Here is a 144,179-nt window from a genome sequence, read left to right as displayed (position 1 = left end):
TGAGAAAAAATTCAGGGTTTCGTTTGACTGAGTTCTTTTTTCAAGTAAGTCCAATGTTGAGGTCAGGAATGTCAATGAAAAAATGTTCTGCGGCAATGCTTTTGTTCGCACTAGGTGCAAAATGAAATTGGGTAGCTGAGGTCTATATGAGAAAAAAATCCATGGTGTTGTTCGGCTTCCTTTTTTTTTTTTAAAGTAGGACACCCTACCCCACCCTTTCAGAAAAGTTAATAAAAAAATGTTCTGCGGCAATATTTTTGACCGCAGTAGGTGCAAATGGAGTTGGGTAGCTGAGGTCTACATGAGAACAAATCCAGGGAGTTGTTAGGCTTAGGTTTTTTAAGTAAGTCCGAAGTTTCGGTCGAAAATTTTACCGCACACTTACAGAAAAGTTAATAAAAAATATACAACGGCAATTCTTGTGTCCGCACTAGGTGCAAAGGGAAGCTTGGTAGCTGATGTTTTCTTGATAAAAAATCCAGGGTGTTGTTCGGATCAGTTTTTTTTTTAAATAGGTCCAAAGTTGAGGACGGACACCCTACACAACCCTTACTAAAAAGTTAATAAAAAATGTGTTACGGAAACTTTTGCATGCACTAGGTGCATACGGAAGCTGGGTAGCTGAGGTCTTCTTGGGAAAAAATCCAGGGTGTTGTTCGGCTTAATATTTTTTTTAAGTAGGTCCAAAGTTGGGGTCGGACACCCTACCCCACCCTTGCATAAAAGGTAATAAAAAAAATTCTACGGCAATACTTTTGTCCGTACTAGATGCAAAGGGAAGCCGGGTAACCTAGGTCTACTTGATAAACAAATCCAGGTTCATTTTGGAACATCAATGAGAAAAGCTTTTTAAAAAATGGAGAAATAACGTTCAATATAATACATTTCATATTTGAATCAAATGTAACCTTTGGCAAGCATTGGCAAGGACAGAACTGTTCTTCAAATTTCAAAACAAATAAATCAAGAATTTCTACAATTAACCATTTAAGAAATCATAATGCAAATCAATAAACTTACTGCAAAGGTTTAAATCCAACATGCTAGGACTTCATTTAATAGATTTTGTTTTACTTCAATAACGACCAGTATTACCTGTGTAACATGATACATTTAAATGACATAATGACAGTATGAAGACAAACCCCCTTTGTACTTTTTAGTTTTGCACTGTTTGACAAGATGTCGTTGTCGAGGAAAGAAAACATTTTTCTACTTTGTCATCCTGTTAATCAGCATTCAACATTACAAAACGGACATGATCGTTATCCATGTACAGACTATAAATGTTATCAAGAAACCTTATTAATGGATTATATTTTTTTTTCTCAATTTGAAAGAAAAACAAAAAAAAATGTAATATACACGTTTTTTGGAAAGGATATACACGAAACAGCGGTAACTATTAATTAATTCGTATTCTTCCATTAACATTCAATGACTTGTTATTGGTAACATAATATGATAGTAATTATACTTCAATATCATTAGGTTATAGCCCTTATATAGAAATATTTTAATCGCATGTATTGTTTACAGGGAATTTCCGTTATCAACGCACAGAAAAACGTTCAGTATGTTTATATACTTTTGAAAAGACAGACACTTAACACAATTTTCTTCAGTACTCAACGCATCACTCCGACAATATAGTGAATCGATTGTAATATCGACATTAAAAACACTTGTAATTTTATTTGACAATAGATTTCTAGGTGATGGAAAATTAATACAATAAATTAAATAGTGGTCGACATTTTCATTGATTAAAACACAGGAACAATTAATATTTTGTATCAAATTTGATTTGATAAAGTCAGAATGCAGAATGCTTCATCTGTTGTAAAAACACAAATGGTCTTCCGAGATTTTTTTGTTTCTATAATATAGTTTATGCAACTTTCGTTTAAACAAAACAATTAATCAATAGGTCTAACACTTCTGTCCAAAGAATTCCACAATGTAATGGATGATGAAAAGAGTACACCTCAGCTACCCAGCTTCCTGTTGCACCTAGTGCAGACACAAGTATTGCCGTAGAACATTTTTTATTAACTTTTCTGTATGGTAGCGGTGTTGGGTTTCTGACCCTAAATTTGAACGTACGTTAAAAACAAACCGTGCCGAAGAACACCTTAAGTTTTTTCTCCAGTACACCTCAGCTACCCAGCTTCCCTTTGCACTTAGTGCAGACACATGTATTGCCGTAGAACATTTTTTATTAACTTTTCTGTAAGGTAGACTGTAAGGTAATAAAACTGTCCGACTCAATCTTTGAACCTACTTAAAAAACAATAAACTAAGCCGTAGAACACACTGTGTTTTTTTCTGAAGTAGACCACAGCTACACAGCTTTCCTTTAAGCCTATTGCGGACAATTATTTGACGTCAATAGTTTTTTTATTAATTTTTCTGTAAGGTGTTGGGGTAGGGTGTCCGACACCAATTTTGCATTTTCTTTCAAAAAAATAAAATAAGCCGAAGAACACCCTGTGTTTTTTTCTCAAGTAAACCGCAGCTACCCGACCATCCTTTGCACCTAGTGCGGACAGATGTATTGTCGTACAACATTTTTTATTTACTTTTCTGTAAAGCAGCGGGGTAAGGTGTCTGACCCTAAATTTGTACCTACGTTAAAAACAAACTGTGCCGAAGAACACCTTGAGTTTCTTCTCCAGTACACCTCAGCTACCCAGCTTCCCTTTGCACCTAGTGCAGACACAAGTATTGCCGTAGAACATTTTTTATTAATTTTCTGTAAGGTAAACTGTAAGGTTATAAGACTGTCCGACTCAATCTTTGAACCTACACACAAAAACAATAAACTAAGCCGTGGAACACACCGTGTGTTTTCTCAAGTAGACCACAGCTACACAGCTTCCCTTTGTGCCTATAGCGGACAATTATTTGACGTCAATAGTTTTTTTATTAATATTTCTGTAAGGTGATGGGGCAGGGTGTCCGACACCAACTTTGTACTTTCTTTCAAAAAAATAAACTAAGCCGAAGAACACTCTGGTTTTTTTTTTAAAAGTAAACCACAGCTAACCGACCTTCCCTTTGCACCTAGTGCGGACAAAATCATTGCCGCACAACATTTATTATTAACTTCTCTGTAAGGTAATGAGGTTGGGTGTCTGATCCTAAATTTGGACCTACGTTACAAAACAACTGTGCGGAAGAACACTTTGGGTTTCTTCTCCAGTACACCTCAGCTACCCAGCTTCCCTTTGCACTTAGTGCAGACACATGTATTGCCGTAGAACACTTTTTATTAACTTTTCTGTAAGGTAGACTGTAAGGTAATAAAACTGTCCGACTCAATCTTTGAACCTACTTAAAAAACAATAAACTAAGCCGTAGAACACACTGTGTTTTTCTGAAGTAGACCACAGCTACACAGCTTCCCTTTGTGCCTGTTGCAGACAATTATTTGACGTAAATATTTCTTTTATTAATTTTTCTGTAAGGTGTTGGGGTAGGGTGTCCGACACCAATTTTGCATTTTCTTTCAAAAAAATAAAATAAGCCGAAGAACACCCTGTGTTTTTTCTCAAGTAAACCGCAGCTACCCGATCATCCTTTGCACCTAGTTCGCACAGATGTATTGTCGTACAACATTTTTTATTAACTTTTCTGTAAAGCAGCGGGGTAAGGTGTCTGACCCTAAATTTGTACCTACGTTAAAAACAAACTGTGCCGAAGAACACCCTGAGTTTCTTCTCCAGTACACCTCAGCTACCCAGCTTCCCTTTGCACCTAGTGCAGACACAAGTATTGCCGTAGAAATTTTTTTATTAATTTTCTGTAAGGTAAACTGTAAGGTTATAAGACTGTCCGACTCAATCTTTGAACCTACACAAAAAAACAATAAACTAAGCCGTAGAACACACCGTGTGTTTTCTCAAGTAGACCACAGCTACACAGCTTCCCTTTGTGCCTATTGCGGACAATTATTTGACGTCAATAGTTTTTTTATTAATTTTTATGTAAGGTGTTGGGGTAGGGTGTCCGACACCAATTTTGCATTTTCTTTCAAAAATATAAAATAAGCCGAAGAACACCCTGTGTTTTTCTCAAGTAAACCGCAGCTACCCGACCATCATTTGCACCTAGTGCGGACAGATGTATTGTCGTACAACATTTTTTATTAACTTTTCTGTAAAGCAGCGGGGTAAGGTGTCTGACCCTAAATTTGTACCTACGTTAAAAACAAACTGTGCCGAAGAACACCTTGTGTTTCTTCTCCAGTACACCTCAGCTACCCAGCTTCCCTTTGCACCTAGTACAGACACAAGTATTGCCGTAGAACATTTTTTATTAATTTTCTGTAAGGTAAACTGTAAGGTTATAAGACTGTCCGACTCAATCTTTGAACCTACACAAAAAAACAATAAACTAAGCCATAGAACACACCGTGTATTTTCTCAAGTAGACCACAGCTACACAGCTTCCCTTTGTGCCTATTGCGGACAATTATTTGACGTCAATAGTTTTTTTATTAATATTTCTGTAAGGTGATGGGGCAGGGTGTCCGACACCAACTTTGTACTTTCTTTCAAAAAAATAAACTAAGCCGAAGAACACTCTGTTGGTTTTTTTTTAAAAGTAAACCACAGCTAACCGACCTTCCCTTTGCACCTAGTGCGGACAAAATCATTGCCGCACAACATTTATTATTAACTTCTCTGTAAGGTAGTGAGGTTGGGTGTCTGATCCTAAATTTGGACCTACGTTACAAAACAACTGTGCGGAAGAACACTTTGGTGTTCTTCTCCAGTATACCTCAGCTACCCAGCTTCCCTTTGCACCTAGTGCAGACACAAGATTTGCCGTCGAATCTTTTTTTATTAATTTTTCTGTATGGTATATTGTAAGGTAAGAAGACTGTCCGACTCAATCTTTGAAACTACTTAAAAAACATTAAACTAAGCCGTAGATCCCACTGTGTTTTTTCTGAAGTAGACCACAGTTACCCAGCTCCCCTTTGCGCCTATTGTGGACAATGATTTGACATAAAAGATTTTTCATTAATTTTTTTTCTTTAAAGTAGTGGGGTAGGGTGTCCGGCCCCAACTTTGCACTTTCTTTTAAAAAAAATAAACTAAGCCAAAGAACACATTGTGTTTTTTCTCAAGTAAACCACAGCAACCTGGCCTTTCTTTGCACCTAGTGCGGACAGAAGTATTGCGGTACAATATTTGTTATTAACTTTTCTGTAAGGTAGCGGAGTTGGGTTAGTATCTTCTCCGGTATACCCAGCTATTCAGCTTCCCTTTGCACCTAGTGGAGACATAAGTATTGCCGTAAAACATTGAAACTTTTCTGTAAGGTCGACTGTAAGGTAATACGATTGTCCGACTCAATCTTTGAACCTACTTAAAAAACAATAAACTAAGCCGTAAAACAAACTTTGTTTATTCTAAAGTAGACCACAGCTACACAGCTTCCATTTGTGCCTATTGTGGACAATTTTGTGACGTCAATATTTTTTTTATTAATTTTTCTGTAAGGTAGTGGGGTAGGGTGTCCGAAATCAATTTTGCACTTTCTTTCAAAAAAATAAACTAAGCCGAAGAACACCCTGTGTTTTTCTCAAGTAAACCACAGCTACCCGACCTTCCTTTGCACCTTGTGCGGACAAAAGTATTGCCGTACAATATTTTTCATTAACTTTTCTATAAGGTAGTGGGGTTGGGTGTCTGTTCCTAAATTTGGACCTACGTTCCAAAAAAACTGTGCGGCAGAACATCTTGGGTTTCTTCTCCAGTATACCCCAGCTACCCAGCTTCCTTTTGCACCTGGTGCAGACAAAAGTTTTGCCGTCGCACATTTTTTATTAACTTTTTCTGCATGGAAGACTTTAAGGTGAGAAGACTGTCCGACTCAATCCTTGAACCTACATGAAAAACAATAAATTAAGCCGAAGAACAAGCTATGTTTTTTCTCCAGTAGACCACATTTACCCAGCTCCCCTTTGCACCTATTGTGGACAATGATTTGACATAGAACATTTTGTATTATTACTTTTTTTTCTGTAAAGTAGTGGGGTAGGGTGTCCTGCCCCAACGTTGCACTTTCTTTTAAAAAGAATAAACTAAGCCGAAGAACACCCTGTGTTTTTTTCTCAAGTAAACCATAGCAACCCGGCCTTTCTTTGCACCTAGTTCAGACAGAAGCATTGCCGTACAATATTTTGTATTAACTTTTCTGTAAGGTAGCGGGGTTGGGTGCCTGACCCTAAATTTTGACCTCTGTTAAAAAAAACTGTGCGGAAGAACACCTTGGGTGTCTTCTCCAGTACACTTCAGCTACCCAGCTTTCCTTTGCATCTAGTGCAGACACAATTTTTGCCGTAGAACATTTTTTATTAACTTTTCTGTAAGTGTAAGGTAATATTACTGTCCGACTCAATCTTTGAACCTACTTAAAAAAACAATAAACTAAGCCGTAGAACACACTGTATTTTTTCTGAAGTAGACCACAGCTACACAGCTTCTCTTTGTGCCTATTGCGGACAATTATTTGACGTCAATATGTTTTTTAATAATTTTTCTGTAAGGTGATGGGGTAGGGTGTCCGACACAAATTTTGCACTTTCTTTAAAAAAAAACTTAACCGAAGAACACCCTGTGTTTTTCTCAAGTAAACCACAGCTACCCGATCTTTCTTTACACCTAGTGCTGACAGAAGTATTGCCGTTCAAGATTGTTTATTAACTTTTCTGTAAGGTAGCGGGGTTAGGTGTCTGCTCATAAATTTGGACCTACGTTCCAAAAACACTGTGCGGAAGAACACCTTGGGTTTCTTCGCGAGTGTACCCCAGCTACCCAGCTTCCCTTTGCACCTAGTGCAGACAAATTTTTGCCGTAGAACATTTTTTATTAACTTTTCTGCATGGAAGACTTTAAGGTGAGAAGACTGTCCGACTCAATCCTTGAACCTACATGAAAAACAATAAACTAAGCCAAAGAACACACTGTGTTTTTTTCTCAAGTAGACCACAGCTACCAAGCTTCCCTTTGCGCCTATTGTGGACAATGATTTGACAAAGAACATTTTTTATTTTTTTTTCTGTAAAGTAATGGGGTACTGTGTCCGGCCCCAACTTTGCACTTTCTTTCAAAAATATAAACGAAGCCGAAGAACACCCTGTGTGTTTTCTCAAGTAATCCATAGCAACCCGACCTTTATTTGCACCTAGTCCAGACAGAAGTATTGCCGTACAATATTTTTTATATTAATTTTTCTGTAAGGTAGCGGGGTTGGGTGTCTGACCCTAAATTTGGACCTACTTTAAAACAAACTGTGCCGAAGAACACCTTGGGTTTCTTCTCCAGTACACCTCAGCTATCCACTTCCCTTTGCACCTAGTGCAGACACAAGTATTGCCGTAGAACATTTTTTATTAACTTTTCTGTAAGTGTAAGATAGATTATAAGGTAATAAGACTGATGGACTCAATCTTTGAACCTGCTTAAAAACAATAAACTAAGCCGCAGAACAAACTGTATTTTTTCTGAAGTAGACCACAGCTACACAGCTTCCCTTTGTGCCTATTGCGGACAATTATTTGACGTCAATATTTGTTTTATTAATTTTTCTGTAAGGTGATGGGGTAGGGTGTCCAACACCAATTATGCACTTTCTTTCAAAAAAATAAACTAAGCCGAAGAACACCCTGTGTTTTTTCTCAAGTAAACCACAGCTACTGGACCTTCCTTTGCACCAAGTGCGGACAAAAGTATTGCCGTACAATATTTTTTGTTAACTCTTCTGTAAGGTAGCGGAGTTGGGTGTCTGTTCCTAAATTTGGACCTACGTTCCAAAAAAACTGTGCGGAAGAACACCTTGGGTTTCTTCTCCAGTATACCCCAGCTACCAAGCTTCCATTTGCCCCTAGGGCAGACAAAAGTTTTGCCGTAGAACATTTTTATATTAATTCTTTTGCATGGAAGACTTTCAGATGAGGAGACTGTGCGACTCAATCCTTGAGCCTACATGAAAATCAATAAACTAAGCCGAAGTACAAGCTGTGTTTTTTCTCAAGTAGACCACAGCTACCCAGCTCCCCTTTGCGCCTATTGTGGACAATGATTTGACACAGGACATTTTTTATTATTTTTTTTCTGTAAAGTAGTGGGGAAGGGTGTCCGGCGCCAACTTTGCACTTTCTTTTAAAAAGAATAAACTAAGCCGAAGAACACCCTGTGTTTTTTCTCAGGTAAACCATAGCAACTCGGCCTTTCTTTGGACCTAGTGCGGACAGAAGGATTGCCGTACAAAATTTTTTATTAACTTTTCTGTAAGGTAACGGGGTTGGGTGTGTGACCCTAAATTTGGACCTACGTTATAAAAACTGCCGAAGAACACCTTTGGTTTCTTCCCCAGTACACATCAGCTACCCCGCTTCCCTTTGCAACTAGTGCAGACACAAGTATTGCCGTAGAACATTTTTTATTAACTTTTCTGTAGTGTAAGGTAGACTGTTAGGTAATAAGACTGTCCCACTCAATCATTGAACCTACTTAAAAAACAATAAACTAAGCCGTGGAACACACTGGTTTTTTTTTCTCAAGTAGACCACAGCTAAACAGCGTCACTTTGTGCCTATTGCGGACCAACAAACCAACCAATCATACATGTGTGTAATATGGAGTCCAAGATCTCATTTGTTTCTTTCTCGCTTGTTTCAAGAAACCTATCCAACGTGTTTAACGAACCGTCGTGGTTAATCAACCAATCAACGTGTTTAACCAACCAATCAATCAATCAGTGCATGTTTCCGTCTCATGTGTTTAATATGGGGTCCAATATCTCATTTGTTTCTTTTTCGCTTGTTTCAAGTAACCCTATCCAACATGTTTAACCAACCAACCAACGTGTTTAATCAACCTATCAACATGTTTAACCAACTAACCAACCAATCCACGGTCTCATTTTGGTTTTCTTCGCCTGTTTCAAGGGACCCTATCCCATTTTTTTAATTAATCAACCAACTAACCAACCAACCAACCAACCAACCAATCAATCAATCAATCAATCAATACGTATGACAGTTTATTTAATACAGTACATTTAAAATAACATGGAAGGAAAAAACTCTCAATTATACAAGAAGGATTGTATTTGAATATTGTTCTTACATCTCTTATGAAAAAAAATCCACATGTACTCTGAAACTACAAGCCCAATCGACCCCAAAATTTGCAGTCAGCAGGGCATACATGTATTTAAAGTTCATAAAGCAACGTGGTGCAGATATCTCTGAAGAATTTTTCTATAGAAAAGAAATGGCAATGCCGTACAAATCGCTTGCTAGGTCCGTAAATTTCAGTGAAATCTTACAATAAAATATAGGTAATTGAAAAATAAATTTGTCGTTTTAGGTCTACAACTCATTAACTAAGCATTTCTTATATAATATCAAGACCATAGCAACAGTTTTTATATCAGCATATTTTCAACATTCTGACTGTTATTTCACTTGCATAAATACCACCAATAAACAATATAGAGCTTGCTTTATAAAACAAAATGCTTACCAGTTATTTAGAACTTTTTTAAAACCTCTAATTTGCCGTCTCAGTTTAAATAGCAAATGATATGTCTGATACAGAAACACGACTTACAAATTACTCAGGTTTTGTTATTATTTGATTTAAATGCATAAGTAGTATCATGATTATTGAGAGAGAGAAAAATAATCTTGAAAGTTTAACACAACAAATAGAGATGCCTCTCCCTTGTGGCTTATAAACCTTCATCTAAACCTTTTATACGAGGAGCAATCAGGTGTAGCTTAATAGTTGATTAGGTTAAGCGCTATGTTTCCAAAAGGTTTGACCCCCTCCATTTTTTTTTAGATAAGACAATATCTTGTGATTTGCTAGTGTGCATTAAAATATAATTATTCATGATTTTCTTAAGACATGTTTGTCTGTTTATTTGCATATTCTTATGACCAGCTTATAATTAACGGTCAAATTATTGGTGTAAAACACACGTAGTGATGTATCAAATTTATGAAGTGTGTTATTTCCCTTGAATTTCAGTTATTCTGTAAGACTGGAATGATAATTACATAACAATGTATTAAGTGTGTCATGTTTACTTACAATTTATTACTATTAAACGTTTCCATAAAACGTTCGTGCTTTTCAAGTCAATAACAAGTGCCTTTCGCCGTCTCTAGGGAGTTTTGATTGTGCCTAAAAGAAGTGTTCAATTTAGATCATGCTAGCAAAGATTTACCTAAATTTAAAGATCAGTATGTTGTTTTCTTTCACTACTTATTGTAAGTGACCACGATTTAAATGTGTCTGTGTTCACCCTAGATGCAAATGAGAGTGTGAGACAAGATATCGTTAGCAACACAATGTCATTTGCTGTTAGAAATAAAATATCCAAACCACTATTTTCCGATCAATAGAACTTTGCATATGTTATTCCTTTTTTCAAAAGTGATGACAAATCATTACCCTCTTACTACATGCTTGATTTAATATATTAACAACTATGTTTTCAAATCTAAACACATTTGTGCCTCAGTATTCGGTATACGGGCCGTTAAGATGTTTAAAATATATTAATGATATGGTTTGATTTGACAATGATCGAGTTGATGGTGACTCTGAAGGCGAATGGCTTTTTACAGATAATACGCCTATAGATCATACTGTACCTAATGAATGTAATATTTTGTTATTTTTAAGGAAGTGGTCAAAAGAAGGCTGGTAAATTTTATCCAAATATAACAGAATTATTAATAAATATGGTATTCAATATTATCAGATTATTACATGGCATTTTTCATATCGCATGTATTAATAGCCCTAGGTACAATATCAGCCCAAGAGCCAAATGGCTCGAGGGCTGATATTGACCGAAGGCTGATAATACATACGATACGAAAAATGACATGTTATGATCTTTTTATCATATGCTTCAACAAGAGAGAAAAATAACAGATCCATATATTGATCCTTTTACGTGGTTCCCGAAAAGAAGTTGAAAGAGTAAAAAGTTCACGGACGTCGGACCCAACACTTGATACATTCAATATCAAATCTTTCTATCATATGCCTCAACAGAGAAAAAAACCCACACATTTATGGACGAGTCGACAAAAAAATAATTCAAAATATCCATAATGAACATTGTTGAGAAAAGTCAACTTTTTTAAAGTAACTTTCTAAATTATGTTTCAGAAAAACTTTAAACATGCATTTATTTAAAACATATATTTTTTTTTAATTTAATTTAATAATGTTTTACAATATACTTTCCAGTATTCAAATAATTGTTGTGTACACTACTTTGTAATGTTTTTCACTGAAAACGTAGCATTGAGGTGTATTTTCCGGAATTTGCCGAGTATCACCGGAATGCCATGTGATGACGTTACGGAAAGGCATGTGATAACAATCGAAGCATGTGATAAACCTTTCATATCAGCCCGCTAAGCACCTTTTCGAAAAATATGGAAAATACTTTAATTTAATGCTATTATCGTACGGTAAAAATCATATGTTATTTAGTCTAAGTATATGCTAATAGATACTATACAACGTAATTGTTCTTTTTATTTTGAGTATGTTACATTTGAAACAGTTCATACGCATAAGTATCTCGGTATCATATTTTGTAATGATTTTAAATGGGGTAATCATGATGATAAACTGAGGAAAAAACAACTTCAAAGTAGCTTAATATTTTACAAAAAAAAAAATTTCACTAGACATTGTAAGAAGGTAGGTTTTGGAGAATAATTACATCCCTTGTATTTGTCCAATTCTGGTGTATTCATCACAAGTTGGGGATAACAATTAGCAAGTAAATTCTGATCGATTGGAGAGTATCCATATCGAGGCTGTTCGAATAGTTACGGGATCAACAAATAACGATAGTGGGAACAGTATCTCTAATGAGGCGTGATTGGAAAAAAAAATAACGGAAGATGGGAGGTTAAAACACTAGCTTTTTTATAAGATTAAATAACCAAGCTCCAGATTATTTGGTTCCGAATTTTGTATCAAATAGTAATTATAATAATTTGAGTAACAATCGGAATACCACAATTCCCGTAAACCATCTTCAACTACTACAGTCTTTTTCATAATCCATTACATTGTGGAATTCTTTGGACAGAAGTGTTAGACATATTGCTTAATTGTTTTGTTTAAACGAAAGTTGAATAAATTATATTATAGAAACAAACAAATCTCCGAGATTTTTTTTTCGAGGAAGAACATTTGCGTTTTTTACAACAGATGAAACGTTCTGCATTCTGACTTAATCAAATCAAATTTGAAACAAAATATTAATTGTTCTTGTGATTTAATCAATGAAAATATCGACCACTTTTTAATTTATTGCATTATTTTTTCATCATCTAGAAATCTATTGTCAAATACCATTACAAGTGATTTTAATGCCGATATTACAATCGATTTACTATTTTGTCGGGGTGATGCGTTGAGTACTGAAGAAAATTATGTTAAGTGTCTGTCTTTTCAAAAGTATATAAAAATACCGAACGTTTATTTGTGCGTTAACAACGGAAATTCCCTGTAAAAAATACATGCGATTAAAATATTTCTATATAAGGGCTATAACCGAATGATATTGAATAAAATTACTATAATATTATGTTACCAATAACAATTCATTGAATGTAAATGGAAGAATGCGAATTAATTAATAGTTACCGCTGTTTCGTGTATATTCTTTCCAAAAAAAACGTGTATATTACATGAAGAATTATGAGTTTAAACAAGCTATATTTCCACAAGATTAGATTGAGCATCGAAAAATTACACACTGGATAGTCGGCGGGCTTATTTTTATTTATATTGTAAATAAAATGCACTTGATAAAAATCCATTGATTAGTTTGAACAGTCTCATGCAAGGTTCATGTCGTTATGTTTTGTTATTTTCTTCGTGTAGAATATGTAATGCGTTCATTTATAAATTGTGTATTTTTCTTATTGCTTCGGAAAAGACGTTACTTAGTTGTAAAAACGGCTGATCACTTTGTCAATTTGAACCACACCTATATGTTTCATAAATGAAATATTATTATAGATTATATTATAAAGAGAATATTCGCTATTTAGTCTTTTTTTTGTTGGTTTTTCCTTCAATTTGAGAAAAAAGAAATATAATCCATTAATAAGGTTTCTTGATAATATTTACAGTCTGTACATGGAAAACGATCATGTCCGTTTTGTAATGTTAAATGCTGACTAACAGGATGACAAAGTAGAAAAGTGTTTTCTTTTCTCGACAACGACATCGTGTCATACAGTGCAAAACTAAAAAGCGCAAAGGGAGTCTGCATACTGTCATTATGTCATTCAAACGTATCATGTTACACAGGTAATACTGGTCGTTATAGAAGTAAAACAATGTAGACCTCAGCTACCCAGCTCTATTTGCACCTAGTGCGGAGAAAAGTATTGCCGTAGAATATATGTTTATTAACTTTTCTGAAAGGGTGAGATAGGGTGTCCCACCCCAACTTTGGACCTACCTTAAAAAAACATTTTTATTAACTTTTTTGAAAGTTTTGGTTACGGTCTCCAACCCAATTTTAGACCTACAAATGTATTAAAAAAAACTGTGTAGAACAACACCCTGGATCTTTTCTCAAGGAGACCTCAGCTACCCAGCTTCCCTTTGCACCTACTGCGGACAATAGTATTGCCGTAGAACATTTTTTTATTAACTTTTCTGTAGGGGTGGAGATGGGTGTCCGACCCCAACTTTGAGCCTACTTTGAATAACACTTTTTTATGAACTTTTCTGAAAAGGTACGGTAGGGTGTGCGACCCCAACTTTGGACCTACTTTACATAAAAATAAGCCAAACAAAACCCTTGATTTTTCTCAAGTTTCCCACAGCTGTCCAGCTTCCCTTTCCTCCTTCTGGTGACCCCCTGGATTTTTTTGTAAGTTAGACCTCAGTTACCCAGCATCCCTTTGCACCTATTGCGGACAAAAGTATAACGGTAGAACATTTTTTATTAACTTTTCTGTAAGGGTTGGGTAAGGTGTCCGACCCTAACTTTGGACCTACTTAAAAAACAAAAAAATGAGCTGAAGAACACCCTGGATTTTTTGTCAAGTAGAGATCAGCTATCCAGCTTTCCTTTGCACCTAGTACGGACAAAAATAATGCCGTAGAACATTTTTGTAAAAACTTTTCTGTAAGGTGGGATAGAATGTCCAACCCCAACTTTGGACCTTCTTTAAACAAACTAAAGCCGCACAATACCCTGGATGTTTTTCTCAAGTAGACCTCAGCTACCCAGCTTCCCTATGCATCTTCTGCGGACAACAGTATTACTGTAGAACATTTTTTTATTAACTTTTCGGTAGGGTCGGAGTTGGATGTCCGACCCCAACTTTTAGCCTACTTTGAATAACACTCAGCCGAACAACACCCTGGATTTTTTTCAAATAGACATCAGCTACCCAGCTTACCTTTGCACCTAGTGCGGACAAAAGAATTGCCGCAGAACATTTTTTATTAACTTTTCTTTAAGGGTTGGGTAAGGTGTCCGACTCCAACTTTGGATCTACTTTAATAACAAAAAAAAAATAAGCCGAAGAACACCCTGGATACGATCTCCAACCCCAATTTTAGACCTACAAATGTATTAAAAAAACTGTGTAGAACAACACCCTGGATCTTTTCTCAAGGAGATTTCTTGTGCACCTAGTGCAGACAAAAGTGTTGGCGGAGAACATTTTTTTTATTAAATTTTCTCTAAGGTTGGGATGGGGTGTCCGACCGCAACTGTGGACCTACTTAAAAACAAAAACTAAGCTGAAAAGCACCATGAATTTTTCTTCAAGTAAACCTCAGCTACCCAGCTTCCCCTTGCACCTAGTGTAGATACTAGTTTTTCCGTACAACAATATTAATAAATTTTTAGTAAGGGTTGGGTAGGGTGTCCGACCCCAACTCTAGACCTAGTTAAAAAAAAATAAGCCAAACAACACCCTGGAATTTTTATCAAGTAGACATCAGCAACCCGGACCAACATTTTTTATTAAATTTTCTGTAATTCTGCGGTAGGGTTTCCGACCCCAACTTTGGACCTACTATAAACAAAGAAAAAACTAAGCAAAAAAGAAACTGGATCTTTTCTCAAGTAGACCTCATCTACCTAGATTCGCTTCGCACTTAGTGCAGACAAAAGTATTGACGTATAACATTTTTTTATTTACTTTTCTGTAAGTAGAGTTTCCGACCCCGACTTTGGACATACTTTAAATAAAACTAAGCCGAACAACTCCATGGATTTTGTATTCAAGTAGAAATCAGCTACCCAGCTTGCCTTTGCAACTAGTGCGGACAAAAGTATTGCCGTAGAACATTTTTTATTAACTTTTCTGTAAGGGTGGGGTGGGGTATTCGACCCCAACTTTGAACCTACTTTAAAAGAAAAACTTATCCAAAGAACACCCTGGATTTTTTCTCAAGTAGATCCCAGCTACCAAGCTTCCCTTTGCAACTAGTGCTAACAAAAGTATTGCAGTAGACCATTTTCATTCATTAACTTTTCTGTAAGGCTGGGGTAGGGTGTCCGACCCCAGCGATGGACCCACTTAAAAACAAAAAATTCCCTGGATTTTTTATCAAGTAGATCTCAGCTACCCAGCTTGTCCTTGCACCTAGTGCAGACACTGGTTTTTCCGTTCAATATTATTAATAAACTTTTAAGGAAGGGTGGGGTAGGGTGTCCGACCCCAACTCTCGACCTAGTTAAAAAACATTAAGCCGAACAACACCCTTGATTTTTTATCAAGTAGACACCAGCAACCTGGCTTCCCTTTGCACCTAGTGCGAAAGAAAGTTTTCTTGTAGAACATTTTTTATTAACTTTAATGTAAGTCTGCGGTAGGCTTTCCGACCCCAACTTTGGACCAACTATAAAAGAAGAAAAAAAACTAAGCCAAACAAAACCCTGGATCTACTCTAAAGTAGACTTCTCGTACCCAGCTTCTTTTTGCACTTAGTGCGGACAAAAGTATTGCCCTCTAACATTTTTCTATATACTTTTCTGTAAATAGGGTGTCCGACCCCGACTTTGGACCGTCTTTGAATAAAACTAAGCCGAACAACACCATGGATTTTTTTATCAAGTAGACATAAGCTTCCAAGCTCCATGTCCACCTAGTGCGGACAAAAGTTTTGTCGGACATCATATTTTTATTAATTTTCTTAAAGAGTGGGGTAGAGTGTACGACCCCATCTTTGGACCTACCTTAAAGAATAAACTAAGCCGAAAAACGCACTGGATTTTTACTCAAGTAGATCTTAGCTACCAAGCTTCCCTTTGCACCTAGTGCAGACAAAAGTATTGCAGTAGAACATTTTCGTCTATTAACTTTTCTGTAAGGTTGGGGTAGGGTGTTCGAACCCAGCGGTGGACCTAGTTAAAAACAAAACTAAGCAGAAGAACACCCTGGATTTTTTCTCAAGTAGACCTCAGCTAAGAAGCTTCCCTTTGCACCTAGTGCAAACAAAAGTATTGCAGTAGAACATTTTCGTCTATTAACTTTTCTGTAAGGTTGGGGTAGGGTGTTCGAACCCAGCGGTGGACCTAGTTAAAAACAAAACTAAGCAGAAGAACACCCTGGATTTTTTCTCAAGTAGACCTCAGCTAAGAAGCTTTTCTTTGCACCTAGTGCGGACAAATGTATTGCCGTAGAACTTTTTGTTATGTTAACTTTTCTGTAAGTTTTAAGTGGGGAGTACGACCGCAACTAAAGACCTACTTAAAAACAAAACTTATCTGAAAAAACACCCTGGATGTTTTATTAAGTATATCTAAACTACCCAGTTTCCCTTTACACCTAGTGCAGACACAAGTTTTTCCGTACAACATTATTAATAAACTTTTAGTAAGGGTTGGGTAGGGTGTCCGACCCCTGCTGTGGAACTACTTAAAAACAAAACTAGGCCAAAAAACACCCTGGATTTTTTATCAAGTAAACATCAGCAACCCGGCTTCCCGTTGAACCTAGTGCGGACACAAGTTTTGCCGTAAAACATTTTTTATTTACTTTTATGTAAGCGTGGGGTGGGGTGTCCGACCCCAACTTTTGAACTACTTTAAAAGAATAAAACTAAGCCGAACAACACCCTATATTTTTTCTCATGTTGATCTCATCTACCCAGCTCCATTTCCAACTAGTGCGGACAATCGTTTTGTCGTACAACATATTTTTATTAACTTTTCTTAAAGGGTGTCCGACCCCATCTTTGGACCTACTTAAAATCAAAACTAAGCTGAAAAACACCCTGGATGTTTTATCAAGTAGACCTCAGCTACCCAGGTTCCCTTTGCACCTAGTGCAGACACGCGTTTTTCCGTACAACATTATAAATAAACCTTTTAGTAAGGGTCGGGTAGGTTGTCCGACCCCATCTTTGGACCTACTTAAAAAGAACAAAGCCAAACAATACCCTGGATTTTTTGTCAGGTAAACATCAGCAACCCAGCTTCCCTTTGTACCTAGTGCGGACAAAAGAATATATTGCTGTAGAACCTTTTATATGAACTTTTCTGAAAGGGCGGGATAGGGTCTACAATCCTAATTTCATACCTACTTAAAAAAAAATAAGCCAAAGAACACTCTGGATTTTTTCTCAAGTAGATCTCAGCAACACAGCTTCCATTGGCACTAAGTGCGGACAAACGTATTGCCGTAAAACGTTATTTTATTAACTTTTCTGAAAGGATGGGGTAGGGTGGTCGACCCCAACTTTGGACCTACTTTCAATAAAACTAAACCAAACAACACTCTGGATTTTTAAACAAGTAAACCTCAGCTACCCTGCTTCCCTTTGGACCTAGTGCGTACACCAGTATTGTCGTAGAACATTTTCTTTTGACTGTTCACTAAGGGTGGGGTAGGATGTCTGACCCCAACTTTGGCTCTACTTTAACAAAAAACTGAGTCGAAAAACACCCTGGATTTTTTCTCAGGTAGACATAAGCTACACATCTTCCCTTAGCAACTAGTGCGGACAAGGATATTGCCGTAGAACATTTTGTATTGACTTTTCTGTAAGGGTAGTGAAAGGGTGTATAACCTCAAACTTGGACATAGTTAAAAAAAAGCAAAGCCAAACAACACCCTGAATTTTTTATCAATTAGACATTAGCTTCCCTTTGCGCATATTGCGGACAAAAGTAAGCCGTGCGATCAATAGAGAGTACTAAATAATAATGCCAATACCACATTTCAACGTTAACTTGAGGCCTAATCTGAACATTCCATGCAATATATTGATAAACTAGATTTAACAAAGGACGCTTCACATTTTGTTTCAGTAAAGGAAAGTATGTGATTCTTACAGTACAAAAACAAGTCTGCTAGTAAAGGGGCGCAATTATAGCCCATAAGGATACCTACAGCCTGTCGATAAACTTTGTTGCCGAAACGTATATAATTATTATCAAGGAGAAAATTAACAGCCTCAATCATCTCACCACACTTCCAGTAAATATATCCAGCATATTTACCTTTCTTTTTTTTTCTATATATTTGCATTCAGATTCACCAAACGACCATTTTTTTTTAAATAGGAAAATTTGTGTTTGAAAAGGTAGAGTGAAAGTGTAGAAGAAAGAGTCGTAAAACCAAAACTGTACACCGTATTAAATTAAAAGGACCAGCACGTTATTTATCTAAAACATCAGAAGAATTTTTTACACTCCAAAAAATTATCATTGCAATTTGTTCATATATTTTATTACAACATATTATGACAAGCTCCTTGATAGTAGTTTAGGAACTTGTTAAAAACAGTGAAAGATTTGTTGTAGATTTTCTAGAGGCCGAGATGAAATGATATGTAAATGCTTTTGTGTAGTTAATGTATTAGGTAACCAATACATAGTAGGGACTTTCAAATGATCAGAAGAAACCTTAAGTTTTGATGTGGTTACGGTATGTTTGTTTTCTCTATGACTCTCTGTGGAGCGCAGGGACCTGAATGTAGATGAATTTTAAATTGTATTCTCAAAGAAGGTCCATGTAGTATTTACAGCATACCACCACGACATTGTTGACTGCTTTATCGGCCGGTACAAACACAAACCGCTTGGGGAGTTCTTGAAGTTTATTTTTTATTCTGAAAATAGGCGTATTGTGTACTCTATTATTTACTCCTTAATTATTTTCAAAATGTGATATTCCATTGTCTACAACATTCAAACATTTATTTAAGGAGGTTCGCTACTCAGTTTCAAAATAACAAGCTTTTTATAAAACCAATATGTATTTAAGGAATTATTAAAGGAACCAAAAGAGCAAAACACATATATAGGTCAACGTGCTTGTTTTCGAGATAGAAGCCATTGCAATTTTGGCGGGAAAATGTTCTCTCTTGATTTTTCATAGCATTATTATTATCATGTTTAAGTGCTAAAAAAATATTTAAAAAATAACAAGGATTTAATAAGACTTTTACAAATGGTTTATATTTATATATTTAAAAGATTTATTAAACGAAAAATGGGGGTCAATGGGCAAATTATTTGTGACATTCAATTAGATAAAACCAGAGGATTCCGAAAATCTGACAAATATTCCAAAACATGACAAGCGAACATCCTTAAACAAGAATCAAGAGATTTGGTATCAGATTTTTCCAGTTCACACCATTTTCTACAAAACGATAAAAGAGCATCTTTCGTGACTTGACGACACTCTTTGCTATATTTAGATGGAGGACGATAGTTTGGTCCTTTTTTCAAAAAGTTTGTTTACTCCTGATAATATTGCTAGAGGGAACATATCTAAACTTCGACGATGTTTAGTTTCAAGTTAAGGTAGTATTTTTTTCTATATTCACGTCGGATGTTACCGATGTATAATTAAAAATTGGATTTTTTTTGTAAATGTATGAAATAAAAGGTGGTACTATGTTTTTAACATAGGGAGGTATAACGTTTTGAACGTCAGAGTCATCAAATATAGAAGAGCAATTGATAAAATCAGTACCTCTGCTGATATATTTAATTTTCAGAAAATTACGTTTATTATCTTCAGGTTTGTCGATACGCGGGAACAGCGTATGGTGGTAACAAGCTGTAATTATACGAAAATATTCATACAGCGGGATGAAGAAGGAGACCGTGTGACACTCCTTAAAAATACCGTGTGATTAGTAATGGGTAAATGACCCAGTCTACATACTAATTAATGCCAACCAATGTTTTAAATATAGATTTAGACAATGGGGATAGGCTGTTTAATCCAAGACAGTTCGATAATTTTATGGGAATTTTCAAATTGTTTATGCGATGATTTAAACAGAACATCAATAGTCTGTGTGTAAAAAGTAAAATCATAAAAATACCGAACTTCGAGAAAAGTGCAAAATGAAAAACCCTTATCAGATGACAAAATCAAAAGCACAAACATATCAAACGAATGAATTACAACTGTCATATTCATGACTCGGTACAGGCATTTTCTCATCTAGACCTGTAAATGATTATAAGGCTGATGATGCATTAAAAGAAAGACATATAGAATTAAAAAGTCAATTGTTCATGAACAATTGAAAGGTCTTTCCATTTTTTCTTTTATTGACAGCCTTCTTAGTTCAAAAATATATGGTTGCTAAGGACTTTTATGTTCATAACAAATGGCTGTTATGGACAACAATCATTCCTAAGGATAAACATATTACTCCCAGTATAAAAAAAATGTCATATGTACTATTCATAGTTTTTCAAGTTAAGAAATAAGTGGTTGCTTAGGACTTATATGTCGTTGTTAGGGACAAAAGTGTCATTTTCAGTATGAAAAAATTCATATTTATATTATTCATAGCCTTCTTAGTTCAACAATATATGGTTGCTAAGGTGTTTTATGTCGTTGCTAGGGACCTTGACCTCTGACCTTGGCCTGATTATATAGATCTTTTTGAAATTCAAAGTTTTTTTCTATCTCTAACCTCATTTTCAATTATAAGCAAAAAATCATCATTTCGGACCAGAAAAACAGTTTTCGTGCCCGAGGTCCATAATAGTTAGTCCAATAAGTTTGAACTCAACCTAACAAATGTAGATCTGGACAAGACACACATTTTCTCCTTTATATTCTAACGGTAATTGAGTAAATCCGATAAATAAGCTAAGGTCTAAATCTTGGTCATGACCTTGACCTTTGACCTTAGATCAGTGTTCTCTGTCACGTAAATTGATGATCATTGGTGAAGATTCTAGGTGGCTACAGCTTACGGTTTCTGAGATTTAGTGGCCAACCGACATCGGTAAATTTTCGAAGGGGCATAACCCTACCAACGAGTCGTTGAATCTGTTCAATCCATATGTAACGAAGAACCAGAGTTTGTTCCTGAACAAATTCCACACTTTGCTTTTTTTCTACCTATTATGGTTACGGAGTTAGAATGATAACAAGGTTTTCTATGTTAGGGGAGATAACCGCTATAAAGGAAATATAACGGGGTCGTGCCCTCATCACAAGATAGCTTTCGGTCAACCGGTACTAGATACCTTATATCATTTTAACATGTCCCGTACTTTTTTTCGGAAATGTCGTTAAAGTTTGGCAGAAAGAATGATAATAATAATCAGAAGAAATACAGCAAGGCCTTTCCTTCTAGAAAAAAAGAAAGACCTAAATGACAGAAACAAAACGTATTTGCGAAGTATAATCTGTGACACAGGTAATTCAGGTCTTTATCAAAGTCAAAAATACATTTTCGGAGAAGGTAAATATTGTCATACTGGATTTTAACATTAGCGTTTAGGTAAGTCTTGTTTATCATCATTATACACGTTTAATTAATCTGAAAAACATCAGATCATTTACAATCTAGAATTTCTTTGATAAAAACTTTGATACATTTGAATTATATGTGTTAGTTTACCTTTTTGTATCTGTATAAATGTTGTTTGGTCGTGTATAAATTATTACGTTTTTAAGATTGAATACGTTGTATTAACTTTGCCCCTTTTGAAGTGTTTCTATATACCCGAAATGTATATAATTGGAAGATGGAACATTTTCGTTTTTCTATGTTGATTTGAAAAGACAATAATCAGATCTTTTCTCTTATTTTTGTCAAATATTTAGAATAATTTGACATAAGGTCATGCTTACTATTCATTTTTTGTAAAACAATTATGTCTTTTACATATTATTTAAAAAAAAAGATGACTTTTGTTGGACGTTGCATGGATAACTTTTTCCATTGGTTACAGCTGCAATTAGTGTGTATTAGGTGCAATTTGTTAACTGTAACGTTGCTTACTGGGGAGTAATTTATATGTCAAGACATTACAATTTATTACAACTTATTCTTTTGTTTGGTGCTACACGAGAATACCAGTTATATATTAACAATTACATATATGATTATACATTCACAGACAAGACACACAATAAATTAATTATTTATATCATGCAATAAAAATGAAATATACCATATTTAGTTATTTTGAATCTTCATTGTAAAATGATATGAATTATGGAAATACTTTTTTTTCTAAATGTCTTAGAAACAATTTACAATACGATAGCATTGTTTGTACATACTGAATTTCATTTTGTAAACAGCATTCGAATTCAGAAATTGATACCACATTTATTTATAACCGAAATGGATTTGCGTTATTTTTAAATCATTATTTAGTTAACAAAATACTCAGTTTTATGTAAAGACAACTCGATTTTTTACAAAGTAGTGCATTTGACAATATGAATAAAGATCTCGAATCAGTTAATCATGTTAATCAAGAATTCGTACAAATGATTAAAAAAAATATTTGTAAAACACAATCTAGATGATAATACATGGATACCTTGGTCAAACAGTCGGCTTTGTTACCATGAATTGATTCAAGAGTTTAGTAGTGACCGTGTAAAATTCTAAACGATTCAAAAGATATGTCAGTTCAAACTTATCATCAAGTGTATATGAAGACTGATCATCAAATTAAATTAACTTAAATGAAGTCATCTTCACTGTGTATGAACTTTTTAGCGATTCTTTTACAGTCTAAGGTATTCAGAATAGTAGTCTGGACTGTAACTTCCAATTCCCGATTATTGATCACTTGATTGATTGTTTGTGTTTACACGTGTCCTTCAAACCTATTACCTGCAACTCAGTGGTAGTTTTTATTTTTGGAGGATGCTTGAGTGCTCAAAGATACCATAGTCCTTTTGTAAACAATTGTTTTGAACTAAACATCGTGTAATGTATATTATATAAAATGGAAACAAAAATGTAACTCGTTCTACAATTATCGATTTATAATGAACACACGATTTTTGTAACCAGTAATAATCCATCATAATTACATATACCCCATTGACTTACAAATACAGAAGTAAATATACCTTCGAATAATAATAAAACGAAATATTTTGGAGATACCACCGTTGTCAACTATATTTTAACCGTCAATGACGGTTAAAATATAGTTGACACTCAACCCTTTGAGCCTAAAATACATTTTCTTCTTTCTTTTTTTTTAAATTGCATAATAATACCATTTGAACTGATCAACCTTGCCTCACTACTACTGATATCAATGGTAAATTTGATACTTATTTTTATATAAGACTTTGTTATTACAAGTTTGTCAGTTTAAACCATCTGTTATGAAAACAATGCAATCACCTTATCTGCCCTCTGTTTATTTTCATAAAAGGTTTAAAAATTACTCTTTGAAGACAATTCATTGTCACCAATAACACACGCATAATGATAGGATCATCCTGTCCCAAAGTGAACTATCATTTAACAAATCATATAAATTGTCCGCAACTTGTAATTTAAGATATTTTTACAGTACATTTGCGCTTCGTTACACCCTTTTTATAATTCGAAATGGAGAACCTCCTTCGTGATCTAACAGCCTGATTAACCAAATTGATAAATGTACCAAATAACTTTAAATAAATATTTACATCTTAGTTTTTCAGTTTTAAAAGGGTTGTTTTCGAGACAATTACACAGTAGTAAGACTCATTTGAACTATAATTCTATTTCTTACTTCTATTTCCACTCAAATACTTAACATATTTAAGTCAACATTGTAAACAGTAATTTGAAATACAAGAATATATCTTATTTTTAGTTAAATATATCCATTAGCGAGGCACAATCGAGCTTACTTCATGTCATTTCGTGTTAAACAAATTAACATATTTTTCGGTAATTTGAGCATTTTTTCTTTGATGTTAACTCTCTGATAATGTTAGTATCAGTGGACTGGTTGCGATATAAACAATGTTGTGTCAGTAAGCAATTGACTTGATCAAGTGCACCGCATAAGGATCTACTCTCCCTTTTCAGTTACTAAATGTCGCGAGATATTTTTTCCCCGAAACGCACGTTTTTTTAAGGGAAAATGATACACCTGTCATTATTTGAACGTTTCAGTACAGTGGAATAAGCATAGCCTTTATGACCGTTTGGTGTAAAAAGTTGAACAGAAAATAAATGAAAACTCGAAAAAGCTTTTAAAAAATTTGCGTTATCTGCACTATTATTGATAGTTGTCATTGTAATGCACAAGGACTTATAACTTACATATCGTCCATGCTTTTCCAATCTGAGTTTTCATTCATACATAGCCTGGTGCCAAGTAGTTTATTTTTTTCTGTTTCTTGAGTAGTATTTCTTTTTCTGTTTCTTGAGAAGTATTTCTTTTTTTGTTTCTTGAAAAGTATTTCTTTAATCTGTTCAGTCACTATAAAGTGTTACAATTCCTATTTTGACGCAACACATAGATAGTGATAAAAATAGTACACCAATCAAGTGAGCGAAGCTAGAAAAAATCAGATGAACCAATTTTCGACATTTCTGGGACCATCATGTACAATTCTGATAAAAAGATGTGGTTTCGTTGTCAATCTACATGTCTAGACAAATGCTCTTAGAATAACGAACAAATAAGAAATCAAATTAAAATGCAGATCTAGGATAATTTTTGAAAGAAAATCAAGACAACGTTTGATGTGGAACAGGTAAACAGTCCTCATTAACCACAAATGTAGCCTAAATAAGAGATGTCCCGGTTTGTCCTCCCTTAAATCCGCCTTTGAAATTAAAGATAACCACAGGGCCTTTTAAAGATTAATATTTCTGGTCCAGATTGAGAAATAGATAAACATGACTTTGAAAAAAGCAAGAATTTTTAAGCTGAAAGTAACAAATTGTTTGATGTCATTATGAATTCGAAATGCAACGAACAAGTTCAGAAAATTAACAGTTAGTTGTAATTTTTAGATAATCATACCTATGCTGATTCACATTGTCTCATGCTGATACGTAGTGAAAAATTACGAAATTTGACTTCCCGGTCTGCTCCCATTATGTTCGGCATTGTTAAAGTCATGGCCAAAGCAGAATAAGTAAAACACATGCAATAATCTATTTCAATACTTTGTGCAAGAGAACGTCATGATTGCACTGTGACAAAATTTCAAATGCCGTTTAGCAGTCTGTGATGTCAAGTGTGATTCACCGTAATTCGATTCCATATATGAAACCCCAGAATGACCACTTTTCTAATATATTAAATTAATAATTAATATGCATATTTTGGGCTCACTAGTTCGCGTTCTTTCAGCTGTGTATTATGAAAGGAGTAAAATATATACCAAATCCGAATGAATTAAACTTGACAGAGATATCTAATTGTCATATGAATTCTGGATCCGAATGTTTGACTTTGGTACTTAATCTATTCTCAAAGTTACACACAGAAAGGGTCTCCGTCGAAAAAAAAATAATCAGAAAGGTCGTCGTACATTCGTGGATCTCGGTCTAAAGTTTCTCCATGTTGTGATTTGCGCTCTGTTTTTTTTTTCTATTTTAGCTATGGTGTTGTCATTTTATAAAGTCATATACTAGTTACTAGTTTGCTCAAATTTGCAATTGCCAGTCGTTTTTCATTGTTTGATGTGTTTTAACTGTCGGTTTTTACCAAATGAAATTGTGATTGAAGACAATCATGATGAGGAGTTGTCCTTTAAACATTGAAAGAATATTCTTTATATTTCTGCTGATTGTGTATTTTGCAGCCATCAGTCTGGCATATCAGTTTTCCACATTTTTTCTTCATTCTTTAACATGTTGATTCGACATATGGCGTGTAGTTTTATTATGACAAGTTAAAGATAAAGTTATTTTTTTTCCGGTCTGATGATTGCATGCAGGGCTATGGTCCATTCACTTAGAAAAATCCCGAAAACAATTTGTTTTTCCGCATTTTGTTTTGTCATTCTTGACGATATTAATTGGATAATTGGTATAGAGTTTTATCATGACAAGATACAGTTCAAGTTTTAATTTTGTTAATGTCTGATGATGAGGTCTGTGTTTCTCTGTCCTGAATGTTCTTGTACTTTTTTTTGTACTATAGTCCTGCCAAGTAATGTTTTTATTTAACATTGTCATAAAAATGCGAGGTTTGGCAAGCCACACCAGGTTAGAACCATCATTTGCTTTTAATTTTTTTTGTACCAAATCAAGAAAATGGCAGGTGTTATCTTTTAATTCGTTTCAGTGTGTGTTATATTGTCGTTTTGTTATTGCACTTCAGTGTTTCTGTTGTTTCTTTGTTTTCCTCTAATAGTTGATGTGTTTCTTTCGGTTTTAGTTTTTAACCAGGATTTGTTTCCTCTCAACCGATTTATGACTTTTGAACAGCATTATACTACTGTTTATTCCTATGCTTATGTATGATCTAGACATAAGTATCCAATATGTCCTTATTTTGTAAAGGTATCCTTATTCACTCTAAAGTTACACCAGTTTAGTTGAATCCAACTAAAATCATAAAAAAGAAGTGTGCATCGACCTCAAAACGCTTATGCATTTAAATCGATTTAAATGCGAAAGTTGCATTATCTATGTTCTTTTTAAAAAATATTACAAATAATAAAATATATTCTCCATAAGAAAAAGCCTGTCCCAAGTCAGGAATATGACAGTTGTTATTCATTCGGTTGATGTGTTTGAGCTTTTGATTTTGCCATTTTATTAGGGACTATGTTCAGTATTTTTGTGATTTTGCTTTTATTTATAACAAATTATAAATACTAGTATATGATTCAAAAGTCAATTGGGTACGAAAAAGGAGATGAAATTGTCTAATAAGTTACGAACTAGTAGATGTATTTGGTCTAGTGGGTATGAAATGAAGAGGTACGAAATTATTCAGTTCCGAAATGTGTTCTACCCTGTTATGCTATATACTAGAGGGATTCATGTGGTAGACTTGGTTGAACACGCCTAATCTCTTTTAAAAAACATCCCTATTTTGTAAAATATATACCACAATTATATATATCCAAAACTGATTTCTTTTATTTCTCCTATTTCTTAAATCACTATTTAGTTAACAAAAAATGTAATAACAACTGGATTTCTTATTAAAATCAAAGTTATCAGTTTGACAATATGAATACAGATCTCGTAATTGATATGTCGTACAAAGAAAAAGTACAAACACAAAACTACTAATCTCCGAGGAAAATTCAAAAAGGAAAATCAAAAATCAAAAGGCAAAATCAAAAGTCCAAACACATCAAACGAATGGATAACAACTGTCATATTCCTGACTTGGTACAGGCATTTTCTAATGTAGAAAATGGTGGATTGAACCTGGTTTTATACCTAGCTTAACCTCTCACTTTTATGACAGTCGCACCAAATTCCATTACATTGTCAACGATGAATGAACAAAACAAACAAACTCAAAAATTTAATGTTTTGATTCGTAAATATGTTGTATATCTAAAATTGAGAATGGAAATGGGGAATATATAAAAGAGACAACACCCGACCAAAAAGCAGATCACAGCTGAAGGCCACTAATGGGTCTTCAGCTGACTTCTGTGTATTTTGTCAGTGAAAACAGACGTCATACTTAACTCTCAAACATACAAATGAACTACAAATTTATAAAAAAAAAGATTAAATATGGCCAGATGCTCATGACCGTGGACAGGCGCAAAATGCAGCGGGTTTAAATGTTTTGTGAGATTTCAATTCTCCCCTTTATCTCTAGTCTATGTAGAATAAAGAAACACTCATCCGTACGCGCAGTGTATGGGTTCAAATGCTCAACCACAGGATTGCCAGGGATTAGATTTTGTAGACAACACTGGCGTATTCACTTATAATCCTGGTACCTTTGATAATTATTTACACCACTGGGTCGATGCCACTGCTGGTGCACGTTTCGATGTTCCAGACCATATGAGGGTCATATCACTATTTGGACCGTACGCGTAAGTTCCTGATCGTATGCGTATAATCGTGCAGTCTAGGACGAACTTGCACCATGTATGTATTTTGACCATAAGGGTAAATTTTAGACAAACATTTAATTGGAATTTACAAATGAATATTTTTACAATTAGATAATAAAGTGAAATATATCATCTGACCTACACAATAATCTGGAAAGATCATATCAAGAACTGGTATTATCAGAGTAACAAACCTACTTTATTCATTTTTTGCATTAGATTTCGACACGTTTTTATCATATCTTCTTATTGTATTTTCGACAGATTTTTAAACCAAAATATTGTTTAGATTTTTTGACTCTTTTAAATTATGTCTTCTTATGATAACTTCAATTTCAGTGAGCATAATTACTGACATTCTAAATACAGAAGCGTAACAGATTTAATAATCGTGCCTTTTTTAAACAGTTAACATATTAAGTTTTTTATATCATTTACAATTAAGATTAATTAGACCATATGCGCACAGTCTGACCGTATACGTATTTTGAAAAAAAGTACGCATAGGTCCAAATACTAATATGGTCTGGAACATAAATACTATTATTATTACCAACTTCGCAGGTAATAAATTTATATATAAAAAAATATTTCAGAGGTAAGCACACTACGATTTGATTCTTATTCGGGAACAACGGAAAAGAAGCATGGGGGGATCATATTGAACAACAAAATGTTCTTGTCTGTGGTGGCCTCCAATTTTATAAAGTTGTCTACTTTAAGCCCAATTTGCAACGGTATTGTCCGTGCGTGTTCCATTTTGTTTGAAAACAAGCAGACGATAGATGAAATGTGTTTTTCAGAGGGAGGGGTTTTGAATAGCCAACAAGCACGTTGCTGTATGCAGGTCAAATATGTCAATTTCGAATTGTAACACATTGTTGTCATTGTAAAAGTATTACAAACAAAATGTGCATCGTTTAAGAGTTTGAAAGTGTTTTAAATTGAAATACATTAAATGCATGCCAATTTCATAAAATTCATTTTGTCTGCAGTAGTAAATATACGCATGTGCGAACTAATTTTATAGGATTTAGAGCATGGGTTTGTTTACGAACTAAAGAAGCACGTCATATTAAAATAACTGATAACAAACAAGGGAGAGCGAAATCATTTAACCCTTTGATTATTTACCTAACTCAATTGTAATAAAGATCTTCAAAAAAGTAGGATCAAGAATGTGTCCATAGTACAAAGATGCCCCTCTCGCACTATCATGTCATGATTTGACTTCAACTTGATAAAAAAAAATACCCTGCCCATATCTTTGACCAAAACCTTCAACCTGAAACTCGCACTATTTCATTTTATTTGTTTAGTGGACCTTGAAATTGAGGTCAACAATCTAATTTGGCATTTCAGTTATAAAGCACATATCATATGGAACATATGTAATAATTGTCAAGTTAATTGGAGTTAAACTTCATCAATTACTACATTGACCAAACACTTTAACCTGAAGCCGGACAGACGGACGAACGAACACACCGACAAGAAAACACAAGACCCCTATACTATTGCAGGATGGGCATGAAATGAAAAAAATATCAAAATTGATCTGGATATTGATACTGTATGAATACCAAGTATTTTTCTGTTAACGTCATGCATAATTATCAGTTCAAATTGAGCTTTGAATTTAAAAATGAAAGTCGCATAATAATAAGATATGATTCTACCCACTACACATTGACCGAGAATTATGAGTAAAACGAAACAAGACTTCTGATCAAGTTAAGATTATAGACAACACAATCACACTCACTCACATTTAGAAATAAAAACATGTAAAAGTAGCTCTTTTCTGACAAAACATACGTTATGTATACTATGTGTCTGTATCGCGGACGTTCGGCTGGTAGTTATCGTGTATATGTATTTGTATTTATACTAATTTTAATACATTATAAAGATATTTTGCTACGACTTGTCCTATAAAACATGTTTAATGTTATAAATAACCTGCTTGTAAGAACTCGGTGCATAACTTTTTTTTAGCAAAATATAGGCACCGAGTAGCCATTGTTCCTTTCCTTTTAGGGTGATTTTTATAGTGCTTCTACCAGTTTTAAGTCATGAATTGATGCTCCATATCCTTGTTTCCATTCTGTTATGGCTTTTTATTTGATGGAAGGTTACATTTGTCAATTTCAGAATACTAATTACGTCATAGGAACCTAACAACTAATATGCCTTAGTTGAAAAGTTCTGATTATACCATCTTTTTCTTTTTTCGGTATTAATTTGTTCTTGAGGGGCGATGATACAAGATAAATGAGTTCTCAAATTAAAATTAAACGTGCATATGTTATATAGATATCTGTAGAATAGTGATGAGCATTTCATGTTTCTTTCTCTTTCTTTTGAAATGTCCCAGGACATAGATCAACCTTAAATCTGTATTTTATGTATTCTTCTTTTTTATTATACCTCCATTCATTTTAAACCTTCGTTTTAATTCTTAGTACTGATTGTGTGTCACTGCGAGCAGAGTACCAATGACAGGGCTTCATTTGACAGTATGTGTCTATTTTCGTCTGTAATTTCATCCTCGGCATGTTAAAACTAATACTGGTAGTACATTAATATTTCTCTCCTTTTTTTCAAAGTTTTTAAATTGCTGTTCTTAAAAAAATGGCATTTTTAACCCACTCATAAATATATATTGAAAAGCAAAAATAATCATTGAAGAAAGATGAAATCAGACAAACACAGGTCAGCGATTCGTGCTCTTCAGAGCCTCTTGTCATTGTATAGTCTTATTAGTGCACCACTGGTAGGGCTTTATTTGACAGTTTGTGTCTATTTACGTCTGCTATCTCACCCTCTAAATGTTTAAATAATTTCTGTATTTCAAACACGTCTGGCAGAAAATTTATATTTCTCTCCTTTTTTTATGTTTTTAAATTGCACTCCTTGAAATAATGTTAATCGATAAAATGTAAATTAAAAGTTTAAATACAATGTTATATGAGAACCCGTGCATAATAATTTTTATTTAATGATTTTAACTTGATAATAACAAGCAAAACTATATTAAATGGATATTTTTCAGGTATATTTGTCTTCTTCAAACTTCCTTTAAATTCAGTGTACCTATTTGAAAGGAAGTTCATTTACATAATCTGCAGTATACCTTTCTGGTTATATAAACTACCTTCAGATGATAGTGAGTTGATGAATGTGTCGTTTAATTATCATACCGTCTATAAAATAGAAATGTCTAAAGTCAAGTTCAAAGATTTCACTCAAATTCTCATATTTAATTCATAATATTCTAATACGTATTTCTTAATAACAAAAGTATAAGAAAATAAGTTTTCTTTCTTGTAAAAAACGAAAGAAATAAAAATAACAAATAACACTCTTTCAAACTGATACATTTTAGGCAAAATGTTTTTCATTCAAACCAAAATGTTTAAATATTTAAAAGGTGCACATTAAATATAAAAAATCTTTCAATTCACCAGCCCTTTATAAAATTATAATTACATTAGATGTCAGTTTCATTATAATACGTTATTCTGATTGGCTAACATGTTATTCCGTAAACAATTGCATCAGACAATAACATTTATCATGCATGATGACACGAGGTCCCACAAAAAAGTGCACAGGTGAATTAAATAAAACTGGATAAAAATCGTGTTTTCATGGTTTTAGCTAAAAAAATGTAATTATAAGTATTGAATACTTCTTTTTGAAACTTTATAGGGTTGTAAAAGCGTTGACCGTGCGCACATTTTTAGAATGAAGCGCTTCCGCGCTTCATACAAAATGTACTTCGGTCAACGCTTTTACCACCCAATAAATTTACAAAAAGAAGCATTCAATTTTTAAAAAGCATTCGTGGTAGTCAAAGATTCAATTTTCTTCCCAACATATATATGTTTCAAACCAGTTGAATTCTGATCCGTTTCTTTTTTTTTGACAACATCATCTTGGCTATGTTTTCATACATATAAATCCTATAATCAGATTGTTGAATACTTTTGTAATTCCTGATGTGGACTGATGTGATCAGTGCAAATATGAAATTTCAAAATCTTGAAATTTTCTTGCCTTTTTATATTTTCCTGTATGACATTTGCAACTGATTTCAAGGTCATGGAATCTGATAAAATATGTTTAAATAATTGATATACCGGTTTTATAATTTGGTACGCTAAACCCGGGGTGTGTCCTCATAAGACTCATCAGTGACACTCAAAGCAATCAAGATTGGAAGTTAAATCCAATCAAAGACCACTTTGACAAACAATTTATGCATGGATATAATAAGTTGCTTGATTTATACAGAACAACAATAGTCTGTATGTTAAAACTAAAATCACAAAAATACCGAACTTCGAGAAAAATTCAAATAAAAAAGCCCTTATCAAATGACAAAATCAAAAGCGCAAACACATCAATCGAATGAATAACAACTGTCATAATAAGGACTTAGTACTTGTCTTTTCTCACGTAGAAAAATGGGGGATTACACGTTTATATAACTGATGATGCATTTAAAGAAAGAGATATAGAATGACAGAAACAAAACGTATTTGCGAAGTAATATCTGTGACACAGGTAAATCAGGTTTTACCAAAATTAAAAATAGATTTTCAAATAAATTCAATATTTTGTCATACTGGATACTAACATTAGCGATAAGGTAAGTCATTTTTATCATCAATATAAACATTTAGTTTATCTGGCAAACATTTGATCATTTACAATCTAGAATTTCTTTGATAATCACTTTGACACAGTTGAATTATTTTTGTTAGTTTATCGTTTTGTATTTCAATGAATGTTGTTTGCTCATGTATTATTGTTGTATTTGGCGTCCGTCGTCTGTCGTCGTCCGTCGTCTGTCGTCGTCCGTCGTTTGTCGTCGTCTGTCGTCGTCCGTCGTTTGTCGTCGTCTGTCGTCGTATACTATTTAAAAAATCTTCTCCTCTGAAACTACTCCGCCAAATACATTTAACCGTTAACTACATGTTCCTTAGGGTATCTAGTTTTTAAATTGTCACCGAAGTTGTGATCAATTGACAAACATGAACGCCATGAATAAACATAGAACATAGGAGTCAAATGCAGTTTTGGGCTTATATCTCAGAAACTAAAGCATTTAGAGCAAATCTAACATGGGGTAAACATGTTCGCAATCTATCAGTCATGAAATTTTCAGACAGACCGAAAAACCCATTGTTATGTTGTTGCCACTAATTTGGTTATTCCTATGACACTGTACAGTTTTTGGATATTACCTTTAATATTATTGAAGAAATAGATACACTGTAAACAGCATATGTGTTCAGCAAAGTAAGATCTGCAATAAAGTTTATATGACGTAAAGTGTCATTAGAGCCCTTAAGGAGTTAATGCCCTTTTAAACAAGTTTTTTTATGATTTTAAACTTTAAAAATCTTCTCAAATAAATACAGTATAAATACTTGTAAAAAATTAAGGGGGAACATTTAAAATAGTATCTAAATCCATGAAGGTGTAATGCTAAAATGCGGTTTGTTGTTATAACTGTGTGTATTGTTTCTGTAAAATAACCACGAACATATGATCTGATCTGAATAATATTCAAAGTAGAAGTGAATGCAATTGTATATCTGATATTAGCACGTAGATAAATTAGTGACATATATAGTGTCTGCTTATGTAGGGAAACATTTTTATTGTTGATGTCTTGGGAAAGGAAACGAACCGTATAACTATTACATATTAACTGTGAATTCGTGTTAAAAGAAAATCGTCTATTGAAGAATATCACCAATTTTTCGTAGACTTTTATTTATAGCATCGATCAGTCAAAAATACTGTATAGGTTCTGAATCAGATTTTGTAGCTATAAACCCTAACTTATATTTAATCTGTTCTATCTAATGTAGACTTACTGGTGTTGTCTGATTTTAAGAAAAATAAATAAAAACGGGGTCATATTCAGATTACGTCTGTAAATATAAACAATGTAATTTTCCCATAGGAACTCAGTTTACTGATAAAACTGCCACTTTTACTATGAAGTTTTTTCAATTAAAGCGTTTCTGACGCAATAAATAGTTGACACTTTTATTACAAAATTCTATCCTGAACATAGTGTAAGTGTTTTCTATAATTTCTTTTGCAGGTAGACAGTGGTATTTGACACCATATCTGTTTATTTATAAATTAGTGATTAAAGAAACCGTGATGCACATTAGTCCTTCAATCATTTAATGAATAGATCAAATGTTGAATTAAGTCCTTTTGGTCAGTTTGCAGATTGAAACTAGACTGTTTAAGTATATTCCTTATATTCTGCTGAATGTGTTATTTTGTGATCTTTGTGGAATTGAGATATAAAAGAAGAAAACAACTGAAAATCACAATATATCTGTAAAAAGTGTCATTTCTACAAGCGTGTGTGATAATAAAATAGAATGATTAACAGTAAAAGATTTATACAAAAATCATTACTAAAATTGGAAAGTCAATTTACTTGCTTATTTTTCGAGTAAACTCAACCAAAAACTAAAAACATTGACCACATTTCCCATTTCAATTCTCAAATTTAGTTAAATTAATTTGTATGGAGACATTTGTGTGTATACTATAAGAAAAATAATAATTATATACAGAATACGAAGTATTTAGGAAAATTATTTGACATCTAATTTCAAATAAAAATCCTAATATGTGCCTGTAAAAATCTTGTCTATTGTTATTATCAATTTAACTGTTAACATATTACCTAGTTTTGTTTTAAATACTGTAGATTCAATTTCCTATTTTAGAAGCGTGTTCTACTAGATGTGAACTAGTAAATTAATATCATATTAAATTTTAAGGTAAATAGCAATTTTTTAATTGATCCAATTTGTTTAAAATAGAGATGTTTGTATCAATAAACATCATTCATGTTTTTTTTTCATGTGCTAAAGAAATTTTATGAATAAGTTTATAATCAATGGGCTAATACAATGCGATACATAATAACTTCAAAACATAATAATAATAAAACACCATGTTAATAGGTAACACCCTATCACGAGGAGTACTGTACCAAAAATTGCATCCATGCTTGAATTCATATCCTTGAAAATCGATTACTGATATTTTCTCTTATTTTTTTCCAATATTTAGAACAATTTGACATAAGGTCATGCTTGCTATTAATTTTTGAGAAACATTGATGAATTTAATCTATTCAATGTGCTCATTTTTAAAAGATGAACATTTGTAGACGTCGCATGGATACGTTCGGTATGTTTTTTTCAGTGATTACAGCTGATATTTGTGTATCAGGTGCAATTTGGGTACTATAACGTTAAATACTAGCGAGTGATTTATATGATAGCATTGTTTGAACACGCTTTATTTCATTTTGTATTCAGCATCCCTATTCAGAAAATTGATACCACAATTACGTATTTGCGCTATTTAGTTTAAAAATAAATCTCAGTTTTATGTAATAAAAATTCCATTTCGTATAAAAATCGAAGTTATCAGTTTAACAATATGAATAAAGATCTCGAATCAGTTAATGAAGAACTCGTACAAATGATTCAATTTTTTGATTCGTTAAAAATAGCAGTTTTATCTAAAAAGTAAAATCACAAAAATACTGAACTTAGAGGAAGATCAATTGGGAAAGTCCATAATCACATGGCAAAATCAAATAACAAAACGCATCAAAAACGAATGGACAAGAACTGTCATATTCCTGACTTGGTACAGGCATTTTAGACCATAATACATAAAAATCTTGGTCAAACAGTCGGCTTTGTTACCATGGTTTGTTTCAATAGTTTAGTAGTGACTAAAATTCTTAATGATTCAATAGATATGTCAGTTCAAACTTGTAGTCAAGTATATATTAAGACTGATCATCAAATTCAATAAACCTAAATGAAGTCATCGTCACTCTGAAAGAACTTTCTAGCGATTATTTTACAGTTTAAGGTATTCAGAATAGTCGTATGGACTGTTGTTTCCAATTCCCGATTATTGATTGATTGATTAATTATTTGTGTGTTATTGGTAGTTAAAAATTATCTTCAGAAGTGTTATATAAAGTCATTTACAAACCTTTTATGAAAATAATCAGAGTGCAGATAAGTGATTATGTTGTTTTTATAAATGATGGTATGATTTTTAAAACTTGTTATAACAAAGTCTAAAGTCTAATGTGTTTTTACGCGTCCTTCATACCTCGTACCTATATCGCAGCGCTAGCGTTTTTGGAGGAAGCTTGAATGCCCAAAACTACCACCGTCCTTTGGTAAATTTTGAACAAAACATCATCTAATGTGTATTATATAAAATAGAAACAAAAATGTAACTCGTTTTTATACGACCGCAAAACTTTTAATTTTTCGTCGTATATTGCTATCACGTTGGCGTCGTCGTCGTCCTGCGTCGTCGTCGTCGTCCGAATACATTTAGTTTTCGCACTCTAACTTTAGTAAAAGTGAATAGAAATCAATGAAATTTTAACACAAGGTTTTTGACCACAAAAGGAAGTTGGGATTGATTTTGGGAGTTTTGGTCCCAACATTTTAGGAATTAGGAGCCAAAAAGGGCCCAAATAAGCATTTCCTTGGTTTTCGAACTATAACTTTAGTTTGAGTGAATAGAAATCTATGAAATTTTGACACAAGGTTTATAACCACAAAAGGAAGGTTGGGATAGATTTTGGGAGTTATGGTTCCTACAGTTTAGGAATTAGGGGCCAAAAAAGGGCCTAAATAAGCATTATTCTTGGTTTTCGCACAATAACTTTAGTATAAGTAAATAGAAATCTATGAAATTTAAACACAAGGTGTATGACCATAAAAGGAAGGTTGGGTTTGATTTTGATAGTTTTGGTCCCAACAGTGTAGGAATAAGGGGCCTAAAGGGTCCAAAATTGAACTTTGTTTGCTTTCATCAAAAATTGAATAATTGGGGTTCTTTGATATGCAAAATCTAACTGTGTAAGTAGATTCTTAATTTTTGGTCCCGTTATCAAAGTGGTCTACATTAAAGTCCAAAGGGTCCAAAATTAAACTTAGTTTGATTTTAACAAAAATTGAATTCTTGGGCTTTTTTGTTATGCTGAATCTTAACATGTACTTAGATTTTTGATTATGGGCCCAGTTTTCAAGTTGGTTCAAATCAGGATCCAAAATTATTATATTACGTGTTGTGCAATAGCAAGAAATTTTCAATTGCACAGTATTCAGCAATAGAAAGAAATCTGCAATTGTACAGTATTGTGCAATAGCAAGAAAGATCTAATTGCAATTTCAATTGGAGTTATCTTTCTTTGTCCAGAATAGTAGTTGAATCAACTTAAATCGTTGTTTTATACAATATATATAATTAATATTCCAATTGGAGTTATCTTTCTTTGTCCAGAATAGTAGTTGAATCAACTTAAATCATTGTTTTATACAATATACAATGTATATTCACTTTTTCTACCAACTGATAAATTAAAACAATCTTTACCATTCAGTGATAACAAGCACTTTATTTTACATTTTAATATTTTATGATGTATTTAAATGAGTAGTTATTGTTGCAAACTCCATTAGAAATTTGAATTGAGATCAGTTTTGGAAAAAGGGAACAGGGGATGTGAAAACAAATGGGGGTGGGGGGTTAAATTTTTCTCATTTCAGATTTCATAAATAAAAAGAAAATTTCTTCAAACATTTTTTTGAGAGGATTAATATTCAACAGCATAGTGAATTGCTCAAAGGCAAAAAAAATATTTTAAGTTCATTAGACCACATTCATTCTGTGTCAGAAACCTATGCTGTGTCAACTATTTAATCACAATCCAAATCTAGAGCTGAATCCAGCTTGAATGTTGTGTCCATACTTGCCCCAACCGTTCAGGGTTCAACCTCTGCGGTCGTATAAAGCTGCGCCCTGTGGAGCATCTGGTTTAATTTACAATTTATAATAAACATATAAAAAAGAAGATATTGATTATGATTGCCAATGAGACAACACACGGTTTTTGTAACCTTATAGTAAAAAAAAACATTTTGGAGATACCACCGTTGTCAACTCTATTTTTACCGCTAATTCTTGGAGCCTAAAATCTATTTTTTTTATTATAAATTGCATAAAAATACATTTTGAACTGATCGACCTCAAATCACTATTACTGATATCAATGTTAATTTTGATAGCAATGTCTATATTAGACTTTGTTATAACAAGTTTTAAAAATCATACCATCATTTATAAAAACAACACAATCACTTTTCTGCACTCTGATTATTTTCATAAAAGGTTTGTAAATGACTTTTTATAACACTTCTGAAGATAATTTATAACTACCAATAACACACAAACAATGATAGGATTATGATGTTCAAAGGTGAACTATCATTTAAAAAATCATATAAAGTGTCCGCAACTTGTCATTTAGGATATTTCTACAGTACATTTGCGTTCCGTTACATTTTTATCACTTGAAAAGAATTCCCGCCTTCGTGATCCAATAGCCTAATTCGTCAAGGTGATGAATGTACCGAATAACTTTAAATAAATGTTTGCATCTGACTTTACCGGGATGAAAGGGTTGCTTTCGAGTCAAATATACAGTATTTAAACCAATTTGAACTATTATTCTATTAAACACAAAACGTTTTTCCGTCTTAAATTTCCACTTAATTACCAGATAGTAATTTGAAAGAAAAGATATTTTATTTTTAGCCACTTTTATTGATAGGTATCGTTGCTATGCACAATTACGTATAACTAACATATCATACATGCTATGCTATAATTTGGAGTTTAGTATGACGTCCATTATCACTGATATAGTATAGATATTTTTTTAGGGGCAAGTTAAACGACGCCTCTGGGTGCGGGGGTTTCTCGCTGCATTGAAGACCTATTGGTGACCTTCTGCTGTTGTCTGTTCTATGATCGGGTTGTTGTCTCTTTGACTCATTCCTCATTCTCAATTTTATTCCGATCTAAGTTTTTATTCCTTCATAGCCTGGTGCCAAGACGTGTTTTTGTTTGTTTCTTGAGAAGTGTCTTTTACCTGTTTAGTCACTATAAAGTGTTACAATTCATATTTAGATTCAACACAATTAAAAGTGACCAAACAGGTACTAAAATCGCATGCGAGAAGCTAGAAAAAATGAAATGTACACTTTTTCGACATATTACTTGGACCATCATATACAATTCTTATTAGAATGTACATGTATAGACAGATATTCTTAGAACAAAGAACAAATAAGCAAACAGATAAGAATATATACCAACTCCGAAAAAATTTAACTAGACAGAAATATCTTTTTGCCATATTAATTCTGTATACGAATGTGTGACTTTTGTAATCAATCTGTTCTCAAAGTCACCGACGGAGTGAGATCTCAAACCTTCCCGTTACCTCTAGCATATGTAGAATAAAGAAACACATTTCAATACGAACAGTGTATGGGTTTGAAATCTCAACCACAGGATTGCCAACCACTCAGATACACTCAGGAACAAAACGTCCATCAGTAACGACATCGATCCAGTGGATAAAAACAGACCACAATGATACCAAACTTACAATTTGGTACATAACACCGAAATTAAAAAAAATATATTTTAAAAGAAGTTGTATAGTACGTTTTTCCTATGTGTATTAAGTTGTTTTTTAGGCTAACGCCGACAAATAAAATATCTATTGGATATCTTTTAATTATGTTTATTTAGTATATGCTATAAGTAGCGTAAAACAATATCCATCATATGTTTATAGGTTTATATGAATGTCCCAGACCATATGACTATTTGGACCGTATGCGTACGTTCCTGATCGTATACATATAAACGTGCATTCTAGGACGAACTGGAACCATATATGTATTTGGACCGTATGGGTAAATTCTAGACAAACATGTATTGGAATTTACAAATTAATATTATTACAATTAGATAAATGAAGAGAAATTTATCATCAGCCCTACACAATAATCTGGAAATATCATATCAACAACTGGTATTATAAGGGTAAAAAATCTGCTTTATTCATTCTTTGCATTAGCGTTGGACACGTTTTTATTATATTTTCTCATCGTAGTATCGACGGTTTTAAAAAAAACACCTTATTGTTTAGATTCTTTGACGGTACATAGTGCGCTAGTGACCTAATACGATATATGGGGTCAACAAATTGCATATGGGGTGAAAGCGAAGCTCGAATCCCAATATGGAATTTACTGACCCATATATATCGTATTAGGTCACTAGCACACTATGTAACGAATTTATCTTACCGAGTATCTTAACATGTGATATTTAGATTAGTGGTATATAAAAGTGATCAAGTCTTCAATACTGTTAGTATTATGAACAAACTTCCAAAGGTCTATTAAAAAACAAATGCCAACAAGAACAACTTGTTAGCTTCATATATGTTGTATGGAATTAATTCCACTACTAACCTAATATGAAATATACACTGTCTCCACGTGATTGCTCTTAATTATATTCTTAGAAATGTATAGGAGGTAAGATAAAATTAAATTTCATGTATTACTAACATGCTGAATACAGAAGCGTAACATATCAATTTACGTGACTTTTTTAAACAGTTAAAATATTAAGTTTTTATTTCATTTACATTTAAAATTAGTTAGACCTTATGCGTACAGTCCGACCGTATACATATTTGAAAAAAGTACGCATAGGTCCAAATACTCATATGGTCTGGAACATAAATACTATTAAAATATCTTAATACGTACTGTTTTGACCCGTCAGTGGCATTATTTAATTTGTGTACTTTCTGGGATTGTTGTTTTTATGGTTTACTTTTATCTTTTTATAATTCCATTTTGCAACTCAGAAATAGAATGAAGATTATCGGCCGTTTCGTTTCCTAATCATAATAAATATAATGGTATTTTGTTTTAAGTGTATATATGCTACAGTTCCTAGCTATTTACTAAGTAATCGATTTAAAGTAGCTTCTGTTTGGCTTAGTAAATTCTTACATTCATTTACATACAGCCAGTCATGGTTGCCACAAAGAAAGCACGAACCTTGTAGATGTCTGAAATTTCATATGATTGTATAATTTAACATCTATTACATTTTACATTCAATAGAAAAAATATTTCCCAACTGTCAAGGAGAACACATTTCTCTGGTTGAAATCAATCTCTCGCAAGAGAGACACCATTAAAATTAAAATTAAAACAGAGATTAAAATTATTAATATTTAAATGCATGTTTAATGCAATTATTACCTTGAGTCTTATGTTTTGTTGAGACCAGCTACCAGAGATGAGATTGTTCAATTCAATTACAGACATGGATCATGCAAATGATGAATAAACCACTCAAGTGTTTTGACAACTATGATCAATTGCTTTGAAATTGAAATTCTTACCGCAATTATTAATGTTAAATTATAGATTGAATCTCTTCTACGTCAAATAAATAAACCATCAATTCAAATTCTTAAATCGGCAATCCAACCCATATTATTCTTATTAATTTCAATGTTTCTGCATTAATATACAAAAGTATGATGTAATTTGCATAATTTTGTTGTATGATGTTCTGGTCACCTTAGGCTATAATGAAAATAAGGTTTCAATTCAGAAGTCCGGAAAAGCACTCCCGACGCATGTAATTAATACATGCATAAAAAAACCTTCAAATTGAAAACAGTATGTCTGATCTATTTGTTATTTATGTTTAAATAACAGTAGAGTAAAAGAGTCGTTTAAGGGATCCTTTATTTTGACATGTTTCAATAATAGTCCTAGAACTTCAATAGCATTTCAACCCAATTTTAGCCTATTTAGGACCAGCTCCCTACATGCAACGACACTTATTAAATTAGATTCTTTGTGAGATATAGGATGTCGGGACGAACGATAGGTTATTTTATAGTACCACCAGTTGGAAGGAGATAACTCTACAAAATATTCTACATATATATGGCATGGTAGTCAGAAGAAAAAACACCCCTAAAAACTAAAATAAAGTACTCCTTCACCTCGCCCCACCCGGACACTTTTAAAATTACAATGTTGAATTGATTAACATAAGAAAATACCAATGCAATTAAATGCTGATGCTTGTTTTTAACTTGTAAATCAACGCCTTTTCCTATGTAATATTCATTATCACCCTGTGATGTGTCCATACACCAGAGTAAGGCTCATAATGGAACGGTTATTTTAGCGTATAATTGCGTTTTGGCCCTAAACATTCCAGACACATTAGCCACTGGGTTTTGAGTGACCAACGAGCATTTAACTTCAGGGGGGGGGGGGTTAACTTTTCATAAACAAATATTCTGATTCCCAATTTGACAAAAAAGAATTGTTGGCAAGCAGATTAATGCTGTTTTACCGGATCAACCAAAGACTCTTTATTGTTATTGTTTAAATGTAATACATGCTTTCTTTACGTTCGTTCGTACCTTTTGGCAAAATGTAAAAAAGCTCTATGAAAAAAGTGTATTGATATTTGGTCTCAAGATTGAATTGAATTGAGTGTTTAATTCTAAAATACTGGGATGCATTTCGATTTTGTGTTTACTGCAAATAAATACGTATATAAGATTAAAACAAATGATAACAATCCAATAGGCAGTTACTTACTAACTACATGGCTCTCTGTCAATTGTGTAATATCTGGACAGATTAACAATTGAAACCTTAAAAATTGTGGTTTCTCATATACACAATATCATAAAAGAGGGACGAACGATACCAGAGAGACATAAGTTTCCATTTAAAGTTCAGTATAATTTCAAAAATGGACGATGAAATATCAAATAATTGTACAAAATTTAATGTTGACATTTTAGATTTGTGGCCGTTTCTCCCTACATTTATCAAAATGTGTGACTCTTTACCTTCCAAATCAATGACGTTTTTCCCTCAACCTTTTTTTTCCGTGAACCTTTTTCAACTAGATAAGGTATGTCATAACTGTGAAATAGTTTCGATATTTGAACGAACGAAAATTCGTTTAAGTGCATCATAGAAAAGAGAAATTCATTATCCTGTTCTTTAATTTACGTTTTTAATGAACTCGAGCTTTTTCTAACCAAATATAAATAAAATTATATATATATACTAAATATGGATAGGGGTGAAGTTGAGAGTGATTTTAAAAGGTAATTCAAATAGATTATTCCGAACGTGATATATCTTTTATTCCGTATATAATAAGGGAAAAAAATTTAAAGTTTTCTTACAACATTTCAAAAGATCGTGTCAGAATTCATGATTTTTTGAAATTTGTATTTCTGTCACAAAACCCAAATCTCGCATATTTTTTGCAACTCTTCAAAATTAGAACGAATGCTGAAGATCCAAACCACAATTTACATATTCGCCCTTTCTGTGTCAAAATTATACAATAAATATACAACTTTCTATGTCTTCAATTAGTGAGTATTGTTTAAATTATGTTCTAAATTGTTCATTTTATTAAATCCGTTGAAATGTCACACTCGCCGTTTTCTGACGTTTTGGCGTATTTGTTAAGTGTCTTATGAAAGGTAATAGGCAGTTGCAGTCTTTTCTACGATATGAGATTTTATTCAAACGTGAAAACTATTTTGTTAAGTGTATGAACAAAATTTTTGTCGAAGTTTTAAGATAAAATATTGAAAAAAAAAAAATAAACGCGATCTTTTTGTTTTTGCTTAGTCAAAATGTCACAAAGCGCCGTTTTTTTACATTTTTGTTACAAGTATGATAAGTTATATTATACAGTTTTGGAGGGGGGAATTTGAAATTATAATAGCACAAAAAATACTATATAACATTGAAATCTACTGTTCAGGGATTTGTTTGAACCTATTTTCGATCACATGTCGGAAGAATTAACGACACAGTCAGCGACTATTTTTGTCTAGTCATAATGTCACACCATGCTTTTTTACTTGTTTTGACGTTACGTTCTGTAAAACTTGACATGTAGTGTCTAACGTCGCAAATTACGGAAGCCTTTACGTACCATGCTAATTAACTTTTTCCAATTTGATATAACGAATCATGAATTTGAATTAACAGATTATGAATTTGATATAACAAAATATAAATTTAATATAACAAATTATCAATTTGATATAACAGCTAATCAATTTGGTATAACAAATTATCAATTTGATATAACAGATTATATTTGATATAACAAATTATTAATTAGAAATAACAAATTGTGAATTTCTCTACCAATAGCATGATTTAATTACATGTGTAAAAATGAGATTGATTGAATCATTGCGTAACCCAAATTGGCGCATTTTTTTGTGTATTGACTCATTGTTTATCTGACGTCCAGCGACAAATATGTCATTGAATGCTTAATCAAAACTTTCTTAACAGGTTTAATGTTTCTCAAACTCTCGCCCTCCCCTTTTATCTATTAGTTGAGGCAGTTTGGGGGACTAGTTTGAACGTTGTCTATTCAGTACATGGGACCTGCAGGGCCCGTATGCATAACGCTACTTAAGTTAAGATTTTCCTTAGTAAACACTTAGGTTAAGGAAACTCCGTCCTTTTTATCTAAGTGGTATGCATAAAAAATATTAAACTAAGTATTTCCTAAGTAAAATCTTAGTTGTTTTAAGTCACGCCCACAAAACTTAAGTGGTATGCATAAAACTCCTTATACTTAGGAAACGACTAAGATAACACTCAAGTTTAAGGTACCCATAGAGCTTCCTTAAATTTCCAAACATAGTTTAAAATCAATCGAAAGTATGCGTTTTTGCAGAACATTGATAGGTTACCTACAGTTAAATTGATTAATAACTATATTAGTAATAAAATACTAATTGTTCGTTTATTTATTGCTAAATATTAAACAATCATCGTAAATTTCTTCAAATCACGTATAATCAACAAATAAAGAGATAACAGTGGGTAGTTATATACTATTTCCCATATCTCGTGTGTATACCGAAAAGTACTCAGTTTTTATACTCATGTTATTCATGGTTCTATTTTTCTTTTGTTTACTCTGTACGTGCACGTTTTTTAGATTTTAAAAATACACCGCGCGTGTATCATTCGTAACTGTAAGTTCACTTACAGAGACAAAATCGAAAAGTTTTAAGACCTTCCAAGAGGTGGATTTCTTTCATACAAAGGGGAGAGGTGGACATGGACCTCCATTTTGTTGAAACAATAAGTTGATTGTTTATGGAATCACTGTTACGGAAGTCAAAAGTCCCCACTGCTACACCTCATGGAATTCGAAGTTTATATAAGATCATATAAGATATTTATGATAACTTACTCGTATCAATTTTTTTTATATTCATTATATATTCAATGAGATATATTGCGGTTTCGAAAATATTGCTAAGTATGTTAAGATGTTGAGAATATACTTACTGTCATAATTTGTGTCAGTAAAGAGTGTAGGACTTTTGAAAAATGGCATTGTTTGTATATGGATTCCTGGAAAAAATGTCTTCCCCCCTTTTTTTTGTTGTAAAAGGGAAGTGATAAAAATGTGAATTTCTCATAGATTTTTTTCAAACCATAAGCAAATGTAAACAAGGGGTCTGGAAAGGGAGATGTCAGCGCATAACAAGCTGAACTATAATTAGTGAACATTTAATGAAAAAAAAAATGTTTTGTAAAATGATTTGCTTACAATGTTACCTTTAGTCTTGTGCTACGCCACTAAAACCTTGATCATGTTTTGTTAGAGTTTAAAACATATTGTTGTATCCAAAAAATATAACACCCATTAAAAGATGATTAAAGATTATTCGTTTGGGTTACTGAAATATTTTTCTTTCAATGCTCATCCGTTAAAACATCAACCTTAAAAAGCGTTGTCTTATATGCGCCTATTGTTCATCATTTATACTATGTTTATACGTTCTTTTGAATTGTTTTACATACCAATATCAATTTAACCCCAGCTCTTTAAAATAAAAGCATGCATTGATCAATAAATTTAAATAATCAGAACAAACTTTTACACGGATGAGTACATGTGATGAGCTAGTATCATACGGTAATTAGAGAAAGGTTCCGATTTAAGTATTCCTTAGTTAAGTGAAGACTTAGATAAGTTTATGCATACCGCTTACGAATTTTACTTAACTAAGGAAATTCTTAGTGAAATCTAAGTTTAAGGACTACTTAAGTTAAGATGTTTTATGCATACGGCCCCTGGTGTCTTAGAACGAACGATTATAATAGAAAAAGGATCAATTTATATTGCACATTTTCAAATCAGAAAGAATGGATAGTGTGTTTCTATGGATATAAAATGCTTCCCCTTCCTCAAAATCCTGGCATGCTTCTTTATCAATTTCGATAGGCACATACACGGATAAATGAAACACCCTTAAATTCATCCTTGCATTTTTCTTTATGTTTCAATATATTTATATATATATATGTACAACTTGATATTAAGCCAGTATAAATTAATGCTCGTGGTTTTAGTATTATTCAACTAGGAAAGTTTTCGCTAAAATGGGCTATCGAAAATACAGCTGAACGGATTAATCCTGCGCTAAATCGGGTTCTAATGTCTGCGCTTAAATGTCCCCTAGTAGTTTTTCGCTTAAATTATCTGCGCCCATCTGTTTTCTTGTTCATAGGTGAGATTAAATTTCCTTTTGTTTATGAAATTGGCAAATTTGATTAAATTAACTTTATTGTAGTTAATTTTGAATTTGCTTTCAACTGTTGATTCTTTTAATATTTAAAAAAGGCGATGAAACAAACGATTCAACTAATATTTTTTTTATTCGGAAATTATCAAAAGCGGATTAAAGAATAAGCCATCATTTGCGAGTATGATGGTCTTGTAAAACAATGATAGTCTTTCGGAAGGGGGCGATAAGAGAGAGTAGTATCTCTTGCACGTAAAAGTCACCCTTTTAAATTTCGAAAAGAGCAGGCTAAGGTTACAAAGAAGCACTCGCACCCTCAAAGTGGAAACGGATTAATATAAGTTGTAATAACTTTTTTCCCAATCCACTATAATAAATAAATATGTTTAAACTAAAAGAAAAAGCAGCAGAAAAGACAGGGGTTTAAACTTTTTTTTTTTAAATATCCTGTTTCAATCCAAAAAAGAGAAACTGTTTTTGCTCCAAGGGGATACTAATTTAAATGAATATTATTTTTCTGTTTTAAATTACATGTACTTAAAAATAATATGTGCCACTTTTGCATTTCGGTTCTATACGTAGCAAGTCGAGCAAACTGCTCATATAAATTATGCTGTATGATTGAGCTGCACGAAATGAAAAAAGTACGACGTTATTTATACAATGCATGAAAAATAACGTCAAACTAACGTTACCAAAACTAACACCAACACCGTACGTGACGACTATAAATTTGACAGTTTGTGATCGGTGATATCTATACTATTAAACGAGAAGACCTCATTTGGGGTGTCGCTTCTCTTCTTTCCACAATAAATTAATCAACACGGCTCTGTGACCTATAGGTACAGTGCATAGTCGCATTTGTCATCCATTGATATGATTATTCAGATTGAGTTATTTTGGGAGAAAAACGAGAAAAAAGGCATCTGGATATTGTCCCGTCAGTGGACGAAATTTTAAGTCAGATTAGACTTCCGGTTTGCGTTTTTCTGTATACTTTGAACATACATATACTACCACTATACAAATCCTTGATACTACGAATCTATACTATAAATCGAGAAGACTGCTATCATTTTCAAGTTAACTATCCACGGCGGTCACAGAGTTTATTAAATGGAGAGGGTCTGTATACTACATCAATTGACCACCATGGATCGATTAGTAAACTTGGAATTGAAAGTAAATACACTTTATTTATATAGTAATGAATGTTCATAATATACAGATAAGCGCTAAAATTATTCATGTAAACTTTTGGTACCTTTTCTGAAATTCTCCAGGCATTAAATATTTTACAAAATTCATTCAATACAACAACAAAAAAAGAAGTGGTATGATTGCCATGTTGAGACAACTCTCCACAAGAGACCAAAATGACACAGAAATTAACAACTATAGGTCACCGTACGGCCTTCAACAACGAGCAAAGCCCATACCGCATACTTAGCTTTAAAAGGCCCCGAAATGACGATTTAAAACAATTCAAACGAGAAAACTAGCGGCCATAATTTATGTACAAAAAATAAACGAAAAACAAATATGTAACACATAAACAAACGACAACCACTGAATTACAGGTTCCTTACTTAAATGTTCATAACATACTAAATGTATGTTCATATTGAAATTGATAGAAAACCAAAAATTGGGAATTTTGGAAATGAAGGAGAAGGGGTTAAAAAAACACATTTTACTGTCCCCAATAACCTATGACTTATGATACATTTGCTGAAATTCTCCAGTCATTCAATATTTTACAAAATTCTTCCAACAACACTTTACATACTTTAAACTACGTTCTGAATGCCCGCGATTTCGCGGGTGTGTTCTAGTAATTTATAAAGCTAACGTGAATGATAATTTTGCTTTAATCATTATGTTTGGCTTACTAAACGTTTAGGTAAAGAAAATCTTTATTGTGTAGCGAAATTTAAATTTCCTTTCATTACACTTTTGACGATAATTTGTAGTTAACGAATAATGGTAAGTTTGTATCATTTATTCTGTTTGGCTAAATAGACGTTCTAATAAAGAAAATCTTTAATTTGTAACGATTTTCAAATAACTTTTTATCACACAATTGAAGATAATTCATGGTTTACGATAATAATAGTAATCTGTCGAAAAGTCAACTATCATTTAACAAATCATACAGATGTCCGCAACTAGTAATTTAAGACATTTCTAAAGTACATTTGCGTTCCGTTACACTCTTTTTTGGAATCGAAATTGACGCATGCCTTCGTGAGCTTATACCATGACTCGCATGACTCGCCAAGACGATCAATTTTCAAAACAATTTTGATTAAATGTTTTTATTTCACTTGCACTGGGATGAAAGGGTTATTTTCGAGACAATTACACAGTTGTTAGACTTATTTGAACTATTATTCATTTGAACATGAACTATATAGTTTCTGTGTTTTATTTCCATTTAAAGTTAAGCCATATTGTCGTCAACATTGAAGATAGTAATTTTAAATATTTCATTTTAAGTCAAATATGTCAAATAGCGAGAGATTTGTAATAAAGCAAAATCGTACTCACTTCATGTAAAAAGTAAAATCATAAAAAAACTGAACTTAGAGGAAAATCAATTCGGAAAGTCCATAATCACATGGCAAAATCAAATAACAAAACGCATCAAAAACGAATGGACAAGAACTGTCATATTCCGTACTAACTTCGTACTAAACAAGTAAACCTACATGGCGTTGTCAGTTTATTTTCGACTTATGAGTTTGAATGTCCCTTGGGTATCATTTGCTTCCTTTTCAAGACGTAAAGGTGATTCTTTGACTTCTTCATAGTTTATTGTTTATCATATACTATGGAAAACCAACGGGGTCAACATTCTTAATTCGTAACTTGTCAATTCGTAACTTGTAACTGTGTAATTTCTAAATTCTTTATGCGTAAATTGTCAGCTTGTAACTTGTATATTTGTAATTTCAAAATAGTTAATTCATAAATTGTCAATTTGTAACTTGTTACTGTGTGATTTCAAAATTCTTCATCGTTAAATTATCAATTTTAATATTGATGTTTTGTAACTTGTTACTTGTCGATTCGTGAAATGTCGATGTGTGAAATGTCAAAGTGTTAAATGTTGTCAATGTATTATGCTAACGATAATTATGACGACAGATGGGGCTCGGTTTCTTCTTTGAGTGTAAGTCATCTATAAGTAGGAGCATCTTCATATGGAGTATATACCTGGTAATTTAAATCAATTATGTTTAGCAATTGCCGCTAAAAGAAATAAAAAAAAAATGCATTATTACAGGATCCCAATTTTATTTTGTTTACTAAAGACGACAGGCTGCGTTTCGTTCAAGCGGAAACTATGTAAAAACAGGGGCGGATCCAGCCATTTAAAAAAAAGGGGGGGGGGGTCCTAACCCAGGACAAAGGGTGGGGGGTTCCAACTATATGTCCCCATTAAAATGCATTGATCGTCCAAAAAAAAGGGGGGTTCCAACCCCCGGAACCCCCCTTCTGGATCCGCGCCTGAAAAATACATCCCGAATAGTTCAGTCCCTCTACGTTATAGATCTCTCCTAATATTGCGAGGCTAATGTAACGGCGAAATAAAACGACTGAATGATTCAGGTAAATACAATAAGGAGATGTGTTAATAAACCGTATGATTGCCAATTAGACAATTATCCACCAAAGTTCAAATAAGTCGATGTAAGCAAGTATAGTCAACTTATATGCTACATCATTACTTGAAAACCCATGCAGGTACTAGTAATAAACGATATCTATTACTATCGGACCATTTTATTCTGACAGGAGGCGATAGGGCTGACAGAAATATAATATATATTAATATTCATATGATGAAGACATAATCAATTTCAATCAGTTTAATTGAGGTCTGGAGCTGGCATGTCAGTAACTGCTAGTAGTCTGTTGTTATTTATGTATTATTGTCATTTTATTTATTTTCTTTTGTGTCATATTCTGACATCGGACTCGGACTTCTCTTAAACTGAGTTTTACTGTGCGTATTGTTGTGTGTTTGTTTTTCTACATTCGCTAGAGGTATACGGGGAGGGTTGATGTATCAAAAAACATGTTTAACCCTGTCGCAAGTTTGCGCCTGTCTCAAGTCAGGAGCCTCTGGCCTTTCTTATTCTTTTATGATTTTTAATTTAAGTTTTCTTGTGTATAATTCGGAGTTTAGTATGACGTCCATTATCACTGAATTAGTATACATATTTGTTTTGGGGCCAGCTGAAGGACGCCTCCGGTTGCGGGAGTTTCTCGCTACATTAATGACCAATTGGTGGTCTTCGGTTTTGTCTGCTCTATGGTTGGATTGTTCTCGCTTTGACACATTCTCCATTTCCATTCTCAATTTTATAATATACATGCCAACTGAACTATAATTCTTGTCACGTAGCTTAAGAAATGCCGCTACCTGTTTTTTTTGTTTTATAAAATTTTACAACCAAAAAGACCAAAATGTTCCCCTATCCCTCTCAATTACTGCTTTACGCCCAGTACTCTCGGTGAGAACCTCAACCGCTGCCATCCATTCTTATAGACCGGCAACCGGACCAAATCTAATATTTCGTCGATTGGATCGTTAATTAACCGAGTTGATTCACGATGTTAATCAATAAAGCTAATTTTTTTTAAATGAGCATTTCATATGAAAATAAAAATAATTTCCAAGGTGGTTCCACTTGATTACTAGTACTTATTTTATAAAAAATGAGGTACAAAATGTAGAATATTGTGGTATTTTGCTCTTTGAGATCTCAAAACACTTTGTGTAGTTCTTGACCTGTTTTTTTAACAACATTTCTTGACTGATAATTGTTAACTCCCTTGGCAGCAATAGTTCTTTTTGGACGAACTTTTTTTTTTAAACTGTCTGGTTATATAGCAGAAACCACCCCCTCAACCACATTGTACAGAAATATTAGCTTCTGTCTTAAGCGTCTTGTCTGTATGTCGGGTATTTTCAGTTTGGTGAGACGCAACAATCTTCTCTGGATTTGTAGTCCCCGGTTATAAGTTTTGCAGGTTGTCGCTGTTCAAGCTTGTTGATGTTCGTAGATGTGTAAGGTCCCATACTATTGACCATAACCTACGGAGCCCCGCTAGGCACATGCAAAGAAAAAAAAATATATTGTGCTCACAAAATAATATATTGTGCGCACAAAATAATATATTGTGCGCACAACTTAAATATATTGTGCGCACAACTTAAATATATTGTGCGCACAAAATAATATAATGAGCGCACAAAATAATATATTGTGCGCACAACTTAACTATATTGTGCGCACAACTTAATTATATTGTGCGCACAACTTAAATATAGTGTGCGCACAAATTAAATATATTGTGCGCACAAAATAATATAGTGTGCGTTAAATTCTTTGACCTTACACATGATACAGGTCTTCAATGTCTCCTTTTTAAAGTGACAGAATGGAGAAATGCATAAAGTTTTCTTTTGAAATGGGGCTAGAATACATGGATATATTCATCATTGCATTTGTATCAACTCCTGACAGGAATACTGAAGAAGTAACGTTTATTTCGTCTGACACTTGGTTTACCAACAAATGCGTTGGAAGCCTCCACTTTATATCAGAGTTTATTGGAACGGTTTGAAACAGACTTGGCAAAGAGCGAGGAAACTATCGAACTTATGTACACTTTGATACTATGGCTTTACCTGTTTTCTGGTAACAAATATGAATAAAAGTACTTTTTGCACTTATACTCAATTCATGACTTTGATTTTGTTACCCTGTTCGACGACAGAGATGGTCATTACATTGTGTATATTGAAAAGTCTTTACGTCCGTTCATCCGTCCGTCTCTGTTTATTGTAAATGTTTTGGTTATAGTTTATGATGAAGTTTTAGTGTCACCAACTTAAATGAACTATGTGGTTTCTAAGAAGGTATCATTGTAAAAGTGTAGAGTAAGTCAAACCCACTTAAAACTGAATCCACGTACAAGTTGTTTTGTTGTTGTTGTTGTTGTTGTTATTGTTTTTTTTTTTGTTTTTTGTTTTTTATCAAAGATAAAATTGAGAATGGAAATGGGGAATGTGTCAAAGAGACAACAACCCGACCAAATAAAAAAACAACAGCAGAAGGTCACCAACAGGTCTTCAATGTAGCGAGAAATTCCCGCACCCAGAGGCGTCCGTCAGCTGGCCCCTAAACAAATATATACTAATTCAGTGATAATGAACGCCATACTAATTTCCAAATTGTACACACGAAACTAAAATTAAAATAATACAAGACTAACAAAGGCCAGAGGCTCCTGACTTGGGACAGGCTCAAAAATGCGGCGGGGTTAAACATGTTTGTGAGATCTCAACCCTCCCCCTATACCTCTAACCAATGTAGAAAAGTAAACTCATAACAATACGCACATTAAAATTCAGTTCAATGACTATGTTTGATCATGGTTAAGTAAGGTTCTCACCCAAAATGTACTGTTCGTTATTGAAATGTGACGGTGTGTTCAGTCTACGAAATTCACCATGAAATTGTAATCAAATAAAGATAAAACTGGGTACATATATAAAGCAGAAGATGCAATATGAGTGCCAATTAGACAGCTCTCCATCCAAGTCATAATTTATTAAAAGTTAACAGTTATTGGTTATAATACGGTCTTCATCACGGAGCGTTGGCTCACACCAAACCGCAAATTATACGGCCCAAAATGACTATAACAAAACGATAAACAGATATGAACCACACCAATAAACGACAATCACTGAATAGCAAGCTCCCGACATTGAACAGTATGCTTATTATGATTTAAATTTTTGAGCGTTGAATACAAATGTTTCAGGTCAAGTTATAGTTTCATTCTGTTTAATAGAAGAGAGGATAGGAGGTCACTTATAGTAGACTATTTTTGATCGATTTCATTATAAAATTTTACAGTATGTTGTTCGTATTCATTATGAAACTAAAATGTTACGAAACAATTTAGGAATAGCCAATGAAGTTCCTCAGTGGAATATTTTGAAAAAAAACGAAACAATTATGATTCATTTTTTCCAAATATGGTCCGTTTTGGGGTATCATTTATTCAAAACTTTGTGACCCTCGATGCGATTGCCAAAGAGACAACTATATACATATACAACATAGTTCATACAAATACGGGTTATATTCTTCACATATATTTTTATGATGGCATGATACTCAACCCCTAACGGTAAGGATTTTGCTTGATATTCATATGATTAAAACATAATCTTTCAATCAGTTTAGTTGAGGTGTCCATATTTTTGTTTATCGGCCAGCGGAAGCACGCATTTGGGTGCGGGATTTTTCCTTGTTGTATTGAAGAACCAAATATATCTGAGAAACAACCCTTATATGATTTGCGCGCCTTATAATTATTTTGTACATTAAATACAGTTTTAGATACCATGTATACCTTTATCATTGTATCTAAAAAAATAAATAGACCAATTCCGAGATATGACGATACCGACCAGCCAAATATATATTATACATTACAATCACTCTATAAAACAAATATTGTTAATTTATTCCTGATAGTATCTGAAAAACATACCAAACAAGAATCAAATAACATGGACCAATGAACCATGAATATAAAATCAAGGTCAGATTAATATAATTGCAAGATAGACAATTTCACCATACAAACATTCCATACCCCAAATATATATTTAACTAAATGCTTAAAGTATCCGAGAAATACACCAAAACACAAACATTTTACTTTGCCGGACCACTTTACCCTGAAAATGATGTCAATGTCAGATGACACCTGTGAAGTGGACATTTAGACATTAAAATCGTGCAATACAACCAAATATAGAAAAACTATTGCATTTGGTATCTTAGATTTTGTCTAAACCACGAACACATAACACGAACACGTAAAATGAGGTCATGGTGAAGTGAAAACTGTTTTCCTAATTTTGGGAGCACACCATATTATTTTAGTGCGCACAGTATATTATAATGTGCGTACAATATGTTTAAGTTGTGCGCACAATATATTTAAGTTGTGCGCACAATATATTTAAGTTGTGCGCACAATATATTATTTTGTGCGCTCAATATATTATTTTGTGCGCACAATATGTTTAAGTTGTGCGCACAATATATTATTTTGTGCGCACAATATATTTTTTTTTCTTTGCATGTCCCTAGCGGGGCTCCGTAATAACCCATTATTAACCTGACCAGTGAATTATATGCGGTTTCTTGCATTAAGTGGGCAATATCTCAAATTGCTAATCAGGAATCCTAGTGTTGAGTAGGCCTTCTTGGCTTCGTTGGAAATATGAAAGACCATTTTAGGTCTTCGTTTAGATTTCTGGTTCCTTAAGACTTTATTACAAAATATTTTATATTCAATACAGTTTTGATATCTAGTATATATTAACTAAGTGACTTATTTTAAATAATAAATAAATGCTTTTTCGAGGGGTGCCAATCTGCTCTATCACCCTCTCAGCTATGTGATATTCAATGTCCTATCATTATTGTCTTTTACAGATGAATTGTATTTAAAAGTATTACTATGACATTACGGATATTAGAAAAATCATCAGAAGTGAAACAAGATGTTTTATTTTTTTCTATTTTGACAGTCAAATAATAAAATCTACGGAGCCCCGCTAGGGAAATGCAAAGAAAAAATAATATAGTGTGCGCACACAATAATATATTGTGCGCACAAAATAATATAGTGTGCGCACAATTTAAATATATTGTGCGCTCAACTTAAATATATTGTGCGCACAATTAAATATATTGTGCTCACAACATAATATAGTGTGCGTTAAATTCTTTGACCTTACACATGGTACGGAGCTTCAATGTCTCCTTTTTAAAGTGACAGAATGGAGAAATGCATAAGGTTTTCTTTTGAAATGGGCTAGATTACATGAAAATACTCTAGCAAAAAATCATCAGTGCATTTGTATCGACTCCTGACATGAATACTGAATAAATTACGTTTATTTTGTCTGAAACCTAGTGTACCAACAGATGCGTCGGAAGCCTCCACAGAGTTTATTGGAACGGCTTGAAACAGACTTGGCAATAGAGCGAGGACACTATCGAACCTATGTAGACTTTCGTGTAACAAATATACAACTACTATTTGCACTTATGCATTATACTTTGTTTTTGAAAATCTCAAGATTTTGTTTTGATTGACACTAGACTGACATGTTCCTCAATTCACGACTTTGATTTTGTTATGCTCCGTCGACGAAGGAGATGGCCATTATGTGTAAAAGTCTTTACGTCCGTTCATCAGTCCGTCTCTGTTTATGGTAAATGATTTGGTTATAATTTATGATGAAGTTTTAGTGTCATCATCATTAATGAATAATGTGGTTTCCCTCAACATATCATTGTAAAAGTGTAGAGTAAGTCAAATCCACTGAAAACTGAATACACGTACACAAGTATTTTTTATCATTAAAGATGACTGTTTGTTCATGATTAAGTACGGTTGCAAGCTATATAAGGGTCCCCAAAATTACTAGTGTAAAACCATTCCAACCGGAAAACCAACGGCCTAATCTATATAAAAAAAAAACGAGAAACGAGAAACACTTAAGAAGTTTAGTATGACGTCCATAATCGCTGAACTAGTACATATGTTTGTTTATGGGCCAGCTGAAGCGCGCCTTTGGGTGCGGGATTTTCTTTCTTGCTGTATTAAAGAACCAAATGTATCTGAGAAACAAACCTTATAAACATGCGCGCCTTATAATTATTTTGTACATTCAATACAGTCAAACTATACCTTTATTATCGTATCTAAAAAATAGACCAATTCTGAGATATTTAAAATTGACCAATAAACCATGAAAATAAAGTCAAGGTCAGACAAATAAATATATATACATAACACTCATTCCATAAAACAAATAAAGTTCACTTATTCCTTATAGTATCTGAAAAACAGACCAAACAAGACTCAAATAACACGAACCATGAATATAAAATCAAGGTCAGATTAATATTACTGCAAGATAGACAATAACACCATACAAACATTCCGTACACCAAATATATCTACCTACTGCTTATTGTATCCGAGAAATACACCAAAAACACCAAAAAAAAACTTTGGTGACATTTAGACATTAAAATCGTTTCATACAACCAAATATAGAAGAACTATTGCACACCATATCATATTGTGCGCACAATATGTTTAAGTTGTGCGCACAATATATTTAAATTGTGCGCACACTATATCTAAATTGTGCGCACAATATATTATTTTGTGTGCACAATATATTATTTTGTGCGCACAATATAATTAAGTTGTGCGCACAATATATTATTTTGTGCGCACACTATATTTTTTTTTCTTTGCATGTCCCTAGCGGGGCTCCGTAGCTGTTGGTTGAAAATTAATTTAAAAGAATTAAAATATTTAGTATGTAGTACATGTATTTCTTTATTATTTATTTTTCTTCACGCTATGTAAAATCGTACAAAAATGTGTAATTTTTTCTCCCTTTCTTTTTCATTACATTTGGAAAAAAATCAGATGTATCATGCATTTATTTGCTTTCTTTATCATGTTTATATTTTATCAAAGTTTACTCAACTATTTTTTTCAACCACAGCCTGTTCATTTATTTCAACAATCTAAACTATTGTACATGTTTTGTTATGTTTTTGACTGGAGTGACGAAATATGGTTTAGATAAAATTGACAAAGGAAATGGGGAATGTGTCAAAGCGACAACAACCCGACCAAAGAGCAGACAACAGCCGAAGGCCACCAATGGGTCTTCAATGTAGCGAGAATTCCCGCACCCGTAAGTGTCCTTCAGCTGGCCCCTAAAAAATATGTATACTAGAACAGTGATAATGGACGTCATACTAAACCCCGAATTATACACAAGAAACTAAAATTAAAAATCAAACAAGACTAACAAAGGCCAGAGGCTCCTGACTGGGGACAGGCGCAAAATTGCGGCGGGGTTAAACATGTTTATGAGACCTCAACCCTCTCCCTATACCTGTTGTTATTGTATTGTTAGACTATCGGATCCTTGTTTAAGTATGTTTGTATTTGACAATTGATATTCAAGCTTATCGCTCGTCGATAGGTCAATTCTACTGTCAACTTTATTCAGTATTCTGTAGGAAAATTATGTATTTAAGAAAAAGACACACTTATTTATTTGAACTGTTCTTGCTTATTATGAAATGCGAATGTTTGACGTCGGTATGCTATTCTATATATCTTGATTTGTTTATATTAAAACCAATGTTAACATTTGTGACATTATTATTGATTATGCTTAGTAATGAGGGGGGGGGGGGGCAAGGGGGGGGGGCAATAACAGCAAAACAGCAAATTGATTTGGCTCATAACAGATAACAAGGAATTGAAATGGACAAAAACAGATAACAGTAAATGAAATATTAAAATAATTCGGTCTTTGACAAATCAGTATTTCTTATTACGGATACAATCCTTTGTAATGCATTCCATTTTTTTATGACTATGTTTTTAGTATTAATTTATGTATCTAGAATGTGTTTAAATAACTACTCAATATATTATAATATTTTGTATACGCTCGTTTACGGAACGTATTATGGTATACTGTTGTCCGTCTGTTGTCAACATGTCGGACATTAACTCAAAAACTATTTAACCATTTGCATTAAACTTTGGGAAATTGTTTATATCTATTGACGTGAGCTCCCTTTTTGGTGGTTTTTTTTTTATTATAAATTTTAGATTTTAAGTTTCTGGGTAATGGGTTTTTATTCAATAAAATTGGTAGTTTTTTTCAGTTTTCTGATAATATCTCAAAAATGCTTTCACAAAGCAAGGAATTGTGGTGAATTGTTTATATCTATTAACATGAGGTAACTTTCAATGTTTATAAATTTTAGATTTTACGTTTCCGAGTTAACGGGTTTTATTAATTATAAAGGGGTGATTTTCCAGTTTTCAGACATTAACACAAAAATGTTTTCAGCAGTTCTCATGAAACGTTGGTGTATTGTTTATATATATTGACTGAAGCTCCCTTTGTTGCTAATAAAAAAGTGACCTAAAAGAGCTTGAATATTCTGACTTTTTCTAAATGACCATTTGATGAGGTGTGTGAATTTTTTTTTATAAAACTATGAGGCAAAGTGGTATATAGGGTAGAAAAATCAAAAGCACCAATTATAAGCATGCAATTTATCAAGTACTTCGATCGAATTTTGACACTCTAAAAGCAATTTATTCCACTATTTTCAAAGGCCTTATTTGAAAAATGTTTTACCAAGTACCAAGTGTACTAGTAAGTAGAATACATAGTTTAGTAGGGAAACAATGGCTTGAAACGAAATAAATCTTTGTTTGTAATGAGTTATGTGCAGCTTCAGACCCAAGTTCATGGTTGGAACTTTCAATGTACAATGCATTTGGTTATGCTTTGAAAAGAATCACAGAGCTGAGTCTATGTACCATATTATATAAAAGGTTAAGTGGTTGTTAGGACCTAGTCCTTAATTGAGATCCTTGTCAGATATTCCTGGCCATATGTTTTACTTTTTGTCATGTTAAGAATTGTTTTAATTTAATATGTTTGTACGGAAAACAAGGAACATTATTCTCATACAAAAAATTAAGATAATTCAAAATACACATTCATAAAAAAAATGGAATTTATAACAAAGGATAATCATAAGATATACTTGAATTGTCCTAGACCTCACTTCTGTGATGGGTATATGTTAATGGAATCCTTCTCTGAATACGGATCAAACAAATTAGTATAGTGGTAGACCCGAATGGCCAATGATCTTCAATTTATACCGAATATTGACTGTCAAAAAAAAATGCTAAAATTCCAATTTTCAATAACAGTTAACAGCAAATACATTATCACAATAACAGATAACAAAAAAAACCCTAAAAGCCCAAAAACAGCTAACAAAGAATCAGACAATAACAGCTAACAGCAAATATATTTTCAAAATAACAGATAACAAAGAATTAAATTGCCCCATAACAGCATAACAGTTAAACCCCTTGCCCCCCCCCCCCCTTCCCTCAGTAATGATGTAGAAGTTAATACTGGTCCTTTAGGTGTTTTTTTTCTTAATTTTCACCTTAATATTAGAAGTATGCGTAATAAAGTAGACTATGAAAACATTAGTAATGAAGCTGATGTGATTTGTTTAACCGAAACGCATCTTGACGAAAATGTAAACTAGAGGCTCGTAAGAGCCTGTGTCGCTCACCTTGGTCTATGTGAATATTAAACAATGGACACAGATGGATTCATGACAAAATTGTGTTTTGGTGATGGTGATTTGTTTATAGATCTTACTTTACTAAACATTCTTGCTGCTTACAATTATCTCTAGTTATAATAGTACTTTCTGTCGAAAATGTTATTGAAAATCTTCAAATTTTAAGAAAATTGTTAAAAATTGACTATGAAGAGCAATAACTCCTTAGGGGGTCAATTGACTATTTTGGTCAGACTGACTTATTTTTAGTTCTTACTTTGTTGTACATTATTGCTGTTTACAGTTTATCTCTATCTATAATAATATTCAAGATAATAACGAAAAAACGGCAAAATTTTCTCAAAATTACCAATTCAGGGGCAGCAACCTTACAACCGATTATCCGATTCATCTGAAAATTTCAGGGCAGATAGATCGTGACCTGATCAAAAATTTTACTTCCTGTCAGATTTGGTCTTTGCTTTAGTTTTTGAGTTGTAAGCCAAAAACTGCATTTTACACCCATGTTATATTTTTAGCCATGGCGGCCATCTTGGCTTGTTGGCCAAGTTACCGGAAACATTTTTTTAACTAGATACCCAAATGATGATTATGGCTAAGTTTGGTTAATTTTGGCCCAGTAGTTTCAGAGGAGAAGATTTTTCTAAAAGATTACTAAGATTTACGAAAAATGGTTAAAAATTGACTATAAAGGGCAATAACTCCTAAAGTGGTCAACTGACCATGTTGGTAATGTTGACTTATTTGTAGATCTTACTTTGCTGAACATTATTGCTGTTTACAGTTTATCTCTATCTATAATATTATTCAAGATAATAACCAAAAACAGCAAAATTTCCTTAAAATTACCCTTTCATGGGCAGCAACCCAACAACAGAATGTCCGATTCATCTGAACATTTCAGGGCAGATAGATCTTGACCTAATCAACAATTTTACCCCTTGGCAAATTTGCTCTAAGTACTTTGGTTTTTGAGTTATAAGCCAAAAACTGCATTTTACCCCTATGTTATATTTTTAGCCATGGTGGCCATCTTGGTTGGTTGGCCGGGTCAGCGGACACATTTTTTAAACTAGATACCCCAATAATGATTATGGCCAAGTTTAGTTAAATTTGGCCCAGTAGTTTCAGAGGAGAAGATTTTTCTAAAAGATTACTAAGATTTACAAAAAATGATTAAAAATTGACTATAAAGGGCAATAACTTCTAAAGTGGTCAACTGACCATTTTGGTCATGTTGACTTATTTGTAGATCTTACGTTGCTGAACATTATTGCTGTTTACAGTTTATCTCTATCTATAATAATATTTAAGATAATAACCAAAAACAGCAAAATTTCCTTAAAATAACCCTTTCAGGGGCAGCAACCCAACAACAGAATGTCTGATTCATCTGAAAATTTCAGGGCAGATAGATCTTGACCTAATCAACAATTTTACCCCGTCAGAATTGCTCTAAAGGCTTTGTTTTTTTAGTCATGAGCCAAAAACTGCATTTTACCCCTATATTCTATTTTTAGCCATTGCGGCCATCTTGGTTGGTTGGCCGGGTCACCGGACACATTTGTTAAAATAAATACACCAATGAAGATTATGGCCAAGTTTGGTTAAATTTGGCCCAGTAGTTTCAGAGAAGAAGATTTTTGTAAAAGTTAACGCAGGACGACGACGGACGCCGGACGCCAAGTGATGAGAAAAGCTCACTTGGCCTTTCGGCCAGGTGAGCTAAAAATGAAATTATTCTTATTATTGGTTATAATAGAGATCATTATAGAAATTCACAAGACCGCAAAAGCTCAGGAGGAGGAATTATAATTTAAACAAGTAAACACCCGTGATATCGCGGGTCCGTGACTGAATTAAAGTATATAACTATGCCTAAACCTTATTTCAGTAATTGGTATTGTCATCTGATAAAGTCATATCGATTATAAGATACACAGTTTTCTCTGCTTTCAAATCTTTCTGTTTGAACCCGTCGACCTGGAACTTATCAATTATTGGTAATGTTAATTATTTGGAAAACAAAAGGTCTTGGCTATCCAGGAATGGAGTATTTTTTTAATCCACAGCATTGTCCTATATAAGTTATCTTAGAAAGTCATGCTGATTGCTGAATAAAACTACAATAGGGAACAATTTAACAATGATTGAATTTTATAGTAGTGTCAGCCCTTTGATTATGACCCGTGTATATAACAAAATCCTAAATACACCGTTTGGTGGTGCGCCTGTCAAATGCGGAACGTACAGATAAGGTAATAGCTAACAGGTGAATATACTATTGGTATCGGTATCGAATTCGACCCGGAACTTGTTAATTATTGGCAATATTAATTATGTGGAAAACAATTTTTTTAATTTTTAATCTACACCATTGTCCTATAGTAGTTCTATATAGAGTTGAATTCTTTGATTTGTCGTTTTTACCCGATGACGGCTGACAAATTGGACCTCGTAATTTTAGTATTATAGATTAGTAAATTTATTCAAGCCAAACATAGAGCTGATTTTGATTTTGAAAATGAAGCGTTATGGCTTGAAATTACCTTCCCTGCAAACAAATTACTCCTTTGTGTTGTATATCGACAACCTTCAAACAACAATACTTTTTGGGATAAATTTCATGAATCTATCGAAAATGCAATGAGCTATACTCCAAATGTTGTAATAACGGGTGACGTAAATGTAGATTTTCTTACTGACCATTCACATAAAATATTTGACCATATGAGACTAAATGGCATTAAAAATGTTATAAACGAACCAACAAGAATTTGTGCCACACACCAGTCCTTGTTAGATCCTATTTTGGTATCAGACTCATGTGATGTCTACGATTCCCATGTAATACAAATAGATCGTAGTACTAGGTAAAGTGATCATGGTGGAACTATTATATTCTTGAAAAATCTCACTAGGTCACAAAATACTACTACTTATAAAAGAATGATTTGGGACTATCGAAAGGCCGACTTCGACAAATGTAACGAGCTCATTGATACTTTTGATTTGGAATTAATTGATTCTGAAAATAGTATGGATCAAAATTGTAAAAAAAATACGAATAAATTTCTTGAATATGTTAATGACTGTATTCCATAAAAAGAAGTAACTATACGACCAAATGACCATTCACGACTACTAAATGACTCCATCACGACTCCACCCCGACAACAAAATGAATACTTATTCGATAATTCCGATCAATTCTCGATATTTACACAATCTTTACTCGACTAGCTAGACCAAATCAAGTATTCGCGATCTCAGCCTGATCTCGACCAGACCAAATCGACCTGGGACCTTATTCACAAAGCATCCGTAAAGCTACCGCACCCGTAAACGTTGCGGAATGGCTGCGGAATTTGAATTTTCGTATTCACAAAAGTTGCGGTGATTTCGCATCCGTAAACGTTGCGGAATATGTCCGGAAATACCTGAGAATATTTACGGGACGTCCTGACTATCCGTAAACGTTGCGGAATCGGGCACTTGTGTTTATTTTAAATCATTTTATATTAATTTAAAAAAAAAAATCATTACAATTTTAAACAAGTTTTACTTTACTCCTGTATATTTCTTTGCAATCATTTGTATGGAAGTGGATACTTTGTGAGATTCTCTAGTAAGACCGTAAATGAATATGACGAATAAAAATTGTACAATGAAAAAATAAATAGAATTATACTTTAGTACGTTTGCTGATTGTTTATGGGTCGTAGGGATACTCGGGAATTGGTCAGGTTTGCACATTTTTAGTATAAAAACGTCCGAATTTTTTATTCCCCGCCGCTTCGGAGTGGGCATTTATTGTTACCCTTGTCCGTCCGTACGCACGTACATCCCAACATGACCCTTTATAATGTTATACATGTATATGCTAGCTGGGGCATTATCAGTGTCCCATGGATACATTCTCCGTTTATTTGGTTATATTCAATGGAAGGTCCGTGTAAAATCATACATTTAAAATATCTACATTGAAATAAAGCAATTGGATTTGTGGGCAAGGTGCTTCTTCGCTAGCCAAGGGTTACGATCAAGGGTTCCGATCCAATTCCTAGGAGGGAAGTGGATCGTAACCCGTGGCTAGCGAAGATGGGGCAATGTGGTAAGATCTCAGAGATACAGGTTAATAGCTGTGACGGAGCTTGTAGAGTGACGAACAAGATGGTGCAGACAGCAACGGGCGCCGAGCAATCTAGGTGAGGCAGTGCCTGACACGACGGCCACTGTTTGGGCAGTATGAGAGACTTAGACTAACTCAACAAAGAGGAACCCAATGCTTATAAAAATTCCTCATAGTGGACACTGATATGTCATTGTATTGCTCTTTTTTTGGAAATGACACCACAAAATGAGATTTGTCACTGGATTAGTACTTATTTTAGATAGCAATATACATAACTTTATCATCCCCATTTCAAATAAAATTCTTACAAATAAAGCGTTCTGTTTGTCAAATATATGTGCATTAGTATGTAATCAGTATTTTTTTTTTTATAGATATCCAGTAGTTGAATGGTTAAATATATTCATTTTCTTTTTTCTGTATGACAACAACCTGTATGTATTTGCCAACAAATATTGCAAAAAGAGGGCAAAGATGTCACATATTTCCCCAAAATTTTACCAAAGTTGAATATCAATCCCCTGGAGTGATACCTTTTCTGAAACAGTTTATGTGTGCATGTCTTTCTAACCAAAGTTTGGTAAACGTTGTGTGCCGTTTTTTATAGTTTGTTAAACGTTACAAAAGTAGAAACAAATGCATCGTTTGGTTAGAGGAGATTGAAATTTTGAGTAATTTTAGACAATGTTTTGATTTATGACAAGCAAGAACACGTTTAGATATTGATTTAATGTTAAAGTTACAAAGAAATGCATCGTTTAAACTAACAAACGAAGAACGACAAGCTGTAGACGCATTGTCAGCGAGTTTATAGTTTGTCAAAGTTTATGCAAACTTGCAAAAGTATGTTAGAAACAAATGATCAAAACGAGTGCTCGCTGAACAGTTCGTTACTGTATGAAAGAAATTCGCACCAAATTAAAAAAAATATTTGTCTTTCGTCTCATTTTTGTGTGAAATAACGTCAAAAAGTTCGAATGAAAAAAAAAATGACTGTAAGGTGACCTTTAGTTGTTATTAATAATTTCTGTGTCATTTGGTGTTCTGTGAAGAGCTGTCTCATTGACAATTGTACCACATCTTTTTTTTATGCCACAAACATTTCTGGACAAACGGAAAATACGGACAGACAAAACAGAAAATAGCCCATAAAACAGGTAACATATAATCTTGATGTTCTTATACACCAACTTTGAAAGATAACTTAGTCAGCAGCAGTCTAACAATGACTATTATTGCACAATTACGTTTAATCAATATTTGAAAAATCCACCGGTGCCGAAATTGCAGGATTTTCTTCCCTTCGGAAACATCTGAGATCATACCAGGTTTTGTTGGGTTACGTGTTGCAAAGTTTTTAGTTTTCTATGTTATGTGGACTGCTGTTTGTCTTCTCGTCGGTTACCGGTTTTCGCTATAGCTGTGTCGGTTTGTTTTCGACCTTTGAGTTTGATTGTTCCTTTGGTGTATTTTGCCTCTCTTTTAGAATATTACCTCTCCTTGCAAAAGTAAAGACACGTACTGTACATGGAGAAATTTTTGTACAGTTAAAAATAATGTTGCCAATATATTTTTGCCGAAGCAGAGTTATGAGAGTAAATCGGATCTGTACACACTTTTAGAGAATCGTGTAGCAGTCATGTGTTATCGTATATGGCCAAGTAGAGATCGAAGAGTGGTCAAATGTGGTCGCGAAGGAATCGGGTATTGGTCGAGTTGGTCTTGGATAAAATAAATAAACATGTCGCAGTGATTTGGAAGCGATCATTGGTCGAGTTAATCTGGAAATGATCTGACATTAGTCGAACAAAGGTCGAAATGATCGAGTACTGATTGGTAAAATTTTTGTAAAAGCAAATCACTGGGTTTGTACTTTCACGTATAACACGACGGGTGCCTAACATCGAGCAGAAGCTCTTAAATTTTTGGAGCACCTGAGATCACCCTGAGATGTATTTATATTACCCAGTCATAGCGGTCTATTGAGTCCGGCCAATTGAAACTGTTTGTTATGCCCCCGCAACTGAAAGTGTGGGGGGATATTGTTTCAACCCCATCCGCCCGTCCGTCCCATTATGGGAATATACAGTTTAAATCTTAGGAAGATTTCTCTTACTGTCTGTTTGAACATATATTGATGGTGTGCATGTGGTCAGGGTTTTTAGTTTTATTAATTTTTGCTCTTTTGGGAGGTAATTGAACTCATATTCTTGGGTATAAGCAGTTGAATGTTATAGTTATTTTTAAATTACACTTTGCATCTGCAGGGGCAGCAATTGTGTCTCCCAGACACAATAATATCCCAAGGAAAGTCCTACATATATATACGTTGACTTTGTTATAATACAGTTGCTTTAGAGTGAACTGCGGGGAGTATCACTTTGTCTATTTTACATTTTGTTCTCATGTTGTGCTGTTACACTACTACAACAGTCCGATGTTAGTTAATATTTAGCGCTCACATACTAGTTAAACTCCGCCACGTGCACTTTCTTTATAAACTTGCCCCAAGTCAGGAGCATGAAGTTCAACTGTTGTCGTTGAATCATGTGTGTCATATTTTTTTTGTAGATTGACTATACGATGTGTTGAAGGCTGTATGGTTGCCTATACATGCTTTCGTACATCCACTGCATTTAAACTCTGGTGGCAATAGGCAATCACACCACATCTAACTTTATTTCAACTTCTATGTTGCGTTTTGTATACTGTAACATTGTTTATCTCAGTTTGTACGCATTCCTCGGAGCCCTCTTTTCGGAAGCCCTAGCAAAAGCTCTTGGTCCGCGATAGAAAATTAAATACGAACTCATATAAGATAGCTCGAATTTCAACTCGAAATCTTAATTAATCTAAATGAGACTTAAATTCGAATCTTACTCAGACTCTACCTCAAAAAGTGACTCAGATTCAAAGTTGTAACTAGAACGCTACCTTTAGATGTGACTCAAACTAAAGTTCAACTCGAAACGCAATGCTTACTAGAACTTTAATTTTATAATGATGGCTTGAATTCGAAATCGAAGACTGACTCATAGTTTTCCTTAACAGTAACCCGAACTTCAATTTGAATTCTAATTCGGTTGATAGCTACACTCATAGTCCGTTTCTGTGTGTGTTTGTGTTACATTTTAATGTTGTGTCGTTGTTCTCCTCTTATATTTAATGCGTTTCCCTCAGTTCTAGTTTGTTACCCCGATTTTGTTTTTTGTCCATGGATTTATGAGTTTTGAACAGCGGTATACTACTGTTGCCTTTATTCATAGTATACAACATTATAATCTATCTAAAAATAAAACAGGGTTTTTCCGAATTGGTCACGTGGTTTTACCTCATCAAGTAATGGCATAACCACATCAAATAATGACAGGACCACATCAAATAATGAAACAAACACATCATGTAGTGTAAAATCGTCAAATTGTGAAACATCATTACGTAATGTTAAAACCAAATAAAGAATAGGCAGATCATCATTACGAAATAACAAAACCACATCGTGTAATGAAACAACTACATAACGTTAAGTCATATTCGCATTAAGTAATGTTTAAACCACATTGAATAATGACGCAACCACATTTAATAATGGTGAAACCACATTGAATAATGACAAAACCGTATTGAGCAATGCCAAAACTATATAAAGTCAATACGAAACCATGTCGTGTAAAATCAAAATATCATTAAGTAATGACTATTCCATATTGAGTTATATAAAGCTTCATAGTTTTAATAAATGTCCAAGTAAAAGCCAATAGAGATCACAAAAGTATTTTTATCAAATGATCATGTCACTATTAAAACAGAAAGGAAGGAATTGACTCGTGAGAATGAATCGAGAAGAAAAACAGCAGTGTTTCAAAATAAACTTATGTATCGATCTGATAGTATCCACAGCTGCTGAAAATTATCTTAAAAACAACTACAACTAATAAAAAGAGAATAATTATCTAGTTTTTAATATTGATTAATTATGTTGTACTGTTACACCACTGTCCTAGTATGGATGTGCCTGTCTCAAGTCAGGAGCCTGTAAATTAGTGCTGATCGTTTTTCGTTCATTTGTATGGCCCCGCAACGAAGCTGTTGGTGCCATATAGTTTTAACCTTGTCCAAAATTCCGAAATTCCGTCTTTCCGTAATTCTGTCATTCCGTCATTCAGCAACAAACCATTATACGGAGTTTTTTTCTAAACGCCTTCAGATATTGGGCTGATTTTTGGTATGTGAGTTAACCATGATGAGTTACTGATCAAGTTAAAGTTTATTTCCGCTCCACTAATTTTTGCCGAAATTACGGGCTTTGGACTTTGAGAAATTGTTGAAAATCACAGGTATACGGACTTTTTTTCTATACGCCTTCAGATATTGGGCTGATTTTTGGTACGTGAGTTAACCATGATGAGTTACAGATAAGCTTATGTTTCGTTCTGCTCCACAAATTTTTGCCGAAATTACGGGCTTTGGACTTTGAGAAATTGTTGAAAAATCGCAGTTCTACAGATTTTTTTTCTAAACGCCTTCAGATATTGAGCTGAGACTACCATCATGTTAGTGTCCACATGCGTTTACACTGAAATTGAAGATTTTTCAACTTTTTGGGACGGGGCCATTCGTGCGGCTTTGACACATCTAGTTAAATATTATTTTGGCCGTTAGCATTCTCGGTTTAGTTGTTTTACATTTGCCATTTTGTGGCTACATATAGCTAACTATGCTGTATCGGCTTTGCTCATTATTGAAAGGCGCACAGTGGCTTATAGTTGTTAAAATGTCTGTGTCATTTGGTCTTTTGTGAAGAGTTGCCTCATTGGCTATCATACTAAACCTCTTTTTTGTACATATCACAAATTAAGTATATAAAATCCACAGACAGTCTAAAAAAGCAAGACCTTTTGTAATGTCAAAATTACAGTGTCTGTAGGACCGTACCATTAGTGGTCATAACTGTATAGCAGATTATATGCAGTTTCTAACTTTCTATCAAATGTAATGATACTTTATCTGCAAAAGATACGGACGCCTCCGGGTGCGGGAATTTCTCGCTGCATTGAAGACCTGTTGGTGACCGTCTGCTGCTGTTTTTTATTTGGTCGGGTTGTTGTCTCTTTGACACATTCCCCATTTCCATTCTCAATTTTATGATGATTCGTTTTTTGGAACATACATAAATAAATGTATATATTTGTATTAAAAGAAACAGCAGAAACAAGAATATGTGTCCATTAGATTACACATCAGTATCACATTTCTGTGTTAAGGTAGCTACTAAATCAAGGGTGAAATGCGATTCAGTATGTAGTCTTAAACTTTTATTTCTCATGCAAGATGTCTAGTTCAGACATTGTTACTGTTAAGAAGTATTTATCAAAGTCAAACGACAATCATTTAAGTTTTTGTTCGTGCAATACAATTTGTGATTATTGCCGGATCCAAGATATTTGAAAGAGGGTGTAGTTCTCGATAATTGAATTTATACTGATGAGCGGAGCGATGCGAAAATAATTTGGACGACTATAATATAAATATTTGTATAGATAATGTGAAAAGATGAGATTTTCAAAATTATTTAGCAATCGAAAACGGGGGAGTACTCCCTCACCCCTGTATCCACGAATGCACATTTAGGTATACAGTGACAAAAACTTCGTCCCATACATCAGTATAGGTAAAGACGAAAAAGTACTTTTTGATAAATATATCAATGATATGAATGTCTGCCCAAATCAAATTATCTTCAATTAAAATATAGAAAAATATGTTTTCTTAAAATAGTCGAGTGCACCTTTTACATTCGGGTGTGTTGGAATCTACTTTGAACGCGAAAACTCTAAAAACAAAACAAAAAGACAACTTTTTCGCTTCGGAAATCATTATTTTAATATACTCATGCTAAATTTTGTATGGGTTGTTCTTCAAATCATAATTTGAGAAGAACTAAAATATAGGTCAAGTAAAATGACAAGAAATGATGGGTGTATTTGATTACAAGTTGCTAACTTACTTGTTCCATTATAATATGTGTGTCAATAAAATCCTTCAAAATTTAATGACAAATATTCAAAGATCAAAAAATTTAGTTGTGGTTGATTTTTACAGAAAGTTTATTCAAGCAAAAAATACTTGTTCAAAGAGCAAAACATGCATGCAGTGTATTCTCCCCTCCGTCATGCTTCAATGCAATAGGACGAAATACGTTGAGTTAGGTCGGTTATGTCGAGTAAGGTCATTTTATTGGAAATCTCTAATAGGACAACATAACGTAATATTAGAGTTCTACATAAGACAGTTGTGGCGTTCCATATAATGTAGTTGTTTCATTACCTAATGTGGTTTTGTTATTTCGTAATGATGATTTGTCTATTCTTTATATGGTTTTAACATTACGTAATAAGTTCCAGATAAGACAGCCCAGCACTTCTATGTTGACATGAGTGATCATTGATATGGTCATACTTATAAATTAAAAGTGTAAACAACTTTGAAATATGAAATACTAAGACTTTTACACCTCAGGAATAGAGTACCTTAGCTGTATTTTACAAAACTTTTAGGAGGTTTGGTCATAAGTGCTCTTCAATTTCGTACTTTATTGGACTCTTTTAACATTTTTGTATTCGAGTGTCGCTGATAAGTCTTTTGTAGACGAAAGGCTCGTCTTGTGCAAATACGAGATATCAATCCTGGTATCTATGATGAGTTTATTTACAACCACTTGGTCGATTCCACTGCTGGAAGAGTTTGTATTGCCCTAGGGTATCACGAGCCCAGTATTCACCAATTATGTGTTGACATAAATTATCATAATTATACATTAATAGTTAGCACAACTTTGAATGTTTGAAATACTTAGGCTTTTCTTCATCAGGTAACGATTACTTGTTTTGTATTTTGCAAAATGTTAGGAATTTTTGGTCCTTAGTGCTCTTCAACTTCGTACATGTTTTTTTGTTTTTTTTAAGCAGTATTGAAAGTCTTAGATGAGTCTTTTGTAGACAAAACATCCTGTAAAAATCCTGTACCTAGGAATATGGCAGTTGTTATCTATTATAATTCGTTTATATGTATGTTGGCATTTGTTTTTGTTGCACGTCAGTGTGTCTGTTGTTTTGTTGTTTTCCTCTTAGATAGTTGATGTGTGTCCCTCGGTTTAAGTCTGTTATCCGGATTTGTGTTTTCTCAATCGATTGATGACTTTTGAACAGAGTATACTTATGCTGACTTTATATAATGTAACAGATAGTAAAATAAGGGTATGAACAAACATGTCCGCTAGGTCATACCTAATAAGGATAACATTAACCGTTATCAAAAAAGACATTTAAGTCATAGGGTTTTAGTAAACAACGTTTAAGTAAGATTGCAAAATGCAAAGATCATATCTGCTTGTTCATTTAAATTGCATGCTGACAAAATATATCTCGATGAAATATTATTTAATCATCATATCATCATATTATTCCAGTTGATAATGTGCAAAATATACCTTCGTTTTTTTTTGTGAAAGCATATCGAGGCCCATACTTTTTAATTACGTTCGTTGTACAAATAACCATACAATATTTATAAGTCAATGAGGTAGCATCCATGCACAATAGATAATCAGACATCTGATTCTAGTTCCATAAAAAACGATATTGTGTAAGTTCGTTTTAAGGTCATGATAATGTGGGAAATATAAACCGTGTGTAGCATGGAATGAGTAGTAATATTATTGGGATATGATTCCCTGTATTTGTTCCAGTAATTTTTTTTGCTGTAGACTATTCATTTACACAGGTTGATAGTACGGATAATTTATTTAGGACTAGCTGTTTTTTCTCACTTTTTGAACACAACCTTTTTTGCAAATTACTGTAGGACAAAATTTACATTTTCATCATGTCCTTGCTAAGGATATTTTCACAGTAAGTACTAGTCCAGCCCATGCATTTCCCAAATCACCTTACGTGAGACAGATGAATAGAAATATAGTCATTTAGATTTTTATCCGATTGCCCGTGGTTCCCTTGCCAAAGTAGGGTGTCCGTTTTGCTTTTCGGGATGAGCAGGTACTCAGCCACGACCATCTTCGTTTCGGACAGTCTCTAAAACAGGTTGAACATAGTGTATGCATTGTGGATTTGTTCTTGTCCTTAACATGCATGAAATGATTGCAACTAGATATTTATCAATCCAAATCAATCAATTAATTATTTTACCAATTCCTGTTTTCGCTTATTATGCGCTGTTTTAGCAAACGTAATCAGGATATCTCTAGAACTGTAAAATGTGCGTAAATTTATCAAAAAAAGAGTGCTTCAAATACAATCATCCTGGTGTTTAAAGTTAGAGTAGAACGGAATACAACCTTTGAGTTATGATATTAATTTTGGTCAAATGTCAAACACGACCAAACAAGCGCCGTCAATTTTTATAACTACACTGTCGACATGGTTGGTTGAAAGTTTGTAAATGCATATTATATCTTTTAAGTTACTTAATGTATTTGCATATATTACTAAGAAAATTGAGAGTACATTACAATGACATTTTTTTTCAGGTCTTACAAGTAACGGAACAATTCATATTGCAACATGGAACGACAACATTGGTGCTCAACTTGTCTTATTCCTTTTGAGAATAAGTACAGTTTAAGAGGTCATCGTTATATCCATGCAAAACAACCACGCGTTCCTTGTAGTATATGTCCGTTAACATTTGCGCATTATAGTCAATTAGGAAAACATCTCAGATATATGCATTCAGATTATATCATCAACACGTTTGTTGAAAATGCTGAGAGTATTTATAGAAAAAATATAACAGGCATCACACCTTGGATAGAATCTGATTCTGAATGGGCAGACAGTTCCGAAGAAGAGACTATAACGAGCAGTGAGGAAGAAGATATTTCGGAGGATACAGATTCTGAAAATGTGGAAGAGACCGTTGAAAACATTTCGAATGAAACACAATACATCTTAGCAACACATGTGAATGATGTTTCTGACAATAAAAATCATGTAGGCGAATTCGATTCGAAAGGAGTCAATACTAAACATATGAATAATTTAGTTGGACATACTAGAAATGTAAAGAGTTGTGGTGTTTCATTTCTTGTCGAATTAGAAAGGAGAAAAGCAGATATACATCATTTGAATATCACAAGAAACATTTCTAATTCAAAAGATAATTCTAAACGACACATATTACAGCAGCATATGGAGTCGGAGTTACTCAGTACAGATTACAGAGTGTCTTTTCAACGTCCTCGTGATGAACACACAGACCCTGATTTAAGGTGTGTAGGACACTAAAACATTAAGATACACCTTGATTGTTATTTTTACAACACCACTTCATTGTTTCCCTTAACTATTACGTGAACTTGTACGGTGTATATCATATAAGATAAAATGATCATTGGAGTGCCGCATGAACGGATCTCTACTAAACACGTATATATTATGTTTGTTTTTTATTCTATATCTTTCGTGAAGGATATACGTTAAGCTGTTAACAATAACTCTAAATCATAATATTTTACAAAATCATTTTGACATATCATTTGTCAACATGTGATTGTCAAATAATTTAAGACACAATAATGACTCTCTATGACTTTTAAACTTTAATATATAAAAACTCCTGTTATAGCATATTTGATTTAGGTGATTCAAATATAATATCTAAGTAAATGCACAAAAATGAAGACGAAAATAACAAAAAGGGTTTAATTACAACTGATGAATACATTAGATTTACAGATCGATAGTATAATATTCGCATGGTAAATCAGTATTTAGTTATGTCAGGATGGATCGCATGATACAAAAGTCTGCAATATTGGATCACATGACTACAAGTTTCTGTCTGCATCAATTTAGATTGTCAACATGTCATCTTTTAATACTAAATAGTGGCTCGTAACAAACTTTTATTAGTTTTGATACCTTGGATTACTCGTATATCACAATTATTTGAAGCATCAATTAAAACTGACCATATTTTGAAAATATTCTATTTTTTTTTCAAAAATTGGCTCAAAAACACAAATTCAGAAGTATCGATACTTTAGGAAAGCTTGTATAAGAAAATCACGTGCTTTCATCGACTAACACTGCCCATGCTTCCACTTTATTCTGAAAGTTAACATGGCCCACAAATTAGAGTAATACATCAAAAAGTTGTTTTGTGTCAAGATTGATTGTATAATACAGGTGAGACAGGTTTTGGAACACAATAACTACCAAATAGTGTCTGCATCAATTTCGTGTGCTCTTTTTATTCGAAATATTTACTCCCCTAGTCAGAAGCCTGTAATTCAATAGTTGTTGTTTTTTTATGTGTTACATATTTGTTTTTCGTTCATGTTGTGTACATGAACAAGGCCGTTAGTGAGTTTAGTGTAAACATATTAATTTAAAGTGGATTGGGAAACAAGTTTTGCAACTTATATTAATCCCTTTCCACTTTGCGGGTGCGAATGCTGCCTTGTAGCGACATTAGCCTGCTCTTTTTCGAAATCTACAAGGGTGTCTTTAACGTGCAAGAGATATGGCTCCCACTTAACACGGATCAGCCATTTATCGTCCCCTTCCGACGGACTATCATCGTTTCTTCGAGACCATATTGGCAACTGGTGTCAAGGGAGAGCCGAAAATGCAGTTCCTGACGGGAATCGAACCAGGAACCTTTGTGTTAGTAGTTAGATGCACTAACCACGGCTCTCTAAGTGGCCGGTAGTTTTCTCGGTTGAAATGTTTTACATTGTCATTTCTGGGCCTTTTATAGCTGACTATGCGGTATGGGCTTTGCTCATGTTGAAGGCCGTACGGTGACCTGTAGTTAATACTTTCTATGTTATATGATATATTGTGGAGAGTTGTCTAATTGGTTATCATACCGCATCTTCTTTTTGATATCATAACAATAGTCATAATAGTCTTAAGACCTCGGACTGGATTGTATAACGAAAAATATTTGCACTTTATTTTGAAAATTTACATGAATGTATCATAAATCAGTAATTTTAATTCTTATTATGTCAGGATTGGTCGTTTGATAAAGGTAACTATAATATTGTAACACAATGACTACAAAATGTTGTCTTCATCAATTAAGTGTGCCAAGATGTTCACGTTTTATTAAAAATATTGGCTTGTCAAACAAATTCAGTAGTTTTGATACCTCAGACAAGTGTAAATAACAGAATCATTTAACTGCACCAACCTAAACTGGTCGTATTTGCACTTTAAATTCATATGGACGCATACTCATGATGATAGATTACAATTTATTTTTATGTAAGGATGGATTGTATAGTAAAAATGACAGCAATACTGGTAGAAATAAGTACAAAGTTTTGTCCGCATTAATTTAAAGTGCAAGCAGGATTTCTTTTATTCAAAATGTTGACGCATCACAAAAAAAATCAGCACTTTAAATATATCAGGCTAGCTGACAACATAGTTTGACGGCAACATCGATAAAAGATATGCATATCAAAATAATATGTGGTATTATTGCCAATGATACACAAGAGATCAAATGACACAACATTAACAACTATAGGTCAACATACGGCAGAGCCCATACCGCATAGTCAGCTTTAAAAGGTCCCTAAATAAAAAAATGAAAAACATTTTAAAAAAGAACACAAACAGGCGAATTTATGTACAAAAAAGAACGAAAAAATAAATAAATGCAATACATCAATGACTGATTATTTATGTACTTTACAATGAAAAGTGTGAGAAGGTATCATCTGGGAATAGTGAACTGACTGACTCTGAGTATACAATGACGCTTTATTGTTTTTATTGTTTGCTAAATGTCAAGTGGCAAATATAACAATTCAAACCAGGACGAGTATATCTTATTTTCGAACGTCCGAGATATCGTAACGCGTGACGATTGCACACAGTTTTGTAATTTTAATTTTTACTACAATCAAGTCGATGTGAAGCTTCTCCATAGAAGACACTTTACTGCTCTTGGATTATTCAGCGAGGGCATCATTAACTTGGTAGCTTACGGATGTGTTCTAAAGTAAAATTAAATAACTCAAGCATTCAAACTTGATTATTTAAACTGCTAGAATATTAGTTAAGGATCAAAATAAGCTAAAAATGTTGATAGGTCATGGAGCTCCTTTTCGGGAAAGGCTAACTCGGAGTTTTACCTTATATTTGCATTGTTATTATTTGGATCTCAAATCAAAAGAAAGAAAATCAAGAATCTGCTTGAATTTTGTCAAATGACCTTTTATGAGTTATTAAGTCTTATGTTGAAAGATAAACAGGTGTTATTGGGCAAAATATTTCACCTTGTATCGTATGTAAAAACACCAAGGAGTCCGAACATTTGACACTTATTCGAAAACCTCACCTAAGTACATTCTTAAAGCATAATGAATATAAATAAATTAGTGAATACTACTAATTTTATTCTATATAAACTATGATCGTATTGTTTATTCGAGTACAATAAATAACTTTACTCGTTAGTGACTCTTTTTGCATTTTATACAGCTTTTATCTTTTTCGTTTTTTATTTTCTTAAAGTATACATATAATAATGGATATCAAATTTCAGCATTTAAGATCCAAATATAAACATTCAGCTATAACAAAATGAAGGACCCTTTTTAATTGAAAGGCGGATAAAAAGGGTATCAACCGCATTGGAAAACTATTTTTATGTGTCTGGATATCAACGTCATTGTTTACGTTGGGTCGTTCCACAATTTTTTGTATAGTCTCTTTCTAGATATGATTTTATGCATTACATGCATTTTTCTTCGTTTTTCAATGGATTCTGTTTCCGGCGAAATGTTCAAAAGATGTCCGTATAGTGTCCGGATATATAACGTGTTGTTTATGAACTATCTCGTCAATTTCAGAAGATTCATAGTTAACGATTAGAAATGATTTCTGAAACGTCCGAAAAAGTGAACTCTCCATTACCATGAATGAAATATCTGTCACTGGACATTAACCTACCAGCAAAACAATCAGTCAACGAACATAATATACTATCATTCATTCAGTATAATCTTTCCAGATGACACCTGCATAATTTTTTTATTATCAAGTACAGATAAAGTCAGTATATATTAGTTAGGAAACTACCTACTTCAGCGACGGTTAAAAATCATGAAAGATGAAATGCTGACTCTCTAAATTGATGTGGACAAACATGTGTAGTCATTATGGTCACCGTGTACAAGTATTGCTGGCATTTGTTTGATACAGTCCATCAAGAACTAAAAAAATATACTGACTGATATGCGGCTTTAACGTTGTCATAAGAAAGTGACAATGATAATGAATACGGTCAGTCAGTAAACATTTCATTTTTGATATCAACTCATATAAGTTATACTTTTTATTATAAAGTACAAATATATTTAGTGTTTGTTGATGCGGTCAGATAGTTTTGTTACACGAGCCAGCATATTAAAATTAATTATTTTTTGTGGCGCGTCAATATTTTTAATAAAAAAAAAGGACAGACATAGATGCGGGAAGCATGTTATAGTCATTGCGTTTCAATATTGCTACTATTTGTATTATTATAATATATCATGACATAAAAAAACAAACTACATTCATTTTGCAGCTATATTATTGTCATGATATAGCTCAAGTTTGATCAATTTAGGTGGTACTGTCAAATAGTTTTTTTTTACACATTTTACTAAATTCACAAATTTAACAAAACTACTCAGTTTCTTAACGAGTTAATATCTTGATTAAGAATAAGAAGACATGCTGGCACAATAAATTTATGCAGACAAAGTTTTGAAGTAATTGTGTTCCAAGATTGATGTCATTTGTAATAAATAATCCACCGGCGTTAAATAATTACGGATTTATTATGCAGCTATATACATTGTCATAGCGCTATACTATAATGGTTTAATTTTTGAATTGTTGTTTGGATGGAGAGTTGTCTCATTGGCACTCACACCACTTTTTCCTATATCTATGGTTTATTTGGGTTGATGTGCTCAAATACTCTGGTTAAACAAGCCAGTTTGACGTATAAAAACTACTGATTTGTTGTCAACCGCTGTTCAATAGTCATTTATCAATGCAACTGAAACCAAACCATAAACTGAGGAAAATACATCAACTATAAGTGTAAATACAACGGAACAAAATAAATCCTCCTTACATAAAACACATAACTGCTTTAATATTTTGCAGAATGAATATACTCTATAAAGTGCAAATATGGTCAGTTTTGGTAAATGTTGACAAATGCTTTATTTATGCTATCCAGCCTGAGATTTCAAAACTAGTAATTTTGTGAATAAATAATTTGAGTAAAAAAGAACATGCAAGCACGATATAATGACGTAGCAATTGTGTTTAATATGTTTTTTATATTTAATAAATCGTGAGGTAAAAAATAATGATTTATTATGCGGCAAAATGTTTTTTTTTTATATAGTGCTGTTTTCTATTTTGGTTGATGCGGTCAAATTTTTAGCTCACCTGGCCCAAACGGGCCAAGTGAGCTTTTCTCATCACTAACGTCCGTCGTCCGTCGTCGTCCATCGTAGTCTTTGTCCATCGTCCGTCGTCGTTACCTTTTACAAAAATCTTCTCCTCTGAAACTACTGGGCCAAGTTTAACCAACGTTAGCCACACTCATCACTAGGAAATCTAGTTTAAAGACATGTCCGGTGTCTCGACCAACCAACCAAGATGGCCTCCATGGCTAAAAAAGAACATAGGGGTAACATGTAGATTTTGACTCATATCTCTGAAACCAAAGCATTTAGAGAAAAACAAAGGGTAAAATTGTTTATCAGGTCAAGATCTATCGGCCCTCAAATTTTGAGACAAATCAGATAACACGTTGTTGGGTTGCAGCCCCCGAATTAGTAATTTTAATGAAATTTTGCAGTTTTTGGTTATTATCTTGAATACTATTATAGATAGAGATAAACTTTAAACATCAATAATGTACAGCAAAGTAGGATCTACAAATAAGTCAAACCTGGCCAAAATTGTAAAGTGACTCCTTCAGGAGTTATTGCTCTTTATTGTCATTTTTAACCATTTTTCTAAAATTTTAGTATATGTAATCTTTTTAAAAAATCTTCTTTTCTAAAACTACTGGGCAAAATTTAACTAAACTCTGCCAAAATCATTAATGGGGTATTTAGTTTTAAAAATGTGTCTGATGACCCCGCCCATGAACCACGACGGCCGACATAGCTACAAATAGTACAAAGGGTAAAATGCAGTTTTTGGTTCATATCTATGAAACCAAAGCATTTAGATCTATCTGCCCTGAAATTTTCAGACCAATCGGACATTTTTTTGGGTTGGGTTGCTGCCCCTGAATTGGTAATTTTAAGAAAATTTTGCAGCTTTTGGTTATTATCTTGAATATTATTATATATAGAGATAAACTGCAAACAGTAATAATGTACAGCAAAGTAAGAACTACAAATAAGTCCACATGAAAAAAATGGTTATGTTACTCCTTAAGGAGTAATTACCCTTTATAGTCTATTTTTCGGTTGTTTCCTGTTATGAGTTGTTACTTCAGTTTTATCATGTATATCTTTTATATAGTAATTTTATCAAATTTACCGTTTGCAAAAGTATAAATTATTCTTAATAACAGGGATGTTCTGGTACAGAAAACCCTGGCCGTTTTTGGAACAACTTTTTTGAAATTTTGTTCCTCGATGCTGTTCAACTTTGTACTTGTTTCGGCTTTCAAACTTTTGAATCTGAGCGTCACTAGTAAGTCTTGTGTGGACAAAATACACTTCTGGCGTATTAAATTTTAAACCTGTTGCCTTTTGTTAGCTATTATTCGTGTGCTTCTTTGTCTTTTGTGTTCTCCTTTTTATTTGTATTGTAGTCCTGTAATGTTGTGTTGTCATTTTAATGTTATATTTCACATGGCCATAAAAGAGGGAGGTTCGGCATGCCACAAAACCATGTTCAACCCACCATTTTTTATTCTTTTTAAAAAAAATGTCCTGTACCATGTCAGAAATACGCTCATTGTTATATTATAATTCTTTTCTGTGTGTGTTACATTCAAAAGTTGTTCGTAGTAATCGTTTTATTTTTTAAAGTCAAATGGAAAAAATGATGTTTTTTTTTGGACTAAATGGGTAGCTTTTGTATTTCAACTTATTTACATATAATTTGTCCTAAAAAAAACACTACAATTTTTTTTAAATTTAGAAGAAATTTACTTTAATTTAATAGTTTGCTTCCAGTAAACAATTCGCGAATATGTTTTCCGTATGCTGTGAACTCAGAGTCACCTTTCTGGTACAAACCCAGTGTTAACATTACGTATGAATCTGTCATCGTAAAAAACTATTATCTTATTGTACATGTTATATACGTGCTCAATATCCATGTTTTTTGTTATTTATTGATTTAAAGGTGACAATCGGTAAATTATGGCTTTAAACACGACAATTAACTATTTGCCATTTTTTCAAACCATATCAAACCGAGAGGAAACACATTACGATTATACCATTTGGATGCGTAAAAAATGATAAAAATCGTGCACAGAAGTTTTTGATATATATGTTGTGTAGAAATTGTAATGTTGTTCTCATTATGATTTGTACAGTTCGTTACCAGTGTTTTATGAACTGCCTAAAACAAATGGATGATGCATGTACGAAGTCTTTCTTTTTTGCATTTTTTCTGTTATGTTTTCGTTTCTACAAATTATTACATAAAACATTAAAAGAACACAATTTTTTTTTTAAGATATAATTTGGTATCAGGAGAAAACGAAAATAGATTTTAAACCATTCAGGTGTCCTTGGGTGTAATGTGAGGACACGACGAATAGCACGATTTGTTAGGTTAAAGTATAATAATTTGAAATTTTGCACAAGTTGTAGATTTCCCATCATATAATAGATGGTGAATTGCTGGTGTGCAAAACCTCCGTCACATTGTTGACTATACACATTAATCTTATTGTGAAACATGCACATCCTTCGGTAGTAATATTTAAAAAAAAAATGGGAGTATAAGCTGCATATTAATATTGCAAACTGAAAAAGGTTTTTTATGCACTTGAATTAAAAATAGAGGAATTACTCTTATAATATTGAATAGGATATGGCAAAGAAAATAGAAAAGCGTTTTTTCACTTAAAAAACTGTGCACCTCTATGGAAATTATTGATACAATATTCGTTACTCCTATATTTGGGTGGGCAAACATCGTGCAATGTATGAACGGTACATGTTATTACTTATATGAGAGAGAGAGAGAGAGAGAGAGAGAGAGAGAGAGAGAGAGAGAGAGAGAGAGAGAGAGAGATCTTTACAGTTGTATTTGATTTTATAATTTACCAATTCAGTAAAATTGTGCTGAAAGGGGAAGGTACACAACTGACTATTGAAAAAAACAAATTAAAACAAACAGTAATATTAGTTTTATTTCGTTTTCAGAAAGAAGGAACATGTAATTAATGACAACTGTTTACCAAAATCAATTAAACACCAAACACTTGTAACAATATTCAAACATTTAGCATTTTAGCATTTTTAATTTCATTTTAATATGTTTAAAAATGTTGTTTTATTCAAAATTCAATCCATATAGGGAACCTACTAGAATAGTACAACTTTATGGAATTATAAAATACAAATGTCCTTAAGTGTTAAAAAATACACAAATAAATCTTGAAGAACGCAATCATTTATGTCATTAAAAAGTAATTTCGTTGTATTCCTTCGGAATCACTATATACCCTAGCGTTGTTCTTATTTCTTTTCATTTTCCTCAATAGATATCAAATGCAGCAATGATTATCTGTAATGTTCAAACTTAAGCGTTTGAAATACAAAGGTAAACACATTGTTTATATATGTCAACAGCCAAAGAGAATATCAGTTTTACAAAAGACAACTGAACCTCATATTAACTTCACTGAAAGACATGTTTTGTAAGATATATTAAGAATATTCAACGACAGACAAAAATGATGCTAGCTAAGCTGCTATTTATCAAAACCAATTGCGCATCAAACATTTTAGCATAATTATACATTCAAATCATGTGATGGATAGCGCAGTGAATATCACTTCTTTTTAATATTAATTAATGTTTATTATAGGATTACACATTTCAATATTTGACATTATAGGGATGAAGATCCACCTGGAAAGACTGTATTACAAACGGAACAAAATACACAGGTATCATGTTAATTATTGTTTTTATTGAAAGGAGAACACTAGTCTACTTTGCAGTTTCTTAATTCTAAAACGCAAGAATGGTACAATGGTGTTACAAAACGGTTCAACGATTAAAAACATCTATTTTCATTATATCAATTTACACTTGAAACTGAAGTCTTTGGATTATTTTAGATACAATACATAAACTCAATCTTATTAAAGCATGTGAACTCTTTAAAACATCCGTAGAAAAAAAAAGAAGAAGCACCAAGGTAGTCTAATGTTGAAACTGCAACATTTATGTGCTGTTGGATAATAATATATATGGAATAATGTGTTTTGTTAAATAATTTTTTGTATTTGGTCAATGTTTTAATTTAGGGAAGATAATTCAGAGCCATACACAAGACTTGCCGTTGTTCGACAACTATCCCATACTTTTGTAATGTTTTTCGCACATGCATTCTTTTATGGAATCAATACAAATCAACATACACAATGGTACTGTTACTTTCCTTATAACAAAACTGAAAAAAAATGTACGTTCATGCAGGGCCACTTTTGTTGGACTGACATTCCCTGTGATTTCTCTCCGCCAAAAAGTCAATTGCATGGTTTCAGTTTCCTATTGAATTAGATTAAATATTTGATTATAAATGCTTTTTCATAATTTGAGATAAGAATTCAAAATTTTAATGCTATACTTTTTTATTGTTCAGGCTAATTAGATTCGGACGTTTTTACTTTACTTGTGTTCCATAACGGTATTTCTGTGATTTTGTTCACATAACCTGATATAGCATGTGCTGTTCGCAAAGGATTTTATCATATACTTAAATAAAAATAAAAGTTCCAGAGTATAATACAACCATTACGAAACGGATGACACTTCACATAACATGATGGTAAGATATGTCGTAATTCTATTTTATTTGTATAAGTTTAATAGGCAAGATACCAGAAATTACAAGTATATTTTATTTAAAGGTTTCGATGAAGTTATTGAATTGTAGAAACTCGTAAAGGTTACTCCAGATTACTTTTATGTGAAATTAAATCATAAATAGCTGTATTCTATTTTTGTTCTGACATAAGATCGTAAAATGTAAAATTTGGAAAGCCTATGAGTGATAAAAAGTTTGAAATTCAACGTGCAGCTATAATCATTAGATGACCAATGTACTTTCTGTTCACAAGTTACACATAAGCAGTTTGATACAGATTTCCATGTGAGACACATTAAATTTATTCGTTAACACTCGTATATTTTGCATTTCACTTAGGATTGTTTTTAATATCCATGGTATTTGTAACTGATAACTCCAAGATTGTCACCATTTTCAAATTGGTGATGCATTTGTCTTTGATAATGTTTCAGGTCGTATAGAATTAGAAAAAAAGTAAATAAATGAAAATATTCTTTAGATTACGTCGCACTGTTACACCTTTTATATGTTTTTAAACATTTTATCCATATTGATGATTGTTGAATTATGTGTTTCTTTAATTTGTAAGCAAACCCCATGGGCTGACTTGGATATAGAAGAGACAGAGCAATTTGATTATAAGGAAATGATAGCTATGATAGGCCAAGAAGGGGTTAGCGATGAAGAAGAATTAATAAACATAAATGAAGATCCGGAGGTAAATATAGTTTAGCACTAATTAAGTACTAATGAAATCCATTTAAAAAAAGATCGTTTACAACAAGTATGGTTAAAACAAATATACAAAATAACTTATATGTGAACAAATTATTACTTGTTTATTTACTGTATTCTATTTTAATTTAACAAACATAGTTTGTTTGTTTTTTGTTTGTTTGTTCATATCAATGAAAATTATTTTCATCAGTTTGCAAAACCGTTAGTTCGTGACTGTTACACAATATAGTGAGGTTGTATCTGCATTCAGTATTTTAGCTGCTTCTTTTTTATATTCATCGCAATTATAATTGTTGCATGCGCACATTTTAAAGAAATGCATTAACTCTCTTTTATATGATGTGCATTTACCTTTATATAATGTGAAATTGTCTCTTTATGATGTGAGTAAATATCCTTATATGATGTGTAAACATTCTAAATGATATGCAAATATACTTATATATCATGTGCAAATATACTTATATGATGTATATGAATTTTTTTATCATTTTCAAATATCCTTTTATGATGTGAAAATCTACTTATATGATGTGTATGATCATTCAAAATCTGCGCGAACACGAAAAATAGTTAAATAAAATTGAATTATCCTCTCGATCTTAGTAGAGGTGTTGCAGAACTGAGTAACTTAAATACGAATACGTATCAAAGTATGCATAAACGTGCAATACAGTTACAAGGGGTATCTTTTTTTTATTACCGGTGACTCTCAATGTATTTATTAAATCAAAATGGGGAATTCTGTCATGTGTGCTTGTTTTTTTCTATGTGCCATAATAATGAAAAAAGCGCATTGAAAAAGTACCGAAGAATGATTTTCAAAGCCATTAATCAGAACAAAATATATCTTCGGGAATCGAGTGTAAAGTCAAGCACAACTGTTGAATTCAAAGCGTATTTAGTTTTTTTTTGTCCTTTAATTGTTAAATACAGAAACTAAAAAAATATCATCTCGCTTCAAATTCCATCATTATTATATTTTAAAACTAGATTTTTATAAATTGACATTCAAATTTTATATTAAATGAAAGCAAACAATATGGGTCAAGCGAAATCGCTTTGTAATGAGTCATCATAACAGGGTAGGCGTGTTTGATTATAGAAATATCATTTGGCTAATTTGTTGAACGTCTTACGTATATATACAAATATTGGCATGCCATTAAAGTAATTCATGTTATTTTAAAAGCTCCCCTTCTATATGTTCTACGTAGACTTCAAACATTTAATCATACATGTACGTGAAAATATTTGGGAAGTATTCAATTTCACCTCACGTGCTGATAACAAACTTGATTTGATTGGTTAAGGTCAATAGTAAACCTTTTAGATGCATCGGATACGTTGGAAGAACATTCCATTTGCGATGATGTATTTCATTGGCTGTTCGATACGTATAGAAACTTCACAGGCAGGTTCCATTTTATCTGTCGTTTTAATCAAGCGGACTTTGATCTTTAACTGATTTATAAGTACAGAGGCGTGTCAGGGGTAACATCTTGTTGGTTATATATGGAATCACTGAAGCATGACCGGAGCGGGCCCATATTTGGCAGTCGGTGCACCCTTTCTGATTTCCACCACCAAATGTATGGCTGTTTACAGAAACCTCTCTGGAATACTCTATTTGAGGTATCCATTGAATGATATTCAATCATTCTTGTTTTATGCTTCTCGTGATAAATTTGTGAATTGTTTTATGTAACAAATCTAAAACAAGGGTCGAAATGTGGAATTCCTATTCAGAGCGGTTCATATAGATTTGTATTAAACAGCTGCTCACATTTAAGAGATTTGAATATATACGTCAAATACGTTCTAGGAATATTCCAATTTTACTACACTTGCAATGCACACAATTTGATTGGTTGAGGTAAACAGTTAACCTTATTTATACATTGGATACGTCGGAGGAGCATTCCATTTTTGAAGCTGTTATTTCATTGGCTGTTTGCAACGTAAGAAGCTTCACAGGAAGGTTCCATTTTATTAGTCGTGCTTATCAAGCGAACCTTGCTCGGATACGATGTACTCATTATCTATTTATTTAAAACAATTTGTAAAGTTTCTATAGTGGTTTACAGGAATTGTTCTGGAATACTCTATTCGAAGTATCTAACGTCAAATGCGAAATTAAAATGATGTTAAACACGATTATATATTGAATCTCAATAGACAAAATAAAACTCAAACATGCATTCATTTAAGAATTGATTACAGCTTATACATAGGGAACAAAATTGACCCTCTGCTTCAATTTACATTTGAGGTGTCTAGATCTATTATACTCTATTTAGATACCAAAGTGTACAAAGGTGAAAGATTCCATAATAATAACTTCATTGATGTTGAATCTCATATTAAAAAAAATAAAATGTAACAATATATTCCAATCACATGTGCACATTCGAAAAACCCATTCACAAGTATGACAGTGTGTGAACATAAACGTTATATTAGAAATAAAAGTGAAATCACTGAATTAGAGAGACATTTTACTGACGTAATAGATAAGTTAGTTAAAAGGGGATACTGTAAAAATAAAACAGAGAATGTGATAAGAAACATTAAAATTACCACGAACAGAAAAATAACTATATTGAAGACCAATAGAACAAAGAATGTTCCACTCACTCTCATTACTAAATATAATCCAATGGTAAAAAACCATAGTACAGTTATTAGAAAACATTGAAGCAATCTGCAAAAAGACAAACAATGTGAAATCTTCACACATCTGTCTATCATAGCGTATAAAAGTACCAAAAATATCAAAGACTATCTCGTTAAATCAAGGAAAAGGGACCCATGCTTTAACAGCATAAGCAAAAAATCCCGAAACACTGTTAGTTATCATCTTAATTATAGGCAACGAACGTTCATATAAATGAAATTAAAACAACGGTGTAAAGTCTTGAGATTTATTACTTGATATGTTGGTTGAAGGAACCGCATTGAATTATAAATTGATATCGTATATGTTCCTTATGTCGTAACTACAATAACCTTCCCTTTTCACGAATTTGAATACCGAATTGAACCATTTACCGGATTTGTAGTCACATAAGCAACACGACGGGTGCCACATGTGAAGCAGGATCGGCTTACACCTTCGGAGCACCTGAAATCACCCCAAGTTTTTGGTGGGGTTCGTGTTGATTTTTCTTTAGTGTTCTATGTTGTGTCTTCTGTACTATTATTTTTCCGTTTGTCTTTTTAATTTTAGCCATGCCAATGTCAGTATTTTTTTAATCTATGAGTTTAACTGTCACACTGGTGTATGTCGTCCCATTTAGGCATGGATTTTCGATGATTACATCTAAATATAAATATGATGTCATTATATGCGACTTTGCGACACAAGACTGGCTAGTAAGTTTTGTCGACTTCACGTTTGGGCTTGTTATGAACAGATAAGCACTTTTTTATGATAGAAGTCAGTGTCAACAGTTCATCAAAAACATCCTAATATAGAAGGAGTTTGCTTATATTTTGAGGTAAGTTGTTTAAAAGTATGTTAGCCTACAGGTTCGTCGCTATTCAACTTATTAATAATTGAGTTTCGAGTGAGTATGCGTGTAGATAAAGCTGCATTGTTTACTTCTAAATGGTGTTAATGTATACACGTTTCGCTGTCAACATGACTTACAAATGTAGCACATCAATGAATCCACCATAATAACGATGAAAAAAGGATATTTGCTACAAAAGATGTGTCATTCATCTGATTCCGATTCCGAACCTTTGCTTCAAATGGGGAAAAGAGGACAGCATACCCTTCTTGGAAATTACGATGCCAAAGTCCAAGGATATATACTGTGGATTCATTTATTTTCGTGGGTATCTATTTTCGTGGATTACGGATAACTTGCATAATCGTGGATATCTAATTTCGTGGTTTTGCCAAAATCTACATATAAGCCTATAGAAAACATTTTATTCGTTGGACATTTAATTTCGTGGTTCACATGTACCAACGAAAGCCACGAAAATTGGTGTCCAACGAATAATAATGAATTCACAGTATAAGGAACTAACAACTTGCTGGTGGGATAGTGGACAGTCCTTTTTTGTTTCCTGCTGCAAGACGGACAATAATGGCTGAAGATCGGTAGTTATTAAGTAAATTTGGAGGTTCCATTAAACTTTGTAATTCTTGTGCCCAATCCTTTCTACGCCGCATTGGATATGTTCAACGGAAATGAACTAAAGCAGCGCGTGAAATTCCAGAAGATTTCGAAAAACAGAAAGAGGAATTTCTGACTGCTATTCAAACTCAAGAAAAATTAGATACCAAGTGACTTCATAATTTTTTATCAGACACACGTGTACAGTGGAGATCACTTCTAACCTCTCATTAAATCAGTCAGTATCTGCCAGGAGAACTGTTCTAGAACAGTATGTAGAACTGTCAGCCTGACACCCTTTAGATAGTTCCAGCTAGAACAGTTCGAACCTAGAACTGATTTGTACAGTTCTACCTAAACAGATCCTGACAGTTCTACCCTGGAACAATTTTAGACAGTTCTACCTAGAACTGACCAAATATTTGGTCAAGAACAGTTCCACGACTTCAACAGTTATACGGTTAGAATTGATTTATAAATTATACGGATAGAATTGATTTATAAATTCTACGGCTAGAATTGATTTATTATTCTACGGCTAGAATTGATTTATACATTCTACGGCCAGAATTGATTTTATAACTATGATTGACTTATAAATTTTACGGCTAGAATTGATTTAAGAACTATTTGTATTTGATATATTAAGGCTTCGGCAAAATAGCGATATATATAGAGTTTTGCTGTTTTGCCGGTCTTATTTATATATTTTTAAACAAGAGATGTGTGTGCCTGTTCCATGTCAGGAGCCTTTAATCCAGTGATTTTCTGTTATTGACGCGTTACATACATTATGTTTTTCGTTCATTTTTTGTACGTAGATAAGGCCGTTAGTTTTATCATTTGAATTAATTTATTTTTGTCATTCCGGGAGTCGAGATGACTCGTATAACAAATTATTTGACCTCATTAACCAAATGTAATAACTTGTTTCCCAATCCACTATTATATATAAATATGCTTTTGAATTTAACTTAAACTAACCATATTTGCTCTTCATCATGTAAATCTTTAATCATGTAGCTGCACACTGTAGTAATACAGTTATATTTTTAGGCAAGGATGGATTGTACAAATGACAGAAATTATACAAGTATTTGAAAAACAATGACTTCAAACTTTTGTTTGCATCAGTTTAATTTAGCAGCATGTCCTCTTTATATTCAAAATATTGAATCGTAAACAAATATTATATCTGTTTACCAGTAGTTTTCATACCTCTGACGGACCCGTTTAACAAACATCTTTTTACTGCATCAACCTAAACTGACACTATATACAGCAATATTGGAAAACAATGACCACAAATGTTTTTTCGCATCAATTTATAGTGCCAGCATGTCCTAATTTTATTCAAATATTGAATCGTTTACAAATATCAGTAGTTTTCATACCTCAGACTGACTCGTGTAATAAAATCTTTTGACTGCATCAACCCAAACTGACCATATTTTTTTATAGTGTAAATCTATAAAGCTGCACAGCAATTCAGTTATAATCTTAGGTCAAGAGATACTGTAGTATACAAATAACCGCAATATTGGAAATCAATGACCACATTTTGTTCTCTCGCATCAATTGAGATTGCCAGCATTTCCTTGTTTTTATTCAAAATATTGAATCGTAAACAAATATCTGTAGTTTTCATACCTCAGACTGACTCGTGTAAATTAATCTTTTCACCAAATCAACCCAAACTGACCATATTTACTTTTGTGTGTAAATCTATATAGCTGCACAGTAATTCAGTTATATTTTTAGGGACTGTAGTATACAAATAACCGTAATATTGGAAATCAATGACCATAATTTTTTTTCGCATCAATTGAGAGTGCCAGCATTTCCTCTTTTATTCAAAATATTGCATCAGAAACAAATATCAGCATACCTCAGACTGACTCATGTAACACAATTGATTGTCTGCATCAATCACAACCAAAACTAATCCTATTTGACTGCATCTCCCAAAACTGACCATACATGTATGTGCTCTTCTTTATGTAAATCTTATAGTCGCATAGTAAACCCGTAATAATTTTATGTAGGCAATGGTAGGAATGGATTGATTATTTCAAATGTTAGCAAACCAATGACTACAAAATTATGCTCGCATCAGTTTATAGTGCCAGCATGTCCTCTTTTTATTCAAAATTTTGAATCATAAACTAATTTCAGTTGTTTTGATATCACAGACTGACTCACATAAACAAATTATTTGTCCACTTTAACCAATACTGACCATATTTGACAGGATCAACCGAAACTGACCATATATGACAGCATCAACCAAAACTGACCATATTTGCACTTTATTATGTAAATTTTAATATATATATACATATATATATTTGGCGATTTGGTGTCACGATATCACAGAAGCATGGGTTCGAATCCCGGCGAGGGTAGAACCAAAAATTTGCGAAATCAAATTTACAGATCTAACATTGTTGGGTTGATGTTTAGACGAGTTGTATATACATTATGTACACAGCCATGTATCACCATCATTGATGGCGATCCGATGGATACATCTGTTGTAGGGTTGTCACTGACTAAGACGTACTTATGAATATAATTATTTTCTGTGACTGTATCTTACATTAATTTGTAGGATCCTTTACTATAGATAATTTAGCTGATCTGTAACAATAACATCTTCATGCCTTATATGTACTGTAGTACGCCGCTAGATTAAAACTGACGTGGAAAGGTAACACATGGCCAGCGAAAGCTCTTTTTTAGAGAGCCCAGGTGGTCGTGTGGTCTAGCGGGACGGCTGCAGTGCAGGCGATTTGGTGTCACGATATCACAGAAGCATGGGTTCGAATCCCGGCGAGGGAAGAACCAAAAATTTGAGAAAGCAAACTTACAGATCTAACATTGTTGGGTTGATGTTTAGACGAGTTGTATATACATATATATATATAACTCGTCTAAACATCAACCTAACAATGTTAGATCTGTAAATTTGCTTTCGCAAATTTTTGGTTCTTCCCTCGCCGGGATTCGAACCCATGCAACTGTGATATCGTGACACCAAATCGCCTGCACTGCAGCCGTCCCGCTAGACCACACGACCACCTGGGCTCTCATATATATATATATATATATATAGCCGCATAGTAAATCACTTACATTGTAGAGTTACATATCGCGTTGGATTGTGTTATTCAAATGACAGCAATATTCATGATATTGGAAGACATTGACTACAAAAAAATTTCAACATCAATTTAGAGTACCAGCATGTCCTCTTTTTATTCAAAATAGTGAATCGTAAACAAATTTCAGTAGTTTCGATATATCAGACTGAGTCATTTTAACAAAATTATTTGACCGCATCAACCAAAACTGAACATATTTACAATTTATCATGTAAATATATATGGCCATATTGTAAACCAATAATATTTCTATATATATAGCTATGTCAGGACGGATTATATGATAAAAATGACACCAACTTTGGAACACAATTACTACCATGACTACAAAAGCTTGTCCACATCAATTAAGAGTGCCAATACATCCTCTCTGTATTCATAATATTATTAATAATTAACCGTCACTAAAGTCAGTGCCTTTCGACTTTTGTCTGACGGGTTGGTCTGTGCATAAATTAGTCGCGCTTGCTGGGGAGTATTGATTTATACTCCTTGGTTGTAGTGACGCACACTACAGAATCCTCTAGATGGTTCCAATCTACTGCAGTGCACACAAAGATGGAGGTTTTTGAACTGGTCGGTCTTACTATTAGGAACTACATGTATGACCGCAAGTTTGCTGTTACGAACTTGTTGGTCTATAATTTTCTCAGTTACACAATTGTTATATGTTGTACCTCTTATTTGTCGTTTAGGTTTTTTGAAGAAGGCAAAGAAGAATGATTGATTTTGTGTGTAGCCTAACGTCCAAGGGCAAATGTTTCATTCATGTTCAGATCGAGTATATTTTTTTGACGTCCCAGACTCCCAGATATCATTTATAATTGTTATTGGTAAGTCTGCCTAAATTGACGAGATTGTGCAAATGTACATAGTTTTTTTACTTAAGTTACACAACACGTATTCCATGATTATCCCATAATTCATCCACTTTACATTTTTTTTGGATCAGGTCATAACATAATCTGCTGTATTTTTTTTTTCTACGGTCGGGTTGTTGTCTCTTTGACACGTTCCCCATTTCAATTCCCAATTTCATTTGGTTATTGTTTGTTACCTTCTGTCCTTTATGGATTTTTTGTATGGATCACTGGTGTTGTTTTAACAGTTTCACCATTCAAATGAGGTCATGTTAAGGAAAACCAGGTAAACGTTGTAAATTCCCGAGAAGATTATTTACATTTATCTAAGCTGCATTTGTATTCGCGTGTATGTATTTTCGCGGAAATATACCTACCGCGAAATTCGTGAAAATAGGTTCACCACTGAAAAAGTATATGTACAGTATTTAATAATCAATTGATACTCACAATGAACTTACGAAGTAAAGGCTTTGTTTAGCATACTTAGCCTTTTTATTAAATAAACACATCTTTTATTCATTTTTCTTTTCTAAAGCAATAGAAAATAAATATTTATTTATCTAGTATAATATTGTTAGCTGGTTTTGATCCTTGAACAATGGACTTTATTGAATATTAATACTGAATGCTGAATTTTCAACAATGTATAGCTTAAAGGATATTTTTTTGGTAGAAAGATATGATAGTTTTTATCCATACTAAAATAAGTGAACTATTTACAAATGTTAAAAAGATATTTCCTAGATTTCTGGTCTGCGAAGATTAACATTTCTCATTTCTCTCACATAATTTGTATAATATTTTTAGAAAGATGTTAGTGCCGTTCGACATCTTAAAGTCGTAAAAACTTTATGAAAATTGAAGTTAAGTAAATAAACAGGTTCATTATATTCACAGTTGTCGCATATGTGAGGTTAGAAATGAACATGATGTTACATAAGCTCTCAAAAAGTATTTAACGGCTAACGTTAAATTGTGCCTAATTTTCCGTCACATCATTCGTATTCACCGTGATTTTTGGAAGATTCATTCATCCATGCAAGTATAAACATGATAACATTAATTGTTTTACATCTTTTATGTGTCCATTTCTGTCAAAAACGTCGTTTATTCTTTCCCGGTTCGTGAACCCCGTGAAGGGAAATTATCGAATCTGAATGATGTCAACACTGACATGTCGCCGCAAAAGTACTTGTGCATTTATTCGAACGTCACTGATGAGTCTTTTGTAGACGAAACGCGCGTCTGCTGTATTTAAAAAAAAATAGTTCTGGTATCTATGATGAGTTTATTTATTGATTTATAAAAATTGTATTGGAGTACCTCGTTAATATACATGATGTATATTGATCTCCTTAAAATTTTGGATATATATTCTTGAAAAGCTCATAAATACCGATATTAAACTAACATAATTATTAATTGTCGAAGGTGTATTGTACCATGGTGTATAGTGTAAAGGGGAATACTGTAACAGTGTGATGTGCGATCGGAAATGGTGTGAATGTACAGTGTGCGACCTTTAAAACTATTCAATATATTGATACGAACTGATTTTTGATTTTATACATTAAATTGTGATAAAAATTCGATTTTTAAAATATAGAAATGATTTTGTAGTCGCACGCTTTCTTTGTTTTTGTATGTTGTATGATGCAAAGGTGGTCGGAGGGCAGAAAGATAATGTATTCCTAATAGTTATAGAATAATAATCAACATTGTAATTGAATACGTGCATTACGTTCCACATGTTTGATCAGTCTTTACGTTTATGAAAATTATTTGTAACGTTTGAGCACCAATAAGCAGGAATGCGTACCCAAATAAAGCTAAATATCTAAATTTTAAACGTCGTGAATGAAAATAAAACTGCGTAATTCCAATTCAAAAGGGAATTTTAAGTATTTGCACCTCACAAAAAAGGCAATTAATGTTTTACAACATATATCATAACAATATTAATTACTATCGTAATGCCAATTATTCTATTCATAGCAATAATCTTTAAAAAGAATCTGAGATTCATTTGATAAATAAAATGTCCATCTGTAAATACTTGATATTTGTCTTTATTGATATCATATTCAAGTTTTTTTCGGAAAAAAAGTTCACAAGCAGGAATATATGTTTATTATACAATTTCAATTCTTTTTTTTTCTTTCTTTTATTAGAAAGGACGCCTCCGGGTGCGGGAATTTCTCGCTACATTAAAGACCTGTTGGTGACCTTCTGCATATTTTTTTTTCTACGGTCGGGTTGTTGTCTCTTTGACACATTCCCCATTTCAATTCCCAATTTCATTTGGTTATTGTTTGTTACCTTTTGTGCTTTATGGATTTTTTGTATGGGTCACTGGTGTTGTTTTAACAGTTTCACAGTTCAAGTGAGGTCATGTTAAGGAAAACCAGGTAAACGTTGTAAATTCCCGAGAAGATTATTTACATTTATCTAAGCTGCATTTGTATTCGCGTGTATGTATTTTCGCGGAAATATACCTACCGCGAAATTCGTGAAAATAGGTTCACCACTGAAAAAGTATATGTTCAGTATTTAATAATCAATTGATACTCACAATGAACTTACGAAGTAAAGGCTTTGTTTAGCATACTTAGCCTTTTTATTAAATAAACACATCTTTTATTCATTTTTGTTTTCTAAAGCAATAAAAAATAAATATTTATTTATCTAATATAATATTGTTAGCTGGTTTTGATCCTTAAACAATGGACTTTATTGATTTAATATATCTAATACTGAATACAGTTGTCGCATATGTGAGGTTACAAATGAACATGATGTTACATAAGCTCTCAAAAAGTATATGACGGCTAACGTTAAATTGTGCCTAATTTTCCCTCATATCATTCGTATTCACCGTGATTTTTGATTCTTATAACAATTTAAAAAGTAAACCATTATAGTATATTTAATGACGTAAATTCATATAAGTGCACATGCTTTCTTTTTACCATTTTTGCGCTAAAATACTGTTTTCAGGCTTAAGTATTAGTTTCACCCACGAATGTGATTTTTCGCTTTTTTTTTCTATCTAATGAAAAGGTAACTTAAATTCGTACTGCATTTGCCTTTTTTTAAAACTATTTGCATTGGAGCGTCACTGATGATTCTTTGTAGACTTGACTCGCGGCTGGCGTACAATATATTACAGGTGAATCTATGGAAAGGTTCATTTGGGTGCGCAATAATTTTGATATTTATCATATCTACATGGCTTATTTAAATAGATTCTTTCGATAGTATGTGTATGTATTCATAAAACTTCTGAAAACAAGATATTCTTCAAAACAAAGTTTCCCTGTGGAATATTTGGATTTATTTAAGAAATTCAGGAAATCCTTAAAATTCGAGATGTTTTATGTGAACAAAGTAAGTCTCTATATAAGAGGTCCAAATGAACATAGTGTGTTACTCTTGAGAAATATATACGAAAAAATCTTAAACATTGTATGCCACAGGGTTTCACTTCACATGGAAAATGTATCTATACAATATATATCGAGTGGTATTATGAAGGACACTCAATATAAAGATATGATGTATAAAATATATGCATCTAGATTATAAAACAAACTGAATGCCCGAAATTTATATTTTTATTGATTTGTAAAAACTAGGATTTCCAATAGGTGTATGCAAAAAATTTATGTATAATCCCAAGAGACTAATGAAATAGTCGATCTTGAAAATGTATATTCAAATAGTAGCTGTACATATACACTTTTTTTCTTTTCACAACTATCCACCATTACTCTCAACTGACTTGTGCAAGAATGTTCACATTATTACAAATTTTAATACAGCCAGGCGGTTTAACTTCATCATTTTCTCCGCCAATCACTCAATTCAAATGGAAACAAAAATTCAGTAACAATCTTTTTGTTGACCAGTCAGCGATTTGAGGTTCACGTATTGCTATTATTTTTGTAAAAAAAGCAACTTGATTTAAGATGTCAAAAGTACTTCAGTATGGCAGATTTAGCGAGTCTGGCGTACACACTATACGCCTGGCATCTTTGAGGATATTTGTTTAACTAATTTAGTTGATTAACTAATTCTTGATTGTAGTATATTTTAGCTTACTTTGCAACTATTTTTTTATACGATTTTCCAACTTTATTCTCAAATATATATATTCATTCGTATATTTAACGAGATTAACTTGTGAACACATTCAACATTTTCTCCACATTGTAAATAAATAAATAACAAGTCATAGGAAATATTTCTTTACCTCGTTGGTAGTCTTTACTTGCTTTGCATAGGTTTAAGTACTCCCAATATTTGGCAAACATATTGGCAAAGTCATATTGACACAGCATTCAATCAATTAGTCTTTATTTCCATGTTTTCGTCTTTTTTATGTCTGTTCCTCTACCCGCCTATTTATCACGGTTTTGTATTGTATTTGAAGAGAAAAAGTGTTGTAAATATCATGCATTTTATGGAAAAAATATTAAGACAAATGCATTAACGCTTACAAATCAATTACAATTGACTAAATATCTAACCACTATTTCACAGTGAGACCCTGACAAAAACCGATACTAACGAAATTGTGGAAAATGTCGAATATATTAAGTTTGTTTTGTTAAAAATCATATCAATGATCAATATTGTGCTAGCTATAATTATAACTATTTATTCACCATTTTGTTTTAGCTCGCAGTTGCAGACGTGGTATATAATCCGGGACAATGAGGTATAATGTTTGTCAGATGTAATGACATTGAATCAAATACATCGTTAATGTCTATTGTTTATTGAAACTACTTAAATAATTACTGAAATGATTTAATCAGTTAATGCTTAGAAACGCATCATGAATATTATGCTATGTCTTTTTCAACACTAACCGAAAAAAAATATCAAACACAAGGTTTCAGAGAAATTTACTAAGCTAGCGGCACGGAGGGGTAATAACAAATGAATGTTTTTATTATAAAGTAGAAAGGGTTGCTTACATGTATTTCTTTTTAATTTAAATGTCTATAGATCTGTTATCCCATGATTTTTTTCTTATTATAAAAATGTTGGTCAGATCACTTTCATAGAAAAGGGCCATTCAATTACGACAGGAAATTATCGTTAACAATATTGTTTTGTTGTATTAATTCAAAAAAGACACCAGTCAGTTCATGTTTTCTTATAAGGTCACTTTTTAAAATGAAATATGAGCTTTTGCCGTCCGTCCGGTGTAAACTATTTCAAACATCTACTCAACATATTCCAACTAAACCTTTGCTGAATGATCCTTATGTTATTTAAAATGCAATTTGTGTTTTATTTTGTATTTCGTAAAAACAACATGGGTATCAGGCTAAAAATAGAACATAGGGGTGAAATGCAACTGTTGGCCTTTATCTCAAAAACTAAAGCAGTTAAAAAAAAATCTGACATGTAGTATACATGTTCATCATGTCATGTTCTATCAGCCCTGATATGTTCAGATGAATATAACAATCCATGGTCGGGTTGCTGCCACACAATTGTGAAATCTCAGGACTGTTTGAAGCTTTTGTTTTATATCTTAAATATTATTATAAATAAAGATAACCTATAAACAGTAAAAATGTTAAGCAAAGTAAGATCTGTAAATGATCGGGTTTAAGGACTAATATTGTCAACTGACCATTTAGGATATCAGTGACATGTTAAAGTTCTCAAACAGTATTAAAAAATAAATAAGATTTTATAAGACTTTAACAAATGGCTTATAGTTATACATGCCAAAAAAAAATGGGGTTCAATGGGCAAAATTTGATAAGGCATTCAAATGGATAAAAGCAGAGGATTGCGAAAATCTGACAAAAATTCCAAAACACGACAAGCGAACATCCATGACAAGCGAACATCCTTAAGGAATTAATGACAGTTATAAACATTTTGTTTACCAGGTTTTTCTCATTCAAAAAATCGTCTGCTCTAAAACTGCTTAACCAATCTAAACCAAGTTGAAGCTGAATGGTTCTTAGGTTATCTAGGATAAAGCGTTTGTTTTATTTTCTATTTTCTCTGAAAACATGGCCGCCATGGCTAAAATAGAACATATAGTAGAATACAGGTGTATACTTAAATCATAAAAACTAAATCATTTAGAGCAAATCAAACAAGAAAATAAAGTATTCATTAGGTCAAGGTCTACCTGCTCTGAAATAACAAGCCACATCGCGAAGGTGGCTTTTTTGCTCATGAATTGATGGTTTAAAGGAAATGTTGCAGTTTTCAATTTTCATCCTGAATATTATTAGAAATAAAGATACACTGTTAACAGCAAACATGTCCATAAGTGCTACAAATAGGTCTATATGATCAACATTCTCAATTGGCCCCTTAAGGAGTTATTGCCCTTATAAGACCATTTCTCATGATTTGAAAATTTAGTTCGCTTACTGTAAAATAAATATTCTTCTTTGAAACTGGCGAATCAAGTTCAGCTTAACTTTGAATGAATGAGTTTCAGTGTAATAGGAATACATTTTGTATTTCTTATTTCCTTGTACTTCAAAAAGCAGGAGAAAATGACAATTTTAAGCCATTCATTAATATGCATTGAACATAAAAAATAATCATTGATAAAAGATTTCAGCCAACATAAACAGATGATCGATAAAGGTTCTATACGGCCTCTTGTTAATATTACACATCAATAATCTATGTATCATATTTCTGGAAAAATAATACCAAAAAAGGGAAAATACAACATATACTTTTGGTGAACAAACACTGCGTCTTGATTATATTAAGAAAATAACACAATATAAACTAAAGGAGTAGGTCCAGTAAGACCCCTTTTTTGCCCCAAAATATAGCAGTTTTACAAAATTGTTAAAATGTAAACATTTAGATATTTATTGTACAGTAGAATGGTCCTGCTACATAAATAAAGGCTGTTTTTGACAATGCAATACACATTATAAAAGGTACTAGCACCATTAAGTCAGGCTAAATTACAGAAACCTTCACAATTCTAGCATTTTTGTTAAATTTTAGGCGGTTTTCGTGTGAAACGAAAGTGGCCGCATTAGTGTTCATCCTTAATATTAAAATGTAAGTTGTATTTTATGAGTATACATAACATATATAAAGATTGAGGATGAACACGGATGCGGCCACTTTCATTTTTGACGAAAACCATCTGAAAAATTACATTGTTCGGCATATTTTGTAGATTTTTCATATTTGAGCTTGAATCAGGTCGTTTTTAATGACAAAATTAGTTAAACTCTTTCACATAAACTAATTGATTCAAATGAAATAGACACTTAAGTGTTTAAAAAGTGGTAAAAATCCTTCGTAAGATGAACCTGAAATTTGAGGCCAAAATCGGTCCTTACCGAACCTACTCCTTTAAAAAAATGAATAAAAAAGATATGCCATTCACTGTGTAGATGTTTCAATGAACAACGTTCTTAAATTGCAGTATGGACAGAGGCTATCGACATACTAAAGGCCACTTTTATGAAAAAAAAGAAAATAGCTAGGGTAAGAGGAATGTTTGCTTCAACAAATACAGTTACGTTCACAAAGTGGTTACCTGCTAATTTTCCTGTGGAAGGTGTTATGTGTGGTTGTGGAAGACACCTAAAAACGCTAAAATCGCTGTTAGTTCACTTACGAAGGAAAAGCTCTGCCGACCGAAGAAATGTTAAGTTATTCAAAACGGGAATATAATCAAAATAATATTCATGGTTTTGGAGACGTTACATAGTGCCATGCATATCTTATTCTGAATACATTAATGACGATTGAACATGAATAGAATATCAAAGTGCATTATATTAACAATTCTTTAACGAGATTTATACCACAGTGGATATGTTTCATGTTTGACAATATTTTATAGACGCTTGTTCAATTCAAATGTCATCACACAGTTTTAACATAATAAAATGAAGGAACAAAAGTTGTATCTTGTACTTTTATTCTCCAATACATTTGATGAAATCAGTTCATTTGCAACTTATCATCGATTATAATATCTTAACTGCAAACACAGCAGATTGATAGAAAAGAAAAAAAACTGTCTTTCATTCCGTTTTTGGTATTTCGAAGTACCAAAAGAGAAATACAACGATATCTTGTCAGATCATTGTAATATAAGCAAATCTAAGACATAGGATGTTATATAATCCCGATCAGAGACTGGGTTAGGTAATTAATGGGTTAAATGATGTTTTACCTGAGAATGTATGTTTTGTTTCTTTTTGTTGTTCATGGTCTTGAAAAATTGCGTTTTTTTATTCCATTTTCCAAATCACGTCATCATTAGGATCAGATAATGTACATGCTGTATACACCAAAGAATCTTTAAATAATCATAAGAAACAGTAAGCAATATTTTAGTATGTGATATGGAATAATTGACAATGAGAAACACTATCTACAAAAGTCAGAACAAAGTGGAAGCAAGCAACAATGGGTTCTTGTCAAACCGTGAAGAAAGGGCAACACCCAAACAGCACAATAAAAGAAACTCCAGATAATTTGAAATCATGACAATGCCGTCGTAGAAAAAACATGATAGCAAGACATTAAACAGTACACAACAAATAATATACATGATATAGAAAACGTAAAGCTGCTAAACAATTATTCCCGTCATGAAACGGACAGCTTTCATGTGCTCCATTAGGATTAGATAATCCTGATGTATATGCGACACCCGGGGTGTTATATCTGTTTTGTCATTCATGTAAGTACACACCGGGGATCATTCTTTTTCAGTAAATCATGATCTCAGAAATGACGATAGAATTGTGTTTTCATCAATTGGAACAAATCCATCGTCCTGTCTGAAACAAAACAAAAACAGTCAACGGATTCATGCTGGCGTCATTTAACATTTTGAAGTTTCAATGTCAAATTTACCTCTTTGAAATCTTGTTTGTATTGGCTCATTGTAAGCAGGAACATTTGAAGGTAATCATGATAGGAAATGCAACCTAAAATAATGTTTTAAATACGAGACAGAATATCTATATGCAGGTTACATGTAAAAAAAAAAGTCCCGACGAGAACAACATTGATGAAAACAATTCTGAAAAAATGAAAACAACATAAAAGAAAATAGTTGATAGACAAAGATATAAGGCCGTGTTTACATTGACCTAAACTCGGTGTGGTGTTAGTGTCTCACACGTAAACTTAACAACATTACGTTCCAGTTGATAAATCTCAATGTTTACATGTAGTTTACATCATGTTTTGCCTACATGCAAACAATAGTCAATGTAGACCTTGTGTAGGTTAAGTGTACACTAAACTAGGCATTTAGAACATCAATTTTGCCATATGTTTTTAAAGAAGAAACGATTTTTGAATAAAAATTGATATTTATAACAAATATTTATAAAGTTCTTTACAGAAACATTTGTATTTACTTTTGTTTTGGTGTTAATAAAACACATCACGCAGCTTTATTAACCCCTTATCAAGACTCAAAGCATCATTATTTCAGAACAAATAATTCATTTGAAAAGTTCTTCCCGAATTGACTGGACATACACAGAAATATTTGCCATTGGTCTTACTCAAACAACGATTCACCCATAAATGCATTACTAAAAAAAGTGTGAGATAAATTGTTTTGTTTGTCTAGTTTCTCAGATCCGTCAAAATACACTTAGAAATATATAGAAAAAACCTTATCCCCTCCTTTTGCCAAAGACTCATAGGAGAACATGTACCAACAACAGAAAAAGAAACAAACATAAAAGATAGAAATGTAGTGATCATCTCAATCATTTTTCTTCGTCTGTAAGATGACAATGACGCAGCCTACGTTTTCTAATGCGTAACCGATACATCTTTAGTACATTCAAACTACTGCAAATCATCAAAATGGCGTTCATAAAGGAGCAACGACTTAATTTCAAAAAGGAGGGTCGGAGGGTCTGAGTGGGATTTTTTTTTTCGCGCGAACATTTTTATTCATTTTTTATCGATGCTAGCATTCCAATATTTTTTTCAATATTTGACACTATAATGTATGGGGAAGCTCTGGATTCAGATTTATTTTGTTTATCAAATTGGGGATCAGAATATTTTTCTAGGAAAGATCCATTCCCCTCCCCCTTTTTTGAAGTCAAATGGTTGTTCCCTAACTGCTAGAAAAGTTGTCCAAACACTTGCATTCGGTTCTACGTAATGAACATTTAAATGACATATAGTTTACAAGTGTGAACAAATCTAATGTACAGGTAATTAAACCAGGTGTATAGATGTGAACAAATTTAATGTGAAACCAATGTACATTACATTAAACTAATTGAAACATGTTTACTATACATGACGTGTGTTGTCATTTTAGCGGTATTTTGCAGCATTGCAATATGAGCAGGAGGTTTTAAAATCCATATCACACTTTTCTTAAAGTGTCCCGTACGAAGTCAGGAATATGGTAGTTGATATTAATAGTACGCTTCTTTGCAGTTTTGCGTTTGCGCAGGGACGTTAAGGGCTTTTCAAGAAAATTCCAATCTTTATACACAGCAAAATTCATATTGAACTCAAAGTTGATTTTCTCTGTATAAAGGCCAAAATGTATTTCAAAGGCGAAAACAGGGGTAAAAGGGTATATCATGGATTTCCTTCCAAACTTGTATTCATAAAAAAACATAGATAAACAGTGTCACATTTCCCATACATATCAAAGGAGCTAGTGCACTATGACATCGGATCGTCCTGGTTTTTGGCTTCCTGAAATCACAATAACCTATTTTACTTGAAAATTGATGTGAAGATTCCTTTATTCAAACGCTATAAAACAAGGCAAGGCAAAAAAAAAAAGAACTGTGGCCGTTCCACCTGTACAAAAATGAAGTGGTTTAGTATAGCTCTTACACCTGCCCTTTTTTAATCAAATTGGATCGGCTGCCGGAAAAACTAAATGATTTTTTTTTTATTCACCGCGATGCGTTTCATATTATATAACGACATGCTGGAGAAAATGCACTAATATTCCTTTTAAGCTTGTCATGCATGCTCAAGTTTATGAAGGATCAAATTGAGAACTGCATTTCTTCAGATAATTTGAAATGTAACAAGCTGGATTTTGAAACTACTTGATAATAATCCTCAAGTAATTTATATTTCACCTGTGGTGTATTATCGCAAATGACAGAAGCGGATCCATGTGTGTTCGGCCCAACTTTTGGAGCAACCATTATATGGTTAATGCATACGCTCTTTACATGTCGTACTCCAAACGTCGCTTAAGTGTTATAGGCAACATCCCCCTTTTTTTTTGATTCCGGACCAGTTACCTACTGTAGTTCTCATTTTGCATTTGCAAGTGAAAGTTTATTATACAAAATATTAGCATACTAGGTCTGTCCTAATGAATGTATATTGTGAACCTTTATCAATTTTTTTTTATTTCACTTATATTCTTTGTTTGTTCTTCGTCATTGATAATGTTACAAATATAAATACAAACTTCCTACCCGCATATACATATTCAGATTTAACTTGTTATTAGTCCAAAGTGAGAACTGATATCGATTTGAAAATCATGATTGGGAGGTATTTTTGACGGCTGATTTTTTTAATTCTGAATATTCATTTTCACCAGCCAGTCTTATGACTGGCTTGCTAACGTTTTTATTTTGTTCCGAATGATATCCTGCATTGGAAGGACTGAAAATTCCTTTTCCTCCCGTCTGGAGTAATTTCTTTCTCTTTATAACTTTTATTTGGTAAAATGTTTTACCTACTTTTCTAAATTATTTGAAATATTCAAAATGACAAACCAGCATTACCAATGGGGGATACCATACATTCCCCTCTCTAGAATGAGCGACTAATAATATTTGCACTTGCGATCCACTTGTGGTAAGGTTAAGCAGCTGCGACATCAAGTACCCAATCCTCAAACATTGTACCTTTAACGCTCTATCATGGAGCAAAAATAAATTTCCATTTGACTTTTAGGGGGAAGGGGCTAGGTTGAAAAAGTATGTGTTGCATTTTTCTTTTTGTAATCTCAGTTCTACATTTTAATTGTTTACTCTATTCTGTCCTGCCTTTTTTATAAGTTATCCTGACTTTTTTTACATGAATTGTTATTCAGCCTTTTTGTTTGGCAAAGTTGCTCATACTGACTTTTTTTACCCAAAACTCGTTTACATTATAAAGTGCATATATAATTTGGAGGTTTATCGCTAAGCATAAATGATAATGATTGATCTAAAATTGCGATTCGGCCTTATGCAATTGATAAATTGTCTTTGTATTTGTTTGTTTTTTTCACTATTGCAGGTATTTTGTTGTCAATTTCTATCCTAGAATGACCCATGTCAGAAACTGTTTTATCAGTGGTGTAAAATGTAATCATTGCCGACACAACGCAGGAGAATGAAGCAAGGTTATTTTGGAGAGAGGAGGAGGAGGAGGACGGCTACGGCTACGAAGATGATGATGATGATGATGATGATGATGATGATGATGATGATGATGATGATGATGATGATGATGATGATGATGATGATGATGATGATGATGATGATGATGATGATGATGATGATGATGATGATGATGATGATGATGATGATGATGATGATGATGATGATGATGATGATGATGATGATGATGATGATGATGATGATGATGATGATGATGATGATGATGATGATGATGATGATGATGATGATGATGATGATGATGATGATGATGATGATGATGATGATGATGACGACGACGACGACGACGATGATGATGATGATGATGATGATGATGATGATGATGATGATGATGATGATGATGATGATGATGATGATGATGATGATGATGATGATGATGATGATGATGATGATGATGATGATGATGATGATGATGATGATGATGATGATGACGACGATGATGATGATGATGATGATGATGATGATGATGATGATGATGATGATGATGATGATGATGATGATGATGATGATGATGATGATGATGATGATGATGATGATGATGATGATGATGATGATGATGATGATGATGATGATGATGATGATGATGATGATGACAGGGAATAAAACTTAAATGAATAAAATCGAAACTAGTGATAAGGTTTGCCAAACACTAGATAAGCACTTTTATAAAAAGATTCTTTCAATGATCATATCAATCATGATTTGATTTTTCAGACAAGAAGTCGTAAACGCATTCGAACACATATATCTGCACTCAAGGTTGCTGACTATTTTTGTAAAAAACTATAGATGAACTTCAACAAATTTAGTATTTCAATTGTTTATTACTAACTTACTTCATTAATATTCAATTATTGACTCTTTTTATTATTAATTTCAGGAGAATTTTCAAACTTGTAGAATAATCTCACAACATCAGAAGCAAAACTTTTGGCGAGTTTTTAAACAGGTATATTCGAATGACTGTCAGAATAAAAGAAAATCGTCGAAATCAAGATAATCAATTGTAGATTTATTCTTCCTAACATAACGGCACTATTGCATGTCGTCTACTTTTGCTGAAAAATTTACCTAAAAAAATAAGGCTCGTAAAACAGTCTTATCCAAAAGCAAATGCTAATAAAGTGATGTTTTTTTCCTTTTCAAGGAGAGGTTTTAAACAGTCGAAACTAGTTACAAGGTATACACCAAAATAAATAAGCACTTTTATGAAAAGATGCTTTCAATAAACATAACAATGGAAACTTTATATTTCAGACAATTGGTCGTAAACACATGCGAACGTATATATCTGCATTCGAGGTTACTGATAATTTTTTGGTAAAAAAATATAAATGAACTTATACAAAGTTAGTGTATACTGTTTTCCATTGTATTATGATTACTATCTGCATTGATATTCAATTATTGACTTGTTTTTCTATTATTAATTTCAGTAGAATTTCCAAACTTATGGAATACCCGTACAACATAAGAATCAAAACTTTTGGCGACTTTTATTGTTTGTTTTATAGATATTAACATAATAACACAATGTTCACTGCTGTGCCTCTATTTTTAACATTTTTACTTATTATGTCTGTTTGTTTTGTTAATTTTTTTATAAGACAATCATAAACGTGAGAGGTTTAACTAGCTTTAAAACCAGGTTTAATCCACCAGTTTTTATAAAAGAAAATGCATGTACCAAGTCATGATTATGACAGTTGATGTTGATTGGTTTGATATGGTCATTATTTTCTATTGTACTTTGATTACTATCTTCATTAATATGCAATCATTGACTATTTCCTATTATTAATTTCAGGAGCATTTCTAAACTTATGGAATGATCTAACAACATCAGGGTCAAAACATTTGGAGACATTTACAAAAAGTTTATTCGAATGACTGTTAGAATAAACTATACATCAAAATCAAGATAATCAACTGTACATTTATATCTTTTATATAAGCTTTGGATTTCAAATAGTTTGGCCACGAGCATCACTGAAGAGACATGTATTGTCGAAATGCGCATCTGGTGCAAGAAAATTGGTACCGTTAATTTTATTACTACCACTGGGTCGATGCCTCTGCTGGTGGACTATTAGTCCCCGCGGGTATCACCAACCCAGTATCCAGTACTTCGGTACTGGCATGAAATACGGATTTTTTTTGTGTTATTAAAATTTGCTGTTACAAAATATTAGAAATTATTATAAATTTAGGAATGTATCTCCCTCATGCAAAGCTCTGATTCCTTTCACGGATTTGGCTATACTTTTTGGACCTTTTGGAATAGAGCTCTTCATCTTTTATATAAGCTTTGGATTTCAAATATTTTGGCCACGAGCATCACTGAAGAGACATGTATTGTCGAAATGCGCATCTGGTGCAAGAAAATTGGTACCCTTAATTTTATTACTACCACTGGGTCGATGCCTCTGCTGGTGGACTATTGGTCTCCGAGGGTATCACCATCCCAGTAGCCAGTACTTCGGTACTGGCATGAAATACGGATTTGTTTGTGTTATTAAAATTTGCTGTTACAAAATATTAGAAATTATTATAAATTTAGGAATGTATCTCCCTCGTGCAAAGCTCTGATTCCTTTCACGGATTTGGCTATACTTTTTGGACCTTTTGGAATATAGCTCTTCATCTTTTATATAAGCTTTGGATTTTAAATATTTTGGCCACGAGCATCACTGAAGAGACATGTATTGTCGAAATGCGCATATGGTGCAAGAAAATTGGTACCGTTAATTTTATTATTTTACCTAAAATAACGGCACTATTGAATGTAGTTCACTATTGCTAAAAAAAATATGAAAAAAGTAGGCACGTAAAATAGTCTTTCCTATAAACAATTCTGAATAAAATGACGTTTTCTTTTGCAAGGAGAGTCTATAAAAAGTCTATGACACTAGAGGAAAAGTATGCACAAAAATATATAAGCACGGTTATATCAAAATTATTTCAATGAACATAACAATGGTAGGGTCATTTTTCAGACAATTAGTCTTAAACGCATTCGAAAACATATATGTCTATATAACTTTTTGTCTATATGTCTGTTTGTCTATATGCCTTTGTATGTTTCTTTCTTATATATAATGTGGCTTTGTACTTATACATCCCATCATTGTATTATTGTGCAATGGTAAATGTTTGTTAATATATTTGTTTGTTTTATAGGGATTAAGATAATTTTTCTCTATTTTTGACATTTTTTACCTGTTATGCCTGTTTGTTTTGTTCACAAATCGTTGTCAATATAATGAATTTTAATACGACAGTCATACAGAGGAGAGGTTTAACAAGCTTTAAAATCAATTTAATCAACCATTTTTTATAGAAAGAAAATGCCTGTACCAAGTCAGGAATATGACAGTTGGTGTTCATTGGTTTGGTATGGTCACTATTTTCTATTGTACATACATTACTAACTTCATTAATGTTCAATTATTGATTCTTTTTACTATTAATTTCAGGAGAATTTCCAAACTTGTGGAATAATCGCATAACATCAGAAGAAAAAGTTTGGCGACTTTTATAAACAGGTAAATTCGATTGACTGTTAGAAAAAGCAATATATCAAGATCAAGATTATCAACTGTACATGCATTCTATCTAATATATAATGGCACTATTAAATGTGGTTTAATTTTGCTGAAAACCAAATAAAAAGGTATGCACGCAAAACGGTCTTATCCAAAAGCAATTACAAATGAAAAGATTTTTTTTTCTTCTACTGCAAGGAGAGTCTTTAAAAAGTCGAAACAAGTGACAAAGTATAATAAAAAAGAATAAGTAAAGACTTTTATCAAATGACGCTTTCAACAAACATAATAAAATTGAGAGTGGAAATGGGGAATGTGTCAAAGAGACAACAACCCGACTAAACAAAAAACAACAGCAGAGGGTCACCAACAGGTCTTCAATCTAGCGAGATATTCCCGCACCCGGAAGCGTCCTTCAGCTGGCCCCTAAACAAATATATACTAGTCCAGTGATAATGAACGCCATACTAATTTCCAAATTGTACACAAGAAACTAAAATTAAAATAATACAAGACTAACAAAGGCCAGATGCTCCTGACTTGGGACAGGCGCAAAAATGCGGCGGGGTTAAACATGTTTGTGAGATCTCAACCCCCCCCCCCCCCCCCTATACCTCTAACCAATGTAGAAAAGTAAAATGGTAAGTTCATAGTTCAGACAATTAGTCGTAAACGCATTCAATCAAATATATCTGAGTTCAAGATTACTGATTATTTTTGTAAAAGAATCTAAATGAACTTAAACAAACTAAGTGTACACTTATAAAGTGTTCTTTATTCTTCTGTGTGCATTGACATCAAACATTTGCTATTTTGAAATAAAAAAATACATTTTGCAAATTACTTGGCAATTTTTCAAGTTCATTGTTTGGAAATATGTACCAAACATCTTTTGACATCAACTCATAAAAATCTTTTCTTGAATGCGATTTGAAATTTGTAATATTCATGAGATTACACATTTTGATTTCATGAGGATATTTAAAAAAAATAAGTTTGTGTTAAAATGAGTTAATTTTTCAACAGTTTAAATAAATAAAACATTTGTATATACTTGTTTAAGAAAAAAATATATTTTAATTTCATTGTAAAAAGTATATATTAAAATTGCTGACCTTAAGCATTTTTTGATTTGACTTTACATATTGAAAATGAAAAATGTTCCAACATGGAGCATTTTTCAATTTGACATCAAATATTGAAAAATGAAAAATGCTCCAATATGGAGCATTTTATATTTTATATTTTGACATTATAAATTGAAAAAAGAAAACTTATTCCGAACATGAGTAGTATTAATATATTATATATATGATCACATTGAGAATAGAAATGGGTAATGCGCAAAAGAGACAGCAATTCGACCAAAGTGCAGACAACAGCCAAAGGCCACCAATGAATCTTTAATATACCTCTAGTCAACAAACACACATCAATGCGCACAGTAATGCTCATTTCAAAAGAAGTCCGAGTTCGATGTCAGAACAAGTAATGTAGTATATGTATTTGATTTTAACGACATCAATCTCTGTATTACTAAAATATATTACACCATGGTTTTCTGTATCGCAAACTAGTCATTACATTCCCTAAATTGTATCAACGGTACAATGACACCATTCGCCAAAAAAATGCACATCAACACTCAGACATGTTATATGTTCAAATGTACACATCAAATCTTATTCTGTAACGGTAATATTCTATACAAAACACAAATATGTCGGCATTTACCTCAAAACCTAACCAAACAGGCTTATTCAAAAGGGATACAGTTACGATACTGTCAATAAGAATGGCATATTTTAGTATGAATATTTATTTACTCAATGACATATGGTTTTTGCATTGTAAATAAACAAATTTATTATAAAACAAGTTGTTGGCATAAAACGGTTTATGTTCTTTTCACATATTTTATGATGATATCATACAAAAACCCCGAATGAGAGAGATTATGCTAGAAATTCAGTTGATGAAGACATTATCTTTCAATCGAATTAATTTTTGTCTGGAACGGGCATTTCAGTAATTGATAGTAGTCTGTTGTTAATGTATGTATGTATCATTGTCATTTAGCTTAGTTTTGAAATCTATTAGGCCCGAGACCACAATTAATTCCTCTATCATTTCTTTATAATGTTTTGTCGCATTAAAAACAAATCTATTTTTTTTTTGTTTTGTGTGTTTGTGTGTAATGCACAGTACGTCAATACAAAAATATCAAGTATACATCATACACATTTGGTAAATACACATCCATACCTCTTAGGCAATTCAAGAGATGTTCCGAAAAGTGTACTTATACCCTTTTTGTACCTGGCCTAATCACTATTTCCATATAAACATCAGTTAAAATGAAAAGTCCAAAAGTTTTATTTAAGCTCTCTTCTATCATTTCCACCCCAGAAAAACTAAGAAATCTGAGGAAGGGAAAGAAAAAAATAAAGACAAAATACACTATTATTAAAGGGAACTATATTCGTAGACAACGAAAAGCGGGATCATTAATTGTGGTTTTTGGCCAATAAGATATCTGACTCTGAGTTTTACTGTGCGTGATTTCGTGTCTATGTTTATTCTACATTGTTTAGAGGTGTTAGATGGTCTAACAATACATATGTATGTACAAGTCAGGAGCCTCCGTCTTTTGTTAGTCTTGTTTATGTGTTGTCAATTGAATTAATTGTTTTCTAAATATTGGACTTGTGTGTAACTTCTATCTTCAATGCATACGTACACATGTTAAGGGGTCAGCTGCATGAAGTCCGCCTTCGGTCGCAGAAATTTCCCGCTGTGTTGAAGACCGATTGGTGATCTTGAGCTCTTTTTTGCCTTTTGATCGGGTTGTTGCCTTTGTTACACGTTCCACATTTCCATTCTCAATATACACATTTAAGGATAATTGTCATGTTCCAGACACGTGTAGGTATTCTGTCGTGTGTTTTGCGGGTAAACTAATTAATAAAAATTCACATCTTTTTGGTCATAATTGTACCTTTTAGTATATTTCTCATGTTCAAAATTAGGTGATACACACATAGTGCACACGTATACATAATTAACAAGTTCTTCAAGATGTTTTAAAATACTGTCGACAGTTTGAATATTTAAAACACATATATTGAAACAAATTTCATTTCATTCTAGATCTACTCATTAAAAATTAAAAAAAATTATGCAGTTTTGATCATCCTTTTAGATTTTTATATTGCGAAATAATTTCAATTCAAAATGAAACATGCATTTTTTTCATTTTTCAACCTTTTAAGTCAAATTACAAAATGCTTAATGTCAGCAATTCCAATTTTTCTTCTGAAATGAACTTATATTATTTTTCCTTTCTAAAACAAGCATCTGCAAATCATTTGATGTATTCAAACTGTTGAAATTTTATCTTTTTTTAATATCCTCGTGAAATAAAAAAAAAAAAATCCATATAGATAACAAATTTCAAATATCATTAAGAAAATGATTTTTCAAAAGTCACTTCAAAAGAGTTTTGCCTTATGTTTAAAGTGTGAAGAGCAATTTGCTATATTCATTTTTTTCTGTTAAAAATGCCCTTTTTTGGCGTAAATATACACGGTCTTCTGTTGTACATTGATTACCTAGTACTTCATTTATTTAGGATTCAATTATTGACTATTTTTTTATTATTAATTTCAGGAGAATTTCTCAACTTGTGGAAGAATCTTTAAACAGAAGAACAACAACTTTCGGCGACTTTTACAAGGTTTGGACCTACTTAAAAAAAAAACTTCAAGCCAAACAAAACCCTGGATTTTTTTTCAAGTAGATAGCTACGAAGCTTCCCTTTTCATCTAGTACGAACAACAGTCTTGCCGTAGAACTTTTTTTTATTAACTTTTCTGTAAGGTGGGGTAGGGTGTTCGACCCTAACTCTGGATCTAGTTTAATAATAAAAAAATAAATCAAACAATACCCTGGATTTGTTTTCTCAGGTACACCTCATCTACCTTACTTCCCTTTTGCGCATCGTGCAGACAGATGCATTGCCGAAGAACATTTGTTTATTAACTTTTCTGTAAGGGTTGGAGAGGGTGTCAGACCCCTACGTTAGACATATTTGGAAAAAAACTAAGCCGAAGAACATCCTGAACTTTTTCTCAGACAGACCTCAGCAACCTAGCTTCTCTCTGCACCCAGTGAGACAAAAGAGTTGCCGTAGAACATTTTTTTGTAACATGTGGGAACGATATCCGGTCCCAACTTTGGACCTACTTTAAAAACAAAATAAGCCGTAAAACACCCTTGATTTTATTCAAGTAGACTTTAGCTACCTAGATTTATTTTCAACCTAGTACGGACAAAAAAATTGCCAAAGAATATTTTTAGTAACTTTTCTGTAAGAGTTGGGAGCGATGTCCTGTCCCAACTTTGGACCTACTTTACAAAAAAAAATAAAAAAAAATAAACCGTTAAACACCATTGCATTTTTTCAAGTATATCTCAGTTAACCAGTTTCCCTTTACATCTGTTGCGGACAAAAGCATTGCCGAAGAATATTTATTTAATATCTTTTCTGTAATTTGCACCTTGTGCTGTGAAAAGTATGGCAGTTTAACATTGTGTTTAACACTTTTCTGTAAGAATTGGAAAGGGTGTCAATCCCAACTTTGGACCTACTTAAAACAGAACACAAAACAACACCCCGGATTTTTATTCTCAGGTAGACCGCAGCTACCCAGCCTCTCTTTGCATTTAATCGGACAAAATGATTACCGTAGTACTGAAAAAAAGAATCCGAAAACCACCCTGGATGTTTTCCATTTAGACCACAGTAACCCTGTTTCCCTTTATACCTAGTGCAGACATTGCCGAAGAACATTATTTTTATTAACTTTTGTGTAAAGGTGGGGTAGGGTGTTCAACCCTAACTAAGCCGAACAACAGCCTATATTTTTTCTCAAGTACATCTCATCTACTCAGCTTCCCTTTGGGTCTCATGCAGACAAAAGTATTGACAAAGATTTTTTTTTCTTTTTTTTCTATAAGAGTTGGGAACGATCCCAACTTTGGACTACTTAATCAAAATGTAAGTCGAAAAACACCTTGGATTTGTTTTCTCAAGTATACCTCAGTTACCCAGCTTCCCTTTGCCACTTGTGAAGACGAAAGTATTGCCGAAGAACGTTTTTCTATTAACTTTTCTGTAAGGGTAGGGTAGAGTGTCTGCCCCCAACTTTGGACTTCCTTATAAAAAAAGATCAGACGACAAACACCATGAATCTTAACTCAAGTTGACCTCAGTTACCCAGCTCCCCTTTACAGCATTGCGGACAAAAGTTTTGCTGTATAACATTTTATATTAACTTTTCTGTGAGAGTTTGGTAGGGTGTCCGACCCCCAACTTTGGACTTTTAAAAAAGCTTCTCTTTTCCCCTAGTGCGGACAACAGTATTGCCGTAGAACATTTCTATTTACTTGTCTATTTTTTTGTTATTTTTTTTTCTGTAAAGTAGTGGGGTAGGATGTCCTGCCCCAACTTTGCACCTTCTTTTAAAAAGACTAAAGTAAGCCGTAGAACAACCTGTGTTTTTTCTCAAGTAAGCCACAGCAATCCGGCTTTTCTTTGCACCTAGTTCGGACAGAAGTATTGCCGTACAATATTTTTTATTAACTTTCTGTAAGTTAGCGGGGTTTGGTGTCTGACCGTAAATTTAGACCTACGTTAAAAACAAACTGTGCCGAAGAACACCTTGGGTTTCTTCTCCAGTACACCTCAGCTACCAAGCTTCCTTTTGCACCTTGTGCAGACACAAGTATTGCCGTAGAACATTTTGATTAACTTTTCTGTAAGGTACACTGTACGGTAATTAGACTGTCCGACTCAATCTTTGAACCTACTTGAAAAACAATAAACTAAGCCGTAGAACACACTGTGTTTTTTTCTCAAGTTAACCCCAGCTACACAGCTTCCCTGTGGGCCTATTGCGGACAATTATTTTACGTCAATATTTTTTTTATTAATTTTTCTGTAAGGTAGTGGGGTAGGGTGTCCGACACCATCTTTGCACTTTCTTTAAAAAAAAAAAAACTAAGCAGAAGAATACCCTGTGTTTCTACTCAAGTATACCACAGCTTCCCGACCTTTCTTTGCACCTAGTGCGGACAACAGTATTGACGTACAACATTTTTTATTAACTTTTCTGTAAGGTAGTAAGGTTGGGTGTCTGTTCCTAAATTTGGACCTACGTTCCAAACAAACTGTTCGGAAGAACACCTTGGTGGTCTTCTCCAGTATACCTCAGCTACCCAGCTTCCCTTTGCACCTAGTGCAGACAAAAGTTTTACCGTAGAACATTTTTTATTAGCTTTTCTGCATGGAAGACTTTAAGTTGAGAAGACTGTCCGACTCAATCCTTGAACCTACATGACACACAATAAACTAAGCCGAAGAACGCACTGTGTTTTTTCTAAAGTAGACCACAGCTACACAGCTTCCCTTTGTGCCTATTGCGGACAAGTAATTGACGTCACTATTTTTTTTATTATTTTTTCTGTAAGATGATGGGGTAGGGTGTCCGACACCAACTTTGCACTTTCTTTCAAAAAAAAATAAACTAAGCCGAAGAACACCATGTGTTTTTTTATAGGAAACCACAGCTACCCTACCTTCCTTTGCACCTAGTGCGGACAAAAGTATTGCCGTACAACATTTGTTATTAACTTCTCTGTAAGGTAGTGAGGTTGGATGTCTGCACCTAAATTTGGACCTACGTTAAAAACAAACTGTGCCGAAGAACACATTGGGTTTCTTCTCCAGTACACCTCAGTAAGGATTTTCTTATTCCAGGCATAGATTACCTTAGCCGTATTTGGCAAAACTTTTTGGAATTTTGGATCCTCAACGCTCTTCAACTTTGTACTTGTTTGGCTTTATAAATATTTTGATATGAGCGTCACTGATGAGTCTTATGTAGACGAAACGCGCGTCTGGCGTACCAAATTATAATCCTGGTAACTATTTACCCAGCTTCCCTTAGCACCTAGTGCAGACACAAGTATTGCCGGAGAACATTTTTATTAACTTTTCTGTAAGGTAGACTGTAAGGTAATAAAATTGTCCGACTCAATCGTTGAACATACTTAAAAAACAATATACTAAGCCGTAGAACAAACTGTGTTTATTCTAAAGTACCACAGATACACAGCTTCCATTTTGGACAATTATTTGACGTCAATATTTTCTTATTAATTTTTCTGTGAGGTAGTGGGGTAGGGTGTCCGAGACCAACTTTGCACTTTCTTTCAAAAAAAAAAAAATAAGCCGAAGAATACCCTGTGTTTTTTTCTCTCAAGTATACCCCAGCTACCCAGCTTCCCTCTTCACCTAGTGCAGACAAAAGTTTTGCCGTAGAACATTTTTTATTAACTTTTCTGCATGGAGGACGTTAAGGTGAGAAGACTGTCCGACTCAATCCTCGAACCTACATGAAAAACAATAAATTAAGCCGAAGAACACACTGTGTTTTTTTCTCAAGTAGACCACATCTTCCCAGCTCCCCTTTGCGCCTATTGTGGACAATGATTTGACATAGAACATGTTTATTTATTTTTTTTCTGTAAAGTAGTGGGGTAGGGTGTCCGGCCCCAACTTTGAACTTTCTTTTTAAAAGAATAAACTAAGCCGAAGAACACCCTGTGTTTTTTCTCAAGTAAACCATAGCAACCCGGCCTTTCTTTGGACCTAGTGCGGAAAAAAGTATTGCCGTACAATTTTTTTTACGAACTTTTCTGTAATGTAGCGGGGTTGGGTGTCTGTTCCTAAACTGGGACCTACGTTACAAAGAAACTGTGCCGAAGAACACCTTGGGTTTCTTCTCCAGTACCCCTTAGCCACCCAGATTCCCTTTGCACCTAGTGCAGACAAAAATTTGCCGTAGAACATTTTTTATTAACTTTTCTGTAAGAGTAAGGTAGACTGTAAGGTAGTAAGACTGTCCGACTTAATCTTTAAACCTACATAAAAAACAATAAACTAAGCCGTAAAACACACTGTATTTTTTTCTGAAGTAGACCACAGCTACACAGCTTCCCTTTGTGCCTATTGCGGACAATTATTTGACGTCAATATTTTTTTTATTTATTTTCTTTAAGGTGATGGGGTAGGGTGTCCGACATCAATTTTGCACTTTCGTTCAAAAAAAAAAAAACTAAGCCGAAGAATACCCTGTGTTTTTTCTCCAGTATACCCCAGCTACCCAGCTTCCCTTTTCACCTAGTGCAGACAAAAGTTTGTCGTAGAACATTTTTTATTAACTTTTCTGCATGGAAGAATTTAAGGTGAGAAGACTGTCCGATTCAATCCTTGAACCTACATGAAAAACAATATACTAAGCAGAAGAACACACTATGTTTTTTCTCAAGTAGACCACAGCTACACAGTTCCCCTTTGCGCCTTTTGTGGACAATGATTTGATATAGAACATTTTTTATTAATTTTTTACTGTAAAGTAGTGGGGTAGGGTGTCCGGCCCCAACTATGCACTTTCTTTTAAAAAGAATAAACTAAGCTGAAGAACACCCTATATTTTTTTTTCTCAAGCAACCCGACCTTTCTTTGCACCTAGTGCAGACAGAAGTATTGCTGTACAATATTTTTTATATTAACTTTTCTGTAAGGTAGCGGGGTTGGGTGTCTGACCCTAAATTTGGACCTACGATCCAAAAAAACTGTGCCGAAGAACACCTCGGGTTTCTTCTCCAGTACACCCCAGCTACCCACTTCCCTTTGCACCTAGGGCGGAAAAAAGTATAGCCGTACAATATTTTTTATTAACTTTTCTGTAATGTAGCGGGGTTGGGTGTCTGTTCCTAAACTTGGACCTACGTTCCAAAAAAACTGTGCGGAAGAACACCTTGGGTTTCTTCTCCAGTACACCTTAACTACCCAGATTCCCTTTGCACATAGTGCAGACACAAGTATTGCCGTAGAACATTTTTTATTAACTTTTCTGTAAGTGTAAGGTAGACTATAAGGTAATAAGGCTGACGGACTCAATCTTTGAACCTGCTTAAAAGACAATAAACTAAGCTGTAGAACACACTGTGTTTTTTCTGAAGTATACCACAGCTACACAGCTTCCCTTTGTGCCTATTGCGGACAATTATTTGACGTCAATATTTTTTTTATTAATTTTCCTGTTAGGTGATGGGGTAGAGTGTCCGACATCAATTTTGCACTTTCTTTCAAAAAAATAAACTAAGCCGAAGAACACCCTGTGTTTATTCTCAAGTAAACCACAGCTACCCGACCTTCCTTTGCACCAATTTCGGACAAAAGTATTGCCGTACAATATTTTTTATTAACTTTTCTGTAAAGTAGCGGGGTTGGGTATCTGTTCCTAAATTTGGACCTACATGTACGTTCCAAAAAAAAAACTGTGCCGAAGAACACCTTGGGTTTCTTCTCCAGTACACCTCAGCTACCCAGCTTCCCTTTGCACCAAGAGCAGACACAAGTATTGCCGTAGAACATTTTTTATTAACTTTTCTGTAAGTGTAAGGTAGACTCTAAGGTAATAAGACTGACGGACTAAATCGTTGAACCTACATAAAAAACAATAAACTAAGCCGTAAAACACACTGTGTTTTTTTTCTGAAGTAGACCACAGCTACACAGCTTCCCTTTGTGTCTATTGCGGACAATTATTTGACGTCAATAATTTTTTAATTAATTTTTCTGTTAGGTGATGGGGTAGGGTGTCCGACATCAATTTAGCACTTTCTTTCAAAAAAATAAACTAAGCCGAAGAACACCCTGTGTTTATTCTCAAGTAAACCACAGTTACCTGACCTTCCTTTGCACTTTGTGCGGACAAAAGTATTGCCGTACAATATATTTTATTATCTTTTCTGTAAGGTAGCGGTGTTGGGTGTCTGTTCCTAAATTTGGACCTACGTTCCAAAAAAAAACTGTGCCGAAGAACACCTTGGGTTTCTTCTCCAGTACACCTCAGCTACCCAGCTTCCCTTTGCACCTAGTGCAGACACAAGTATTGCCGTAGAACATTTTTTATTAACTTTTCTGTAAGTGTAAGGTAGACTGTAAGGTAATACGACTGACGGACTAAATCTTTGAACCTACATAAAAAACAATAAACTAAGCCGTAAAACACACTGTGTTTTTTTCTGAAGTAGACCACAGCTACACAGCTTCCCTCTGTGCCTATTGCGGACAATTATTTGACGTCAATATTTTTTTTATTTATTTTTCTTTAAGGTGATGGGGTAGGGTGTCCGACATCAATTTTGCACTTTCTTTCAAAAAAATAAACTAAGCCGAAGAACACCCTGTGTTTTTTCGCAAGTAAACCACAGCTACCCGACCTTCCCTTGCACCTAGTGCAGACAAAATTATTGCCGTACAATATTTTTTATTAACTTTTCTGTAAGGTAGCGGGGTTGGGTGTCTGTTCCTAAATTTGGACCTACGTTCCAAAAAAACTGTGCGGAAGAACACCTTGGGTTTCTTCTCCAGTACACCTCAGCTACCCAGCTTCCCTTTGCACCTAGTGCAGACACAAGTATTGAAGTAGAACATTTTTTATTAACTTTTCTGTAAGTGTAAGGTAGACTGTAAGGTAATAAGACTGACGGACTAAATCTTTGAACCTACATAAAAAACAATAAACAAAGCCGTAAAACACACTGTGTTTTTTCTGAAGTAGACCACAGCTACACAGATTTCCTTTGTGCCTATTGCGAACAATTATTTGACGTCAATATTTTTTTTATTAATTTTCCTGTTAGGTGATGGGGTAGGGTGTCCGACATCAATTTAGCACTTTCTTTCAAAAAAATAAACTAAGCCGAAGAACACCCTGCGTTTATTCTCAAGTAAACCACAGTTACCTGACCTTCCTTTGCACCTAGTGCGGACAAAATTATTGCCGTACAATATATTTTATTATTTTTTCTGTAAGGTAGCGGGGTTGGCTGTCTGTTCCTAAATTTGGACCTACGTTCCAAAAAAAAACTGTGCCGAAGAACACCTTGGGTTTCTTCTCCAGTACTCCTCAGCTACCCAGCTTTCCTTTGCACCTTGTGCAGACACAAGTATTGCCGTATAACATTTTTATGAACTTTTCTGTAAGTGTAATTTAGACTGTAAAGTAATAAGACTGACGGACTAAATCTTTGAACCTACATAAAAAACAATAAACTAAGCCGTAAAACACACTGTGTTTTTTTCTGAAGTAGACCACAGCTACACAGCTTCCCTTTGTGCCTATTGCGGACAATTATTTGACGTCAATAATTTTTTTATTAATTTTTCTGTTAGGTGATGGGGTAGGGTGTCCGACATCAATTTTGCACTTTCTTTAAAAAAAAAACTAAGCCGAAGAACATCCTGTGTTTTTTCTCAAGTAAACCGCAGCTACCCGACCTTCCTTTGCACCTAGTGCGGACAAAAGTATTGCCGTACACTATGTTTTATTAATTTTTCTGTAAGGTAGCGGGGTTGGGTGTCTGTTCCTAAATTTGGACCTACGTTCCAAAAAAAACTGTGCCGAAGAACACCTTGGGTTTCTTCTCCAGTACTCCTCAGCTACCCAGCTTTCCTTTGCACCTAGTGCAGACACAAGTATTGCCGTAGAACATTTTTTATTAACTTTTCTGTAAGTGTAAGGTAGACTGTAAGGTAATAAGACTGACGGACTAAATCGTTGAACCTACATAAAAAACAATAAACTAAGCCGTAAAACACACTGTTTTTTTTTCTGAAGTAGACAACAGCTACACAGCTTCCCTTTGTGTCTATTGCGGACAATTATTTGACGTCAATATTTTTTTAATTAATTTTTCTGTTAGGTGATGGGGTAGGGTGTCCAACATCAATTTAGCACTTTCTTTCAAAAAAATAAACTAAGCCGAAGAACACCCTGTGTTTATTCTCAAGTAAACCACAGTTACCCGACCTTCCTTTGCACCTAGTGCGGACAAAAGTATTGCCATACAATACTTTTTATTATCTTTTCTGTAAGGTAGCGGGGTTGGGTGTCTGTTCCTTAATTTGGACCTACGTTCCAAAAAAAAACTGTGTGGAAGAACACCTTGGGTTTCTTCTCCAGTACACCTCAGCTACCCAGCTTCCCTTTGCACCTAGTGCAGACACAAGTATTGCCGTAGAACATTTTTTATTAACTTTTCTGTAAGTGTAAGGTAATAAGACTGACAGACTACATCTTTGAACCTACATAAAAAACAATAAACTAAGCCGTAAAACACACTGTGTTTTTTTCTGAAGTAGACCACAGCTACACAGCTTCCCTTTGTGCCTATTGCGTACAATTATTTGAGGTCAATATTTTTTTTATTAATTTTTCTGTTAGGTGATGGGGTAGGGTGTTCGACATCAATTTTGCACTTTCTTTTTGAAAAAAAATAAACTAAGCCGAAGAACATCGTGTGTTTTTTCTCAAGTAAACCGCAGCTACCCGACCTTTCTTTGCACCTATTGCGGACAAAAGTATTGCCGTACAATATTTTTTATTAGCTTTCCTGTAAGGTAGCGGGGTTGGGTGTCTGTTCCTAAATTTGGACCTACCTTCCAAAAAAACTTTGCGGAAGAACACCTAGGGTTTCTTCTCCAGTACACCTCAGCTACCCAGCTTTCCTTTGCACCTAGTGCAGACACAAGTATTGCCGTAGAACATGTTTTATTAACTTTTCTGTAAGTGTAAGGTAGACTGTAAGGTAATAAGACTGACGGACTAAATCTTTGAACCTACATAAAAAACAATAAACTAAGCCTTAAAACACACTGTGTTTTTTTCTGAAGTAGACCACAGCTACACAGCTTCCCTTTGTGCCTATTGCGGACAATTATTTGACCTCAATATTTTTTTTATTTATTTTTCTTTAAGGTGATTGGTTAGGGTAACCGACATCAATTTAGCACTTTCTTTCAAAAAAATAAACTAAGCCGAAGAACACATGTGTTTTTTCTCAAGTAAACCACAGTTACCCGACCTTCCCTTGCACCTAGTGCGGACAAAAGTATTGCCGTACAATATGTTTAATTAACTTTTCTGTAAGGTAGCGGGGTTGGGTATCTGTTCCTAAATTTGGACCTACGTTCCAAAAAAAAAGAACTGTGCCGAAGAACACCTTCGATTTCTTCTCCAGTACACCTCAGCTACCCAGCTTCCCTTTGTACCTAGTGCAGATACAAGTATTGCCGTAGAACATTTTTTATTAACTTTTCTGTAAGTGTAAGGTAGACTGTGAGGTAATAAGACTGACGGACTAAATTTTTGAACCTACATAAAAAACAATAAACTAAGCCGTAAAACACACTGTGTTTTTTTCTGAAGTAGACCACAGCTACACAGCTTCCCTTTGTGCCTATTGCGGACAATAATTTGAGGTCAATATTTTTTTTATTAATTTTCCTGTTAGGTGATGGGGTAGGGTGTCTGACATCAATTTTGCACTTTCTTTCAAAATAATAAACTAAGCCGAAGAACACCCTGTGTTTTTTCTCAAGTAAACCACAGTTACCCGACCTTCCTTTGCACCTAGTGCGAACAAAAGTATTGCCGTACAATATTTTTTATTAACTTTTCTGTAAGGTAGCGGGGTTGGGTGTCTGTTCCTAAATTTGGACCTACGTTCCAAAAAAACTGTGCGGAAGAACATCTTGGGTATCTTCTCCAGTACACCTCAGCTACCCAGCTTCCTTTTACACCTAGTGCAGACACAAGTATTGCCGTAGAACATTTTTTAATAACTTTTCTGTAAGTGTAAGGTAGACTCTAAGGTAATAAGACTGACGGACTAAATCGTTGAACCTACATAAAAAACAATAAACTAAGCCGTAAAACACACTGTGTTTTTTTTCTGAAGTAGACCACAGCTACACAGCTTCCCTTTGTGTCTATTGCGGACAATTATTTGACGTCAATAATTTTTTAATTAATTTTTCTGTTAGGTGATGGGGTAGGGTGTCCGACATCAATTTAGCACTTTCTTTCAAAAAAATAAACTAAGCCGAAGAACACCCTGTGTTTATTCTCAAGTAAACCACAGTTACCTGACCTTCCTTTGCACTTTGTGCGGACAAAAGTATTGCCGTACAATATATTTTATTATCTTTTCTGTAAGGTAGCGGTGTTGGGTGTCTGTTCCTAAATTTGGACCTACGTTCCAAAAAAAAACTGTGCCGAAGAACACCTTGGGTTTCTTCTCCAGTACACCTCAGCTACCCAGCTTCCCTTTGCACCTAGTGCAGACACAAGTATTGCCGTAGAACATTTTTTATTAACTTTTCTGTAAGTGTAAGGTAGACTGTAAGGTAATACGACTGACGGACTAAATCTTTGAACCTACATAAAAAACAATAAACTAAGCCGTAAAACACACTGTGTTTTTTTCTGAAGTAGACCACAGCTACACAGCTTCCCTCTGTGCCTATTGCGGACAATTATTTGACGTCAATATTTTTTTTATTTATTTTTCTTTAAGGTGATGGGGTAGGGTGTCCGACATCAATTTTGCACTTTCTTTCAAAAAAATAAACTAAGCCGAAGAACACCCTGTGTTTTTTCGCAAGTAAACCACAGCTACCCGACCTTCCCTTGCACCTAGTGCAGACAAAATTATTGCCGTACAATATTTTTTATTAACTTTTCTGTAAGGTAGCGGGGTTGGGTGTCTGTTCCTAAATTTGGACCTACGTTCCAAAAAAACTGTGCGGAAGAACACCTTGGGTTTCTTCTCCAGTACACCTCAGCTACCCAGCTTCCCTTTGCACCTAGTGCAGACACAAGTATTGAAGTAGAACATTTTTTATTAACTTTTCTGTAAGTGTAAGGTAGACTGTAAGGTAATAAGACTGACGGACTAAATCTTTGAACCTACATAAAAAACAATAAACAAAGCCGTAAAACACACTGTGTTTTTTCTGAAGTAGACCACAGCTACACAGATTTCCTTTGTGCCTATTGCGAACAATTATTTGACGTCAATATTTTTTTTATTAATTTTCCTGTTAGGTGATGGGGTAGGGTGTCCGACATCAATTTAGCACTTTCTTTCAAAAAAATAAACTAAGCCGAAGAACACCCTGCGTTTATTCTCAAGTAAACCACAGTTACCTGACCTTCCTTTGCACCTAGTGCGGACAAAATTATTGCCGTACAATATATTTTATTATTTTTTCTGTAAGGTAGCGGGGTTGGCTGTCTGTTCCTAAATTTGGACCTACGTTCCAAAAAAAAACTGTGCCGAAGAACACCTTGGGTTTCTTCTCCAGTACTCCTCAGCTACCCAGCTTTCCTTTGCACCTTGTGCAGACACAAGTATTGCCGTATAACATTTTTATGAACTTTTCTGTAAGTGTAATTTAGACTGTAAAGTAATAAGACTGACGGACTAAATCTTTGAACCTACATAAAAAACAATAAACTAAGCCGTAAAACACACTGTGTTTTTTTCTGAAGTAGACCACAGCTACACAGCTTCCCTTTGTGCCTATTGCGGACAATTATTTGACGTCAATAATTTTTTTATTAATTTTTCTGTTAGGTGATGGGGTAGGGTGTCCGACATCAATTTTGCACTTTCTTTAAAAAAAAAACTAAGCCGAAGAACATCCTGTGTTTTTTCTCAAGTAAACCGCAGCTACCCGACCTTCCTTTGCACCTAGTGCGGACAAAAGTATTGCCGTACACTATGTTTTATTAATTTTTCTGTAAGGTAGCGGGGTTGGGTGTCTGTTCCTAAATTTGGACCTACGTTCCAAAAAAAACTGTGCCGAAGAACACCTTGGGTTTCTTCTCCAGTACTCCTCAGCTACCCAGCTTTCCTTTGCACCTAGTGCAGACACAAGTATTGCCGTAGAACATTTTTTATTAACTTTTCTGTAAGTGTAAGGTAGACTGTAAGGTAATAAGACTGACGGACTAAATCGTTGAACCTACATAAAAAACAATAAACTAAGCCGTAAAACACACTGTTTTTTTTTCTGAAGTAGACAACAGCTACACAGCTTCCCTTTGTGTCTATTGCGGACAATTATTTGACGTCAATATTTTTTTAATTAATTTTTCTGTTAGGTGATGGGGTAGGGTGTCCAACATCAATTTAGCACTTTCTTTCAAAAAAATAAACTAAGCCGAAGAACACCCTGTGTTTATTCTCAAGTAAACCACAGTTACCCGACCTTCCTTTGCACCTAGTGCGGACAAAAGTATTGCCATACAATACTTTTTATTATCTTTTCTGTAAGGTAGCGGGGTTGGGTGTCTGTTCCTTAATTTGGACCTACGTTCCAAAAAAAAACTGTGTGGAAGAACACCTTGGGTTTCTTCTCCAGTACACCTCAGCTACCCAGCTTCCCTTTGCACCTAGTGCAGACACAAGTATTGCCGTAGAACATTTTTTATTAACTTTTCTGTAAGTGTAAGGTAATAAGACTGACAGACTACATCTTTGAACCTACATAAAAAACAATAAACTAAGCCGTAAAACACACTGTGTTTTTTTCTGAAGTAGACCACAGCTACACAGCTTCCCTTTGTGCCTATTGCGTACAATTATTTGAGGTCAATATTTTTTTTATTAATTTTTCTGTTAGGTGATGGGGTAGGGTGTTCGACATCAATTTTGCACTTTCTTTTTGAAAAAAAATAAACTAAGCCGAAGAACATCGTGTGTTTTTTCTCAAGTAAACCGCAGCTACCCGACCTTTCTTTGCACCTATTGCGGACAAAAGTATTGCCGTACAATATTTTTTATTAGCTTTCCTGTAAGGTAGCGGGGTTGGGTGTCTGTTCCTAAATTTGGACCTACCTTCCAAAAAAACTTTGCGGAAGAACACCTAGGGTTTCTTCTCCAGTACACCTCAGCTACCCAGCTTTCCTTTGCACCTAGTGCAGACACAAGTATTGCCGTAGAACATGTTTTATTAACTTTTCTGTAAGTGTAAGGTAGACTGTAAGGTAATAAGACTGACGGACTAAATCTTTGAACCTACATAAAAAACAATAAACTAAGCCTTAAAACACACTGTGTTTTTTTCTGAAGTAGACCACAGCTACACAGCTTCCCTTTGTGCCTATTGCGGACAATTATTTGACCTCAATATTTTTTTTATTTATTTTTCTTTAAGGTGATTGGTTAGGGTAACCGACATCAATTTAGCACTTTCTTTCAAAAAAATAAACTAAGCCGAAGAACACATGTGTTTTTTCTCAAGTAAACCACAGTTACCCGACCTTCCCTTGCACCTAGTGCGGACAAAAGTATTGCCGTACAATATGTTTAATTAACTTTTCTGTAAGGTAGCGGGGTTGGGTATCTGTTCCTAAATTTGGACCTACGTTCCAAAAAAAAAGAACTGTGCCGAAGAACACCTTCGATTTCTTCTCCAGTACACCTCAGCTACCCAGCTTCCCTTTGTACCTAGTGCAGATACAAGTATTGCCGTAGAACATTTTTTATTAACTTTTCTGTAAGTGTAAGGTAGACTGTGAGGTAATAAGACTGACGGACTAAATTTTTGAACCTACATAAAAAACAATAAACTAAGCCGTAAAACACACTGTGTTTTTTTCTGAAGTAGACCACAGCTACACAGCTTCCCTTTGTGCCTATTGCGGACAATAATTTGAGGTCAATATTTTTTTTATTAATTTTCCTGTTAGGTGATGGGGTAGGGTGTCTGACATCAATTTTGCACTTTCTTTCAAAATAATAAACTAAGCCGAAGAACACCCTGTGTTTTTTCTCAAGTAAACCACAGTTACCCGACCTTCCTTTGCACCTAGTGCGAACAAAAGTATTGCCGTACAATATTTTTTATTAACTTTTCTGTAAGGTAGCGGGGTTGGGTGTCTGTTCCTAAATTTGGACCTACGTTCCAAAAAAACTGTGCGGAAGAACATCTTGGGTATCTTCTCCAGTACACCTCAGCTACCCAGCTTCCTTTTACACCTAGTGCAGACACAAGTATTGCCGTAGAACATTTTTTAATAACTTTTCTGTAAGTGTAAGGTAGACTGTAAGGTAATAAGACTGGCGGACTAAATCTTAAAACCTACTTAAAAAACAATAAACTAAGTTGTAGAACACACTGTATTTTTTTCTGAAGTAGACCACAGCGACGCAGCTTCCCTTTGTGTCTATTGCGGACAATTATTTGACGTCAATATTTTTTTTATTAATTTTTATGTTAGGTGATGGGGTTAGGTGTCCGACATCAATTTTGCACTTTCTTTCAAAAAAATAAACTAAGCCGAAGAACACCCTGTGTTTATTCTCAAGTAAACCACAGTTTACCGACCTTCCTTTGCACCTAGTGCGGACAAAAGTATTGCCGTACAATACTTTTTATTAACTTTTCTGTAAGGTAGCGTGGTTGGGTGTCTGTTCCTAAATTTGGACCTACGTTCCTAAAAAAACTGTGCCGAAGAACACCTTGGGTTTCTTCTCCACTATCCATCAGCTACCCAGCTTCCCTTTGCACCTAGTGCAGACACAAGTATTGCCGTAGAACATTTTCTATTAACTTTTCTGTACGTGTAAGGTATACTGTAAGGTAATAAGACTGATGGACTAAATCTTTGAACCTACATAAAAAACAATAAACTAAGCCGTAAAACACACTGTGTTTTTTTCTGAAGTAGACCACAGCTACACAGCTTCCCTTTGTGCCTATTGCGGACAATTATTTGACGTCAATATTTTTTTTATTATTTTTTCTGTTAGGTGATGGGGTAGGGTGTCCGACATCAATTTAGCACTTTCTTTCAAAAAAAAAAACTAAGCCGAAGAACACCCTGTGTTTATTCTCAAGTAAACCACAGTTACCCGACCTTCCTTTGCATCTAGTGCGGACAAAAGTATTGCCGTACAATAATTTTTATTAACTTTTCTGTAAAAGATGGACGAAAGATACAAAAGGGACATTCAAACTCATAAATCTAAAACAAACTGACAACGCCATGGCTAAAAATGAAAAAGACAAACAGAAAAACAATGGTAGACATGACACAACATAGAAAACTAAAGAATAAACAACACGAACCCCAAGGTACTGTAAGGTAGCGGGGTTGGCTGTCTGTTCCTAAATTAGGACCTACGTTCCAAAAAAAAAAAACTGTGCCGAAGAACACCTTGGGTTTCTTCTCCAGTACACCTCAGCTACCCAGCTTCCCTTTGCACCTAGTGCAGACACAAGTATTGCCGTAGAACATTTTTTATTAACTTTTCTGTAAGTGTAAGGTAGACTGTAAGGTAATAAGACTGACAGACTACATCTGTTAACCTACATAAAAAACAATAAACTAAGCCGTAAAACACACTGTGTTTTTTTCTGAAGTAAACCACAGCTACACAGCTTCCCTTTGTGCCTATTGCGGACAATTATTTGAGGTCAATATTTTTTTTATTAATTTTTCTGTTAGGTGATGGGGTAGGGTGTTCGACATCAATTTTGCACTTTCTTTTTGAAAAAAATTAAACTAAGCCGAAGAACATCGTGTGTTTTTTCTCAAGTAAACCGCAGCTACCCGACCTTCCTTTGCACCTAGTGCGGACAAAAGTATTGCCGTACAATATTGTTTATTAGCTTTCCTGTAAGGTAGCGGGGTTGGGTGTCTGTTCCTAAATTTGGACCTACGTTCCAAAAAAACTGTGCGGAAGAACACCTTGGGTTTCTTCTCCAGTACACCTCAGCTACCCAGCTTCCCTTTGCACCTAATGCAGACACAAGTATTGCCGTAGAACATTTTTTATTAACTTTTCTGGAAGTGTAAGGTAGACTATAAGGTAATAAGACTGACGGACTAAATCTTTGAACCTTCATAAAAAACAATAAACTAAGCCATAAAACACACTGTGTTTTTTCTGAAGTAGACCACAGCTACACAGCTTCCCTTTGTGCCTATTGCGGACAATTATTTGACGTCAATATTTTTTTTAATATTTTTTCTTTAAGGTGATGGGGTAGGGTGTCCGACATCAACTTTGCACTTTCTTTCAAAAAAATAAACTAAGCCGAAGAACACCCGGTGTTTTTTTCTCAAGTAAACCACAGCTACCCGACCTTCCCTTGCACCTAGTGCGGACAAAAGTATTGCCGTACAATATTTTTTATTAACTTTTCTGTAAGGTAGCGGGGTTGGTGTCTGTTCCTAAATTTGGACCTACGTTCCAAAAAAACTGTGCGGAAGAACACCTTGGGTTTCTTCTCCAGTACACCTCAGCTACCCAGTTTCCTTTTGCACCTAGTGCAGACACAAGTATTGACGTAGAACATTTTTTATTAACTTTTCTGTAAGTGTAAGGTAGACTGTAAGGTAATAAGACTGTCGGACTAAATCTTTGAACCTACATAAAAAACAATAAACTAAGCCGTAAAACACACTGTGTTTTTTTCTGAAGTAGATCACAGCTACACAGCTTCCCTTTGTGCCTATTGCGGACAATTATTTGACGTCAATATTTTTTTATTAATTTTCCTGGAAGGTGATGGGGTAGGATGTCCGACACCAATTTTGCACTTTCTTACAAAAAAATAAACTAAGCCGAAGAACACCCTGTGTTTATTCTCAAGTAAACCACAGTTACCCGACCTTCCTTTGCACCTAGTGCGGACAAAAGTATTGTCGTACAATATTTTTTATTAACTTTTCTGTAAGGTAGCGCGGTTGGGTGTCTGTTCCTAAATTTGGACCTACGTTAAAAAAAACTGTGCCGAAGAACACCTTGTGTTTCTTCTCCAGTACACCTCAGCTACCCAGCTTCCCTTTGCACCTAGTGCAGACACAAGTATTGCCGTAGAACATTTTCTATTAACTTTCCTGTACGTGTAAGGTAGACTGTAAGGTAATAAGACTGATGGACTAAATCTTTGAACCTACATTAAAAACAATAAACTAAGCTGTAAAACACACTGTGTTTTTTTCTGAAGTAGACCACAGCTACACAGCTTCCCTTTGTGCCTATTGCGGACAATTATTTGACGTCAATATTTTTTTAATTATTTTTTCTGTAAGGGGATGGGGTAGGGTATCGAACACCAATTTTGCACTTTCTTTCAAAAAATAAACTAAGCCGAAGAACACCCTGTTTTTATTCTCAAGTAAACCACAGTTACCCGACCTTCCATTGCACCTAGTGCGAACAAAAGTATTGCCGTACAATATTTTTTATTAACTTTTCTGTAAGGTAGCGGGGTTGGGTGTCTGTTCCTCAACTTGGACCTACGTTCCAAAAAAAACTATGCCGAAGAACACCTTGGGTTTCTTCCCCAGTACACCTGAGCTACCCAGCTTCCCTTTGCACCTAGTGCAGACACAAGTATTGCCGTAGAACATTTTCTATTAACTTTCCTGTACGTGTAAGGTAGACTGTAAGGTAATAAGACTGATTGACTAAATCTTTGAACCTACATTAAAAACAATAAACTAAGCCGTAAAACACACTGTGTTTTTTTCTGAAGTAGACCACAGCTACACAGCTTCCCTTTGTGCCTATTGCGGACAATTATTTGACGTCAATATTTTTTTAATTATTTTTTCTGTAAGGGGATGGGGTAGGGTGTCGAACACCAATTTTGCACTTTCTTTCAAAAAAAAACTAAGCCGAAGAACACCCTGTTTTTATTCTCAAGTAAACCACAGTTACCCGACCTTCCATTGCACCTAGTGCGAACAAAAGTATTGCCGTACAATATTTTTTATTAACTTTTCTGTAAGGTAGCGGGGCTGGGTGTCTGTTCCTAAATTTGGACCTACGTTCCAAACAAAAACTGTGCCGAAGAACACCTTGGGTTTCTGCTCCAGTACACCTGAGCTACCCAGCTTCCCTTTGCACCTAGTGCAGACACAAGTATTGACGTAGAACATTTTTTATTAACTTTTCTGTAAGTGTAAGGTAGACTGTAAGGTAATAAGACTGCCGAACTAAATCTTTGAACCTACATAAAAAACAATAAACTAAGCCGTAAAACACACTGTGTTTTTTTCTGAAGTAGACCACAGCTTCACAGCTTCCCTTTGTGCCTATTGCGGACAATTATTTGACGTCAATATTTTTTTTATTAATTTTTCTGTAAGGTGATGTGGTAGGGTGTCCGACATCAATTTTGCACTTTCTTTCAAAAAAATAAACTAAGCCGAAGAACATCCTGTGTTTTTTCTCAAGTAAACCGCAGCTACCCGACCTTCCTTTGCACCTAGTGCGGACAAAAGTATTGTCGTACAATATTTGTATTAACTTTTTTGTAAGGTAGCGGGGTTGGGTGTCTGTTCCTAAATTTGGACCTACGTTCCAAAAAAACTGTGCGGAAGAACACCTTGGGTTTCTTCTCCAGTACACCTCAGCTACCCAGCTTCCCTTTGCACCTAGTGCAGACACAAGTATTGCCGTAGAACATTTTTTATTAACTTTTCTGTAAGATTAAGGTAGACTGTAAGGTAATAAGACTGACGGACTAAATCTTTGAACCTACATAAAAAACAATAAACTAAGCCGTAAAACACACTGTGTTTTTTTCTGAAGTAGACCACAGCTACACAGCTTCCCTTTGTGCCTATTGCGGATAATTATTTGACGTCAATATTTTTTTTATTAATTTTTTTGTTAGGTGATAGGGTAGGGTGTCCGACATCAATTTTGCACTTTCTTTCAAAAAAATAAACTAAGCCGAAGAACACTCTGTGTTTATTCTCAAGTAAACCACAGTTACCCGACCTTCCTTTGCACCTAGTGCGGACAAAAGTATTGCCGTACAATAATTTTATTAACTTTCCTGTAAGGTAGCGGGGTTGGGTGTCTGTTCCTAAATTTGGACCTACGTTCCAAAAAAACTGTGCGGAAGAACACCTTGGGTTTCTTCTCCAGTACACCTCAGCTACTCAGCTTCCCTTTGCACCTAGTGCGTAACACAAGTATTGCCGTAGAACATTTTTTAATAACTTTTATGTAAGTGTAAGGTAGACTGTAAGGTAATAAGACTGACGGACTAAATCTTTAAACCTACTTAATAACAATAAACTAAGCCGTAAAACACACTGTATTTTTTTCTGAAGTAGACCACAGCTACACAGCTTCCCTTTGTGCCTATTGCGGACAATTATTTGACGTCAATATTTTTTTAATTATTTTTCTGTAAGGTGATGGGGTACGGTGTCCGACACCAATTTTGCACATTCTTTCAAAAAAATAAACTAAGCCGAAGAACACCCTGTGTTTATTCTCAAGTAAACCACAGTTACCCGACCTTCCTTTGCACCTAGTGCGGACAAAAGTATTGCCGTACAATATTTGTTATTAACTTTTCTGTAAGGTAGCGGGGTTGGGTGTTTGTTCCTAAATTTGGACCTACGTTCCAAAAAAAAAAAACTGTGCCGAACAACACCTTGGGTTTCTTCTCCAGTACACCTCAGCTACCCAGCTTCCCTTTGCACCTAGTGCAAACACAAGTTTTGCCGTAGAACATTTTTTATTAACTTTTCTGTAAGTGTAAGGTAGACTGTAAGGTAATAAGACTGCCGGACTAAATCTTTGAACCTACATAAAAAACAATAAACTAAGCCGTAAAACACACTGTGTTTTTTTCTGAAGTAGACCACAGCTACACAGCTTCCCTTCGTGCCTATTGCGGACAATTATTTGACGTCAATATTTTTTTTTATAAAGTTTCTGTAAGGTGATGGGGTAGGGTGTCCGACATCAATTTTGCACTTTCTTTCAAAAAAATAAACTAAGCCGAAGAACACCCTGTGTTTATTCTCAAGTAAACCACAGTTACCCGACCTTCCTTTGCACCTAGTGCGGACAAAAGTATTGCCGTAGAATATTTTTATTAATTTTTTTGTAAGGTAGCGGGGTTGGGTGTCTGTTCCTAAATTTGGACCTACGTTCCAAAAAAACTGTGCGGAAGAACACCTTGGGTTTCTTCTCCAGTACACCTCAGCTACCCAGCTTCCCTTTGCACCTAGTGCAGACACAAGAATTGCCGTAGAACATTTTTTATTAACTTTTCTGTAAGTGTAAGGTAGACTGTAAGGTAATAAGACTGACGGACTAAATCTTTGAACCTACATACAAAACAATAAACTAAGCCGTAAAACACACTGTGTTTTTTTCTGAAGTAGTCCACAGCTACACAGCTTCCCTTTGTGCCTATTGCGGACAATCATTTGACGTCAATATTTTTTTTATGAATTTTTCTGTTAGGTGATAGGGTAGGGTGTCCGACATCAATTTTGCACTTTCTTTCAAAAAAATAAACTAAGCCGAAGAACACCCTGTGTTTATTCTCAAGTAAACCACAGTTACCCGACCTTCCTTTGCACCTAGTGCGGACAAAAGTATTGCCGTACAATATTTTTATTAACTTTTCTGTAAGGTAGCCGGGTTGGGTGTCTGTTCCTAAATTTGGACCTACGTTCCAAAAAAACTGTGCGGAAGAACACCTTGGGTTTCTTCTCCAGTACACCTCAGCTACCCAGCTTCCCTTTGCACCTAGTGCGTAACAGAAGTATCGCCGTAGAACATTTTTTAATAACTTTTCTGTAAGTGTAAGGTAGACTGTAAGGTAATAAGACTGACGGACTAAATCTTTAAACCTACTTAATAACAATAAACTAAGCCGTAGAACACACTGTATTTTTTTCTGAAGTAGACCACAGCTACACAGCTTCCCTTTGTGCCTATTGCGGACAATTATTTGACGTCAATATTTTTTTTATTAATTTTTCTGTTAGGTGATGGGGGAGGGTGTCCGACATCAATTTTGCACTTTCTTTCAAAACATAAACTAAGCCGAAGAACACCCTGTGTTTATTCTCAAGTAAACCACAGTTACCCGACTTTCCTTTGCACCAAGTGCGGACAAAAGTATTTCCGTACAATATTTTTTATTAACTTTCCTGTAAGGTAGCGGGGTTGGGTGTCTGTTCCTAAATTTGGACCTACATTCCAAAAAAAAAAAATGTGCCGAAGAACACCTTGGGTTTCTTTTCCAGTACACCTCAGCTACCCAGCTTTCCTTAACACCTAGTGCAGACACAAGTATTGCCGTAGAACATTTTTTATTAACTTTTCTGTAAGTGTAAGGTAGACTGTAAGGTAATAAGACTGACGGACTAAATCTTTGAACCTACATAAAAAACAATAAACTAAGCCGTAAAACACACTGTGTTTTTTTCTGAAGTAGACCACAGCTACACAGCTTCCCTTTGTGCCTATTGCGGACAATTATTTGACCTCAATATTTTTTTTATTAATTTTTCTGTTAGGTGATAGGGTAGGGTGTCCGACATCAATTTTGCACTTTCTTTCAAAAAAATAAACTAAGCCGAAGAACAACCTGTGTTTATTCTCAAGTAAACCACAGTTACCCGACCTTCCTTTGCACCTAGTGCGGACAAAAGTATTGCCGTACAATATTTTTTATTAACTTTTCTGTAAGGTAGCGGGGTTGGGTGTTTGTTCCTAAATTTGGACCTACGTTCCAAAAAAAAAACCTGTGCGGAAGAACACCTTAGGTTTCTTCTCCAGTACACCTCAGCTACCCAGCTTCCCTTTGCACCTAGTGCGTAACACAAGTATTGCCGTAGAACATTTTTTAATAACTTTTCTGTAAATGTAAGGTAGACTGTAAGGTAATAAGACTGACGGACTAAATCTTTAAACCTACTTAATAACAATAAACTAAGCCGTAGAACACACTGTATTTTTTTCTGAAGTAGACCACAGCTACACAGCTTCCCTTTGTGCCTATTGCGGACAATTATTTGACGTCAATATTTTTTTAATTATTTTTCTGTAAGGTGATGGGGTAGGGTGTCCGACACCAATTTTGCACATTCTTTCAAAAAAATAAACTAAGCCGAAGAACACCCTGTGTTTATTCTCAAGTAAACCACAGTTAGTCGACCTTCCTTTGCACCAAGTGCGGACAAAAGTATTGCCGCACAATATTTTTTATTAACTTTTCTGTAAGGTAGCGGGGTTGGGTGTCTGTTCCTAAATTTGGACCTACGTTCCAAAAAAAAAACTGTGCCGAAGAACACCTTGGGTTTCTTCTCCAGTACACCTCAGCTACCCAGCTTCCCTTTGCACCTAGTGCAAACACAAGTATTGCCGTAGAACATTTTTTATTAACTTTTCTGTAAGTGTAAGGTAGACTGTAAGATAATAAGACTGACGGACTAAATCTTTGAACCTACATAAAACAATAAACTAAGCCGTAAAACACACTGTGTTTTTTTCTGAAGTAGACCACAGCTACACAGCTTCCCTTTTTGCCTATTGCAGATAATTATTTGACGTCAATATTTTTTTTATTAATTTTTCTGTTAGGTGATGGGTTTAGGGTGTCCGACATCAATTTTGCACTTTCTTTCAAAAAAATAAACTAAGCCGAAGAACATCCTGTGTTTATTCTCAGATTACAAAAGGTACAAAATACAGCAGCTCGTCTCATCACCAGGACAAGAAAACATGAACATATTACGCCGATACTTGCCGATTTACATTGGTTACCCGTCCAATGGGCCATTCCAGTTAATATCTGATAATGGGGGATGGATGGTCTTTTCTGAGGGGTGTAAAAGTTATACATCTTAGGGGTGAAATTTCGGGGTTTTTTATCTGACAGGTACACTTTTATGCAACAATTTCTGAGGGGTCTTGCAACAGTGAATAATTAAATATAATTACATCTTAGGGGTTACAAAAAATACCTATTTCATATCTTAGGGGTTCTTTGGAATGTAGACAGTTTAGTATTATGCATTACCTGGCATTGGATTTAAAATTCTGATGGGTACAACCCTTGTAGTAAAAATTCTGATAGGTCATTTTTTCCCATGAAAGCCCATCCACCCAATATGAACAGAAACATCTACATCTGATAGGTCTTAATTTATAGATCTGATAGGTAGTTTTTCATGATGTTTTTTTCTGATAGGTATGAACGAAAATCTCCCCATCCATCCCCACCTGTCAGAAATTTACTGGAATGGCCCAATACAGACCACAATTCAAAATACCAACTGATGTGTACTGCGTTTTGAATGGCATTGGTCCTGCGTACATTCGGGAAGTAGTCAATTTGCACGTACCAAACCGATCTCTGCGTTCAAGCACAACTAAACTACTTACCGTTCCAAAAGTGCGGACAAAGACGCACGGTGAAAGACAATTCGATTGGGCAGCGGCATCTCTTTGGAATAATCTCCCGAACAGTTTAAGACAATGCAAGTCCTTGGAGTGTTTTAAATCCAAGCTAAAAACTCATTTTTATCGCATTGCTTTTTAATCAGACTTTTTCCTTTCTCTTTTACGGGTTTTTACTAGTTTATGTAGTTTTGTATAAACTTTTAATGCATCTTATTTGTGATTTTTGCTTGTTTTGCATGTTTTTAACGTAGATTGCTATTTATTTTTGAATTTGTTGTTTTACAATGTTTCTTTTGAATGGACCTTTTATATTATGGTAGGCATTTTTATTTTATTTTTTTATGTTAGTACTTGAATCTAACACAGTATATGTTTTATGGTTTTGTCTTTGATTTGTTTTTAGTATTATGCTTAATGTACAGCGCCTTAGAGTAATTTTTATTTTTTATATAGGGCGCTCTATAAATTTTCATTATTATTATTATTATTTCTCAAGTAAACCGCAGCTACCCGACCTTCCTTTGCACCTAGTACGGACAAAAGTATTGGCGTACAATATTTTTATTAACTTTTTTGTAAGGTAGCGGGGTTGGGTGTCTGTTCCTAAATTTGGACCTACGTTCCAAAAAAAATGTGCGGAAGAACACCTTGAGTTTCTTCTCCAGTACACCTCAGCTACCCAGCTTCCCTTTGCACCTAGTGCAGACACAAGTATTGCCGTAGAACATTTTTTAATAACTTTTCTGTAAGTGTAAGGTAGACTGTAAGGTAATAAGACTGACGGACTAAATCTTTGAACCTACATAAAAAACAATAAACTAAGCCGTAAAACACACTGTGTTTTTTTCTGAAGTAGACTACAGCTACACAGCTTCCCTTAGTGCCTATTGCGGACAATTATTTGACGTCAATATTTTTTTTATTAATTTTTCTGTTAGGTGAATGATCACCTAACATTAAACAGATATTCAATTGGTTACCTCTGGTAACCATACAAATATATTGATGTTAGTTACTCCTCGTCATCTTACACATATATTCAGTTTGGTTACCTTTGTCACCTTGCATTGATATTGACTATGCCCCCTGGTCATCTTACAATGATGTTTTAGTTATTGTTAGACGTGATAACTAGTGTAACCTCTGTTCGTCTTACTTTCCGATGTTAACTTAAGTTACCCAAATATCATCTATCACATATATTGATTTCTTTAATTCAGATCACCACACACAGATATTGACTATGGTTACCTCTAGTCACTATATAATGATGTTCTGTTCACTTAACACTTTTATCTCATTTGGTTACCTCTGGTCTCTTTACACTGAAAATGAATTTATAACATCTACTTGATTGACACAAATATTGAATTTGGGTAGTTCTCGTCACCTAGCACATATTTGGTTCTCTTTGTTGGCTTTATACAAATGTTTACTTTGGTTCCCATTGTTCTCTTAACATATATTGACTTTGCTTACCACTGTTAACAATAGTTACACATATGTTGACTTTGGACACCGATGCTCACCTAACATAAATTGTGTATTTTGTTACTTCATTCTAGGAAATACAAGCACGGGAATGTGTTCCCTTACACAGAAATGGATTTTTGATACCTCTAAATACCTTAAATTGATGTTCTGGTCACCAGACCCTTATATTTAATTTAGTAACCTCTGGTCAACTTGCAAGGATATTGACTATTATGTGTACCTCTTGTCAACTTACAACGATGCTCTGGTCACGTTACACAATAAATCAATTTGGTAACCTCTGGTATCCTTACACAGGTATTGACGTTGGATACCTCTTGTCATCTTACACAGATAATTACTTTGGTTACCTCTTGTCATTTTGCACTGATTTTGACTATCTTCCCCCTTGCCATCTTGAACAATGATGATCTAATTATTTTTAAACAGATATAATTGGGGTAACCTCGGTTTACCTTAAGTTTCTCAATATTACCTACCACATATATTGATTTCTTAACCTCTGATTACCTTACATAGATATTACGTATCATTACCTCTGGTCACCGTATAATGATGTTCTGTTCACTTTACCCTTTTACACATATAAATGTTCACTGTAGTTCCCTTTGTTCTCTATAGACAAATATTGACTTTGGTTACCTGTGTTCATCATAGTTAGACATGTGTTGATTTATGGTACGCATGGGATTTGCATGATCACCTAACATAAATTGTGTATTTTGTAACATCTGTTCACCTACGATATTCCCGTGCTAGTATTTCCTATCATGATGTTTTTATGCCCCACCGACGATAGTAGACGGGCATTATGCTTTCCAGTCTGTGCGTCCGTTCGTTCGTACTTCCGTTGGTTCTTCCCGCTTCAGGTTAAAGTTTTTGGTCAAGGTAGTTTTTGCTGAAGTTGAAGTCCAATCAACTTGACACTCAGTACACATGTGCCCTATGACATGATCTTGCTAATGTGTATGCCAAATAAGTGTTTGACCCAAGTTCATGGTTCACTGAACATAGAAAATGATAGTGCAAATTTCATGTTAAAGTTTTTGGTCGTTGTAGTACTTGATGAAGTTGAAGTCCAATCAACTTGAAACTAAGTATACATGTTCCCTGTTATATGTTTCTAATTTAAATGCAAAATTTGAGTTTTTACTCCAATTTTAGCCATGGCATTGGCAATTTATTTTCGATTTACGAATTTGACTGTCCCTCTGCTATCTTTCGCCCCTCTTCTAAATCAGATATTTAATTAAGTTACCTTTTGTTATCTGGTCACCTTGCAAGGATATTGACCATGTTAACCTCTGATTGTCTGACACATATTTTTGACTTTGGTTATCACTGGTCACTTGTACAAATGTGGACTATGTTTACCTCTGGTCTTATAATTAACCAAGGCATTTGCAATTAACATTAACATGCTCCGCTCAGTCCATAGGGTAAAAAAGATCTGTGATATGGTCAATATTGGCATCCACTTAGGGGGTAGGGGGTTGATTAACACTGTTTTGGCCTACGTTCACATAATTACAAATGTTCTGGTCACAATACACATATATTTACTTTGGTTACATCTGGTCACCTTGCAGTGATAGTGACTATGATTAGATAACCTTACAATGACTTTCTGGTAACATTAAATAGATACTTAATTCGGTTACCTCTTGTTTTTATTGCAAAGATAGTGACTATGTTTATCTAACACAGATATTGAATATGGTTACCTCTGGTCATTGTATAATATTGTTATGTTCAATTTACACTTTTATCTTATTTGGTTTGCTCTGGAAACTTTACACATATTACGACTTTGATAACATCTTCTCATTTGACACACACAATGAATTGGTTACTTCTGTTTGCGTAGCATACATTTGGTTCCTTTGTTCTCTTTACAGAAATGTTGACTTTATTTCCCTTTGTTCTCTGTAGACAGATATTGGCAATGGTTACCTCTGTTCACCATAATTGCGCATATTTTGACTTTAGGTACCCAAGCTCACCTAACATAAATTGACCTGTTTTACCTCTGGTCTCCTTGCAAGGATGGTGACTATATTAACCTTTGATCATCATAAATAAGGCCTGTTAGTTTTCTCGTTTGAATTGTTTTACATTGTCTTATCGGGGCCTATTATAGCTGACTATGCGGTATGGGCTTTGCTCATTGTTGAAGGCCGTACGGTGACCAATAGTTGTTAATGTTTGTGTCATTTTGGTCTTTTGTGGATAGTTGTCTCATTGGAAATCATACCACATTTTCTTTTTTATATTAACATCTATTAACTATGACTACGGTTACCTCTGTTCATCTTTAATAAATATTCACCTAAAATATCTCTTGTTACCTTGTAATGATATTGACTATGTTTCCCAGTGATCTTCTTACAAAAATGCTCTGGTCACCTCATTTAAATATGCCAACTTTATATACCCAATATCACCTAGCACATATATTGATTTGTTTTACCTCTGATCACCTCATGGTTATCTCTGGTCGACGGATATTTTTTATCTTTTCACTCTAAACTTGCAAGGCCGCTTTTAACTCTATTTATCTCTGATCATCTTACACATATATTAGACTTTAATTTCTCTGATCACTTGTACATATGACTTATGGAATTTATTTACCTATGGTCGCCTTACAATAACTTTCTGGACACAATACACAGATATTAAATTAGTCAGTTCTGTTCACCTTACACATATATTTACTTTGGTTACCTCTGGTTACATTGCATGATTATCCCTGGTCTCTTTACAATGATGTTCTGGTCACATTTAACAGATATTTAATTTGTATGGTAACCATACACAAATATTGACGTTGGTTACCTCTGGTCATCTTGCAAAGATATTCCCTTTGACTATCTCTTGTCATCTTGTACTGATATTGACTATGTTTCCCCATTGATATCTTACAATGTTGTTCTAATTATTTTTAGACCGATATAACATGGGTAGTTTCTGCTCACCATACTTACCGGTGGTAACTTAAAAGTTACCCAATATCAATTATCACAAGAAATGTAGATTAAACAAGATTAAATTATAATCCTTGTACCTTTCATAACTATTTACACAACTGGGTCGATGCCACTGATGGTGGACGTTTCTTCCCCAAGGGTATCACCAGCCCAAATCAGCACTTCGGAGTTGACATAAATGTCAATTATATGGTCATTTTTATGAATTGCCTGTAACAAATCATTGATTTGTTTTGAATCCTTGAAGGTGTAATACAAAAAAGCGGTTTGTTGTAATAACTGTGTGTCCTGTTTCTGTAAAATAACCACGAACATATTATTTATTGTTGATGTCTTGTGAAAGGAAACAAACTTAAACTGATTGAAGGAAAAATAAATAAAAACTGGGTCATATTAAGTTTATTTCTGTAAAAACAAACAATGAAATTTTCCCATAGGGTCTAATTTTACGGATAACACTGGCTCTGGTTACTATGAAGTTTCGAAAAAAATGGATCCGATGAAGGTTTTCATTAAAAGCGTTTCCGACGCAAGAAATATATATTTGTTTCCAAATTCTATCCTGAACAAAGATTCAGTATTTTCTATAATTTCTACTGCAAATAAACAGTAGTGGTATTTGACACCATGTTTGTTTATTTATAAATTATTGATTAAAGACAACCGTAATGCACATTTTAATTTCGTTAATGAATGGATCAAAAGTTGTGGGTTGTCTTTGTTTCAAAAATTGCGTTTTAATTATATATATATATAATTATTTTCTGTGACTGTATATTCCATTAATTTGTAGGATCCTTTACTATAGATAATTTAGCTGATCTGTAACAATAACATCTTCATGCCTTATATATCATGTACTGCAGTACGCCGCTAGATTAAAACTGACGTGGAAAGGTAACAAACGGCCAGCGAAAGCTCTATTTTTTAAGAGCCCAGGTGGTCGTGTGGTCTAGCGGGACGGCTGTAGTGCAGGCGATTTGGTGTCACGATATCACAGTAGCATGGGTTCGAATCCCGGCGAGGGAAGAACCAAAAATTTGCGAAAGCAAATTTACAGATCTAACATTGTTGGGTTGATGGTTAGACGAGTTGTATATATATATATAACTCGTCTAAACACGTGTTACCTTTCCTCGTCAGTTTTAATCTAGCGGCGTACTACAGTCCATGATATATAAGGCATGAAGATGTTATTGTTACAGATCAGCTAAATTATCTATAGTAAAGGATCCTACAAATTAATATAATATACAGCCACAGAAAATAATTATATTTATAAGTACGTCTGAGTCAGTGACAACTCTACAACAGATGTATCCATCGGATCGCCATCAATGATGGTGATACATGGCTGTGTACATACTGTATATAAAACTCGTCTAAACATCAACCCAACAATGTTAGATCTGTAAATTTGCTTTCGCAAATTGTTTGTTCTTCCCTCGCCGGGATTCGAACCCATGCTACTGTGATATCGTGACACCAAATCGCCTGCGCTGCAGCCGTCCCGCTAGACCACACGACCACCTGGGCTCTCAATAAAGAGCTTTCGCTGGCCGTGTGGTGTTACCTTTCCTCGTCAGTTTTAATCTAGCGGCGTACTACAGTACATGATATATAAGGCATGAAGATGTTATTGTTACAGATCAGCTAAATTATCTATAGTAAAGGATCCTACAAATTAATGTAATATACAGTCACAGAAAATAATTATATTTATAAGTACGTCTGAGTCAGTGACAACTCTACAACAGATGTACCCATCGGATCGCCATCAATGATGGTGATACATGGCTGTGTACATAATGTATATACAACTCGTCTTAACATCAACCCAACAATGTTAAATCTGTAAATTTGCTTTCGCAATTTTTTTGTTCTTCCCTCGCCGGGATTCGAACCCATGCTACTGTGATATCGTGACACCAAATCGCCAGCAATGCACCCGTCCCGCTAGACCACACGACCACCTTGGCTCTCAATAAAGAGCTTTCGCTGGCCGTGTGTTACCTTTCCTCGTCAGTTTTAATCTAGCGGCGTACTATAGTACATGATATATAAGGCATGAAGATGTTATTGTTACAGATCAGCTAAATTATCTATAGTAAAGGATCCTACAAATTAATTTAATATACAGTCACAGAAAATAATTATATTTATAAGTACGTCTGAGTCAGTAACAACTCTACAACAGATGTATCCATCGGATCGCCATCAATGATGGTGATACATGGCTGTGTACATAATGTATATATAACTCGTCTAAACATCAACCCAACAATGTTAGATCTGTAAATTTGCTTTCGCTGGCCGTGTGTTACCTTTCCTCGTCAGTTTTAATCTAGCGGCGTACAACAGTACATGATATATAAGGCATGAAGATGTTATTGTTACAGATCAGCTAAATTATCTATAGTAAAGGATCCTACAAATTAATTTAATATACAGTCACAGAAAATAATTATATTTATAAGTACGTTTGAGTCAGTAACAACTCTACAACAGATGTATCCATCGGATCGCCATCAATGATGGTGATACATGGCTGTGTACATAATGTATATATAACTCGTCTAAACATCAACCCAACAATGTTAGATCTGTAAATTTGCTTTCGCTGGCCGTGTGTTACCTTTCCTCGTCAGTTTTAATCTAGCGGCGTACAACAGTACATGATATATAAGGCATGAAGATGTTATTGTTACAGATCAGCTAAATTATCTATAGTAAAGGATCCTACAAATTAATGTTATATACAGTCACAGAAAATAATTATATTTATAAGTACGTCTGAGTCAGTGACAACTCTACAACAGATGTATCCATCGGATCGTCATCAATGATGGTGATACATGGCTGTGTACATAATGTATATACAACTCGTTTAAACATCAACCCAACAATGTTAGATCTGTAAATTTGCTTTCGCAAATTTTTTGTTCTTCCCTCGCCGGGATTCGAACCCATGCTACTGTGATATCGTGACATCAAATCGCCTGCACTGCTGCCGTCCCGCTAGACCACACGACCACCTGGGCTCTCAATACAGAGCTTTCGCTGGCCGTGTGTTACCTTTCCTCGTCAGTTTTAATCTAGCGGCGTACTACAGTACATGATATATAAGGCATGAAGATGTTATTGTTACATATCAGCTAAATTATCTATAGTAAAGGATCCTACAAATTAATGTAATATACAGTCACAGAAAATAATTATATTTATAAGTACGTCTGAGTCAGTGACAACTCTACAACAGATGTATCCATCGGATCGCCATCAATGATGGTGATACATGGCTGTGTACATAATGTATATACAACTCGTCTAAACATCAACCCAACAATGTTAGATCTGTAAATATGCTTTCGCAATTTTTTTGTTCTTCCCTCGCCGGGATTCGAACTCATGCTACTGTGATATCGTGACACCAAATCGCCTGCACTGCAGCCGTCCCGCTAGAACACACGACCACCTGGGCTCTCAATAAAGAGCTTTCGCTGGTAGTGTGTTACCTTTCCTTGTCAGTTTTAATCTAGCGGCTTACTACAGTACATGATATATAAGGCATGAAGATGTTATTGTTACAGATCAGCTAAATTATCTATAGTAAAGGATCCTACAAATTAATGTAATATACAGTCACAGAAAATAATTATATTTATAAGTACGTCTGAGTCAGTGACAACTCTACAACAGATGTATTCATTGGATCGCCATCAATGATGGTGATACATGGCTGTGTACATAACGTATATACAACTCGTCTAAACATCAACCCAACAATGTTAGATCTGTAAATTTGCTTTCGCAAATTTTTTGTTCTTCCCTCGCCGGTATTCGAACCCATGCTACTGTGATATCGTGACACCAAATCGCCTGCACTGCAGCCGTCCCGCTAGAACACACGACCACCTGGGCTCTCAATAAAGAGCTTTCGCTGGCAGTGTGTTACCTTTCCTCGTCAGTTTTAATCTAGCGGCGTACTACAGTACATGATATATAAGGCATGAAGATGTTATTGTTACAGATCAGCTAAATTATCTATAGTAAAGGATCCTACAAATTAATGTAATATACAGTCACAGAAAATAATTATATTTATAAGTACGTCTGAGTCAGTGACAACTCTACAACAGATGTATCCATCGGATCGCCATCAATGATGGTGATACATGGCAG

General features: G+C 33.9%; 1 protein-coding gene across 1 annotated transcript; it reads left to right on the top strand.

The window, feature by feature from the left end:
- Positions 1-32,893: 32,893 nt before the first annotated feature.
- On the top strand, positions 32,894-100,267 carry LOC134700056 (uncharacterized). Its single transcript, XM_063561433.1, has 6 exons — positions 32,894-32,990; positions 72,901-73,641; positions 82,503-82,554; positions 84,052-84,180; positions 97,038-97,077; positions 99,799-100,267. Exons 2-5 carry the CDS (start codon positions 72,935-72,937, stop codon positions 97,074-97,076), a joined length of 927 nt encoding a protein of 308 aa, XP_063417503.1. The 5' UTR covers positions 32,894-32,990; positions 72,901-72,934; the 3' UTR covers position 97,077; positions 99,799-100,267.
- Positions 100,268-144,179: the final 43,912 nt, after the last annotated feature.

This window comes from Mytilus trossulus, unplaced genomic scaffold (assembly GCF_036588685.1).
Source record: "Mytilus trossulus isolate FHL-02 unplaced genomic scaffold, PNRI_Mtr1.1.1.hap1 h1tg000110l__unscaffolded, whole genome shotgun sequence".
In the NCBI taxonomy this organism is placed as follows: Eukaryota; Metazoa; Mollusca; class Bivalvia; order Mytilida; family Mytilidae; genus Mytilus; species Mytilus trossulus.
Note: the sequence above shows the minus strand (reverse complement) of the source record. Positions and strands in the feature narration are given on the sequence as shown.

Bases quoted from the DNA above. Each gene is read 5' to 3' on its own strand.
- LOC134700056 (XM_063561433.1), top strand. From the start codon at position 72,935: ATGGAACGACAACATTGGTGCTCAACTTGTCTTATTCCTTTTGAGAAT. The intron at 82,555-84,051 runs GTATCATGTTAA...TTAATTTGTAAG, and splicing joins AAACGGAACAAAATACACAG to CAAACCCCATGGGCTGACTT. The intron at 84,181-97,037 runs GTAAATATAGTT...ATTTTGTTTTAG, and splicing joins ACATAAATGAAGATCCGGAG to CTCGCAGTTGCAGACGTGGT.